At 43.3% G+C, this 123,523-nt stretch overlaps 4 protein-coding genes and 1 long non-coding RNA gene across 29 annotated transcripts; 2 read left to right on the top strand and 3 right to left on the bottom strand.

The window, feature by feature from the left end:
* Window positions 1–4,602: 4,602 nt before the first annotated feature.
* On the top strand, window positions 4,603–11,275 carry LOC106582015 (RCC1 and BTB domain-containing protein 1). 5 transcript variants are annotated; one of them, XM_014164652.2, is made up of 12 exons: window positions 4,603–4,760; window positions 5,870–6,098; window positions 6,250–6,400; window positions 6,577–6,743; window positions 7,277–7,435; window positions 7,584–7,691; window positions 7,753–7,895; window positions 7,990–8,183; window positions 8,263–8,389; window positions 8,955–9,106; window positions 9,340–9,470; window positions 9,702–11,275. In XM_014164652.2, exons 2-12 carry the CDS (start codon window positions 5,973–5,975, stop codon window positions 9,840–9,842), a joined length of 1,599 nt encoding a protein of 532 aa, XP_014020127.2. In that variant the 5' UTR covers window positions 4,603–4,760; window positions 5,870–5,972; the 3' UTR covers window positions 9,843–11,275. The 5 variants fall into 5 exon arrangements, with proteins under 5 accessions (XP_014020127.2, XP_045560560.1, XP_045560559.1 ...); XM_045704604.1 differs by having other exon boundaries at window positions 4,614–4,863; window positions 7,993–8,183; XM_045704603.1 differs by having other exon boundaries at window positions 4,614–4,863.
* A 3,316-nt stretch (window positions 11,276–14,591) lies between these two features.
* On the bottom strand, window positions 14,592–28,155 carry phf11 (PHD finger protein 11). 2 transcript variants are annotated; one of them, XM_014164656.2, is made up of 17 exons: window positions 27,810–28,155; window positions 26,524–26,628; window positions 26,229–26,362; window positions 26,031–26,065; window positions 24,713–24,789; window positions 22,940–23,007; window positions 22,771–22,820; window positions 22,570–22,634; window positions 22,424–22,446; window positions 22,139–22,203; window positions 21,947–22,025; window positions 17,449–17,483; window positions 17,309–17,355; window positions 15,664–15,736; window positions 15,117–15,503; window positions 14,903–14,974; window positions 14,592–14,676 (listed from the first exon to the last, which is right to left on the bottom strand). In XM_014164656.2, the coding sequence occupies exons 1-17, from the start codon at window positions 27,927–27,929 to the stop codon at window positions 14,600–14,602; spliced, it is 1,512 nt and encodes a 503-aa protein (XP_014020131.2). In that variant the 5' UTR covers window positions 27,930–28,155; the 3' UTR covers window positions 14,592–14,599. The 2 variants fall into 2 exon arrangements, with proteins under 2 accessions (XP_014020131.2, XP_014020130.2); XM_014164655.2 differs by having other exon boundaries at window positions 22,940–23,010; window positions 27,810–28,154.
* A 1,962-nt stretch (window positions 28,156–30,117) lies between these two features.
* LOC106582000 (uncharacterized) lies at window positions 30,118–31,106 on the top strand. Its single transcript, XR_001323222.2, has 3 exons — window positions 30,118–30,362; window positions 30,840–30,902; window positions 31,012–31,106. It is a non-coding gene; the product is annotated as an uncharacterized lncRNA (long non-coding RNA).
* Window positions 31,107–39,156: 8,050 nt separating this feature from the next.
* Window positions 39,157–52,076, bottom strand: LOC106582017 (uncharacterized). 6 transcript variants are annotated; one of them, XM_014164657.2, is made up of 8 exons: window positions 51,766–52,076; window positions 47,267–47,385; window positions 43,599–43,636; window positions 43,404–43,474; window positions 43,201–43,267; window positions 42,866–43,063; window positions 42,525–42,596; window positions 39,157–42,195 (listed from the first exon to the last, which is right to left on the bottom strand). In XM_014164657.2, the coding sequence occupies exons 1-8, from the start codon at window positions 52,012–52,014 to the stop codon at window positions 42,092–42,094; spliced, it is 918 nt and encodes a 305-aa protein (XP_014020132.2). In that variant the 5' UTR covers window positions 52,015–52,076; the 3' UTR covers window positions 39,157–42,091. The 6 variants fall into 6 exon arrangements, with proteins under 6 accessions (XP_014020132.2, XP_014020133.2, XP_014020136.2 ...); XM_014164658.2 differs by lacking the exon at window positions 51,766–52,076 and adding an exon at window positions 51,078–51,642; XM_014164661.2 differs by lacking the exon at window positions 51,766–52,076 and adding an exon at window positions 51,089–51,630.
* Window positions 52,077–52,742: 666 nt separating this feature from the next.
* Window positions 52,743–116,810, bottom strand: LOC106582019 (guanine nucleotide exchange factor DBS). Of its 15 annotated transcripts, none has more exons than XM_014164675.2 (34): window positions 115,804–116,810; window positions 85,689–85,772; window positions 84,513–84,627; window positions 77,097–77,187; window positions 71,756–71,875; window positions 71,529–71,645; window positions 66,316–66,465; window positions 66,031–66,155; window positions 64,698–64,812; window positions 64,305–64,424; window positions 63,951–64,142; window positions 62,057–62,248; window positions 61,689–61,845; window positions 61,410–61,474; window positions 61,212–61,285; window positions 60,949–61,015; window positions 60,733–60,848; window positions 60,541–60,610; window positions 60,324–60,416; window positions 60,123–60,215; window positions 59,869–59,994; window positions 59,468–59,689; window positions 59,229–59,321; window positions 59,022–59,100; window positions 58,799–58,871; window positions 57,599–57,690; window positions 57,058–57,144; window positions 56,859–56,918; window positions 56,182–56,256; window positions 55,814–55,894; window positions 55,200–55,315; window positions 54,962–55,074; window positions 54,377–54,480; window positions 52,743–54,217 (listed from the first exon to the last, which is right to left on the bottom strand). In XM_014164675.2, the coding sequence occupies exons 1-34, from the start codon at window positions 115,880–115,882 to the stop codon at window positions 54,138–54,140; spliced, it is 3,636 nt and encodes a 1,211-aa protein (XP_014020150.1). In that variant the 5' UTR covers window positions 115,883–116,810; the 3' UTR covers window positions 52,743–54,137. The 15 variants fall into 15 exon arrangements, with proteins under 15 accessions (XP_014020150.1, XP_014020139.2, XP_014020140.2 ...); XM_014164664.2 differs by lacking the exon at window positions 115,804–116,810 and adding an exon at window positions 99,531–100,888; XM_014164665.2 differs by lacking the exon at window positions 115,804–116,810 and adding an exon at window positions 99,531–100,888 and having other exon boundaries at window positions 58,799–58,868.
* Window positions 116,811–123,523: the final 6,713 nt, after the last annotated feature.

Raw genomic sequence — 123,523 nt, 5'->3', positions numbered from 1 at the left:
ACAATTGTTTTGCAATTTTGCTCTAATTCAGGGGAGAGCAAAATAAAAAAGCAACCCGAAGTTGGAGGAAAATACCTCCGGGTATTGTGACGGAATATCGCTACTGTAGCCCTGTTCCCCAGAGGACATTAAATCCTGCTGCACAAGTGATGTCACGTCCTGTGGAAGGGCGGGTAGTGATGTCTCTGTTGGGATATCCAACAAAGTAGTTGACAGGTGAATATCACCTGAATTCTTCAACACCAGAACAGTCAAACTCAAACAAACCTATATTTGGAAATGCTCAGTGCTATCTGGGATCCTTGGGACGTCCCTACCCTTAACCCTAATCTTAAACATAACCCTTACCCATTTTAAATGTCTACTTCAATGGGGGGTATTGACGTCCCACGGATTCCGGCTTGCACGGACCATTTGGCAAATTTTTTGGGGGGGGGTTTCTCTTTTTAAATTCTCCCATTCTTTTAAAAATGTACTTTATGTTGAAATTGAAAAAATCTACTTGGTTTGTTCTGGTCCAGGCTGTGGAGCTTCCAGATTTGCCGTTTTTACTTTTATCATTTCGTCTTATGCACACGTCTGAGAGGTAGTTTTTTTCTCTTCCTGCGGAAAGAGACGGATACTGAAGACGGGACTGAGGATAGAACACGAGCTCTGTACTTTACAGAACTTTACTTTTTTTTTGGTCACGTCATCAACAACCTGAATAATTGTACAAAATGCAATGTGTATCTCTTAAACGAGTCTCTTGAGAATATACAGATATATATTTCCATAATGCCTGTACAAAGCTGCTGCAGCTGACAAGTCATTGTTGGAACTGGACTCACACTGCAGAACGATAACCTACGTACGATCAAAGACAGACGGACGGGGTGTTCAGTTTTTTTGATTTTTGTTTAGTCTTTTATTTTTTAACATTCATATGTATTGTGATGACATGCTGATGAACCTGCTTGTCTATCTGCAGGGACTGACTGTCATTTTCCCATCCCAGAGCCGTCCCAGTTGGTCTCCAGGACCTAGGTCTCTGGTCTGGACTTGTTTTCCTCTGTTTATGACCTGTTCAAACGGTGCACAGCAAAAGCAGGGAAGTCGTTATTTTCAATGGAAGCCTGGCAGCAGTAGCAATGGGGCATTTCTAGGTGAAGTCTCACCCACGAAAAGTAGGTCCAGTCATCTGGTCACTACTGTAGATGGTCAAATAAGTTGCTACTCTGCCACCACAAGGCATAATACTCTTTTGCAGCTGTATGTTTGAATGGGCCATTAGGCTGCTAACTACTGCTAGACAGTGGGTAGGGGGAGGCAGGAGTGGGTTTGGATTAGGGGAAGGGGTGGGAAAGGGACTAGTTTATTGCTAATGAACAAAACCTTAGGGGGGGGGGGGGGGTGTACAGTCATGAACTATCCGCCTAGCCGGACCGAGCCACTTTAAAGAATTACAATTTCTTTGTCTTGTATCGGAAAACCATACAAGCTTATGTTACTTGCAAGATTTTTACTTGCCGGAGAAAAGTTGTTTTAAATAAGAGAATAGAGAGAAATAGCAACAGACTGCGTTTTGGCCTCCAATGTTTATATCTTTTTTATAAATTTTTGATTGAATTCTTCTCTTTAAGGTGGCTCACTGATACTTTCAACTCTTGTGCATATTAAAGACGAGAATGAGTTGAAATTCATTGACATTGTGCCTTTTTTTGTTTTTCATTTCTACGAAACAAACAAGTTTTTTTTCTCAGATGTATTATGAAAAAAAACTAAATGCTAGAAGCTGTTGGCGCATCTGAAATTGGTGTGTGTGACGTCTCCCTAATTACTGGAGTCTGCCACGGGATTAGTCAATGCTGCTCTCTGCTGTAGTAATTGTTCTACTCCTATTTTATTGGCTGAGCCATAGAGATCCTATTAATAATATTCTATTTCCTAATTCTATGGGCTGATCATTGTAACCCATTATGACATATCCACCCATACCTACATTCACCACAAACAAACCCATCAATGCCACATTCTGCTAACCAATAAGGGGATTATGATATCACTTCCTCCCATCTCGCCCTCAGGACATGGTCTCTGTATTACTGATCCTAACCAAAATAAACTTCCTGTTAGCCGTTGGATCCTCACTGCTGCAAGTGTTCTGATTTGTACACTAAAATCAAGGCATGTGTGTCTGGGGGGGGAAAAAGGGGAGAGTGTGTCGTATTAAGGGACAAAGTGACTGTGTATGCTCGCATGTATGTGATTGAGTTGCTGTCCATGGTACCTAGAGAAATATACCTGACGTAAAATGCCAATCAATAATCATAAGCTTTACTGAAAGTACGACTAAAGGTTTTATTTTAAAGTCGTTGTATGTCACCAGTCCCTTCAGACTGGCAGTGTAAATCATAGTTTCTCCCTGGAAGTTGGATCAAACTCAACCCTGCTGGTTAATGAGACCACATTGTGGTGTAGAGGGGTACTGCATCTTCTGTCAATAATACAAAATTAGTGGCACTCAAGTGACATTGCTGTGAGATGAGTTTAATGTATAATTGTTACAATGAGCATAAGAAAGGCTGGATAATCCCAATGGCTTTTTGTCCTTTTGATAAGTAGCTATTTCATTCCAATCTTCTCTGTAAACAATTCTCGAGTCCCATTTGAACGGTTTCCTTTAGCGTGAATGTCACAACGGGTTCTATATTAAAATAACCTACTGGCCTGATACATTGAGGCATGGAGCTAGTCATAGGAACACAGTATGCTTATGAAAAGCTTCACATCCTCATATTGGTTGTGTGCCTACCCTTTTAGTTCTGTGTGTGTGTGTGTGTGTGTGTGTGTGTGAGTATGAAAGGGCAAGAGGATACTTAGTCAATTGCACAACTGAAATGTCTTTCGCATTTAACCCAAACCGTATGTGCACCCATGCCTTGTCTATTGATCTGTTTGCATTGTGTATTTGTGAATGTGTTTCATATCCGTGTGTGTGTGTGTTACCCCTCAGCGGTCTCTGAGTGTGGCCAGTGAGCCCAGGGCATCTGCACCTCCCAGTCTATGTCCCAGGACTGCTCCAGTCCATCCATCACTTCCTGGAGCCCCATGGCCTCGGCGAGGTCCATCTTACTAACCAACACCAAGGGAGACCCCCCCTCCCTCTCGTCCCCAAGCACTCTCCCCAATGCCTCCCCCAGTCTACTCCAACACCAGGGCATCGCAGCCCTCCATGTGGTCTTTCCACAGGGCTTGCATATCCCCCTATGTCCCACACGCTAAGCTCCGGGCCAGAGTCCAGCTCCAACGAGCAAACATTGAAGCCCATGATGGGGGGGGGTCAACCTTCTGAAGACAGTGGAGGGGTGGACTTCATTGCCCCGTCCAGGCCCACTAGAACCACTTTGGATGTATGCATGTGAGACTGTCTGCACAGGGCCAGGCCCACGACAGACAGGATATTGAGGTTTTTATGAAGGATGGAGGTTTCTGCAGATCTCTGATGGTTGGAGTCAATCCAAGCTTTTCCCTTAATAGTGAAGCAGATCGGTTAAGGATCCAAGGCCTTGAAATGTATTCAGTTTTCAGCAAGGTCCTGATTCCTCTTCGTAGTGTTGGTTTGTGATCCAGTTGCTTGCCATTACACCTCTGTGCTGAAAAGGATGGTCCTACAAGCATAGCTGAATGCCACTGAACAGTCAACCAAATAAGGAGATAACATCTACTTATTTTCATGTGTTTGCATGCAGCTTTCTTAACCAGCTCTATCTCCCTTGGACTGATCTACCCAGCTGACTGGGATTTCAATCACTGGGAATGGTAACCATGGCAGTAGCTTCACCTGGTTATACCTGTGGCACCAGCTGAAGTGCGATTTTAAATAATTCAATGAGTTGATAAGTTGTTTGTGGGGTTAGTTTTTATTTCAGAGCAACTAAAGAAATGGGAGATGGATGGGACAACATGAGGAGTGAAACGTGCTTGTTTAATCAAACAAATAGACAGAAGGGCAGAGTCAAGATTAAATTCACCTCTGCTCTGACGTAGATTAGAGCAAACAAAAGAAAACACCCACTGAATCACCTGATAACCCCCAGGATTAACTGAGAGTAAAACTGGATCAGGAGAGCGATCAAGCTTCTTGCAAAACCTGAAATAAAAGGATTATGTTGAGAAATGCAAATGTTTAGCATATGTTTTGGGGGTGGTTATTTTATGGTCAGACAGCCATCTAGTGACCTTTGTCCTATTTATTTAAGGTATATTGACAAAATACATCTCTCCGCCCCAACAATGGGAGTCATTGTCCACGATCTAGCTCCCTCTTGTCTTTTCTTTAGGTTGGTGGATAATCCTTTTTTGAATTCTCCATGAGGGTTGTTGGTGTCAACCGCTTGTATTCAATTGAGAGATGCTATGCTACTAGCCTCATGTCATGAATATGCATAGCTATCTCGAGACTGATAAAGGTGTTTTTTTTCTTAAAGTTGCAGTAATGTCACGTGTCCTACTTCTATCAGCGCACTCGTAACAACTGGGCGAAACAACGCCACCTGCTGGAGGGAGACAGATTTCCCATCGAGTTGGGCCTCTCTTGTTTGAATGTTGATCACGTGACGTATTGGCTCTCACTTCCGGACACACCAACATCAACAACCGAGGGAGCAGCTAACGGTATCGGAGAGGAGGTGGTACTGGCGGCAGGAGAAAGCCTTTCAGTGACCGGGAGGCTAGCTACCCGTCCACTGGTAATAGCACCAAACTAACGCATCTCATAGGTAGGCTTGGTGGTGTTACACTTTTAAACATACTTTTATTTTTATCTATTTTGTTTTCCTCCCCGGAAAAGTTGTCATTATTGACTATGGAACGCTCTTGTAGGTCAGTGAATGCACGTTGTTGTCAGCTGGCATACTCGTTTACTAGCAGTAGCTAGTTTAGCTACAACTAGAATGTTTTGTTGGCTTGCTTTCTAGATAACGTATCTAGCCAGGTCCACAGTAATTTAAGGCGAGTGTGGCACTGTGTGAAATCTCTGATCACTGTATAGGTAACTTTAGATGGCTAACTAATCAGCTAAAGTTGTTTAGCTAGCTAGTTCCACTAGCTACTAATTTCATCAATAGACTCAAGAAAATGTGAATGCGTTTTCGGGTTGTAGCATTAACATTATTTACTCTCATTTCTGATATACTAAACTGGCTAGTTGACAGTTTTGCTTGTGTAGAGTCAGAAAATTGACTCTAGTCTTGATCTTTTTCGATTGACATGTTTGTGTGGTAATAATCCCTAGTTGGTGAGATCAAGGGTCTGCAATCGATCCTAAAGCAAAGCTCTAACTGAGAAACTATTCCCAGCCTAGCTGCCTGCTTTAAAACAGTATCACGTTTTTTTTACCTATGTCTCAGCTCACTGGATATAGAACCCACCACATGTAAGGTCAGTGTTTCCAAACCTGTTCCTCGGATTGCGCATATTTATTCCACCCCAACACTAACCCACCGGATTCATATAGTGCTTGGCAATTACTCGGGTTTGTGCTGGGACAGAATAAAAATGTGAAACTCTGCGGGTCCGTGGGGAACAGATTAAATTATAATCTGGAAACGTTTAGAGATTATAGGCCAGGACAATGGTCTGTTCTCTCTGTTCTGTCTGCTCAATTTCACCAACTCAAAACACTAATGGAAATGAAAGGTGGTCTGAGGTTGCAGAGTATCTGAGTTATACAGTATGTGTGTGTGACTGTTTGTGCCCACATGTGCTCTGATGATTGTGAATGCGTGTGTGTTTGATCTCTGACTTCGAGTTGTGTGTTCTCTGGTGGTTGTGTAAGCTCTCGGTCTGTCTCTGTGTGTTCTCTCGATGTCTCTTGTCTAATATTCAGTGTGAAAAGCAGGGATAGCATCACCCACCAAGACCACGCACCTGCTCCTCCCTGTAGCCGGGGACACACCCCTCCAACGTCGCAACGGAGATCAAGGCGCACTATGGTGGATGTGACAAAATGGCCGCTGTTTAGCCTGATGGAAGGCGAGGAGCTCTCGTCCATACGACAGGCCTGCGTGTTTGGAACCTCTGCCAACGAGGTCATCTACATCACCCACAATGATGACGTAAGTGGTCAGATGATTGGTGTAGTCCGTGTGTTTTATCTGGAGTGACCCCTAGGTCTCTCTTCTGGAATACACATGCACTCTGCACAGCACATGCTGACTGGTGTCTGCTTGTTTCAAACAGTGACCCATCTCTCTTTCTCTTCCTTAGGTGTTTGTGTTTGGGCTGAACTGCAGTAACTGCCTGGGAACAGGGGATAGCCAAAGCACCATCCTACCTAAGAAGCTGGACTTTCTGAGTGGGAGGAAAGTGGTCAGCCTCAGCTATGGCAGCGGACCCCACATCCTCCTGGCCACTGAGGGTACTACAGCACATAACAGGGATACAACGTTCAAGAGGATGACACAGAACGTTGGACATAGAAATGTCTTCGATAGAGCTGACATGATTCCCTAATCCCTATCCCAGATGTCTGTTCAAAGTATTTCTACCACTATTTGGGGTTTCTAACTCACCGATTCCTCCATTGTGTGTCAGAGGGCGAGCTGTTTGCCTGGGGTCACAATGGCTACAGTCAGCTGGGGAACGGGACCACCAACCAGGGGGTCGCTCCTGTGCTGGTGTCTGCCAGCCTGCTCAACAAGAGGGTGACGGAAGTGGCCTGTGGTTCACATCACTCCCTGGCCCTGACCAACACTGGAGAGGTGAGAGAAGGAAGGATGGAGAGGCAAAGTGAGGGGTAGTGGGAGGTAGGTGGCTTGTGACTCCTCACCCCATGATCCCTATTAATGCTGGAGAGGTTAAAAGATGAAAGGATAAAGGAGAGGGGTGTGTGTGGGGGTTGGTCTGTGGGGTTCTGCTTATATTGAAAATAACACTTGTGTCTGTCAGAAACATCTGAGGGGCTGGCCAACAACATTCCACAGACCATGGATTGAGAAACACTGCTCTAAGCCCCCTTACCACCGTGCCCTAGTTTAAACCAACTTACTGTGACCCGGTAAATCTAAGCTCTGTTATAAAGGCCCTATTGTTACCCTCTGTTCTTTCACTGAATCAGCTTTATGTCACTGGTCCAGTGACTGTCACCACTCTAGAATGAACCTCTTGTATTATCAGGGAAGTGGGCTGGACTTGTATTGCTGTTAGATGTTCTATAGTGTTTTGCACTATATTATTAAACCTGAAGAAAATCAAGTTATTCAGTGAAATGTGATTGTCTGACCTCCCTGTCCAGGTGTATGCTTGGGGCTACAATAACTGTGGCCAGGTGGGGTCAGGGTCCACGGCCAACCAGCCCACCCCCAGGAGAGTGTCCAACTGTCTGCAGAACAAGGTGGTCGTCAGCATCACCTGTGGTCAAACCTCCTCTCTGGCTGTGGTCGAGAATGGAGAGGTGAGTGACCACAGTTTGAACGTGGGTTTGATATGAAATATGTTAAGTATTTGTTGTATTCAATCAGCAGGTGTACTTTAACTTAGTAGGTTCACAAGTATGCAGCAACTTTGCAGGACACCTAAGAGAGTGTGTTTGTTTCTCTCAGGTGTACGGCTGGGGCTATAACGGAAACGGCCAACTGGGGCTAGGCAACAACGGGAATCAGCTGACACCTTGTCGCCTGGTGGGCCTGCAGGGTCTCTGTGTGCTACAGGTGAGCGCACACACACACACACACTACCTCCACTAACATTAACCCCTCTCTTCCCGTTCAGATAGTGTCTGGCTATGCCCACTCCTTGGCCCTAACGGACGAGGGGCTGCTGTATGCCTGGGGGACCAACACCTATGGCCAGCTGGGCACAGGCAACAAGAGCAACCAACTCAGCCCAGTCCAGATCATGGCTGAGAAGGAGAGGTGAGAAATGTGTATATACACAGGCAGACACAGTACACATCATGGCTGAGAAAGAGATGAGGCAGTCTCTGAATACAGATCTCCTCCTCTCCAGCAGGATTGTAGAGATTGCAGCATGCCACTCCACACACACCTCAGCAGCTAAGACTCAGAGTGGCCAGGTGTACATGTGGGGCCAGTGTAGGGGTCAGTCCATCGTCTTGCCCTTCCTCACACACTTCTCCTGCACTGATGACGTTTTTGCTTGCTTCGCCACGCCTTCCGTCATGTGGAGGCTGCTCTCTATGGGTAAGGGTGTGTGACTGAGTACATCCTCTCCTTTTGGCAGAGCGTGATGACTTTCATTGTGATTGTGTGTTCTCTCCAGAGCATGATGACTTCCTGACAGTGTCCCAGTCTTTAAAGAAGGAGTTTGACAGCCCAGAGACGGCCGACCTCAAGTTCAGCGTGGACGGCAAATACATCCATGTGCACAAGGCTGTGCTCAAGATCAGGTCAGGCAGGTTGCTCACTGGGCTCTAACACAGCAAGATCAAATTACCCAGCTAACATCAATAAATGCTTTCCAAATCTAAATACCTTTTTGGATTATTGGGAAAGTTTGAAGTTGAATGGTGTATTATTGAGTCAAGTTGTTTTACCAGACCCATTGCAAGTTTCTTTCCTAGTGAATGAGGAAATGTGGCATTATGAAAATAATATTAAAGAACACTGGTTTTACATTAGTGCTTTTCAAAGACACTTAAAGGGATAGTTCAGGATTTTGGTATGAAGCCCCTTATCTACTTCCTCAGTCAGGTGAACTTGTGGATAATATTTCTATGTATTTGCGTCCAGTATGAGGGAAGTTAGAGGTAGATTCGTGTGCCAATGCTAACTAACTTGGCACAAAGACTCAAAGTGTTTGGGTACAGCTAGCATGCTTAAATGGTATCCACAAGTTCGTGACTCTCGGGAAGTAGATAACAGGCCTGATTGCCATAATCCTGAACTATCTCTTTAAATTGAGGATATTTAGTGACGCTAACAGCTGTCCTCTCTACCCCTCTGCACTGCTAGGTGTGAGCACTTCAGGTCCATGTTCCAGTCCCATTGGAATGAAGACATGAAGGAGGTGATAGAGATCGACCAGTTCACCTACCCCGTCTACCGCTCCTTCCTAGAGTTCCTCTACACAGACAACATAGACCTGCCCCCAGAGGATGCTATTGGTCAGTCCCCCACCTAGCCATGCCTTACTGACAAGGCAATTCATCAATAGGGGCGGGTTAAAGGCTGTGACAGTGCTACCAGTCAAGCTCATATTGGGGTGTACCTCATCTGTAGACCAAGGGTCATTGATTTATAAAAGTCCAGAAACAACGCAGATTCAATATACACATAACTAAGCAAACAATGTATGCAAACCAAGCCAACAGTGATCCAGACTGTCTATGGTTGTTAGGTCTGCTGGACCTGGCCACATCCTACTGTGAGAACCGCCTGAAGCGTCTCTGTCAGCACATCATCAAGAGAGGCATCACCATAGAGAACGCCTTCTCTCTGCTCGCGGCTGCCGTGCGCTACGACGCAGAGGTCAGTCCCGCTTCCACACCTAGCAACAGGTAACCCTTCACCCAATCTTAACCTTTAGGCGGATTAACACATCTGACCCTGTACCAGTGGCTAGGAGCAACTTCTACCAAGTCTACTCTACCAGGGTTGTGTTCATTGGGGCACACCATAGCAAAGGAGAACTAAAGTGAGCGTTTGTTATTGGACAAGTGCTAACTTCATATTTCCTGTTTAACCATGTGGCGTATCTAGGACCTGGAGGAGTTCTGCTTTAAGTTCTGTGTGAACCACCTGACGGAGGTGACCCAGACTGCAGCCTTCTGGCAGATCGAAGGCAACCTTCTCAAAGAGTTCATCTGCCGAGCCAGCCGCTGTGGAGCCTTCAAGAACTGACCGCTGAACCGGCTCATCTGTCTCCATCACAGGGAGCTACGCTAGGCTAACCACGCTCTGGTCTGCCGTCTGATACGAGCCACCAGGCTGTTCCGTTAGCTGTAGCGTCTGCCAGTGGTTGTCTGTTTACTGCACATGAGATGGGTGGCAAAGGATGTTAAGTAGTTACCCTAACCCCTGTATAAGGGGTGTTACAGAACTGTTCAGAGGGGTTAATAGATATTTATATATTCTCCCTCTGTGGGTTGGTAGTTACAGTTGCAGCTTTGGAGGCCAGAATTCTTTGCAAGTATTTTGTTTCCCTTTTTCCCTTCCAATCATACGTGTGGATTGAGTTCTTGATGAGTGAGGAGCACATTTGCACTTTCTGATACGGTGCAGTGGGTTCTGGGAAAGCCTGTGTGAGATTGATATAAGTAACTTGTCACTACTGACAGATAGCGGTCTTCAGTGTTCCAATTGAACAGTGGGTCTCAGGTTATTAGTCTAGGGATTGATTCAATCAGATCTGCTTTAGCCAACATCTGCGTAGTGGTTGTTTTTGGGGTGTCGGAGGTGGAACTGCGCTAGAGCTGTCAGATCCACAAGTGGTTCCCGGCCTTATACCTAAAGCGGACATTGCCATTGGCTGCACGGAGTCACATTAACAGAAATCCCATGTAGCCTTGTTTACAAGTTTGATCACTGGAATGTGAGATGTAATCTACACCTCGATTAGGACTATAGAAATCCTCATTATTTTGTTATGATTTTTCAATTTGACTGCCCACCTTCTTGTTCTGAACTTCTAACATGACTGGGACAGGTGTGGCTTCATGACAATGATCAAGAGCTGCAGCTCACCGATCTAATGTCTCCACAGTTCAACCTCCAACACTGCCAAAACATCCGCTATGCTGGAGTCTGTTGTTGCCTGGTAACGCTTGATCTGATTGAATCTATTCCTTAATCTGTTAGAGCAATAAAAAAAATCCATTTGTGAAACCACATCATTCCTAAAAAGAGCAACAAAAAAACCTGTGCATGGGGTCAATGTAAACTCCATGAGAGAGTTCTTGGAGAACATTGTCTGTGGAGCACATTGGGTTGGCTGGGCTTTTGAATGCAATATTTTCAGCCTATATTGAAAGATGTTACAGATGACTTCAGACGTTTAAGGTATTGTTACTTTTCAGTAATGTTTGGACTATATGTCAGCTGTACAGAACTATTATACAGAAATGATAATCACCTATTTTTTATGTTCATTAAAGACAACTTGTAGATATTTAGTTACACACACTGAGTGTGAGAAAGCTGGGTGAAGGCTGCTTTGTTGTTGCCAGTTGAGTTTTTATGATTCCAACTGTCAGTAATTCATTTCTATGACTATTCTATGGAGTGGAGTGCCAGTTAACTTTCCTCAATATGACCAATACAAATGACCAGCTCAATGGAGTTGTCCTTATTGGATCCTGTTCTGAGGGCAGCACACAGTTGATCTGTTGGATAAAAGCTCTGTGGGCAGAGCCGAAAGTGACAGATCAGTGGGTGGAGTATAAGTGAGAGTCAAAGAAAAGGGTGGTAGGCTGGAGGTGGGTGTAAGACTGGTTGCGAAACACAAGGGCTCGATTCAATCCCACCTCCGAAGTTCAGCGCTATAGCGGTAATTTTCGACTGAGCCGACATATGCAGCGTTTACCGTGTATGCAGTCTCCGCTACCACGGAAACATTGTGATGCATTGTGCATTTTTTACATGGTTGACAATATAAGACAAGTACTGGAAACAACACTGAAAAATATGGCCTGGTATTCATAGCTGACTTTGAATAGGCTTTTGATAAAGTTGACTGGAGTTTATAAATAAATGCCTGAAATATTTCAATTTGAGAATCTCTTATAAAATGGGTTAAAGTTAAGTATAGTAACAGATGTAAAATAGCAAATAATGGCTACTCAGAAAGTTTAACTGTCAAGAGAAGTAAAACAAGGTTGTCCATTATTGCCATCAAAATATTAACTATTTAAATCAGATCTAACAATAATATCAAAGGGTTAGAAATCCAGGGCTTAAAAATAAAAGGTGCCATTGTACCCTGACGACTCATGTTCTTTTAAATCAACAATATGGATCCCTGCACAACCTCATAGGCGATCTAGATCATTTTCCTAACCTCTGGATTAAAACCAAATTGATGCGTGTACTATATTACGTATTGGATCACAAAATACAACTTTTGCGTTACCGTGTAGTTTACCAATAAAATGGTCTGACGGTGATGTGGACATACTCGGTATACATTTCCCAAAAGAAATTAACTCACTCTAATCAATTTTAATAGAAAGTTGGCAAAAAGATATTGCTACCATGAAAAGGAAACATCACCCTGATTAACTCTTTAGTCATATCACAGTTTACATATTTGCTCATGGTCTTGCCTACACCTTTATAAAACCTAGTTTTATAAATTACATGAGCAAAAATATTCCATTTTATTTGGAACGGCAAGCCAGACAAAATGAAACTGAATTCGGAGGGCAGAAATGATTACATATTAAAGGGTTAGACCTCACTAAAGGCGTCAGTCATACAAAAGTTATTACATTCCGAACTGGTTCTCTAGCAGATTAGTAAGAATGTCTCACCCCGTGTTCAAGAATGGCCTTTTTCCCTTTATTCAGATTACAACCTCTCACTTTCGGTTATTATTTGAAAATGATTTCACATAAAACACACTGTTACAAACAGACATAATACACTAACATATTGACCAGGTAAATACTCTTAACAGTCTAAAAAGAGAATTGATTCTTCATCTACCATAGTCCAGCAGAATTTTCCTATGTATTGTGTCAATGTATATATTGAAAGGTTTCTGGTTTGCTCAGATAAATTATTCAATTTCTTTATTGCATGGCAGCATGACTACAACAGAAGAACCATATCTCCACCTTAAAACCTGCAGCCTCCTAATGTGACTTGTTGATGCATTTCCCCAGTCCACAGAACAGTAGGGGAAGAAGGGAAAAGTAAGGTTTTTCTTTATTTTTACTATTTTCAAACATTGTAGAATAGTGAAGACATGAAAACACACATGGAATCATGTGTTAAATCAAAATATATTTTATATTTGAGATTCTTCAAAGTAAGCCACCCTTTAAGTTGATGACAGCTTTGCATTCTCTCAACCAGCTTCATGAGATAGTCACCTGGACTGCATTTCAATTAATAGGTGTTGTTAAAAGTTAATTTGTGGAATTTCTTTCCTTAATGCATTTGAGCCAATAAGCTGTGTTGTCACAAGGTAGGGGTGGTATACAGAAGATAACCCTATTTGGTAAAAGACCAAGTCCATATTATGGCAAGTATAGCCCAAATAATCAAAGAGTAACAACAGTCCCTCATTACCTTAAGACATGAAGGTCTGTCAATGCAGAACATTAACAGTTTCTTCAACGGCTGATGAAACTGGCTCTCATGAGGCCCGCCACAGAAAAGGAAGACCCAGAGTTACCTCTGCTGCAGAGGATAAGTTTATTAACAGTGAACTGCACCTCAGATTGTAGCCCAAATAAATGCTTCACAGAGTTCAAGTAACAGACATCTCAACATCAACTGTTCAGAGGAGTGAGTAGGTGTGTCCGTGCCTAAAAATCAGGCCTTCATGTTTGAATTTCTGAAAAGAAACCAATACTAAAGGACACCAATAATAAAGAAGAGACTTGCTTGGGCCAAGAAACTTGAGCAATGGACATTAGACAACTGGAAATTTGTCCTTTGGTCTGATTAGTCCAAATGTGAGCTATTGTCTTTGTAATAAGCAGAGTAGGTGAACGGATGATCTCCGCATGTATGGTTCCCACTGTGAAGCATGGAGGAAGAGGTGTGATGGTGCTTTGCTGGTGACACTGTCAGTGATTTATTTAGAATTCAAGGCACACTTAACCAGCATGGCCACCACAGCATTCTTCAGCGATACGCCATCCCATTTAGTTTGCGCTTAGTGGGACTATCATTTGTTTTTCAACAGGACAATAACCCAACACACCTCCTGGCTGTTTGACCAAGAAGGAAAGCGATGGAGTGCTGCATCAGATGATCTGGCCTCCACAATCACCTGATCTCAACCCAATTGAGATGGTTTGGGATGAGTTGAAAGGGAGAGTGAAGGAAAAGCAGCCAACAAGTGCTCAGCATATGTGTGAACTCCTTCAAGACTGTTGGAAAAACATTCCAGGTGAAGCTGGTTGAGAGAATGCCAAGAGTGTGCAAAGCTGTCATCAAGGTAAGGGTGGCTACTTTGAAGAATCTAAAATATATATTTTCATTTGTTTAACACTTTTGTTTACTACATGATTCCATGTGTTATTTCCTAGATGTCTTCATTATTATTCTACAATTTTTTTTAAAATAAATACCCGCCCCAAAATAGTACAAAAAAAGTAAAACCCTTGAATGAGTAGGCGTGTCCAAACTTGACTGGTACTGTACATAATTTTTTTACATTGGTGAAGCTATAAAGTCCCTTTTCTGGCAAGTGAAAAAGCCAGCCTCTTCTTCTTCGACAATTGCTTCTACTATATATAAATATGAACACGTTGGTAATATAAGATTAGGTTATGTGTTTGGTATTATGATAAGGTAAGAAAGCGGAACAACTTTTTTCAAAAACCATTGAGAAATCAAATGATAAATATATGGCTGAATAATACACCTTTAAAAGTGAGGTAAGGTGAATTGAACTTTGAGGGCTGTAATTTATCTGGCAGTGCTGCTCATCTTTTCAGGGCTGACCTGGCTTCTCTTATGGCTGCCGTAGCTCTCTGTAGCTCCATTTGCTTCTTCTGAAACGCTGAACAAAGGATGGAGAATACATTTGATTTATATTTGCATCATTTTAGTTGTTTAAAGGCACACGAAGTGCACGTAGAGCAACTTACAGAGCATACAACAAACAATGGGTCTGGGCTAGAAAAATATGAATACAGGCTTCACAAGCTTTGAAAATAAGAAGCCTTACCATTTGCACAACGCTATAAAAACTCCTATAACCCTGTTATTAATCCACTAATTCTCACCTCTCTTCTGCTGTGAAAGCATCTTTGATAATTTTCCAGAGGCCTCAATCACTCTCAGAGAGAGATCATAATCTGTGAAGGAAGACAGAGAAAGCAAAAACATACGAAAGAAAATAAATGAAGCCTGCAATTCTGATTATATTCTCCTAACAGTGTTCAATTGGTGACGGTTTTATTTAATATACCAGCCCCCCCCCCCAGCCGTTCCACTCACCCTCCTGACTGGCCTGATCTGACAGGATCCTCTTGGAGATGCCGACCATGTCAGAGATGAAGGTGGTGAAGATGGACTCTGTACAGCCTGCTTCGTTACACCTCCTCCAGAACACCTTGCTGGCTGCATTGCCGGAGCCAGAACCACCAGGTGAACCCGGGCCTCCAGGTCTTGCCAGGGGACACTGGGAGACGGAGTGTGGAGAGGGAGTAGAGGGAGATGGAGAGGACACTGGCCCATAACACACAATAGCTGTGCTGGTGATATTGAGTGGACCAGAGTGGACGGACGAGCAGTCAGGTGAGTGGACAGGCGAGATGGGATCATGAGCAGGTCCAGGTGAGTGAGAGCTGCCGTGTGGTGAACCAGGTGAGTGCGGAACAGAACCTTGACAAGACGCAGAGAGGATAGAGAGAACACAGAGGGAGCGAGATGATAGAACTCAACTATTTCATTGAGTTTCTCCCTTCCTGGCTAGTAGGGAGGTGTTGTATGTAAGAATTTAGTCAAATGAAAAGTGAGCGTGCAGGTGAGGAGCTGTATCTACCTATGGCCCCAGAGGGTTCTTCAGATGCAACACACAGCATCACTGGCAGCAAAAGACTCTGGGACCCAGCATCCTGGAGAGATCAAATCAAATTATATGTCGCATTCTTCAAAAACAACAGCTGTTGACTAACGGTGAAATGCTTACTTATGAGTCCTTTTCCAACAATGCAGGGTTAAAGATAAAGATTAAAAAATACAAATAGAAACAGTGACACAAGGAATAAATACACAGTGAATAATGAGTAGAAATAACATGGCTATGTACAGGGAGTACCAGTACCGAGTCAATGTGCAGGGGTACGAGGTAATTGAGGTAGAGATGTACATATAGGTAGGGTTAAAGTGACGAGTCAATGTGCAGGGATACGAGGTAATTGAGGTAGATATGTACATATAGGTAGGGTTAAAGTGACGAGTCAATGTGCAGGGATACGAGGTAATTGAGGTAGATATGTACATATAGGTAGGGTTAAAGTGACGAGTCAATGTGCAGGGGTACGAGGTAATTGAGGTAGATATGTACATATAGGTAGGGTTAAAGTGACGAGTCAATGTGCAGGGGTACGAGGTAATTGAGGTAGAGATGTACATATAGGTAAGGTTAAAGTGACGAGTCAATGTGCAGGGGTACGAGGTAATTGAGGTAGATATGTACATATAGGTAGGGTTAAAGTGACGAGTCAATGTGCAGGGGTACGAGGTAATTGAGGTAGAGATGTACATATAGGTAGGGTTAAAGTGACGAGTCAATGTGCAGGGGTACGAGGTAATTGAGGTAGAGATGTACATATAGGTAGGGTTAAAGTGACGAGTCAATGTGCAGGGGTACGAGGTAATTGAGGTAGAGATGTACATATAGGTAGGGTTAAAGTGACGAGTCAATGTGCAGGGATACGAGGTAATTGAGGTAGATATGTACATATAGGTAGGGTTAAAGTGACGAGTCAATGTGCAGGGGTACGAGGTAATTGAGGTAGAGATGTACATATAGGTAGGGTTAAAGTGACGAGTCAATGTGCAGGGGTACGAGGTAATTGAGGTAGAGATGTACATATAGGTAGGTTTAAAGTGACGAGTCAATGTGCAGGGGTACGAGGTAATTGAGGTAGAGATGTACATATAGGTAGGGTTAAAGTGATAGATGGACAGTAGCAGCAACATATGTGGTGAGTGTGTGTGTGGCGTCAGTATGTATATGTTTTGTTTATGTAGACTGTGTGTGTGTGAGAGAGTCCTGTGTGTGTATAGAGAGTGCAAAAAAAAAGGCCAGTGAAGGTAGTCTGAGTAGCCATATGATTAGTTATTTAGCAGTCTTGTAAAGTAGCCTCATGGCTTGAGGATAGGTGTTCAGGGTCCTGTTGGTCCCAGACTTGGTACCGTTACAGTGCAGTAGCAGACAGAACAGTCTATGGCTTTGGTGGATGGAGTCAGAAAAATGTTTGGGCCTTCCTCTGACACCGCCTGGTATAGAGGTCCTGGATGGCAGGGAGCTTGGCCCCAGTGATGTACTGGGCCGTACTCACCAACCTCTGTATCACCTTATGGTTGAATCAATGGTTTAGGACCAGTATAGAGATACAGTAATGCCACAGGAGAAGTATTGGACGAGTAGTCAGAGAAATAAAGCCATGTAACTAACTCACTGAGTCGATGGATGTAGAGTCCCCATCTTCAGGTGCTGGCTGATTTCCTAAGGAAAATGACAGTTGGTTTGATATCATTAGGTTTGATATTAAACACCCTGGTAATGTGGTGTGTTAATGTGTGTCCTGACATGTTTTACCTGTGGTGGAAGCTATGGGGGTCTCAACATGATTACTGTGAAGTAAGAGAGCAAAATTAATCATCGTGTCACTGTACGCTACAGAGGCAGGCAACTGTCTCCCTCCTTCCCTTTTTAGAACATTTGGCCTACACCGGAAACGCCCCAACACCGAAATGATAACATGCGATTTGAACAACCTTGACAGAGAGCCTTGGTAGGTAAAGAAATTTGTCAGAATAAACCTCCAAACGACCTTCAATGCCATACAACACTACTTCCGTGGCCTCCAACTGCTTTTAAAAACTAAGTGCATGCTCTTCAATCGATTGCTGCCCGCACCCTCCCGCCCTCTAGCATCACTACTCTGGACAGTTCTGACCTAGAATACATGGACAACTACAAATACCTGGGTGTCTGGTTAGACTGTAAACTCTCCTTCCAAACTCACATTAAGCATCTCCAATCCAAAATTAAATCTAGAATCGGCTTCCTATTTCACAAAACAAAGCCTCCTTCACTCATGCTGCCAAACATACCCTAGTAAAACTGAAGCTGGAGTCTTATATCACCTTCTCTAACTTTAAGCATCAGCTGTCAGAGCAGTTTACTGATCACTGTACACAGTCCATCTGTAAATAGCACACTCAACTACCTCATCCCCATATTGTTATTATTTAATTTTTTTGCACCCCAGTATCTCTACTTGCACATCTATCACTCCAGTGTTAATGCTACATTTTATTTATTTCACCTCTATGGACTATTTATTGCCTTACCTCCCTAATGTCTCTACATTTGCACGCACTGTATACAGATTTTTCTATTGTGTTATTGACTGTATGTTTGTTTATCCCATGTGTAACTCTTGTTTTTGTGGCACTGCTTTGCTTTATCTTGGCCAGGTCACAGTTGTAAATGAGAACTTGTTCTCAACTGGCCTACCTGGTTAAACAATTAAAAACTCCAATTTGAGCAGCAGCAGCTGAAAACTGAGCTCCTACAAATATTGAAATTTACATGGTTTTTAGAGTGAAGTACATCGGAAAAAAGCAAAAGACAACTGCAAGACTGAATAGGAGAAAAAACAAGCAACAAACAAAGAAGATAGGCTTTTGAAAAATAACCATTTTTCATAAAATTGTAGTTATCTTAGCAAGCTGAATTGTTTACCAGTTGCTAAGCAGTTGCTAGGGACTCTTTTGGAAGAAGCTAGCTAGCTAACGAAGAACAACAAAGAATATCTAGTTAACAGAAGAAAAGAAAGAGAAAATCAGGACAGAAGAAAAAGGATATCAAAGTGAAACAGTTCTCTAAAGACACAGGAGACAATAATACAAGAAACAACACTTCTGTAGCTTGTCAACTATGTGTCTGTCTATCCCTGTTCTCTCCTCTCTGCACAGGCCATACAAACGCTTCACACCGCGTGGCCGCTGCCACTCTAACCTGGTGGTCCCAGCGCACACGACCCACGTGGAGTTCCAGGTCTCCGGCAGCCTCTGGAACTGCCGGTCTGCAGCCAACAAGGCTGAGTTCATCTCAGCCTATGCTACCCTCCAGTCCCTAGACTTCCTGGCGCTGACGGAAACATGGATTACCACAGATAACACTGCTACTCCTACTGCTCTCTCTTCGTCTGCCCACGTGTTCTCGCATACCCCTAGAGCATCGAGCCAGCGGGGTGGTGGCACTGGAATCCTCATCTCTCCCAAGTGGACATTCTCTCTTTCTCCCCTGACCCATCTGTCTATCTCCTCATTTGAATTCCATGCTGTCACAGTTACCAGCCCTTTCAAGCTTAACATCCTTATCATTTATCGCCCTCCAGGTTCCCTTGGAGAGTTCATCAATGAGCTTGACGCCTTGATAAGTTCCTTTCCTGAGGATGGCTCACCTCTCACAGTTCTGGGTGACTTTAACCTCCCCACGTCTACCTTTGACTCATTCCTCTCTGCCTCCTTCTTTCCACTCCTCTCCTCTTTTGACCTCACCCTCTCACCTTCCCCCCCTACTCACAAGGCAGGCAATACGCTTGACCTCATCTTTACTAGATGCTGTTCTTCCACTAATCTCATTGCAACACCCCTCCAAATCTCCGACCACTACCTTGTATCCTTTTCCCTCTTGCTCTCATCCAACACTTCCCACTCTGCCCCTACTCGGATGGTATTGCGCCGTCCCAACCTTCGCTCTCTCTCTCCCACTACTCTCTCCTCTTCCATCCTATCATCTCTTCCCTCTGCTCAAACCTTCTCCAACCTATCTCCTGATTCTGCCTCCTCAACCCTCCTCTCCTCCCTTTCTGCATCCTTTGATTTTCTCTGTCCCCTATCCTCCAGGCCGGCTCGGTCCTCCCCTCCTGCTCCGTGGCTCGACGACTCACTACGAGCTCACAGAACAAGGCTCCGGGCAGCCGAGCGGAAATGGAGGAAAACTCGCCTCCCTGCGGACCTGGCATCCTTTCACTCACTCCTCTCTACATTCTCCTCTTCTGTCTCTGCTGCTAAAGCCACTTTCTACCACTCTAAATTCCAAGCATCTGCCTCTAACCCTAGGAAGCTCTTTGCTACCTTCTCCTCCCTCCTGAATCCTCCTCCCCCTCCCCCCTCCTCCCTCTCTGCGGATGACTTCGTCAACCATTTTGAAAAGAAGGTTGACGATATCCGATCCTCGTTTGCTAAGTCAAACGACACCGCTGGTCCTGCTCACACTGCCCTACCCTGTGCTTTGACCTCTTTCTCCCCTCTCTCTCCAGATGTAATCTCGCATCTTGTGACGGCCGGCCGCCCAACAACCTCCCCACTTGACCCTATCCCCTCCTCTCTTCTCCAGACCATTTCCGGAGACCTTCTCCCCTTCCTCACCTCGCTCATCAACTCATCCTTGACCGCTGGCTACGTCCCTTCCGTCTTCAAGAGAGCGAGAGTTGCACCCCTTCTGAAAAAACCTACACTCGATCCCTCCGATGTCAACAACTACAGACCAGTATCCCTTCTTTCTTTTCTCTCCAAAACTCTTGAACGTGCCGTCCTTGGCCAGCTCTCCTGTTATCTCTCTCAGAATGACCTTCTTGATCCTAATCAGTCAGGTTTCAAGACTGGGCATTCAGCAGACTGCTCTTCTCTGTGTCACGGAGGCTCTCCGCACTGCTAAAGCTAACTCTCTCTCCTCTGCTCTCATCCTTCTAGACCTATCTGCTGCCTTTGATACTGTGAACCATCAGATCCTTCTCTCCACCCTCTCCGAGTTGGGCATCTCCGGCGCGGCCCACGCTTGGATTGCGTCCTACCTGACAGGTCGCTCCTACCAGGTGGCGTGGCGAGAATCTGTCTCCGCACCATGCGCTCTCACCACTGGTGTCCCCCAGGGCTCTGTTCTAGGCCCTCTCCTATTCTCGCTATACACCAAGTCACTTGGCTCTGTCATATCCTCACATGGTCTCTCCTATCATTGCTATGCAGACGACACACAATTAATCTTCTCCTTTCCCCCTTCTGATAACCAGGCGGCGAATCGCATCTCTGCATGTCTGTCAGACATATCAGTGTGGATGACGGATCACCAGCTCAAGCTGAACCTCGGCAAGACGGAGCTGCTCTTCCTCCCGGGGAAGGACTGCCCGTTCCATGATCTCGCCATCACGGTTGACAACTCCCTTGTGTCCTCCTCCCAGAGTGCTAAGAACCTTGGCGTGATCCTGGACAACACCCTGTCGTTCTCCACTAACATCAAGGCGGTGACCCGATCCTGTAGGTTCATGCTCTACAACATTCGCAGAGTACGACCCTGCCTCACACAGGAAGCGGCGCAGGTCCTAATCTAGGCACTTGTCATCTCCCGTCTGGATTACTGCAACTCGCTGTTGGCTGGGCTCCCTGCCTGTGCCATTAAACCCCTACAACTCATCCAGAACGCCGCAGCCCGTCTGGTGTTCAACCTTCCCAAGTTCTCTCACGTCACCCCGCTCCTCCGCTCTCTCCACTGGCTTCCAGTTGAAGCTCGCATCCGCTACAAGACCATGGTGATTGCCTACGGAGCTGTGAAGGGAACGGCACCTCCATACCTTCAGGCTCTGATCAGGCCCTACACCCAAACAAGGGCACTGCGTTCATCCACCACTGGCCTGCTGGCCCCCCTACCTCTGAGGAAGCACAGTTCCCGCTCAGCCCAGTCAAAACTGTTCGCTGCTCTGGCACCCCAATGGTGGAACAAGCTCCCTCACGACGCCAGGACAGCGGAGTCAATCACCACCTTCCGGAGACACCTGAAACCCCACCTCTTTAAGGAATACCTAGGATAGGATAAAGTAATCCTTCTAAACCCCCCTTAAAAGATTTAGATGCACTATTGTAAAGTGGATGTTCCACTGGATATCATAAGGTGAATGCACCATTTTGTAAGTCGCTCTGGATAAGAGCGTCTGCTAAATGACTTAAATGTAAATGTAAAAAGAATAAAAACATACACTGCCTCCATTGATAGTAGTTTAACTGAAACTAGATAAGAGCACCATTACCTGTGTTCAGAGTTGACACGGTCTTCTAGATTGGACTCCAGAGGGGAAAACTCCATATCAATCCTATTCACATCTCCATCTGTTACAGAACACACCAATCAATGCAATGTGTCACTCATGTCTTTGTATAAAACTTTATTTAAAAAATGATCAAGGTGATGAAAAAGGAGGCTACAGGAACAATAAAGAAACCTGAGTCTGAGGAGTTATCCAGTATCCTCCTGTGTTTGGACTTTCTTGATGATGTGACTTTCTGTCTGACAAAAAATAATGGAGAATGTGCGCAGTGTTCAGAAAATAGTCCCCAAAGAATCCAGTCCATATTATGAATGAGAGACACACATTTACTGAACTGTTTGTCAGCAAAGAATCTAGATAAAGCAGCATGAACTCCACCCTGAGAACAGAGCAGGTCAGCTGGACAGAATCAAAGAACCAGACCACCCTACGACATGCATACCTCAATTCCATACTTACTTCCTAGAGAAGCTCAACCGTCTCTGTTTCAAAAGCAAAGAGATTATGATTCACTATATTTTCATATGATTACATGAACATATTAAGTGACTTTCTTTACTGCAGAAGATATGCATCTATTTTTAAAAGCTAAAATATACACACACCTTGGGTGTTTGTGTCTGCCGTTGGTTTTCAGGCGTGTTGGAGTCACTCTTGCAAGATGAGGGTCCTGACAATTAAAATGAAAACAAATCCGAAACATACTTCTGTAAATGATGCATCTGATCTACAGAGAAGACCTTTGTGTAACACACAACCAAAGGAAAAGTTTGTTGGTGTGAGTCAGTGGAGACAAAATGACTTACCATTCAGCTCTTTCTGCAACGACAGTGGTTTATGCTTTTCACAATACAACCTGTGACAGAGGCATTCCAGGCTCTTACAACAACATAATAAATCACCCTTGCTGACATCAATGATAGAAATGAATGAGCAAAGCTATTGGTTTTGGAATAAAAGACTCCTCATACTCACTTGAAAATGCCACTGTCGATGTGTTCTAGACTGATGCTCTCTTCTTTCTTTTCACAGATGAGACAAAACTGCTGCAATTGGGAATGAATATTGATTAACTTTAGGTTACATTATTTTAGGTTATAAACTCAGCAAAAAAATAAACGTCCTCTCACTGTGTCACTGCGTTTATTTTCAGCAAACTTAACATGTGTAAATATTTGTATGAACATAAGATTCAACAGACATGTGACTAACAGAAATGGTATGTGTCACCGAACAAAGGGCGGGTCAAAATCAAAAGTAACAGTCAGTATCTGGTGTGGCCACCAGCTGCATTAAGTACTGCAGTGCATCTCCTCATGGACTGCACCAGATTTGCCAGTTCTTGTTGTGAGATGTTACCCCACTCTTCCACCAAGGCACCTGTATGTTCCCAGACATTTCTGGGGGGGAATGGCTCTAGCCCTCACCCTCCAATCCAACAGGTCCCAGACGTACTCAATGGGATTGAGATCCGGGCTCTTCGCTGGCCATGGCAGAACACTGACATTCCTGTCTTGCAGGAAATCACTCACAGAACGAGCAGTATGGCTGGTGGCATTGTCATGCTGGAGGGTCATGTAAGGATGAGCCTGCAGGAAGGGTACCACATGAGGGAGGATGTCTTCCCTGTAACACACAGCGTTGAGATAGCAGGCAATGACAACAAGCTCAGTCCGATGATGCTGTGACACACCGCCCCAGACCATGACAGACCCTCCACCTCCAAATCGATCCCGCTCCAGAGTACAGGCTTCTGTGTAATGCTCATTCCTTCAACGTTAAACGCGAATCCGACCATCACCCCTGGTGAGACAAAACCGCGACTCGTCAGTGAAGAGCACCTTTGCCAGTCCTGTCTGGTCCAGCGACGGTGGGTTTGTACCCATAGGCGACTTTGCTGCCTTACAACAGGCCTACAAGCCCTCAGTCCAGCCTCTCTCAGCCTATTGCGGACAGTCTGAGCACTGATGGAGGGATTGTGCGTTCCTGGTGTAACTCGGGCAGTTGTTGTTGCCATACTGTACCTGTCCCGCAGGTGTGATGTTCGGGTGTACCGATCCTGTGCAGGTGTTGTTACACGTGGTCTGCCACTGCGAGGACGATCAGCTGTCCGTCCTGTCTCCCTGTAGCGCTGTCTTAGGCGTCTTACAGTACAGACATTGCAATTTATTGCCCTGGCCACATCTGCAGTCCTCATGCCTCCTTGCTGCATGCATAAGGCACGTTCACGCAGATGAGCAGGGACCCTGGGCATCTTTCTTTTGGTGTTTTTCAGAGTCAGTAGAAGCCTTTCTCTTTAGTGTCCTAAGTTTTCATAACTGTGACCGTAATTGCCTACCGTCTGTAAGCTGTTAGTGTCTTAACGACCGTTCCACAGGTGCATGTTCATTCATTGTTTATGGTTCATTGAACAAGCATGTGTTTAAACCCTTTACAATGAAGATCTGTAAAGTTATTTCGATTTTTACGAATTATCTTTGAAAGACAGGGTTCTGAAAAAGGGACGTTTCTCTTTTTTGCTGAGTTTAGTATTACACTACAGGACCAATATTTGGAGGGAGAAACGTGATTTGTATTCATTTCTGAGCCTTCAGCTAGATGATGTTGTTCAATGATGACCAGAAGACTGGAATAGTGACCAGCTAATCAATCCCACATAGGCCTAGCTATTAACTATCCATTTTCATAAATGACCTGTGTGCGTGTTATTCAATTCTTACATTACACCGTAGTCAGTGGCATACAGACCTTGGATGACGTTTCTCCATTGTTGTTCTTCTCTGTGTCTGAATCACTGTTGCAGGACAAAGCTGTACCATTGGATGCTGTGTTGAGACAGAAACAATCCTCAAGAACAAGTCAAAGTAACACCTCATTAACTTCTAGTGTATAGTGTGTGTTTGTGTACCAAGCCAGGAAGATTTGCCCTGATGGACTAACAGCTATTTAATAAACTAAACACATCCAGATGGGTATTGGGATGGACAATTAATTGATTCCTGCTGTAGGCTTGGGTTGTATACTGTGGTATTTTGAAATACGGACGGTATGATTTTCAATACCGTCCCAATGTATTTTGTCTTGTCCCCCCCCCCCCTCCCCAAAAATGATAGAGCCAGTCTCATGGTATGTTTGTTTACAAAGAGCTCATGGAGCAAATGGAAGATGTGCCAAAAAGAAAGTTTACACCACCTTGAACTTTTTTCACATTTTGTTGCATTAAAAAGTGTAATCGAAATAGATTGAATTGTATTTTTTGTCATTGATCTACACAAAATACTTCATAACGTCAAAATGAAAAGAATTATACACATTTGTACAAATTAATAAACAAAAAATATAGTCATTGCATAAGTATAGTTCAGAAGCTTAAATTAGTTCAGAAGTAAAATTTGGCTTAACAAATCACATAATACATTATCTGGACTAATTCCTCTGTCCTCCATACATACAACATCTGTCCTCCATACATACAACATCTGTCCTCCATACATACAACATCTGTCCTCCATACATACAACATCTGTAAGGTCCCTCAGTCAAGTACTATTACTTTGTTTAATATATTTTTTATAATAATTGTATCCGCTTTTTCGTGATATCGATGACAAATCCATTTTAATCCCACGGTGTAAAACAATAAAATGAAGACATCCAAGAGGGGTGCAGTGTTTCTATAGGCACCGTACATTTTCTCCAGCTCAGGGTTACAGCTGTCTATTTGGTTTGCTAGCTATAGGTGGCCATCTTGCAAGATCAAGCTTCTTGGCTACAGCAGAGACAATCAATCCCCTCCTGGATCAAGTGTGAATAGCCTTTTGAGATAATTGTACAACTTTATGCGCTGGGTTGTCTGTCCTTGCATTTAGTTTATTTTCGCTTGCGCTTGTTAGCTTTTTATTTAGTTTAAGAAATAGCGCCCCTTGTGGGCACTGCTGGAAATACCATATTCCCCAGTATGGTACAGGAGAATGGTATTGAAGGTATGGAAATCTGGATACCACTCAACCCTAGCCTACAGGCATGAATCAGATGGATACATAAAACTAACCAGCAGCCACCTTACCTGCTAACTCTGGATTATGCTTCTGACAGTACACCCTGTAACAAACACAAAGGCACGGTCGTAGAGACCCAGTCAATAACATGTTCATTAACTTTATCAATTAAATTGGTCAGTTGAGACCCATTGTCCTTTACAATGAAGTTCAAAAATATATTTCACAGTTGTTTAGGAAGAAAAGGCGTTATGCCTTGCACTCACGTATACTTCCCTGCAATACGGTCTTCGACGTTGTGGGCCCTGTCTCCCACAGCACAGGGGTAATGGTAGGACTTCTGACAGCATTTCACCTCACACCCCACCGTGGCACCCTTCCTCTTACACCTGTAGCAAATCTGGGGGGGGGGGGAATACAGTTTGGCCAACAAAGCCATCAGACATTACTGAAACATAACACACACACACACTACTTAATTAGTTCAAACTATGTTCAAACCATGATAGTTGTTTGAACAAATGAAGTCAAACACTAAGGAAAATATGAAAATAACCTCACCAGTCGGTTTCCCCTCCTCATCTCATTCTGGACATCTTTTACAGTGAAACCAAACAAGTCGTCAAGCTCTGGAGAGTTCTGGCAAATAATCCCAGATGAATAAAGCTGCAATTCAAACACATGGAAGAGTTCAAGGGGCAATCTGGGATTCAAACACCAAATGGCAGCCCCAACAGTTTTATTTGATAAATATTATGTAACCAATCAAATTCATAGATGGAGCTATGGATGCATGGACTGGCCATTCATGCGATCAAAATTATAGTTTTAACCATGTTTTGAAGATATACAGTGTTTGTTTATAAACAAAGAAATACAATGTTATTTGGGGTTCTGATGGGGTAAGATATACCTCATAAGGCATGTCAATTATATTATCATAATCGGAAAATCAGTGTCCCCAAACGAACTGCATTCAGGATTTAAATGGGAAAGGAAACGACAAAGCCTATCATATAAGGTAAGGTGTCCTTCTGCAGTGTTCACTCCCTTTGAGTCAATAGACCAGGGGTTCGCAAACTTTTTGAGTCCAGGGAACCCTTTCGTGATATCAAATTTTTCAGGGACCCCTCATAAATCAGAACACAACTCAAGTGAGATAAATCGCATACAAGAAGTTCTACTATGACTGTCAGTGCATGGCCGGAGGAACCAAGTCTCGGGCCCTGGGAAGGATCATTTTAAAGGCCCATCTCATGGCATTGTAGAGGAATTATTGCAGTTTAAGCTAATTTCCTGCAATTCTACACATTTTGTCATGGGGCAGAGAGAAAACTATTCCGTTTTAAAGCTTACATTACAGTGCATTTATGTTAAAAAAAAAATACAATAACCTTTTGGGGAATACAAGAATAATTGAGCTGTCAAATCAATAATTGGTGAAGTGCTGTGGATACCAATATCCCTGTGCGCCTCCCGGGCCCATGTTGCCCAGGGTTAATAACATCAATTGTATATTAATAATATAACATTGTATAACTCTAAACTTATTCCTAAAATCCCTTTGCCAAAATTCGTTGAATCTGTTAGTAATATTATGATTTTTTTAAATGCAGTACCTCGAGTCCGAAAACCCCACTTTGAGAACCGCTGGCTGCAATAGACAAATCATAACACTAGGTAGGGTCAGAACCCCACTGTTAACCACATGCTGTTGTCTACTAAATCTGCAAATTGCATTGACTCGTTTTAGTTCCTTCCAAAAAATGATCGTGGCTAGCCTAGCAGCACCAAAATATTCTCCCAAAGCAAAATTACAGGTCACGGCAGAGCTTTACGAATCTTACCAAGCAGTTCTGATGAGCGGTGACGGAATCTTTCGTCGATAGCGGTCCAGTTGTCAGATTTTCCTCGGAACCTTTACAAAGTACGCATCGTATTTTCCCACCATGACGCTCGGGACCCATTCTCCATGCGTTGTTGTCTTTAGCAATTTGACAGAAAAACACAGAGTGCTAGAAATGTAAGTATGAGCGGATCGCGCTAACCTCCGTCCATTCGCACCTTCGAATTGTTGTTCGTTTCTACATTAATACAGAAATCACACGATATGAATCAGATAGTAGGGCCCGCCTGACTCAGTATTTGGTCAGAATGGTCAACGTTTCGGAACGTCATTTCCGACTAGACAAAAACAATCATCCTGCTTCTGCTTCCATGGTATAATGGCTTCCGCATACATTAAATGTGTATTCCGCCACCTAATGTGCGGGTGAATAATAAAGATCCCAAAAAATGAAAATATTTGGGTAAAATAAATAAAATATCGTACCAACTACCAAAAAAAAAATATTACTAAACAAAATCAACCTGCTTTTCTGTAAAAAAACTTAAAAATAATAATTCTAATCAGGTCCCAACACAGGCTCAGAAGCCTCTTCTGAGAGCGGGACATTTCCTAGCGACAAAAGTCCGTACTGCTTCTGCTGTAAAGTCTTGGAGCCCCAAAAACGTATCGGCTGCAGATATAATGATATCTAGCTTCTTAGACACTTGTGCTGTACAATTAATCACTGTGGCTATAAATGCCACAAAATCCACCCTCTTCACAATGATTGTTTCGAGATCACCTGATTGACTTAAAACAATAGCAACTGGCTGCAATGTATCCACTGCCATATTTTCAACGCTGTTGTCTTTTGCCCCTTCGACCCTCTTCACCGCCTCCAAATAGGAGATCTGCTGCACAGCCCTGATCCTAGACACCTCTACCTCCTTCACCCTAACAGGGCACTCAATGAAGTCCGGAGTATGATCCCCACCACAGTTGCAACATTTTCCATTCACAGATTATTCAATATCATACTTCTCCTGTCTGCAAGCATTTGACACATGACCATATCCTTTACAATTTCCACACTGTAATGGTTTGAACACAGCATACCTCACATATCCAAGCTTCACATATTCAGGTAGAGTTACTCAAACAACAATAATATCAACAGGCTTTTCTCCTTCCATCCATTTACCATACGGGTCAGGCGACGTGCACTGACCAATCCTGGGATTTTCTGACTAAGGTACTCATCATCTACATTACCATTCAAAAGTTTGGGGTCACTTAGAAATGTCCTTGTTTTTGAAAGAAAAGCACCTTTTTCTGCCCATTAAAATAACATGAAATCTATCAGAAATACAGTGTAGACATTGTTAATGTTGTAAATGACTATTGTAGCTGGAAACGGCAGATTTTTTATGGAATATCTACATAGGCGTACAGAGGCCCATTATCAGCAACCATCACTCCTGTGTTCCAATGGCACGTTGTGTTAGCTAATCCAAGTTTATAATTTTAAAAGGCTAATTGATCATTAGAAAACGCTATTGCAATTATGTTAGCACAGCTGAAAACTGTTGTTCTGAATAAAGAGGCAATAAAACTGGCCTTTAGATTAGTTGAGTATCTGGAGCATCAGCATTTATGGGTCGAATACAGGCTCAAAATGGCCAGAAACAAATAACTTTATTCTGAAACTCGTCAGTCTATTCTTGTTCTGAGAAATGAAGGCTATTCCATGCGAGAAATTGCCAAGAAACTGAAGATCTCTTACAACGCTGCGTACTACTCCCTTCACAGAACAGCGCAAACTGGCTCTAACCAGAACAGAAAGAGGAGTGGGAGGCCCTGGTGCACAACTGAGCAAGAGGACAAGTACATTAGAGTGTCTAGTTTGAGAAACAGACTTCTCACAAGTCCTCAACTGGCAGCTTCATTAAATAGTACCCGCAAAACACCAGTCTCAAAGTCAACAGTGAAGAGGCGACTCTGGGATGCTGGCCTTCTAGGCAGAGTTGCAAAGAAAAAGCCATATCTCAGACTGGCCAATAGAACAGACACTGGACAGAGGAACTCTGCCTAGAAGGTCAGCATCCCGGAGTCACCTCTTCACGTTGACGTTGAGACGTGATAGCCCGCGAATATGACTCATAGCAGGTATCCGACAGGTAGCCCAGTGGTTAGAGTGTTGGGCCAGTAACCGAAAGGTTGCAAGATCGAATCCCTGAGCTGACAAGGTAAAGCTCTGTCTTTCTGCCCCTGAACAACTGTTCCTAGGCTGTCATTGAAAATAAGAAATTTGATCTGAATATATAATCAATTTAAAAGGATTTGTGTTAGCAGTCTTTTCGTCTTAAATTTCCCCTGAGTCATGGATTGGTGTTATTTCTTGTTTTTGGTGCTAGGCTGCGTCTCATTTCTTTGGCTGCGTCTCCTGTCTCTGCCTGTGTCTTAAATCTTCATACTTTTCCCATAGTGTGCACTGGGACGCTTTCTCGCATGGATTTAAACTCTCTCTAGCCAATGATTACACCATTCATATAACCAGGAACCAATATCCGAGGTGAGTACTTAGAAAGACAAATTACATATGATATGCCTACATTTAAAATGCATATGGGGGCACTATGGGCAGAGCAAGATGTGATTGGGCCTACAATGACCAAAAAAGGTTGAGAACCACTGGACTAGACAAGTATTAGATGGCACATAATAACAATCCCAGCAATAATCATCCATTAGCCAAGATGCCCAATATATTCATGTCCCATGCTTGTTGAAGCCAAAATATGTGTCATCACCTGTCTCTGGAGCCATTTCAGACTACTTAATGTCTATGCGAAGCACAACTTCCTACCCATAACTGTCTTTAGATTCCATATAAGAAAATAATTGAGTGTAAGCAAAGTAGCTCCACTAGTCATGCATTATGTTAGATACCTATGTGTCCTATGTATCAGATCATTTAAATGTAATTCATATTATATCTTCATTTAGAATAAATGAAACTTAATGGTCATTGTCTTGTTTTTCTTTACAGATGCCATCTTTTAGAAGAAAAAGAGCCACGCTGGTTTACAGAGACCTGACTAGAGGCATGATAGTGTGTACACCCCTGCCATCAACTTGGATCAGTGAGAAAGTTGCTCTCTTCAGTTTTGTTCAACTTAACCAGGCTAGTCCACTCAATAACAATTGTTACTACTCTCTAGGAAGTACTGGAAGAACAGAGCCGGTTCCCTCTGCAGCAGAAGTTGTGCCCAGCTGCAGTGATGCACCTCCTCTACCAACATAAAAAAAAGGTAAGGCAGCGGATGTTGAGGCCTGGAAGGGGCTGAGGGAGCTACTCCACCTGCCTGGAGCTGAAATGTCCTCCACCGAAAGCCATCTGCAGTGTGTGTAGAGTTTTGGAGGAGGCTGAGCTATGGCGCTGTGGGGACTGTGGCTCAGATAAATATTTCTGTGCCACCTGTGCTGTGAGAACACACAGCACTCCCAACATTGTCCACCATTTGGAGTTATGGAAGGTAATGTATTTTATGTTATGTCAACAAACCTGTCAACTTCTGGCTTACAAATATTGCTTCCCAGTCAAAAATGTTGATCATGTACATACAATTCAGTTTCTATAATCTGTTACAGTTCCCTGCAGCAGTAAAGTCAATGTGACAAAATCTGTCGTGGCAAGCACCGAATTGATTTAGAATTTTCATACAACTTGAGCAATGAAATATTCCCCTGATAGTGTAGTTTCAAATCTGAAACTACTGTAGTCTATTCTACAACAGATTTGTGTCTGTCTGTTTTAGTCAGGGCAGTTAATCCCATGTATCCCGGTGGGCCTACAGTGAGAGTGGAGGAGACAAGATGGCCATGACTGTCACAGCAAGTACAACCATCTTCTGATTGTTGTTAATGTTAGAAGTAGGCCTTATTTCAAAATACAAAACTGACATCTGGCCCCTTTACCATCTTGCAAACTGTATCAGAGCATCAAGTGTAGCAGCACCATGCACAGAGACAGTTACTCCCTCCAAGCCATAAGACTGGTGATGAACTGACTCTTTGCTGCTATGGCAACTACTGCACTGTACTTAATATACTCTAGTTATCTACTTATTTCATTGTATTGTGCACACTACACTGTATTCCTGCGCAAATTACAACTTTGATTTAGATTTCATTTGATCTATATTACCATAACCCTGTTCGCTCTGTTGTTATGATGAAAATATGGAGTCGTTTCGAAAGAGACATGCATCGCACCAACATCGGATCTAATGTTTAGTAATTCAACCTAACAAACGGAATGTCCTCATTTCAGGAAGAGCTCATGACATCTGGCTGTGAGCTGGAACCTGTCACCTTGATCCGCCACAGACTCTGGACTGCCACAAAATGCACAAAAGAACTGCTCGTACACTAAATGAATTTGGCATTTTGAAAAACAGTCCCGATCTGATGGTAGACACCATATTTGCAGTGCCAGCCTTTCATGCCTATGCTCATGATGCTGACTACCAGGTAACAAATCTTTTTTTTCTTTATCATTTATTCTGTTAAACACCACTTCTTTGTAGTTGTAGACAGTTACCCTGACAGTATTAAGAAACAGCTAGTTGTAATTTATTCTAGTCCCTTAATTAATCATCATCACCCATTATGGTTTCTGATTGTACTTTACATTTCAGGCCACTGATGGTACCAGGTATGTGACTGGTAGTGGGCTTGCTGGCTGAGAACAGATGGAGAGATTATGGTCCTACCTTTGAAAATGTGGGTAGATCACAAAAGAGATGACACCGTCTCATGGTGTTGACACCCTCACTGATGCCCTCCTCTACTACGCAGCCAGGGTCAGCGAGAAGCAAGGTATACATGTAGAACTGGAAATCAGTTAAGTATTGCGATGACCCATTGTTCAGGATTGTGTTGATATAATTTTGCAAAAAAACCTGCAGATTTTTTAAAAACAATATATGAAATGTATGTTCACCTTCATATGTTATAGCACCGACAATAGAACTCTGTCGGCAGAAGGTCCTGAAGGAGGAAACCAAGGCAAAAGAGGAGTTAATGGTGCTGCTAAACAGCATTCCAGGTTAGATTCCATGTGTTTTACTCATAATTTTTGTTTATATGTAATGATTATTTTCAAGAGAGCTTGATAATGTGAAAGAATCCTTTTCATAGCATCACTTTCATATACTTTACATTAAGACAAATCCTTCTACGTTGAGTATTAGAAAGCAGTTTCCATAACCTGATAATGACTTGATATATGAGTGCATTCACAACAAGCCACCTGCAGACAACTTACAAAATGCAACATTGCATTTGAAGGTTAGTTTTTCTGATGAAAATAGTTATTTGATGCATGGCCTACAATTTCTAACTGGGAAATCCCTTTTCCAAAATTGTAAAATCCCTTTTCCAAAATTGATTTAGGTACATTTTTGTGAAGGGGTATGAGGGTTGTGATATGGGTCATTTAATAGTAAAATCATTTAAGGGATCAATACAGTTCTAAATTGCTTCCCCAGTATCTGCATGAACCATCAGGCCAAGTGTTTTTGGTTGACCCTGCTGGACAGAAAGAGAAGGAGGAATCGGAACACACTGCATTCAAATTCAGGTCTTAGTTATTCCATTGTGTTGGATCTAATACATATTAGCATTTTACATTCATAAGTGTAATACTTTTTTATGACATACTGTGAAAAACTCTCTTGGCTGCTGGCTCTGTCACTTTCAGACATGCAGAGCAGACTTGAACCACAGGGGTTCTCTGTAAAGAGAGAGTAATCCAAAAGGCACAGACACACCCCTTGACTTTCAATTGGCACCGTTGACCTGTATGTATTCTCTCCTGATTGGCTCTGTGGTGCAAAGTCTGGCAGTCTGACTAAAGTGCCAGAGGTATGAGGAGAGACATCCTCCTTTGTATTTATGGGAACAAATATTTCCTAACACTTTGGATCCTATTCTTGGACAGTTAGAAGACACAATGCATCAATGCAAAACGTTTTTTTATCACTAATTACTGTCCATGAGTAACCTCAACCTTGTGGGTCTATAGGTGTTTGGGCCAATAAAGTGCCAACTCAATTCTACCACTGACTAGTCTCTCATGCCCCTATGAACGGGGACACAAGGCAATAGTTTTAATTTAAACCAGCCCTTTTTACTGGAGTAAATTAACCCCTAATTGGGGCTATTTTCTTGACACATAGTAGCAGTTTACAAGATAAGAAGTCAAGAAGATCAAAAAGTAGATTGTTGTAAGGGTGTATTACGTCCTGTGCTGGCCCCATTGTCATATCCATTCTGGATTCTGAGTGGTAAAATCATAGCTGAAAAATGCCTCTATGTATGTGTATACATTTTCCCCCAAGACAGAACTGCCAAAGGGGGTGGAGTTGCAATCTACTACAGAGACAGCCTGCAGAGTTCTGTCATGCTATCCAGGTCTGTGCCCAAACAGTTCGAGCTTCTACTTTTGAAAATCCACCTTTCCAGAAATAAGTCTCTTACTGTTGCCGCTTGTTACAGACCCCCCTCAGCCCCCAGCTGCGCCCCGGACACCATATGTGAATTAATTGCCCCCCATTTATCTTCAGAGTTTGTACTGTTAGGTGACCTAAACTGGGATATGCTTAACACCCTGGCCGTCCTACAATCTAAACTAGATGCCCTCAATCTCACCCAAATTATCATGGAACCTACCAGGTACAACCCCAAATCCGTAAACTCGGGCACCCTCATAGATATCATCCTGACCAACCTGTCCTCTAAATACACCTCAGCTGTCTTCAACCAGGATCTCAGCGATCACTGCCTCATTGCCTGCGTCCGTAATGGGTCCGCGGTCAAACGACCACCCCTCATCGCTGTCAAACGCTCCCTAAAACATTTCAGCGAACAGGCCTTTCTAATCAACCTGGCCCGGGTATCCTGGAAGGATATTGACCTCATCCCGTCAGTAGAGGATGCCTGGTTATTCTTTAAAAGTGCTTTCCTCACCATCTTAAATATCAAATCAAATTTTCTTTGTCACATACACATGGTTAGCAGATGTTAATGCGAGTGTAGCAAAATGCTTGTGCTTCTAGTTCCGACCATGCAGTAATATCTAACAAGTAATCTAACCTAACAATTTCACAACAACTAACGTATACCCTCAAGTGAGGGTATACGCGTCACTTGAGTGGGTTGAGTCACTGACGTGGTCTTCCTGTCTGGGTTGGCGCCCCCCCTTGGGTTGTGCCATGGCGGAGATCGTTGTGGGCTATACTCGGCCTTGTCTTAGGATGGTAAGTTGGTGGTTGGAGACATCCCTCTAGTGATGTGGGGGCTGTGCTTTGGCAAAGTGGGTGGGGTTATATCCTGCCTGTTTGGCCCTGTCCGGGGGTATCATCGGAAGGTTGCCACAGTGTCTTCTGATCCCTCCTGTCTCAGCCTCCAGTATTTATGCTGCAGTAGTTTATGTGTCGGGGGGCTAGGGTCAGTCTGTTACATCTGGAGTATTTCTCTTGTCTTATCCGGTGTCCTGTGTGAATTTAAATATGCTCTCTCTAATTCTCTCTTTCTCTCTTTCTGTCTTTCTCTCGGAGGACCTGAGCCCTAGGACCATGCCTCAGGACTACCTGGTATGATGACTCCTTGCTGTCCCCAGTCCACCTGGCCGTGCTGCTGCTCCAGTTTCAACTGTTCTGCCTGCGGCTATGGAACCCTGACCTGTTCACCGGACGTGCTTGTTGCACCCTCGACAACTACTATGATTATTATTATTTGACCATGCTGGTCATTTATGAACATTTTAACATCTTGACCATGTTCTGTTATAATATCCACCCTGCACAGCCAGAAGAGGACTGGCCACCCCTCATAGCCTGGTTCCTCTCTAGGTTTCTTCCTAGGTTTTTGGCCTTTCTAGGGAGTTTTTCCTAGGGAGTTTTTCCTAGCCACCGTGCTTCTTTCACATGCATTGCTTGCTGTTTGGGGTTTTAGGCTGGGTTTCTGTACAGCACTTTGAGATATCAGCTGATGTACGAAGGGCTATATAAATACATTTGATTTGATTTGATTTGAAGTGTAAAGGAATGAATAAGAATATTTACATCAAAATATATGAATGAGCGATGGCCGAACGGCATAGGCAAGATGCAGTAGATGGTATAGAGTACAGTATATACATATGAGATGAGTAATGTAGGGTATGTAAACATTATATAAAGTGGCATTGTTTAAAGTGGCTAGTGATACATTTATTACATCAATTTATCATTATTAAAGTGGCTAGAGATGAGTCAGTATGATGGCAGCAGCCACTCAATGTTAGTGATGGCTGTTAGTGATGGCTGTCTGATGGCCTTGAGATAGAAGCTGTTTTTCAGTCTCATTCAAGCTGTTTTTCAGTGCCCCATTCAAAAAATGTAGAACCAGGAACAGATATAGCCCTTGGTTCACTCCAGACCTGACTGCCCTTGACCAGCACAAAAACTAGCCTGCATTAGCATTGAATAGCCCCCGCGATATGCAACTTTTCAGGGAAGTTAGGAACCAATGTACACAGGCAGTTAGGAAGGCAAAAGCTATCTTTTTCAAACAGAAATTTGCATCCGTAGCACAAACTCCAAAAAGTTCTGGGACACTGTAAAGTCCATGGAGAATAAGAGCACCTCCTCCCAGCTGCCCGCTGCACTGAGGCTAGGAAACACTGTCACCACCGATAAATCTATGATTATCGAGAATTTCAATAAGCATTTTTCTACAGCTGGCCTTGCTTTCCACCTGGCTACCCCTACCTCGGTCAACAGCTCTGCACCCCCCACAGAAACTTGCCCAAGCCTCCCCCATTTCTCCTTCACCCAAATCCAGATAGCTGATGTTCTGAAAGAGCTGCAAAATCTGGACCCCTACGAATCTAAAATTATCTGCCGCACTTGTTGCTATTACTAGCCTGTTCAACCTTTCTTTCGTATCGTCTGAGATCCCCAAAGATTGGAAAGCTGCCGCGGTCATCCCCCTCTTCAAATGGGGAGACATCTAGACCCAAACTGTTACAGACCTATATCTATCCTACCATGCCTTTCTAAGGTCTTCGAAAGCCAGCCAAGTTAACAAACAGATCACGAATCCCACCGTACCTTCTCCGCTATGCAATCTGGTTTCAGAGCTGGTCATGGGTGCACCTCAGCCACGCTCAAGGTCCTAAACGATATCATAATCGCCATCGACAAAAGACAATACTGTGCAGCCATATCCATCGACCTGGCCAAGGCTTTCGACTCTGTCAATCACCCATTCTTATCGTCAGATTCAACAGCCTTTGTTTCTCAAATGACTGCCTCGCCTGGTTCACCAACTACTTCTCAGATAGAGTTCAGTGTGTCAAATGGGAGGGCCTGTTGTCCGGACCTCTGGCAGTCTCTATGGGGGTGCCACAGGGTTCAATTCTCGGGCCGACTCTTTTCTCTGTATACGTCAATGATGTTGGTCTTGCGGCTGGTGATTCTCTGATTCACCTCTATGTAGACGACACCATTCTGGCCCTTCTTTGGACACTGTGTTAACTAACCTCCAGACAAGCTTCAATGCCATACAACTTTCCTTCCGTGGCCTCCAACTGCTCTTAAATGCAAGTAAAACTAAATGCATGCTCTTCAATCGATTGCTGCCCGCATCTGCCCACCCGCCTAGAATCACTACTTTGGACGGTTCTAACTTAGAATATGTGGACAACTACAAATACCTCGGTGTCTGGTTAGACTGTAAACTCTCCTTCCAGACTCATATTAAGCATCTCCAATCCCAAAATACATCTAGAATCGGCTTCCTATTTCACAACAAAGCATCCTTCACTCATGCTGCCAAACATACCCTCGTAAAACTGACTATCCTACTGATCCTTGACTTCAGCGATGTTATTTACAAAATAGCCTCCAACACTCTACTCAGCAAATTGGATACAGTCTATCACAGTGCCATCCGTTTCGTCACCAAAGCCCCATATACTACTGATAAGGTAATTATATGTTTAAGGTAATGACTAAAAGTATTCCACCCTGTTACTGTATAATGGAGTGAAATGTATTTGAATCATAAGACTAGAATTCTCTAAATGTGTGTGCGTAGGACAAGTTAAGACTTTAATATTTAGCGAATAGGCGAGACAGTGTGTGCAGAGGAAAAAAGGAACTTGTGACCACTGTGAAACTGATAACAGGAAGAAGGTCTCCCCACCCAGGGAGGGGAGAAACCATTGGGCTTGCAGTAGATTATGTAACATGGGGCAGGATATGATAAGCAATGTATGTAATGGAGAAGACTTGTAAATAAGCATTGACAGTGTTAAAGAAGAGGAGGGACATTTATAAGGGGTATGACATATGGTATGACCAAATGTTTGTATGATTGGGAGAGCTCTCTGAATAAAGAACTAACCTTTTGCAGAATTCTGGGACTTTGTCTAATTCTTCTATTAACCAGGGCCTTACAACCTCTGGAGAATTGGTCAAAGCTATAGTGATTGTTATTATCATCACTGGGATTGAAAATTCTCGTGACAACTACCCACCACTGCGACCTGTATGCTCTCGTTGGCTGGCCCTCGCTTCATATTCGTCGCCAAACCTACTGGAACGCTCTACATTTATTCACTCTGTGATAGGATTGAATCCTATATGCTATTTTTATTATTGTCCTGTAAATGGTTCAGTGTGTAGAATGGGGCATAAAGGAAATTACCTCTACTAATAAATTACTACTAGATTATACTGATAAGGAAAACAGCATACACATTTGCTTGTGTATTCATTTGCCTATAACTAATCATAATTCCATTATTTTTACATAAAAAAGAGAATACTTCAAAATGAGAAGATCCTGCCATGGAAAAGACGAGTGGGTGGACATAAAGTGGAAAGGAGGGGAAATAACTCACACCATGCAGCAGGACACCTTCAGCTGTGGGGTCTTTGTAATGCAGGTTCGATAGTTATATTTTCAATAATGAATGGTTAGCTGTTATGTGACAGTTAGGTCAAAAACTCTATTTTATTTTTTGGTGTAGATGGCCAAGGAAGTCACACAGAACTTCCCCAACATCCCCTCCCAAATTCATATGGAACCTTCAAAACCATATGGAGCAACTGCGAAAAGAAATGGCTGAGGATATACTAAAAATGTCTGGTATGTAATGACATTTAATTCAAAGTAAATGTAAATTCTTTATTTTTATGTAGTTGTGTCGGACAGCCATATGTTCAGTTCATGCCTATGATTTCAGAGTTCAACAAAGCCAACAACTGATTCATGTGTGCCACTGATAAAGAACCTGTCTGTGGCCCAAAGGCTGACTGGGTTAGTAACTTTATTTAACATGTTTATAATCTTTTGACAACAGTGACGGCATGTAAGACAATTTATGATATAACACAATGGATGGCTAATTCGTCATTCGTCATACATTGATGATATTATTTATAACGTGTTACGCTTTGTTTTGATTGAATGTTTTGCATGTCAACGCTGGTTCCATGTGGAATGAAGACAAAAGAGTTCAACAGAGTAAAGAACACAACCTGGAAGTGCAGTCTTTGTTGTTGAAAATGTATGTTATACCCCATCCACACTGAAGAGGCTCTGAAATGTACATCAACCAGGGATAAAGAGAAAGTTAACACTGAAATGTTTCATACTTAATTGAAGTTAAGTGTCTGTTGACATGTTGGAAAAGATTAAAGGTCTACAATTTCTATTTCATTTGTCAATATTACATTTTTATTCATTGATTTACTGGCCACTATTACTGTGGTTACATGTTCAGTATATGTATTGACCAGCAAACCCACTGCAGCCTACCTCACTAGTTCACTCTCCATCCCTGCTGTGGACAATAACATGACTCTCGTACTTTGCCCTTTTCCATTATGGTTGATATTAACAATGAAAGGAGATATCATCTGTCTCTCTCTCCTATTGTGTACCACTGTTAAATACTGTGGAAAAATAAAAAACAGGGAAAATAAGTACTTAGAACTACCAATTATTATAGATAAATATTAATGAAAAGGGTAAACACAACACTGGACTGAACCCCCTAATTGTCAAACTAATATTAATGTACAACAATATAGAAGATACATGACTAGAGGTTAGGCAATATGGGTGTATATCCACTGCATGCTTCTTAGGTGTGTAATTGACATGACCAAGGAGCTGTTGCAAATTTGAAAGTATGACAAATTTGCGTTACACCGCGTGATTTTACAGTACACAGACAAGAGTGTGCAATATAGAAGGGTAGTCAGCGGACATTAGGTCACATGACCAAGGAGCTATTGAAATTTTACATTTTGAAAAATTATTTTAAAATCTTGTGAGATGAAAATGGACAAACTAAAGGGTGTGCAATGTTTAGGGCCACTGAGTGGACATTCTGAACCCTGTTTGATGTCACCAGGTCACATGACCAAGGAGCTATTGAAATGTTACATTTAAAAAAAAATGCATATAAAACCATGTGAGATGAAAATGGACAAACTAAAGGGTGTGCAATTTATAGGGCTACTGAGTGGACATTCTGAACCTTGTTTGAAGTCACTAGGTCACATGACCAAGGAGCTATTGAAATTCGTGTAAAACCATGTGAGATAAAAATGGACAAACTAAACGGTGTGCAATGTGTGTCTATGCCATCGGGTTAGCTACAACCAGTTTTGAAAGTGTTAGGAGTGATGGTTAAAGAGCTATTGAAATTTGAGGAATTTGATTTGTCACTATGTTGACTAACAGCCTAACTGCTGTTGGTGGACGTAAGGAAAACTACAGGCGAATATCCAACCGAAAACTGTCTTTACCTCGGTCAGCCTGCAACAGTGATTTGGGATTTGTAAAAAATACAAGTAGAGGCCAATAAATCATCTGAACTAATTATGCTAATCTGTTATGTTAACTATCCAAGCATTGTAGTACACCCACATAAATTAAGAGGCAGACAATTAAATCCAGCTGGAATGCGCCCGCGGGCTAGCAATGTCAGTCAAGCAAGCCAGCTGAACACGAGTTGCCAGAGCTCGTTCAGAGGTAACTTAATAACTTTTAAAACGACGTTTTAATTGTTTTTATTAATTTATGAGCTGCAAATGCAATGCTCATGTATTTCTTAATTGCCATTTTGCGTCCTCTGGTGGTCAACGGAGGTCCGGTTGTCGGCCATGCTGGAAATGTGATCTCGCGTTAGTTTCATTGTCAATACAGTAAATCTACACGATATGAAATGTTGATTTTATGATAGTTCTCGATTATATCGACTGATTGCTATTGTATGGGGTGCTCTGACAAGTCTGGGTGTGGTGCTAGTTTCAGTACACTTGGGTGCAAGAGGGCGTTGTGCCAACCAAAGTAATATCTCAAAGATCGAATCTCGAAAACGATGCTACAACCACAATATTTGCTACTAGGCTAATTGCTGTCAAACTAATGTACCATTTCAATTCAGTTCAATTCTGGAAGTGAACTGATATTCTTATTTAAAAATGCATAAACAAAGAATTATGGCATTTAGGATTTCAGTTTAAATGTCCCCATCTCATACCTTCCCAGGTTTACTGCCTACATTCCGCTGTCATCCATAAGCAGAGCAGTAACTTTATATTACTGTAATAGAAAAAGTTTGTTTACAGGACGTTTCAGATCTGAAATGTCATCACGACTCATTTACATAAGTTTAATGCATTCAACTTTCCTCAAGTATGTTATATTACAGTGTATTCCAAATTAATTTGTCTTACAGTAAATGGAGTACCCATCCATCGATAAATGTAGATACTGGTTCCCACATACTATATAAGGACATATTTAACCTGTGAAGGGTTAGTAAGCACAAAGTACATACAGCACAGATGGACACAAAAGATCACCTGCTAACATCACTACAACGCCAATAACCTTGGAACCCAGAACCAATGTATGTCACAAGATTATATCACCTATTACTCACTTCAAGTATAATATATCACCCATCTCAGTAGCCACGGTACAACAAACTGTTTTCAAATATCAGAGTTAAAATGTTTGAACACAAAGGTAGAAAAATATGGCAAATATAAAAGGTTTCAAATATTTACATTCTACTAAAATTGGGGTGTGAGGTTTTTCCTGTCCACATGATCGGACCAGGAAAACTTCAGGTCCTATACATTCCTAGTCCGGTCACGTGGTCAGGGAAAACTCCAGGCCCTAGTTATAACGTCTTATAAAATCGCTTTTATCTTCAGCAGTGATCCGTCATGATGGGGTGACGCTCATGACACAGGCATCTCTCATGGCAGACCTGGCAGTCCTCACGGATTCAGTCTCTCTCTGCAAATCCTTCAGTCTCTTCTCCATTTCTGAACAAAGGAAAAGAAACAGGGCATTAGGGTGAAATGAATTCTCTGGGCACTGTGTCTGCCTACTGGCCAGTGCTGAGGTCATAATGCATGCGGGTGTTACCGATCAGAGCACGACGGGTCTCCTGCATTCCACATAACTGTGTTAGCCCACTGAGCTTAAGTCTAAGCATTAGCTCAGGGAGCTAACGTAGGTCTTCTGGTGTCAGGCAAGGTTACTCGTGCTTCTGAACCAGAATTCCTATGAGGAACTAACTTATGGGGACTTTATTCCACGCACCACAAAGAGAGTGTATTCTGCACTTTATGTGGATGTTTAAACACTTTACCTTGGTCTCTCTTTGCAAAGATCTCTGGCAGCATCCCAGAGGCCTCCAGCACTTTCAGGGTGAGGTTGAAATCTGTGGACACAGGATATTTTGTTAATATCTATACTGGCAAAAATGTTTTTTTTTTTTGTTGTAATATTATATTACAAGCTCAGTTTCACAATGGACAACAGTACAGTTGACAAGTGCACTTTGAAAAAGTGCAAACCGTTTTCCAGTCCCAATTCAATAACATTGATTTGCAAATGCTATTCATAATTGCATGCTCCGGTTTAGTTAGCCAACACTACAGTCCCCATCCAATGTATTTAATAGTAGTCTATTGTATTATTCTGTCTCACCTTCTTCGCTGGCCTGCTGGGATGAAATCCTCTCAGTGATAGTGTTGAGGCGGGAGGCGAACTCAGAGAAGATGAACTGTGTGCAGCCTGCCTGGTGGCACTTCCTGAAGAACTGTGCAGCTGGACTCATACTGGACCCAAAACCAGACGAGCCAGGAGGCCCAGGATCCCCAGGTGACCCAGAACCACAGCTGGAGTCTGGGGAAAGAATTGAGTTGACTCCTGATAAGTGCACATTGGATATGTAGACAGGTTGACCTATCCCAGTCCAAACACACCTAATATGATGGTCCTTTATTCTTCTTCTGTTATAATAGACATGCACACAAACATACTGTTTTGGTCAGGGAGAAGGGGGTCCAGTTGTTCCACTTTGATGATGGACAGATGGCTCTTGGAGCACTGCACAGAGAAAAGGGGTTTGAGTAGAAGAAAAGAGCAAAGGTACTATAGCTAAATACAAGTATGAAAGAGGTAGGAGACAGCAAAAAAACAACCTGCTCATTCGATCACTAATTTGCGTTAAGTACCAACTCACCTCCCCATTGTCATTCTTAAATGTTGGTCCCTCCAGTCCATACTGAAACTCAAACTGCTCTGCAGCCCCGTCTACAGCATAAAAACAAGAATATTGTGAGTAACATAACCACAGGGATCGTCCTATGAGACCATCTGAAAGTTGACATAAGTGACTATACAGGACATCTTGGATTGAAACTGATACAACAACAACCTTCTGTCATGGCTACCTCTGAAGTATTGGGATCTTGCCTGGGGGAAGTTAGAAACACAGAAATACAATGTTAACAAACCATTAGAACACTGAAGAACAGTCTTGCAAAGGCTTGGCCATTTTTTACTGTAAAAAGCAAACTTTTATATGAAAAGTATATAACCTAGTCTGTCATAGTCTAGTCTGTCATAACAGACACAGTTTGGTTCTGGGCTCTGAGATGATCTAATACAGTGGGCTAGGGCTGGGCGATATGGCCAAAATTTCATATCCCGATAACAATACATATCACGATACAGCACATTTTCTGTAAATTCAATTAATAGTTTATATAAAATTACCACATGTAAAGGCCTATTTCTTATTACATTTTGATTTACTCAACAATTAAAATGGTACTTAATCATATTTATTATTTCTCCGTTTATTTAGAACAGTGGTTCTTAACCTTGTTGGAGGTACTGACCCCCACCAGTTTCATATGCGCATTCACCGAACCCTTCTTAATTGGAAAAATAAAATTCAAAACATAGGTATATATTTTACTGGTGCACAAAATGAACCGTGCATCAACATCAGTGTTCAAAGAACAAAACCATTAAAACATGATTTTCACACAAAAACAAAAACATAATAATGAATATTTACTGCAAATCAGTGTGACTTCTACTGTTGCCTTTCAGAGACCAGTTCAGAAATGCGCGGCTTCACCTTGGCAAGTGCCACTCTCATGTCATTTTCGCAACAAAGTCTGTTCCTTTTCTTCGTTTTTATGTCCAGCATCCTCGAAAAGGATTGCTCGCAAAGATATGTTGTAACAAACGGTATGAAAATCTCCAGAGCTTCCTTAGCAATAACAGGGTACGTTACCATTTGTTGACACCAAAACGTTGAGAGCGTTGTTGTTCTGAAGAGTTGCTGTTGAACCTGGCTCTGCTGAATTTCAATGATTTCATCGATGCTGTGAGGATCGGTTTGTTGATGGGTACAAAGCCGAGAACAGGCAGAGTAGCCTTTTCATCGAATCTGGCTCTCTTCACCTTGAATTCAGCGAGCGTTGTGTTCTTGTATTGTCCATCTCCATGCAGCTTAAGGAAGTGTTCTCTTAGTTTTGCCGGTGCTAGACTAGAATTGCTCAACTTGGCATTGCAAATCATGCAGCTAGGACGCTGACTCTCATCACGTTCCGTTATACATGTGAATCCATATTGTACATATTCGTCCGACCACTTTCTTTTTTTGCTCGACATAGTTAGTATGAAGGGATTAAAATATTAAGAAAGAAATCACACGACGTACCATCACGACAGTCACAATTCGACTACTGAGCGCGCCAAATTCCCTGCAGCACAGATAGGCCAAGCGACGTTGCGTGGTCACCTGCAGCCAATGATGGCCAAGCGGGGCGTGTCATCACGAATCATATGAGTCGGGTGTGTGTCTTGACCTCCGCCGAACCCCTGAGACTGACTCACCGAACCCCTGGGGTTCGATCGAACCCAGGTTAAGAACCACTGATTTAGAACCTTTGTGCAAATGTTCAATTAAGTATGTAATAAGATATTGATTAATAAAATCAAAAAAAAAGTTAAACTATAGTTGCAAACAACAGTTATAGGCCTAATGTACAATTGAAGTCGGAAGTTCACATACACCTTAACTGAGTTTTAAATAAATTTGGCTTTCACAATTCCTGACATTTAATCCTAGTAAAACTTCCCTGTCTTAGGTCAGTTAGGATCACCACTTTATTTTAAGAATGTGAAATGTCAGAATAATAGAGAGAATTATTTATTTCAGCTTTTATTTCTTTCATCAAATTCCCAGTGGGTCAGAAGTTTACATACACTCAATTAGTATTTGGTAGAATTGTCTTTAAATTGTTTAACTTGGGTCAAACGTTTTGGGTAGCCTTCCACAAGCTTCCCACAATAAGTTGGGTGAATTTTGGCCCATGCCTCCTGACAGCTGGTGTAACTGAGTCAGGTTTGTAGGCCTCCTTTCTCGCACACACATTTTCTATAGGATGAGGTCAGGGCTTTGTGATGGCCACTCCAATACCTTGACTTTGTTGTCCTTAAGCCATTTTGCCACAACTTTGGAAGTATGCTTGGGGTCATTGTCCATTTGGAAGACCCATTTGCGACCAAGCTTCAACTTCCTGACCGATGTCTTGAGATGTTGCTTCAATATATCCACGTAATTTTCATTCTCATCATGCCATCTATTTTGTAAAGTGCACCAGTCCCTCCTGCAGCAAAGCACCCCCACAACATGATGCTGCCACCCCTGTGCTTCACGGTTGGGATGGTGTTCTTCGGCTTGCAAGCCTCCCCCTTTTTCCTCTAAATATAACGATGGTCATTATGGCCAAACAGTTCTATTTTTGTTTCATCAGACCAGAGGACATTTCATAAAAAAGTACGATCTTTGTCCCCATGTGCAGTTGCAAACCGTAGTCTGGCTTTTTTATGGCGGTTTTGGAGCAGTGGCTTCTTCCTTGCTAAGCGACCTTTCAGGTTATGTCGAAATAGAACTCGTTTTACTGTTGATATAGATACTTTTGTACCCGTTTCCTCCAGCATCTTTACAAGGTCCTTTGCTGTTGTTCTGGGATTGATTTGCACTTTTCGCACCAAAGTACATTCATCTCTAGGAGACAGAACGTGTCTCCTTCCTGAGCGGTATGACGGCTGCATGGTCCCATGGTGTTTATACTTGTGTGCTATTGTTTGCACAGATGAACGTGGTACCATCAGGCGTTTGGAAATTGCTCCTACCTGACTTGCCAAAACTATAGTTTGTTAACAAGACATTTGTGGAGTGGTTGAAAAACTAGTTTTAATGACACCAACCAAAGTGTATGTAAACTTCCCACTTCAACTGTATGTATATATATATAAAAAAAAAAATGGGGGGGGGGCTTGCCTGTTTTGCATGTTATTTTGGCATTAATACGTGTCACATATCAATTTGCATTTGGTACCTTGGGTCGAGTGTTAGCACCAACTCACGAAACCCCCGTTTCTCGACCGTGTAAATTGGGGCCATGTCTTTGCAGACGTAAGTTGTCTCCTTCCATCTTCGTGATTCTTTGCCATATGGTGTGCCGCGGGCAAAAGCCTCTTGCAACATTTGAGTCGGGGGTTTGTTTTGAGCACTCGACTGTACTTTTTGTGGTCTCATCCGTAGACTCTCTCCATACTGTTTCACATGATTATTGCGTAGGTGGTAAAAGAGGTTAGTGGTGTTTGAGCCTGTTGTCGGGACCGGCCTGCGGCATATTTTGCAGAGGACGGTTTTCTGGTCCGTGTCAGACTTTTCATACCCAAACCACGTCCATGCGACCTAAGTTGCCCCACTTTTAGGTATGAGCTTTTAGGTATGAGCTCTTTTAGGTACGTGCTCTGTGTCATGTTCACTCTCCTGCATGTTTGTTTGGGTTGCAAATTTCCTTCCACACGGCCCACAAAGCGTCGTCCAATTCACAAAAAATATTGCCATAAAGAGTGTGATTTGCGACAACGAAATAAACGATAAGAGCATAATATGAAACGATAAGACGTTTTTCTATCGTCACAGAATATATATTGTCATATCGCCCAGCCCTACAGTGGGCCTATATAAAAGTGTTAGCAATGTTATCTTCCAATATACATGATACCCACTTTGACATCCCAGTCTTGGTGAGATGCTCATCCTCCTCCTCATCTTCCTCTTCTTCGTATGTGCTCTTAGACATGGTCTTCTCTGCCTTTATTGCGGCTTCTCTTTTTAACTTTGATGTCTGAAGAAAAACAATTCATACCACAAAACCATAAAAAAAACATCATGATATGTCATATTTCAATAAGATTTGCAATTACCATTAACTTCTCTAGGGTAGGGGGCAGTATTTTGACGTCCGGATGAAAGGCGTGCCTGTAGTAAACTGCCGGTTACTCAGGCTCAGAAGGTAGGATATGCATATTATTAGTAGATTTGGATAGAAAACACTGTTTCTAAAACTGTTTGAATGATGTCTGAGTATAACAGAACTCATATGGCAGGCAAAAACCTGAGAAAAATCCAACCAGGAAGTGTGGAAATCTGAAGTTGTAGTTTTTCAAGTGATTGCCTATACAGTATACAGTGACTTAGGGTTCATTTTGCACTTCCTAAGGCTTCCACTAGATGTCAACAGTCTTTAGAACCTTGTTTCATGCTTCTACTGTTACTGGGGAGAGAATAAGAGCTGACTCAACAAGTGGACTGCCTGAGGCCAATGAGTTCTTTACTGCGGGTTACGCAGGCACGCCGTTCCTTCTTTTTCCTCTGTAATGAATACGCTATTGTCCGGTTGGAATATTATTGAATATTTATGATAAAAAGAGCCTAAGGATTGATTGTAAACATCGTTTGACATGTTTCTACGAACGGTAATGGAGCTTTTTTACTTTTCGTCTACGGTTTTGCGCTCGTGCATTGTGCCTTTGGAATAGTGATCTGAACGCGCGAACAAAACGGAGGTATTTGGACATAAATTTGGAGTTTATCGAACAAAACAAACATTTCTTGTGGAAGTGGGAGTCCTGGGAGTGCATTCCGATGAAGATCAGCAAAGGTAAGTGAAGATTTATAATACTATTTCTGAGTTTTGTTGACTCCAGAACTTGGCGGGTAACTGTATAGCTTGCTTTGATGGCTGAGCTCTGTACTCAGAATATTGAACAATGTGCTTTCGCCATAAAGCTATTTTGAAATCTGACACAGCGGTTGCATTAAGAAGTGTATCTATAATTCTTTCAATAACTGTTGTAAATTTTATCAACGTTTATGATGAGTATTTTTGTAAATTGATGTGCTCATTCACTGGAGGTTATGGAGGCAAAACATTTTCTGAACATCACGAGCCAATGTAAAATGGGTTTTTTGGATATAAATATGAACTTTATCGAACAAAACATACATGTATTGTGTAACATAGAGTCCTGGGAGTGTCATCTGATGAAGATCGTCAAAGGTTAGTGATTCATTTTAGCTGTATTTCTTTTTTTTTTTACGCCTCTCCTTGCTTGGAAAATGGCTGTGTGGTTTTTCTTGTGAAGTTGATGTCCTAACATAATCTAATGTTATGCTTTCGCTGTAAAGCCTTTTTGAAATCGGACAATGTGGTTGGATTAACGAGAAGATTATCTTTAAAATGGTGTATAATAGTTGTATGTTTGAGAAAATTGAATTATGAGATTTTTGTTGTTTTGTATTTCGCACCCTGCTATTACATTGGCTGTTGGCGAGGGGTTCCGCTGAATTTATGCAGGACATAATATTTCCTCCACCAGATGTATACCAAAACAAGTGGTGGAGCTGCTATTTAGTTTTTTTTTTATTGAATCTTTACATTTTACATGTTGTCCCTGTAGTAGTCTATTTGTTGGGTAGTTTTATAGACTGTCATTAACAGTATTAAATATTCAATGGACAAAATAACATGTAGTGGATAATAATAACAGCCCTCTACTTTACGCTGGTGGTCGTTTCTGATTTCCCATCTAGAGCTGGCGCTATGATGGCTGGGTGCTTGTATTTGATGTGGTTTAACATGCTGTCAGTGCTGCCGTTGTTGTATTTGAGTACTGCTTTGCATAACCGACATGTACATGTATCAACGCCCTTTCTGGTGAAATACTTTAAACCGTGATACTTTTAGCGCGTCTCTTCCTATTTATGTTCTATGGTCTCTCTACAGTCAAAGCCTTTTCCTTCAGATCTATGCTGGACTAGCCAAATTAGCAAACTACAAGTTAGATAATACTGCTAATAAAAACGTTTTATTTCATCGCACTGTTTCATCAAAGGTGTGTTGGCCTGTTACGTTTCGCAACGAAAGCCATTTACTTCAAATAGAAAACACTTTGCAAGGAAAAACAATTTAATGTAGGTCACTTCACGTTTCCATACGTTTGCTTCCTAGAGTTAACGCTGAATGGGTTTCTTTGCAAAACGTTTTGCAATGGTTTGCGACTAATGAATGCACCCCAGAACATCAAACGATAAAGCAACACAACCGGCGCTTATTAGAGACTGGCTTCTAATGTACAAATATTTTTGATCAATACATTTTTTTAAAGACTACCACACTGTTGTGACCAGTATAAACATGAATCCGTCTCAGATCAGGGGTGTATTCATTAGTCCAGCAGTTGCTAAACGGAACCTTTGTTGGAACTAAAACGAGAGTTCCTATTGGACATATTCCGGTAGGTCCCGCCCAGTTTCGTTCCGTTTAAGCAATGTTTTGCAACAGAATTTGCGCAATGAATAGCCCCAGACTTGCAAAGACTAGCCTCCAGCTACTCGCTAACCTTTTTCCTCCCCCCACCTTGCAGCCTCGCCCTCTTCTGATCCACCTCAGACAAACGTTGAAGTTCGACTTTTTGACTTCGCCATTCTCTCACTCGTTTTGGATCAATTCCAAAATGCCTTGCTGTTGCCTCGCCTGAATTTTGCTCTGTGAATTTAATCACTGCTAGCTTGAATTTGATGTCGTATTTTCTTCTTGGTGGCGCCATGGCAAGCAACATGACAGATCTTTTTTTTTATGTATATCACATGACATGGTAACCTTGTAAACAATTAATTTAGATGGGGCGTTTATTTGAAACAGGCGTTTATTTGCTGAAATGTGTGCCGATGCCTGTCTATTAAAAAGGGACAGGCGGCTATTTGAGACTCGGCATTTAATTGAAAATGTACATAACTGCTAACCAAAACAGCATTTTCCGGTTAACATAATAAACGGAAATCCACGAATCCGTTTAGCTAAATGTGCGCATTCAATCGGTTGATTCGTCATGAATACATGTAGCCGAACTCAGTTCTTTATTGATTGTCACTCAAATGTAGCAATGTCATGAAGTTTGTATTTTGTTCTCACTCGTTTTAATACCCGTCTCTGACGCTTCAACATCTACAGCTCCATTGCTTTTGTCTGTGGAGGTCTCGAATTATTTCTTTAAATAGAGCCCTTTCGGAGGTCCAGTTTACCTGATGCCGAGACTAAATGCCTTTTCATGCCACTGGTGCAACGTCCTTTACATCTGATATTCCGGTCGCAGTGTTTACATTTAGCCTGAGAAGCTTCTATTCTGTCGAAGCTGTGCTACACAGCTGAACCAACGCCGGGTGAACTTGCTGTTGACATTTTGGGAATGAATGGAACCAATGGACAACCAAACCAGAGAATCTTACAACTGACCAGACCAGCAGAGTAGCCTGGTTCCTCGCCAAAAGAGTTTTCAGCGATCCTCTGCTCTGACAAAATATAGGCAATTTACTGTATTAACTGCATTTGGGGTTAAAACAAATGTGAGGCACACGTTGAAATGGCAACCTCGTGAAGAATACATATGGTACAAGCTGAGGGGAGACCAGTCCAGATATCACACTTTCACACGAATTTGATTTGGAAGTCGGCTAAGAGTTAAATAAAACACTTACAGGAGTCTTACCTCTAACGGCAGCCATCAGCTCTCGCTGTGTTTTGATATGTCTTAACGACAGATGATGGATCCTTTCTAAATGGTTTAACATGGATGTTGTGCTCCCACTCGTCCGCTTCAGAACAGCCGCACACAGCTTACATGTCACACTTTCGGACGAAATTTCTGTGAAATATTTCCAGGTGTGACTTTTTTTACGGTCTCTGATTCTACTTTCCATATCTCACAACTACAGCTTCTCAGTCTGTGATTAGCTATTGGAATGATATTCTGCGCTGCCTCGGCTGAACGTACTGTACCGAGCTAGCAGTCTGGAATCCTGACTATTTACTCGCGCATGCGCGATGATTAAAGACGAAAGTCTTCACCACTCCACATAGCAGACACGGATTACAAATGCACAATGTGACTATAAAATCAACCATTTCACTTCACAATAGCCCACATATTTTAATTCTCACATGCACATAAACACCATGTCTGCCACACGCCAGAGTACATTTTTGCATAATTCTCCACAAACGGATCTATCGGGACCCGACTGCAAACCGCCTTTAGGAAAGAGTGCTACCCCAACCCGAATCGCACCCTGACCCGAGTGAACTATCCTTGTCCTTCATAGGGCACTGGGCTCCTTGTTCTACACTACAGTCGGCGGCTGGGCAGTCAATCAATATCCGTCTTACCGTGCATCTCCCAATGTGTTTTTTCAAGCTGGAAGTGCCCGTTCTTTGACTGTCATAGGCTAACACCCGCTTGCACTTTTTGCATGCTGCGAATCCATCCACAAGTTGTTTGTCAGCGTTAACGATTACTCCAAAATGATTCCATACATTTGATTTGACATTTGCCAGGTTTTTCACGATTCTGAGCTCCCTACTTTGAATTTTTTGGGTCAAATTCTGATTTTCCGTGGTATGCTTTTTGCGTTCCATTTTTTTTCTCTATCTTATATCTGGTTGTGCGGGTATAGAGGTTGTTGCTTTGGGTAGGCCTAGTCGATGTCACTATCTGCACAACCTGCTAGTTGGGTATAGGCAGACTGAAATTTAGCTAGCAGATCCACCCGCTTGCTTAGGCTCAGCTGTGGATCTATGACTAGGGTCAGACAGACTTTGTGTAGATTAAGACAGGGTTTCCCAAACTAGTCCAGGGATGAGAAATGCCTCAAACTGACTGTTACACAGAGATCTTCTCGGTGTAACAGTTGGGATAATGGGACAATTTGGAGTACAACACATTTCTTATCCTTGGATTGAGGAATGTTTTCAGAGATGGCTCTGCATGTCTTACAGGAAGCCTGTCTGACCCTAGTGCAATTGTAAGCAAGCAGGTTGGAACTGCTGGCTAGCTGCACTATAGCAAAGAACTGAGAGCTTTTCATTTTTATTTAACCAGGCAAGTCAGTTAAGAACAAATTCTTATTTACAATGACTGCCTAGGAACACTGGGTTAACTGCCTTGTTCAGGGGCAGAACGACAGATGTCTACCTTGTCAGCTCAGGGATTCGATCTAGCAACTTTTCGGTTACTGGCCCAACGCTCTAACCACTAGGCTACCTGCCACCCCACTGTAGGCAGTCTGAAATGACATTTACAAACAATACAAGATATTATTTTATTAGGCTACCCAACCCGATACAGGAAATACACACAGAGAGAATTACCTGTACCACAAGTCCTTTAATATAAAAAACAGATTCACAACTGCTGACTGAAAGAGAATTTCTGATTTCATAAAGAAAATAGTGAGTTAATAAACAATATCTACATAAAAAAATATGATTGCTTTACAATAAATAAGTTATGACTATACACTGAGTTATTCACAAAACTAGGAAAGTTCACAGTACACATGGAGAAGACACCTGCAATGACCAAAGTCATGTTTAATAGATGTCTGAACAGAGAGCCGGTGAAATGGATGAAAGGGGGATCTCATAATAAAGTCGTTTGACGAGGACAGAGGAAACATTGATACTGTGACTGCTCTGTCTGAACCATATACAAAACTAATGTTGCAGGACAGGGTAGGCTATGAGAACAAGGAGGAGGGAGAGAGAAAGACTAGAGAGAGAGATTACATTATAAGGACAGACAGACACAGAATAACATCTTTATCACAGTACATAACAAGACTCATTCCCTTCCCTCTGTTTTCAAATAAACAGTAACTCCTCACTCTCCAAGAGGCAATAAGATAGTCACAGGCCTACCAAAGCTCATATTGGTTACTTATATGGTCACCAGTTGAGGTGACTGGTAGAACTTACATAGCAACAATCTGAAAAGCTACACATGGTATACTTTTCAATCATAATCTTTCTTATTTACAATATATTTAAAAAAAAAAATACAGTCTTGTCTATTTGTAGACAATCAAGGGGACCATGATGCAGACCAACAGCATTGTGACTTACAGTAACTTACTTATAGGCTTACAGTACAACAAAAAGGGCTCAACCCGATCCATCTCCACCACTCTATGGCAGATGGGGTCGCTATGTCAGTGACACCTGATCAGGTTAATCTTAGAATTAGAATTCATAACAAAATGGTATTATATTTCTATGGGTTATGTCAGGTTCCATCTTGTCCATAGCATTTTGTCTGTTGTAGTGCTACTAATACTGGCCGCCCGAGGTCTACTTGCATAGCTGAGGGTTAGGTCTAGGATCAGCTCACCCAACCCCCAATCCTAACCATGACAATTTTATGAAGGATAAATGCAAAAGTGCCAAACTGACCTAAGATTAGTGTCTATGGGTAGCTGCTGCCCACCTACACTACACTGTGTCTCTTCAACTACACAAGGGCGCTGGAGCCCATTCTCTAGTCAATGATATTTGATGAAGTCTATTGTTGGCATCTTCTTGAAGTTGCTGACCAATATCCTAATAGAGGGGCTTTCCTCTGGGTAAGGTGGGTGAAGTTGTGTTTAGGGTGGGGGGGAGAATGTGCTGTCTTGCTGGGGGAGCCACCAGCTGGTGCTGTTGGGTTGGGGTCTGGAGACAAAGGGTCTGGGGTGGCCTGATGGGGCCAGGGAAGGGTGGAGGGTTCAGGGCTTGATGTCAGAGAAGCTGGTGTAGGTCTCACAGCAACTGGATGAAGTGCTGAGGTTCCCTGAGCCACTGCCCTCTGGAATACACACAGGCATACACAGGGAGACCAGAGGTTAGAGGAGATGGTTAAGGAGATTATATATATATATATATATATATATATATATATATACATACACACACACACACACACATACACCCCTCCACATAATTCTACATGGAGAGGGGTTTTTACCTGAGCTGGTGAGAGACTGGCAGGACTTGGACTCTCCAATCAGGGTGAGAATGTTGGCTGCAGTCACCCAGCCCTCCTGCTTGGTCTTCAAGTTCTTCACAAACCTGCACCAACACAGAAACACACACAACCCCTTGACCACCACCTTGCCCCAACTCAACATTGCTCAGATTTGAATACTGTGTCATATCATAAGGCACAGAAAAAAAGGGACTGCAACAGGGACAGGCTACCCAAAATTGTCCAATAAGAATAGCTTATTTTCATTTCCTGTTTCAAAATGTTGTTACGTTTCACTATGGCAGGTCTCTCCAACCTTGTTCCTGGAGAGCTACAGTCCTGTAGGTTTTCACTCTGACTAACCAAGCACACCTGATTCTAATAATTAGCTGGTTGATAACATGAATCATGTTAGTTACAACTGGGGTTGGGAGCAAAAACCTAGGGGAGGGTAGCTCTCCAAGAACAGGATTGGAGAAACCTGAACTATGGTTTTCCCTATAGAATATGACTGTGTTGGAATAGGTTCTGACTGTTAAAGTGTGAAACCAATCAAGTGTAAGGGTGTCAAGGTAATATTCTCACCACTGTCCGTCATCTCCCTCCTTGATCAGCTGCACCGTTTCACCACTCTTGACTGACAGGTCCTGGCCTTCTCCCTTCTCATAGTCAGACACCACTCTGTACTTCCCTGCACACTGAGCACAGTCAAGATATGGTGTTAGATTGTATGTATGATTGTAAACGATACTTTTTTTAACTGTTTCTACATGGAGCCACATCCCAGCTTGGAGTGGATGAGTATCCTCACGCACGCACGCACACTCACTAGTTTCTTTCCCCCCTCGTCCTCGGGGTCTGAGTTCAGGGGCTCTTCAGGGCTAGAGTAGCCATCATTCTCCTCATTGGCGTCCAATGAGAGAGAGCCCTTGGTCCATCCTAGAGGAGGGAGAAAGGGTACATAAGAATTTGGTGTCTTGTGTAGCCTGAAACACACACTCGCTCAGTCGCGCACACACACACACACACACACACACACACACACACACACACACACACACACACACACGAGGGGACCGGGGGACATTGAGAGTAGGCATTTCAGCAACCTCTGTTAGACCAGACACGGTCAGTGACAGGGTGGACCGCAATCAGAAGGAACAGGACCAAGTTGAATGGAGTGAAACTACAGTAATCGTGTGGACCATTCAGAACCACAACACTACTCAGCAATAAGGAGCGTGACATTTTTGTGGATAAATATATCAACATAAGCATTTAGGTGGTCATGTGTATCCACAAACTCAGGCAAGGGAACACAGTGTGCAGGGAGTGAGAGGGGCAAATCTCTCAGTGAAATTCGGCAGCCATTATGTGATCACCACACATCTTAATCCAGTCTAAACCAGTCTAAACCAGTTGAGTGCTGTACGGTACCTCTCCTCTTGGCCTGTAAGAGACTCGAGGTGCTGAACCACCTGACTCTGCCCAGGTGGAGGTGAGCGTGAGGGCCTGGGTCTGAGAGAAAGATACATTACGACCCTATTGAAACATGGTCAAAGAGATTGACCGCAGACAAACGTGCTCAACCACAATGAATGACCGACCATGGTAACTGTGACTCCGGTTGCCTGTCAGTCAACACAGCGTATTATACATTCCCTGATGAACCACATTTCTCCCCTCAGACAGAAACCGCTGTCTGTAAATCAATACACCCTGACCAACCACGGATGAAATGATCGAATGCAGCGACCATGGTCGACCACAGATACGGTGACTAGGGTCATTATGGGAAGACGTACCTCTAAAGCCGAACGGAGTAGGATCACTCTTTATCTCATGGCGTTTGGTTTTATGGTCAGGGCTTGTGGGAGATCCTAGCCATCACAAGAAGACAGGAGTAAAAGAGCAAAAGAGAGGAGGAGGAAGAGATTGAAGAGGAGCAGCAAAACCCTCAAATAAGACAAATATTAGTAGTAACATCTTGGAAGTGGAAGTTAAAGTAAGCGCAGACAGAGAATGAAGAGAGCAGAGGACATTGAAAGGAGCACCACAAACTGTATGTTCTAATTGTATGTTGTTCTCTGTACGAACATTGTCATCCTACAGCACACAATACTCAGACAGACTACAGGGGTGAAAAACACATACAGGGTCCCTGAAGCGATCTATTCACTATCAGCTACAGTACAACTCTAATTGGTCGCCACTTTAGCAAGCGTTTCCCCAACTCTGGTCCTCAAGTACCCCCAACGGTACACATTTTCGTTGTAGCCCCGGACAAACACACCTCATTCAACTCTTCATGGGCTTGATGATTAGTTGACAAGTTGAATCAGCTGTGCTCTGGGGCTACGATAAAAATCTGTACTGTAGGGGTACCCGAGGACTGGAGTTGGGAAACACTGACTTAAGCTATGGGACAAAATTACCTTTGTAGATTCTAATCTATGGTCACTTTAGCTAAATTGTCAGGTACCTGATGGAGAGAAGGGAATCCTGGGTAAAGTTAAGCTTTTATTGTCAGGAGGCGAGAGGTCTGTGGAAGGAAGCATGCCATATTTTATCCTGTAGTAGTAGTAGTAGTAGTAGTAGTAGTAGTAGGCTACAGTGCTGACATATAGTAACAATGTATATGATTACTATGGCAACCCCTGTTGGCCAGCTAGGGCTGTTACCTTTGTTGATGTTGCTGAAGCCCTGCAAGGTAAAACGCTTTTTAGCCAGTGCTGCTCTGTCTGAGGTAGGACTGGTCGCTGCTTCTTCTGGGCCAGGAGAAGGAGAGGAGCAGGGGAGAGAAGGAAGGAGGGAGAGGCGAGTGGGATGAGAAAGAGGAGAGCGACAGGGAGAGGTGTGTGAGGCATAAAAGAAGGAAGGGATGGAGAGGAGGAAAGTGCAGTGATGAGAGAAAGACATGAGAAATAGAAAGAGACAGAAAGAGAAGTGACGACATAGGCAAACGGAGGGACGAGAGGAGAAAGATTAGTCATCTCATCACAGAGAGAGAAGCAACATTTAGTTAAGCGTAAAAGTCAGAACATAGTATAGTTCAGTGTTGTTTAGGTGAAACAAGAAAAGCTTTAGGAAAGTTCTAACTATTAAATACAGTTGAGAGTAACAAATAGCTTTGAATTTAGCATTGGACCCAGTAGAAAGGTGGTGGTGTCTGAGTGGTCTTTATGTTATAAGGCAGTATCCTCCTCCACTCTCTCTGCTCACCTTTGGTCTTTGGGAAGGAGCAGGAGTTAGCGTCAGGGCTGCTGGGTTCTCCCTTCTTCTCCTTCATGCTCCTCTCCCCTCTTCTAAATGGACTGAGGAGACCGGAGGATGAAACAGGTCGGTCAGAAACTCACACTGCAACACATTTTTACACTGCTGCTACTTTCTGTTTATTATCTATGCATAATCGCTTTACAAATTACCTCGACTAACCTGTACCCCCGCACATTGACTCGTACCGGTACCCCCTGTATATAGCCTCATTATTGTTATGTAATTTTCTTGTGTTACTTTTTCATTATATACATACATACATACATACATACATACATACATACATACATACATTATATATATATACACACACACACACACACACACACACACACACACACACACACACACACACACACACAGTTGAAGTCGGAAGTTTACATACACCTTAGCCAAATACATTTAAACTCAGTTTTTCACAATTCCTGACATTTCATCCTAGTAAAAATTACCTGTCTTAGGTCAGTAAGGATCACCACTTTATTTTAAGAATGTGAAATGTCAGAATAATAGTAGAGAGAATGATTTATTTCAGCTTTTATTTCTTTCATCACATTCCCAGTGGGTCAGACGTTTACATACACTCAATTAGTATTAGGTAGCATTGCCTTTAAATTGTTTAACTTGGGTCAAACGTTTTGGGTAGCCTTCCACAAGCTTCCCACAATAAGTTGGGTGAATTTTGCCCATGTGTATATATACACACACAAATATCCCTTTTTAAAATTTCACTTGAGTTATTTAGTAAATGTTTTCTTAAGTCTATTTCTTGAACTGCATTGTTGGTTAAGGGATTGTTAGTAAGCATTTCACGGTAAGGTCTACACCCGTTTTATTTGGCGCATGTGACAAATAAAGATTTGATTTGACTTCGGTAAGACAACATGTTGTATTCAGGTTTCTGAACATTGCCGATAGAAACAGAATGAATTGAGTGGACACGATTCCAATTCTATCAGACAGACAGTCATATCTGTTCTACATGATACATTTCTGTCTGAACCTTCTCTTACATCCCCCTAAACAGACCCCATTATTCCATGTAATATACAGTGCATAACATTCGAGGGGGTTCTTTGATTACTTGTCATTTGTGAATGAGAGGCTCTGACTCTCTAATAGGTTAGTATGGGTCAGATGACTGACCTGAGGCTGACAGGTGCTCCAGCACCAGGGGGGAACTGGAACAGTCCGTCTGACGGCCTCTGTTGACTGGCTTCTGGAAGACACGCAGGGAGATCAACTACAGTCCCACTACATCATGACCAGTGAATGTAATACTCAATGTAATTACAATACACTCAAAGTATTAGAAATAAAACTAATACTATTTGACACCAGGTCTGCCACAGACAGACACCCTGCCTACCTCTGTAGGCCTCCAGCTGCGTTGTCAGAACCTTCCGGATCTCTTTCACCCACGTTGTTTTTACCTCAGAAGTTGGGGCCTGAAATACAACGATGAAACCCCTCAGTTTTGTTTTATCTAAATAGAGTCTGATATGATTTCTGTATCATTGTAAAATAAACTTGGAGACATGTAGTCTGTAGTTGTTGTTTGGGCAAAACCACGCACCTGAACGATGTACACCTCCTCCCGTGAGTTGCACCAGACCTCAAACTTCTTGTTGTCACCTTTGGCATTCTCAGTGATGCCCACAGCACTCATCTGGTAGAGGGCATACATTTTGGAAAATGTTACCTTCCAAAAGCTCAATTTTAACTCACTTGTAATATCAAACACTGTTAGACCTAATTCAGACAGACAGACACACAGGCAGGCAGGCAGACATATGGACAGACAGACAGACTCACGTTGAGGGACTGTTTGAAGCTGTAGGAGGGGGCTTTCTCGTAGCCCTCCCCGTTCTCCTCCCGTCTCTTACAGAAGAGCAGGGCCTTCTCATGCAGGAACAGGTGTCTCTGCATGGGCTTGAAGCGGGCCAGGTCCTTGACCTTGGCGTGACCTTTCTTGTGTTCTGTCCACACACTGAATGACCCCTGCATCAGCAGCCGTCCCAGGTCGCCCATGTTACCCTATCAGAAGAAGGGTCACAGGTCAGGAGAAAGTTCATGTCTCATCAGAAGCTATGGTGCTGCAGTCTTATGTAATTTTGACATGTTGACACAATCTCTAAAATAATGTGATGTTGACGCCATGAAAGGAATATGCAGTATATTTCAGAGAATGTGAAGTTGATCGATGATGAACTCACATCGTATCCGGTGATCGCAATGAGGTGCATGGAGTCGTTGACAGCCTTCAGGATGCCCAGGATGGAGGTGAGCGCCTCCTGCAGGGCCTCTGACCCCTCACAGCCCTTACTGTACTTCAGCAGCTCCTACAACACACACATGCGCATATTGAGTTATGTTGATCAGCAATGAGACATTATGAATATAAAGGAGTGGACCAGAATGCTCTTGTGAATCATGAGACAACGTATAGAAGGACAAGTACTGATCCTACCTTCAACAGGAGCTGGTATTTGGTGATCCTCTGGACAGGTTTCAGGAGATAGGAGTCCAAGCCTAGTTTATGTTCCAGCTTCTTCTGACACTCCTGTTACAGACCAGAACAGGGAGAATACATTAGAAGGGGATAACAACCGCTTCAGCCTGAAGCTGTTGGGTGTGTGTACCTTAGGGGAGGTGTGTATATGGTGTGTACCTGGAAGAAGGAGCAGTCGGAGCACTGTCTCCACAAGCTCTCAGAGCGAGGTTTATTCTGACAATACTTCTCATAGATCTGCAGGTCTGTCATCTATGAGAGAGAGAGAGAGAGAGAGAGAGAGAATAAAGAAAAGAGAGCTATACGTCTGCATCACAAACACTTCACTACAATCAGAGTAGGGATTTAGACAACATATTCCAGTCCAAAAACTCACCCTCTCCAGAAAACACCGACCCACAAGTTCCGGGCGGTCTTCGTACTCTTCCAACTCCCTCAGAAAGGTCCTGGAAGATCGTAAGGAAGAGTGATGCAGAGAGAAAGAGATGATCAATTAGTCAGTACAATGCCTGGGTAGTTCTATCAGTGTGTAAGCACCATTAATAACCGCTAGGGGGTGCTCATTTACGTCTTGTGGAAGTGGTAGATCTCTGGCATGTTGCCAAACAGCACATCTTTCTTGTTTTGCAGAGGAATGGGCATGAGATTGGCCATGGCTGGGTTGTCCATCTCTGAGGCATAGCCCTGAAACACCCAATAGGACGAACACAGTTAAGACCGATACACACGTGTGAGAGGAGGACGAAGAGGTTTCAGATGGTCCAGGGGATAAAGAGATACACACCTGTAGAACACAGAGCAGCTCCTCCACGTATGCCCTCTCTGTCTCCAGCAGCTCATTCATTACATGTCTCCATAGAGAGAGCACAGTCAGACATAATGTAGACAGTTCAGGCTTACATGATACAGACACCAGATGATAATCGTTATTATTTCTATCCTTATTATTTCTATGGGTGAAACACTACCCACAGAAGTCAGAGAAACACCACAGACTCACAGATATGCAGTCAGATATAACATCGGACAAACACGGACCAAACTTACTGTCTGAGGATGGCCAGGTTCTCGTCCTCCTCTGACATAGAGGCACTTCTGTTGCTCTGTAGCTGGCCCTCCACCTGAGAACACGCCACAGGATGAGTGTCTGCTGAAACTACTGGAGCTAGTGTCTCATTTGACATGCATACTGCAGGTATGATCATTTCTACCCCACAGTAAAACACAAGATGAACCTCCACTTACTTTTCTACAGCTGACCCTGTTCACAGAGTCTCCCTCTGAGCAGCTCTTCTCCAGCACTCTCTTTGCTATGGGGGAGAGAATGAGAGAGTGGAGGAGGTGAGGTGGGATATTAACACTATACACATATCTAAATATACATTGACCGATCTAGTTAAAAGAACATTAACCCTACGTCAGGACTGTATGTGTGTTGACAGGGTGCTGATGGTGTGTATACAAGGACATACTGGTACATAAGGACTGGTAGTACTTCAGGACAGGTGGTATATAAGGACTCACCTGGCGAGGACAGTGGGGACTTGATGGCTTCAGGCCTTGGGGCCACAGGCTGGACTGGCCTGGTGTGTTTGGCTGCCAGCTTCTTCAGACTGACCCTCCTCTTCTCAAACATCTCCTGCATGGACACCTGCTTCTGGAACACCTTCTCCACTTGGTCCTGAGGGAGGAGAGGCGAAAGGATGAGGGAGGAGGAGAAGAGGAAGAGGACCTGGGAGCAGAATTACACTCTGGGACACTCAGGTTTTGATAGCTGTTTGTTTGCTGTGTCATCTTTTCTTTACATTTAATTGATCACATTATGATGACATTTTAATGGCATGAATCTAGGTCTGAGTGCATGTCCAAGTCATAGAATTGGATCCCCTTACCCTGAACTCCTGGTTGAGCACTGTCTCGTAGTCCCTGCAGATGGCACTAGGATCAGTCAGTTTGTTCTGTCCTGCCGTATCCAGGTAACGCTCAATCTCCTGCAGCGCAGACTCCGCCCCGTCATGTGACTGACACTTGTCCACGGGCTGAGAGGCCAGCAGGTAGATGCCATCATCACACCATTTAGCAGCCTGGTAGAGGGGGGTTGAGTGTGTGTTTTTAGGGGTTTATGGAGTGGTGTGTGTGTGTGTTTCTACATGCATTTGATTGACTTTGTGTGTGTGTGTATATATATATATATACACTACCGTTCAAAAGTTTGGGGTCACTTAGACATTTCCTTGTTTTCGAAAGAATAGCAAATTTTCTGTTCATTAAAATAACATAAAATTGATCAGAAACACAGTGTAGACATTGTTAATGTGAGTCGCAGCTGGAAATGGCTGATTTTTAATGGAATATCTACATAGACGTAGAGGCCCATTATCAGCAACCATCACTCCTGTGTTCCAATGGCACGTTGTGTTAGCTAATCCAAGTTTATCCTTTTAAAAGGCTAATTGATCATTAGAAAACCCTTTTGCAACTATGTTAGCACAGCTGAAAACTGTTGTTCTGATTAATAAAACTGGCCTTCTTTAGACTAGTTGAGCATCTGGAGCATCAGCATTTGTGGGTTCGATTACAGGCTCAAAATGGCTAGAAACAAAGAATTGTCTAATGAAACTCGTCAGTCTATTCTTGATCTGAGAAATGAAGGCTATTCCATGCGAGAAATTGCCAAGAAAATGAAGATCTCGTACAACGCTGTGTACTACTCACTTCACAGAACAGAGCAAACTGGCTCTAACCAGAACAGAAAGAGGAGTGGGAGGCCCCAGTGCACAACTAGGCAAGAGGACAAGTACATTAGAGTGTCTAGTTTGAGAAACAGACGCCTCACAAGTCCTCAACTGGCAACTTCATTAAATAGTACCCACAAAACACCAGTCTCAACGTCAACAGTGAAGAGGTGACTCCGGGATGCTGGCCTTCTAGGCAGAGTTCCTCTGTTCAGTGTGTGTTCTTTTGCCTATCATAATCTTTTATTTTTATTGGCCAGTCTAAGATATTGCTTTTTCTTTGCAACTCTGCCTAGAAGGCCAGCATCACGGAGTCGCCTCTTCACTGTTGAGACTTGTGTTTTGCGGGTACTCTTTAATGAAGCTGCCAGTTGAGGACTTGTTAGGCGTCTGTTTCTCAAACTAGACACTCTAATGTACTTGTCCTCTTGCTCAGTTGTGCACCGGGGCCTCCCACTCCTCTTTCTATTCTGGTTAGAGCCAGTTTGTGCTATTCTGTGAAGGGAGTACTACACAGTGTTGTACAAGATCTTCAGTTTCCTGGCAGTTTCTTGCATGGAATAGCCTTCATTTCTCAGAACAAGAATAGACTGACGAGTTTCGGAAGAAAGTTATTTGTTTCTGGCCATTTTGAGCCTGCAATCGAACCCATAAATGCTGATGCTCCAGATGCTCAACTAGTCTAAAGATGGCCAGTTTTATTGAATCTTTAATCAGAACAACAGTTTTCAGCTGTGCTAACATAATTGCAAAAGGGTTTTCTAATGATCAATTAGCCTTCTAAAAGGATAAACTTGGATTAGCTAACACAACGTGCCATTGGAACACAGGAGTGATGGTTGCTGATAATGGGCCTCTGTACGCCTATGTAGATATTCCATAAAAAATCTGCCGTTTCCATCTACAATAGTAATTTACAACATTAACAATGTCTACACTGTATTCCTGATCAATTTGATGTTATTTTAATGGTACATTTTTTTTTGCTTTTCTTTCAAAAACCAGAAAATTTGAACGGTAGTGTAGGTGTGTGTGTTTATGTCCCTCTCACCCTCTCCAGGCTGTGGTGCAGCTCTATAGCTCTGAGTAAGTGGTCTTTCTTTGCTCTCAGGTAAGTTCTCAGTTCCTCGTTCACGGCTCGGAGCTCGATGCATTTGGGCTGGATGGAGTCCTCAGCATAGTGGGAGTTCTGGATCAACTCGTCACCCTCACGGGCCAGAGCCTGGGCTCGGTCCAGTACCTCCTACAGAGGGAAAGGGGGAGAGAGAAAACGAGAGAGAGAGAAAGGAAGAGAGTGGGGTACGAGGGAGAGAGAGAGATGGAAAGATAAAAGAGAGATGCGACATTATTGATTTCTATACGTACTCTGGATAATACATGTCTATCAGTGTGTTTGTTTACTTACACAGACTCTCTCCTCGTGGCTGCTCAGCTCGTGGAAGATGTGGTCAGCGTGGGCGGGGCTTATCCCCACCTCCGAGAAAGCTGTCAATCTCTCTGCCACCTGGTCCAGCAGACACCTCACCTGGAACAGTAGCACAACAGTTAGAACACACAGGCTGGACACATACAGACAAATGTAATGACATACACACAATGTATACTCAGATCTGGTTGTACATGCACATCAATGTCCCATAGGTGTACCAGGATCAGGGGTGTAATTGCTTCAGAGATCTACTTAGTTTGTAAGGTGTATGTTGCTCTCTGGTGTATTGCTCTCAGGTACTGTAACTAGTGTATGTTACCCAAGGTGTACAGAAGTCAGGTGTGTGTAGTCATGTGTTGTCCCACTCACCTCTCTGTAGTTGTGTTCAAAGTGGCGGAGTAGCAGACATTGCTCCAGCTTGGTCTTATGTCTCTCCCAGAACTCATCAAATGCCCGTTCTGTCTCATTCAACTGGGAAAGCAGTCTGATTGAGGAGAGGGAGAGAGGGATAGAGGGATAGACGGGGTGGAGAGAAGGTGGAGGGAGGAGAGGGGAGGGGAGGAGAGAGATGGGGAGGGAAAGATGGTGAAAGGGTAAGAGAGATGGTGCAGAGGGGGTGAAAGAGAGAGATGGGCCAAGGGAAAGGGAAAGATTGAGATAAAGAGGGAGAGAAGATTAGAAAAGAGGAGACATAAGACATTTTCTGCTATTCCTCTGTGTGTTTTGCTCACTCTACTGAGTTGAATGTGAAAGATGCCGCCTGTTTTGTCTTCTCTGTCACCAATGTTCTCCAAAATACTCCTTCTGACCTCAGAGGACCCAGCACTGCCAGTCGTTATCATGGTGAGGAGCAAAAGCTGTTATGGGTTCTCACCTCTTGCATTCATCAAGTCCTCCCGTGTTCTATATTTCCTGTGCATCTATGAACCAAGTGTTCTAGGTGCCCTGAGTGTGTTCTAACACCAATGTTCTAGGTTCCTAGTGGGTGTTCTACCTCAGTGTTCTAGGTTCCCAGTGTGTATTCTAACACCAATGTTCTAGGTTCCTAGTGGGTGTTCTACCTCAGTGTTCTAGGTTCTCAGTGTGTGTTCTAACCACAGTGTTCTAGGTTTCCAGTGTTTGTTCTAACCCCAGTGTTCTAGGTTCCCAGTGTGTGTTCTAACCCCAATGTTCTAGGTTCCCAGTTTGTGTTCTAACCCCTATGTTCAAGGTTCCCAGTGTGTGTTCTAACCCCAGTGTTCTAGGTTCCTAGTTTGTGTTCTAACCCCTATGTTCAAGGTTCCCAGTGTGTGTTCTAACCCCAGTGTTCTAGGTTCCCAGTGTGTGTTCTAACCCCAGTGTTCTAGGTTCCCAGTGTGTGTTCTAACCCCAATGTTCAAGGTTCCTAGTGGGTGTTCTACCTCAGTGTTCTAGGTTCTCAGTGTGTGTTCTAACCCCAGTGTTCTAGGTTCCCAGTGTGTCCTAAGCCCAGTCTTCTAGGTTCTCAGTGTGTGTTCTAACCCCAGTGTTCTAGGTTCCTAGTGTGTCCTAAGCCCAGTCTTCTAGGTTCTCAGTGTGTGTTCTAACCCCAGTCTTCTAGGTTCTCAGTGTGTGTTCTAACCCCAGGCTTCTAGGTTCCCAGTGTGTGTTCTAACCCCTATGTTCAAGGTTCCCAGTGTGTGTTCTAACCCCTATGTTCAAGGTTCCCAGTGTGTGTTCTAACCTCTGTACGGTGGCCAGGTTCTCCAGTTCATCCTGGTTCATGTTGTGGTCTGGGTCTCTGACCACTGGCTCATTAATACTCTCCAACAGTCTGCTGCCCTGTCCTAAAGCCACCAGCAGATCCTCCTGGAGACATAAACACATCAGGGGAATCAGATACACACGCCAACACCATCACTCTGATATCAGTGGTGTGGGACAAGACAATATTTTACTTCGATTTAACCCATCATGTTATTTTGTGTATTCATCTGTCGGTCGGTAGGTGTGTGTGTGTGCTCTGTACCTTCATCTTGCTCTTCTTGTTGATGTGTGTCCCCAGTAGGTTGCTGGTAGCCTGGATGTCATTGGGTAGTTCGGTCTCTGCTAGCTCTGTCCCAAACGACTGCAGGATCTGAGCTGTTCTCTTTACCATCAGAGCAAAGCCCTCAATGGCCTTCACACAGATGGATATAATACATTGTTAGAAAATAACATGCATAGCTTGACTGGGAAAAAGGTTATTAGTCCAACACTAGGAAACTGGACCATGGTTCTGGTGTTTATGCTGTGTATTCACTGTGTGTTTGCTGGATGTGTACCTCTGTGTGTGTTTAATTTATTAGGATCCCCATTAGTCGACGCCAGAGTATGTGAGCGGAGCTGGAACAGAGCGAGGAGCTTTGGCCTTCTCGTCGAGCTCCAATTTCACTCCAGTAGCGCTCACACTTCATGAGCTCAGGGCATGCCCGCCCCAACATGCATTTATAGTCTATTTGTGTGCTGCTATAGCCCCTTGCTTTAGCTACTGTCATGGAGTTCACTACATATTTTCAGAAAGAAACTGATAAAACACCCAGTTGCTAAATCAGGGTGACTTACAAAGATGAGGACCAAGAGAGGGAGTGTGGTGATGTAGTGTCCACAACTAAAGAAACATTGTGGAATCTGAAAAGACACCATGACGGTCTACATACTATGTGCACATGCTAAAAGAAAGGAACGAGGTGGGTAGATAACTAAGTGTGTCATAGCAGCAAAGTATTTATAAACAAAAAATCTGATCTCTTAAACGTTTTGCTCATTTTTGTTCTATTATCTATACAATAAGCCATAATTGATTTTGGCCCATTGACTGGCCAAACTTGTTTCAAAAAATGAATTCAAAGGCACTAATAAATCATTTTTTTGTTTTAATTTGTATTTAATTCTAAGTAAGTCACAGCATATATGCGCATTTAGAGAATGATTTAATACAACTAAATGTTTAATAGCCGAGTGCTTTATGTCCCTACCAGCCTATTGTGTTGCAATGTATTTATTTGTAGGCTATAGCCTTGAAATAATTGAAACAATTTAGCCTAAATAATTCTTTTTGTCTCCCTGTCTGGCTCCTGACCTATTTAGAGTGTTTATATGCGGTTTAATATGACATGTAGCCTATTTGAAATGATGCTCACTTCTTACATTCACCTTTTCATGTTTATTCAAATAAAAATTCAAATCCATATGGTTTGGTTTCAATACTTAAACACCAGTTGGTAGGTCCAGGTAGTCACAAAAATAGATGGGTGTTGGTTCAATTGTGATTTTATTGAATGGAGAGAATTTGGAGAGGGTATTTGTTTTCTTCCTGTGAGCACAGAGCGGTTTTTAGCGGAGTGGTAGGAAAGGACATGGAGGGCCAGAGCGGTGTGCTGCACCTCTCCATTAATGATGAGCGGGATTTCCAACCACTCAACTCCGCTCACATGCGCTGGCCGACGCCAATGGCAACAGCTAGTCTTACTGGGGTCCAACACATAACGAAATATACATTACAGACAAAATACTTTACAATTTACATTTAAAAACATTAACATGTAGTGTGTGTGTGTGTGTGTGTGTGTGTGTGTGTGTGTGTGTGTGTGTGTGTGCAGTCAGTCTTCCTCAACTCTTAGCCAAGAGAGACTGGCATGCATATAATTAATACTAGCCCTCTGATTACAATGAAAAGCAAGATGTGCCGCTCTGTTCTGGGCCAGCTGCAGCTTAACTAGGTCTTCCTTGCAAATCAAATCACATTTTATTGGTCACATACACATGGTTAGCAGATGTTAATGCGAGTGTAGCGAAATGCTTGTGCTTCTAGTTCCGACAGTGCTGTAATATCTAACAAGTTCACAACTACCTTAAACACACAAATGTAAAGGGATGAATAATAATATGTACATATAAATATATAGATGAGTGATGGCCGTGCGGCATAGGCAAGATGCAGTAGATGGTATAGATTACAGTATATACATATGAGATGAGTAATGTAGGATATGTAGACATGATTAAAGTGGCGTTATTTAAAGTGACTAGTGATACCTTTATTAAATCAATTTATTACATTTATTAAAGTGGCAGAGATTTGAGTCTGTATGTTGGGAGCTGTTTAACAGTCTGATGGCCTTGGGATATCTGTTTTTCAGTCTCTCGGTCCCAGCTTTGATGCACCTGTACTGACCTCGCCTTCTGGATGATAGCGGGATGAACAGGCAGTGGCTTGGGTGGTTGTTTTCCTTGATGATCTTTTTGGCCATCCTGTGACATCAGGTGCTGTAACTGTCATGGAGGGCAGGTAGTTTGCCCCTGGTGATGCGTTGTGCAGACCGCACCACCCTCTGGAGAGCCTTGCGGTTGTGGGTGGAGCAGTTGCCGTACCAGGCGGTGATACAGCCCGATGTTCTCGATTGTGCATCTGTAAAAGTTTGAGTGTTTTAGGTGACAAGCCAAATTTCTTCAGCCTCCTGAGGTTGAGGAGGTGCTGTTGCGCCTTCGTCACCACACTGTCTGTGTGGGTGGACCATTTCAGTTTGTCCGTGATGTGTATGCCGAGGAACTTAAAACTTTCCACCTTCTCCACTGCTGTCCCGTCAATGTGAATGGGGGGGATGCTCCCTCTGCTGTTTCCTGAAGTCCCCGATCATCTCCTTTGTTTTGTTGATGTTGAGTGAGAGGTTATTTTCCTGACTCCACACTCAGAGGGCCCTCACCTCCTCCCTGTAGGCCGTCTCATCGTTGTTGGCAATCAAGCCTACCACTGTAGTGTTGTCTGCAAACATGATGATTGAGTTGGAAGCGTGCATGGCCACGCAGTCAGTCATGGGTGAACAGGGAGTACAGGAGAGGGCTGAGAACACACCTTGTGGGGCCCCATGTGTTGAGGATCAGCGGGGTGGAGATGATGTTTCCTACCCTCAACACCTGGGGGCGGCCTGTCAGAAAGCCCAGGACCCAGTTGCACAGCTCAGCTGTAGTCAATGAACAGCATTCTTACATAGGTATTCCTCTTGTTGAGATGGGATAGGGCAGTGTGCAGTGTGCAGTGTGATGGCGACTGCGTCGTCTGTGGACCTATTGGGGCGGTAAGAAAATTGGAGTGGGTCTAGGGTATCAGGTAGGGTGGAGGTGATATGATCCTTGACTAGTCTCTCAAAGCACTTCATGATGACAGAAGTGAGTGCTACGGGGCGATAGTCATTTAGCTCAGTTACCTTAGCTTTCTTGGTAACAGGAACAATGGTGGCCATCTTCAAGCATGTGGGAACAGCAGACTGGGACAGGGATTGATTGAATATGTCCGTAAACACACCAGCCAGTTGGTCTGCGCATGCTCTGAGGACGCGGCTAGGGATGCCGTCTGGGCCGGCAGCATTGCGAGGGTTAACACGTTTAAATGTTTTACTCACGTTGGCTACGGTGAAGGAGAGCCCGCAGGTTTTGGTAGCGGGCCGTGTCAATGGCACTGTATTGTCCTCAAAGCGAGCAAGGAATTTGTTTAATTTGTCTGGGAGCAAGACGTTGATGTCCGTGACGGGGCTGGTTTTCTTTTTGTAATCCGTGATTGACTGTAGACCCTGCCACATACGTCTTGTGTTTGAGCCATTGAATTGCATCTCTACTTTGTCTCTATACTGACGCTTTGCTTGCTTGCCTTGCGGAGGGAATAGCTACACTGTTTGTATTCAGTCATGTTTCCAGTCACCTCGCCATGATTAAAAGCGTTGGTTCGCACTTTCAGTTTTGCGCGAATGCTGCCATCAATCCATGGTTTCTGGTTAGGGAAGGTTTTAATAGTCACAGTGGGTACAACATCACCGATGCACTTGCTAATAAACTCGCTCACTGAGACAGCGTATACGTCAATGTTGTTGTCTGAGGCTATCCAGAACATATCCCAGTCCACGTGATCGACCTAATCTTGAAGCATGGAATCCGATTGGTCAGACCAGCGTTGGATATACCTGAGCACCGGCGTTTCCTGTTTTAGTTTCTGTCTATAGGCTGGGAGCAACAAAATGGAGTCATGGTCAGATTTTCCAAAGTGAGGGCGGGGGAGGGCTTTGTATACATCACAGAAGTTAGAGTATCAATGATCCAGAATGCTACCAGCCCAGGTCGCGCATTCGATATGCTGATAAAATTTAGGAAGCCTTGTTCTCAGATTAGCATTTTTTAAATCTCCAGCTACAATAAATGCTGCCTCAGGATATATGGTTTCCAGTCTACATAGAGTCCAGTGAAGTTCTTTCAGGGCCAACGAGGTATCTGCTTGGGGGGATATACACGGCTGTGACTATAATCAAAGAGAATTCCCTTGGTAGATAATGCTGTCGGCATTTGACTGTAAGGAATTCTAGGTCAGGTGAACAAAAGTTTGTTTGTTTATGTGTAAGTCTGTGTTGTTGTTTTTGTCGCACTGCTTTGCTTTATCTTGGCCAGGTCACAGTTGTAAATGAGAATTTGTTCTCAACTGGCCTGCCTGGTTAAATAAAGGTGAAATATATATTTTTTATTAAAATAAAAGGACTTGAGTTCCTGTATGTTGTTATGAAAACACCACGTCTCGTTAATTATAAGGTATACACCCCCGCCCTTCTTACCAGAGAGATGTTTGCTTCTGTCGGCGCGATGCGTGAAGAAGCCAGGTGGCTGTACCGACTCTGATGACGTATCCCTAGTGAGCCATGTTTCCGTGAAACAGAGAATGTTACAATCTCTGATGTCTCTCTGGAAGGCAACTCCTGCCCTAATCTCATCCTCCTTGTTGTCTAGAGATTGGACATTGGTGAGTAATATGCTCGGAAGCGGTGGATGGTGTGCTCGCCTTCTAAGTCTGACCATTAGGCCGCTCCGTCTGCCTCTCCTGCGGAGACCGCGTTGTTTTGGGTCGGCCTCTGGGATAAGATCCCATGTCCAGGGTGGAGGTCCGAACAAAGGATCTGCTTCAGGAAAGTCGTATTCCTGGTCGTAATGTTGGTAAGTTGACGTCTCTTTTATATCCAATAGTTCTTCCCGGCTGTATGTAATAACACTTGAGATTTTCTGGGCAAACAATGTAAGAAATAATACATAAAAAAACAAATTAATGCATAGTTTCCTAAGAACCTGAAGCGAGTTGACCATCTCTGTCAGCGCCATTGTTGCAGTGTGTGTGTGTGTGTGTGTGTGTGTGTGTGTGTGTGTGTGTGTTTGTGTGTGTATACTCACGGTGCGGTGTGAGATCCACTTCTCGTGGCAGTACTCCTGGGTTCCTCCCAGCTCAGTAGTCAGTTGTGTCCGGTCTATGTAGGAGTGGAGCTCAGTCACAGAACTCAGCATAATCATCTACACAAGCAACAATTTAGGACAGAAAAACGTAATGGTGAAGTAATGACAATAATACAAAAGTCAGTCTATGAATGTGTGCGCGTCTGTAGACTGCTGTCTGTACGTACCGGCACCTTCATCTTGAACTCATCCTTGTTGAACTTGAACAAGATGTCTGAGAGAGTCCTCTGGAATAAGGTGGTGGGCCTCAATACCAGAACTAACTGCAGGTTCCCTGGGAACGAACCCTACACACAGAGAGAGGGGAGGAAAGGTAGGGGAGAGGGGAGGAGAGAAGGGTGGATGAACAGAGAACTGGGAGGACTTCTATAATACAGGAGTAGACAGCAACCACCATAGCTCTCAGTCTAGACAACCCACTAGCAAGAGACATCCTGTATAACACACACACACACACACACACACACACACACACACACACACACACACACACACACAGGTATCAGTGAAAGGCATAATGACATTTAATACCTCAGGATAGCAGGCAGTGACGTTTATCTGTTTGTTACCAAGATGCCGCTGCCTGCATAATGAAGCACACGCACAGACTTTAAGGGTAGAATAAAGCTGAGAGACAGGGACAATTAAAAAGCAGACCCCCAGACATTATAATCAGGAGCTAAATTAGCATACAGCGTACATCCCTGAAGCTTGCTAGTTCTGGTGAGGTAAGACTCAAACTGTACACATAAAGACACAGCAAGATCAATATTATGGCTTTAGCCGGCGGGGGAGACAAATTCCCATTACTGAATTGATGCGGAAGCTAATGTAGTGCACACACACACACACACACACACACACACACACACACACACACACACACACGCACACACACACAGGTTTGATTGATTGGAGAGAGACAGAACGCTGGCCTAAGCAGAAATGACAGATCTAAGACTCTGCCTCATTAACAAACAACCAGTAGGGAATACACAAACTTAATGGAATGAATGAATCAATAAACTGTTCCTCTCTGCAGCCCAACGCTCTCAGTGACCTCTGATACTGCAGGACAGTCACTATGAAAGGGACTGGCCATTCACTAGCAACGCACCCTTCAAAACACAAACATCCGATGGAGACAAGCAAGGAAGAGGAATAAATTAAGGGAATGGAATTCAGTAGAAGTTGGTTCGAAAAAGGTGGTTGGGTGGATTTTGGAGACAGTATATATAAGGAACTAGTCTGACTCCCAGATGAGGGTTGTAACCGTTCGACCGTAACCTTCCGACTGGACTTGTGGTCATAGCCCACTGGTTCTGGTCGAAAACAGTAGACACACACACACACACACACACACACACACACACACACACACACACACACACACACAGCAGGCTGGTGAGTGAGAGTGTAGACAGTATGTCTCTTGGGAGTGAGTGAAACCACAGTAACCCAATAGGTTTTTAATTAGGGACCACACCATAAACAACTGCTGCTTTCTCCCCCAGTCTGAAAACCACCCATGCATGGCAGTGCACTACACTAAAACACAGACACACACAGACAGACAAAGAATCACAGTATACACAAAGATGTACACACCCACACACACGCAAACAAAAACATTGGATACATATACCCACAAAGCCACAACAAAGAGGTGAATGATAGTTGAGGCTATACAATGACTAATGTGAGACAACACCCCCCCTTCACAGTCCAGGCTCCAACTCAGTACCTGTTAACATGCATTTGTGTTGTTTATCTTGATATGATTTATCATTAGGTCTGGGATGTCTTCAATAGTTGTGATAGTGCCGGCTCAACTCATGCCAGCATTCACTACTGTTTATTACACGGCCTGTGTGTGTGTGTGTGCGGCATTTAGCAGCGCGGTGAAACTATCCAGAACAGGCGGCTGTTCCGGCGGTGACTGAGTGCCTCCCATTACCAGCCTGTCAGGCTGTATATGCCCCCCCCGTGGGATTAATAAAGCTTGATTCAATTTGAAATGAGGGAGAGGGCATCCCAAGTCCCAGTGGAGTCTGGGTGTTCATATTCATCTCTCTATATATCTTCCTCTGTCTGGGAAATCATCTCTCTCCCACATATTCTCTTCATTTCAGTGAAACTGTATGATGAGGCTTTCGTGTCAATAACAGAGAACCCATAGACCTCTACTTATTTCCCCTCTGTGTGTGAGAGACAGCTGTGTGGACAGCTGTCCACATAACTGTGGTGCTGAAACCAAGAATGCAGTCATATGGGGTTAAACAGCACTTAGGATATAGGTATTGATTAAAATCAATACGAATCATGCAGGTCCGTATTGTTACTTACTTAATAAAGTTCTGAAGGATCTCATAAATGGTGTTGAACAAAGAAAATGCCATTGGAAATCCTGTGCTATTAATGGACGAACCATAAGGTGCTCAAACCATGTATCAACTCAGCACAAATAAACAAACACACTTTGAAAGCTAATCACCAAAGCAGAGATAATATCCCTCACAGCTCACACACTGTATTCAGCTGCCAGCAAGCAGGAAACAGTGAGTTGTGACTGGAGAGGAAACAACAGGCTGTGTTTTCTAAGAGGAAGAGAAAGAGAGAAAAGACTCCCTCGATCATCTTTTCATTTTTATCCTCCTTTTACACATTCTCCTCATTCTGAACAACAAAGGCCTAAGGGAGAGAGCAGTGGAAAGATAAGGGTGATATACAGATCTGCTATATGCGCACGCGTTAATGTGGCTGCAAGGCGTGCGTTGGTATGATTCTGAACAGTCATATCTGGCAACAATGACAAGAAGATGCCATGTGGGGAATCGTAGGTGGCTAGTTTCAGCTCGTTGTATTTTATTATTGATGTCTTGTCTTGTTTTGAGGTGTTTTGACTGATGTCAGGTCTGCTAATACGGCAAAACATTTGCTAGTTAGCTAACCAACAACTGTAACGATGTATTTGAGTGACAAGTGATCATTGTGCAAATGTGGTTGTTTTCAACAAACATTTGGAGACTAAATATAGTTGACCTGTTATGAACAATCTAAGACAACCCTGTCTGTATTGCCGCACACGTTGGTTTTGTTGCTAAACTACCAACACGTCGATCTTAGTTTGATCACTCTGTTGTCACAAAGAATTTAGAAAAATGAAAAATGTTGTGTATTCAAGGTTTAAAAAGGCTTCTAAAGTTGGTCATTTCCTCTTTAAAAATGTCAGACTTGATTTATCGTAACAACCACCCCATACACAAATGTCCATGAAAGAGCGACCGCCCCTAAAAAGCAAGTTCTATTTTTGAAAACAGGCTGTTGCATAAATATAAGTCAGAAACATTTATTCTAATGTCAAAATTAACTACAAAGTTCAAATAGGATCATTTTGGTCAGAGTCAGTCTCACCCAAAACTGTGATTTACAACATGATAGGAAAAAAGGTATGTTACAGAATGAAGGGTACCGTAACAGAATGAAGGGTTCCCGTAACAGAATGAAGGGCAGCGTAACATAATGAAGGGTTCCCGTAACAGAATGAAGGGCAGCGTAACATAATGAAGGGTTCCCGTAACAGAATGAAGGGCACCGTAACAGAATGAAGGGTTCCCGTAACAGAATGAAGGGCACCGTAACAGAATGAAGGGTTCCCGTAACAGAATGAAGGGCAGCGTAACATAATGAAGGGTTCCCGTAACAGAATGAAGGGCAGCGTAACAGAATGAAGGGCACCGTAACAGAATGAAGGGTACCGTAACAGAATGAAGGGCACCGTAACAGAATGAAGGGCACCGTAACAGAATGAAGGGCACCGTAACAGAATGAAGGGCACCGTAACAGAATGAAGGGCACCGTAACAGAATGAAGGGTTCCTGTAACAGAATGAAGGGTACCGTAACAGAATGAAGGGCACCGTAACAGAATGAAGGGTACCGTAACAGAATGAAGGGCACCGTAACAGAATGAAGGGCACCGTAACAGAATGAAGGGTACCGTAACAGAATGAAGGGTTCCCGTAACAGAATGAAGGGCACCGTAACAGAATGAAGGGTACCGTAACAGAATGAAGGGCACCGTAACAGAATGAAGGGCACCGTAACAGAATGAAGGGTACCGTAACAGTTTTCTTAGGTTGGGTTTATTTTAATCCTGCCCACACCTGGCAGCACCCAAGTAATTATCAATTCGGAGCGCAGCTGCACACGCCCCGATTGTAATGCCCATGGTCAATTTGGTGTGACATTTGATTTCCCTATGGGGCGAGTTAGGGACCATCAGTAAATTAAACAATGTATATGGGACAATATTTAAAAGGTCAATAGCTCCAAATTTCAATGACTTAAAAACCTCAAACCAACTATAAATTGTAGAAATTCATATACAAATATTGAAAGCATTTAATGAGACAACTAAAATATGTGCAACATGAAAATATTGTACCATTTACATTGTGTTATTTATTGACGCTCCCTAACTATACCCAGAGATAGGCTATCCAAAGTCAAACCAACTTTGCCACACCAGCCGGCTGAAGCTAATTGCCTAAATAATTTGTCTAACTCTTACCACCTGTGAACACACACAGACACCCACATCAAACCCCACCCCGATACCAACTCACATTTGAATTCAGTCATGGTCACTAGCATGAGACTAAATCACGAAAGGCTGTCGCTCCTTATTTACAATCCACATAATAATTCACATTTTTGTTGATGCAGGATTTTTTTCCTGCTCTGAGAAACTGGTCAAATTAAGATAAACTATCTCTGTAAAGTGGCATAAATGAAATGAAGAGAGAGAGACGGGATGAAGGAAGATGTGAACAAAGAGATAGTAGCTGAAACAAAAAGTGAAATGAGGAGAGAGAGTTTAGTGGGGCTGGAGAGAGATACAACAGCTACCTCATCACTACCACAGCATGGGAAACACACACAAACCTAATATTTCTTTCCATCTTTATCCATTAAAGTCAGTGCCAGTGTTTTTCCTATAGAGTGAGTTAATCTACACATTTTCTATACAGTATTCATCAAAACATGGTTTACAGTGTGAAACTAAAAAGACACTCATTGTCATATCCTTCCAGCATGCTTTGTTGTAATGTGGGGAGAACACATCTCTCATCTCTCTCTTGTCCTCTTTGTTTTGGCTGTTTATTCTGCCCCCGCGGCAGGGGAGTAACAGGGCTGAATCGGCTGGTGCATGTGTGTGTGTAGGTGGGGGGGTAGTTCATATCTGCCCCCTAGGGCAGTTGTGATATTAATCCCTACTTTGTGGCACAGATGTGGAGCTCTGAGAAGAGGAGGGGTTGTTCTGACACCTCTTGTCTGCCAAACCCCCTCTGGCCTCGGGCTGACAGTGTAAGGATGAGGCCTCACAAAACTGGTGCTCCACACAACACATGATTAAAGACATGTATTTCACACACACAGATGCATAGACACAAAAGACAGACTCCCCCTTATAGAGCCAGACACACACACTCGCTCGGTTACTTACTGCAATGCGGAGCAGGGTCCCCTTGACGGCTGCCCATCGGTCCTGCCGCCGGTCAATGACCAGGATAAAACCCACTCCTGCTGCAGACAGACTGGAAAAAAGAGATCCCGGTCAACACAACCACTAACACCTGACCCCACTGCACACATGACCATAACAAGACCGCAGATGGAGACTGGAGAGAGGGGAATAAGGTTCAGTAAGACCACGGTGACTGGATATGACCGGAGAATAAATGAACAGAGAACCACAATGGTGAGAGAGGATAGAGATGACAGTGTCACTAGGATGTCCCATGTGGCTCAGTTGGTAGAGCATGGCACTTGCAATGCCAGGGTTGTGGGTTCAATTCCCACTGGGGGACAAGTACAAAATGTATACACTGAACTGTAAGTATCTCTGGAAAAGAGCCTCTGCTAAATGTAAAAATGTATCAGTCAGGCCTGAGTAAAGACCTACCCTCAGCTTGGTGCACTTATGTACAGGCAAGGTAAAGATGCTTGAAAAACCCTGTCCTAGTCCACAGTGAGAGGGGGATGCCTTCAAGATACTGGTCCAATCCACACAGAGAAAGATAAAGAGCTGTAAGACCAGCACCCCAAAATCAGAGATCCTAAAACCGCCTCTGTTACCCACTGTAGTTTTATGAGAGGGGTTCAGGTAGAAGAATCAAAGTCAATCCCACATGTAGCCAGTCAGAAGAATCATCTATACCCACGCCTTTTAGAGGTGACACAAATACTCACACCTCAGCAGCAAACACACACGCTGCCTGGTCACAGCAAACTGACCAACAGAATGTCTCCACTCCTCCTCACACGACAACAACTCAGCTATTCCAAATCCTCCAATAGAGAAAAAGGGATAAATAATTCCATATTGAAACTGAAAACAGGAGAGAAGAGAGGAAAATAGATGCCTGAGAGTCAGATCTGCCTGTGTTTCTGTGTGTGTGGTGCTGTGTTGTGTTGGAGGGAGAGCAAGACAGTCACAGAAACCAGCCACCGCCACTGCACTGATCAACCAATGACGTGCCAGGAACTGCCGTGCCACTAGCCAATCCCAGCCTGGCTAAGGGGTGACAGACAGCCCCGGGGGCCAGTCAGCAGACCTGGGGATATGAGGGAGGGGATGGGCTGATGGAGAGGAGGGGAGCTGCATTTTCTCCCTCCCTCCCTCCCTCCCTCCCACCTGCTCAAGCGTTCAAAAGAGCAGACCAGTTCTTTTTTAGCAGCAGAGAAGGAGGAGGGGAGAGAGAGGGATGGAGGAGGGAAGGAAGAAAAAGAAGGAGAGAGAAAAGGAAGACAGATGGTCTAGTACTGGGACCTTTATGAGGACTGAACTGGTTTAGTGATTTATACTGAAAGACAGTATGAGAGGAAGAGAGGAGGGGGAGAGAGAGAGGAGGGAAAGTCAGGCATAGAGAGTATAGATTATGTGATAAACTAGGCTTGCTACTTAGTCTCAGAACAAAGAATCACATACACAAGTATGGCCAAAAGTAGGTGCTCATCGAACATCTCATTCCAAAATTATGGGCATTAATATGGAGTTGGCCTCCCCTTTGCTGCTATGACAGTCTTCACTCTTCTGTGAAGGCTTTCCACTAGATGTTGGAACATTGCTGAGGGGACTTTCTTCCATTCAGCCACAAGAGCATTAGTGAGGTCGGGCACTGATGTTGGGCGATTAGGCCTGGCTCGCAGTCGGTGTTCCAATTCCTCCCAAAGGTGTTCGATGGGGTTGAGGTCAGGGCTCTGTGCAGGCCAGTCAAGTTCTTCCACACCGTTCTCGACAAACCATGTATGTATGGACCTTGCTTTGTGCATGGGGGCATTGTCATGCTGAAACAGGAAAGGGCCTTCCCCAAACTGTTGCCACAAAGTTGGAAGCACAGAATCGTCTAGAATGCCATTGTATGCTATAGCATTAAGATTTCCCTTGATTGGAACTAAAGGGCCAAGCCAGAACCATGAAAAACAGCCCCAAACCTTTATTCCTCCTCCACCAAACTTTACAGTTGGCACTAAGCATTGGGGCAGGTAGCGTTCTCCTGGCATCCGCCAAACTTAGATTCGTCTGTCGGACTGTCAGATGGTGAAGTGCGATTCACCATCCCGAGTGGCGCAGCAGTCTAAGGCACTGCATCTCAGTGCAAGAGGCGTCACTACAGTCCCTGGCTTGAATTCAGGCTGTATCACATCCGGCCGTGATTGGGAGTCCCATAGGGCGGCGCACAATTGGCCCAGCATCGTCCGGGTTTGGCCAGGGTAGGCCTTCATTGCAAATACGAATTTGTTCTTAACTAACTTGCCTAGTTAACTAAAGGTTAAATAAAAACTAAATAATAATAATTCCCAGAGAAGGTGTTTTGGCTACTCCAGAGTCCAATGGCAGCGAGCTTTACACCACTCCAGCCAATGCTTGGTATTGTGCATGGTGATCTTAGACTTGTGTGCGACTGCTCGGCCATGGAAACCCATTTCATGAAGCTCCTGATAACAGTTCTTGTGCTGACGTTGCTTCCAGAGGCAGTTTGGAACTTGGTAGTGACTGTTGGAACCGAGGACTGACAATTTTTACCTGACAACCACTTCTCGGCTGAGAAGTTGTTGCTTCTAGACGTTTCCACTTCACAATACCAGCACCTACAGTTGACCGGGCAGCTCTAGCAGGGCAGAAATTTGACTACCTAACTTGTTGTAAAGGTGGCATCCTATGACGCTGCCATGTTGAAAGTCACTGAGCTCTTTAGTCACTGGGCCATTCTACTGCCAATGTTTGTCGATGGAGATTGCATGGCGGTGTCCTCGATTTTATACACCTGTCAGCAACGGGTGTGGCAGAAATAGCCGATCCACTAATTTGAAGGGGTGTCCACATTCACTATACAAAAGTATGTACAGTTTCAGTGTTGAGATAAAAAAAAACTGCCAGAAAGGGTGATCTATACACAGAGCAATTGATTCACCACTTCTAGGATTTGATTCTGCCGTACAAGCAGTTTGTGCAACACACACTCGCACAGCTGAATGGACACAGAAACATATTGAGCAATAATGAATGTGAAATTAGATTCATTTAAATATTCATGGTGGAGTTTATAATTGATTTGTGAAGGAGTCTAAATAATTAGATTTCTTGCGGCGGTTGTCTGATGTAGGTGGAACCCCTGCTAGCTGTGTTGTGGAATGGGATTGCTTAACACACAATGCTGCACGGGCGCACACACGCGCACACACGCACACACACACACCCTACGCTCCCCCTCTATGTCATACTCCACCCCTTCTAACTGCCTGAAGCCAGGCAGGCTGTAAATCAAATTAAAAACAGATTAAAAAAAGCTCTTAAAAGAGCTCTTCAAGTTTCAGTCACTCTCAAATCCTCCTGTCAAGGTTCTACCTCAACCTGCAGCCACTCTGAACTAGACCCAGAGAGGATTGAAGAGAGCAAGAGTGAGAGAGAAACCTGGTCTGCCCAAGGACACAGGCTGCTAATTCATTTAGTGAGTGTTTGGCGATCCGCAGCGTGTACAGGCTTTTCCCACCGGAGACGAAAAAGGGATTAGGATATGAATAAATTCCATGCCTCATCGGCAGACCAGGAACAGGAAAATTAACTCAAAATTGGGAATGCCTTCAAAAGGAATTTGAAACTGTGGAATTTTATGCACCCGCAGTCCCCCTCCAAAAACCTTCCTTTTGAAATTATTTTCATGAATATATATATTTATCAAAATGTATTCTGGTTGAAATTGAAGTGGAACATATTGAATAGTTCTGTATTCAAGGTCAAGACACACACACACACAAAATCGCCCTGAGGAATTCCTGGCCATCTGTCCGTCTGCTCTGAGCAGCTTTAGCCTCAGGCCCTCTCTATCAGCTCAACTTTGACTTTTTGTAAGGTTGTGATGTCAGCAGTGACCTCAAAGAGTCACAGGACGGAAGCCATGCAGGGGTTGCAACACAGCTCTTCTACACCAGTTAAGAATGTGATGTGAATATGTGGACCAGGTGTGTAAGTGGTTTCAACCCTGTATACCACCATTAGGTACAGGAGTAGGTGTAAGAGCTTCTCTGTTGGCTGGTGTATTCACGCGCATGTACTGCAGCTCAGCTGTCTGCAAGAGTTATTCAAACTTAAACAGTCAGGACCACTGCAGTTTCTATTTTAGACCCACTACATGCCTCAACGGACAAGGATGGAGTGAGGAAGAGAAGAATGAGTGAGAAAATAGCTATACAAGGAAGGAAGGGGGGCTGGAGAAAGAGAGAGAATGGGGCAAAGGATGAGAAGAGAAAAGGAAGACGGGGAAAAAAGAGGGAAAGGATGACAGAAATCCCTGTGAGGAGGATACTGAGAAGATGGGGGGGGGGTCATTTATTCTCCCCCCTCCCCCCATCACCAGTCTCTCAGTACACAAAGACATTCTGCAGTAATATGATTACAGATTGGGGTTATTGCATTGGCCAGCTAATTAGGAGAGTGCATTGAGATCTCCTCCCTCTCTACTAAGAGATCTCTACAGGGGACAGCCCAGACACATCCATTTACCCAACACTCTCACTCTCACTGACACACTAAACACAAGACTAAGAAGACAGAAACCATGACCTTTTTTAACCAGTGTAGGTAGAGAATGCCCCTAACCACTGATACAGGGTCAGATGTTTACAATACCTCCCAATGGTTGAGGTTAGGATTGGGGGAGGGGGCAGATCAGTGGTTAAAGGGTTCTACCTCAAGCAGCATGCAGTGCATATGAACCTCTAGTGACACCTGCTGGCTATTTCTATACAGCAGTCAATAAGAGCTGAGGATAACACACTTGGTTTGCACTGCAAATATGTAGTATACCATGAGCTGAACCTATAATATAAACAATGTTGTATGGCAGGGGTAGGAAACCCAGTTCCTGGAGTGCTGCAGGTACTGCAGGATTTTGTTCCAACTAGGCGCCAAACCTGACCAACTGAGACAAGTGATCAGTTCAGGGATTGCCTAAATTCAACACAATTGGTCTTCCAGGTCAGTTAAAGCATGAAGTGCCTGCAGCACTCCAGGAACAGGGTTTCCTACTCCCTGTTGTATGGTGAACAAGGAAGTTAATGGCCCCAGAATCTTTTAACGTGTCTGTTTTCAGCGTTTAACACCATAGTACCCTCAAAGCTCATCACTAAGCAAAGGATCCTGGGACTAAACACCTCCCTCTGCAACTGGATCCTGGACTTCCTGACGGGCCGCCCTCAGGTGGTGAGGGTAGGTAACAACACATCCGCCACACTGATCCTCAACACTGGAGCTCCACAGAGGTGCGTGCTCAGTCCCCTCCTGTACTCCCTGTTCACCCATGACTGCATGGCCAAGCACGACTCCATCACCATCATTAAGTTTGCAGACGACACAACAGTGGTAGGCCTGAACACAGAAAACGACGAGACAGCCTATAGGGAGGAGGTCAGAGACCTGGCCGTGTGGTGCCAGAATAATAACCTATCCCTCAACGTAGCCAAGACTAAGGAGATGATTGTGGACTACAGGAAAAGGAGGACCGAGCACGCCCCCATTCTCATCTACGGGGCTGCAGTGGAGCAGGTTGAGATCTTCAAGTTCCTCGGTGTCCACATCAACAACAAACTAGAATGGTCCAATACAGACCAAGTCAGTCGTGAAGAGGGCACGACAAAGCCTATTCCCATCAGGAAACTAAAAAGTTTTGGCATGGGTCCTGAGATCCTCAAAAGGTTCTACAGCTGCAACATCGAGAGCATGCTGACTGGTTGCATCACCGCCTGGTACGGCAATTGCTCGTCCTCTGACCGCAAGGCACTACAGAGGGTAGTGTGTACGGCCCGGTACATCACTGGGGCTAAGCTGCCTGACATCCAGGACCTCTACACCAGGCGGTGTCAGAGGAAGGCCCTAAAAATGGTCAAAGACCCCAGCCACCCCAGTCATAGACTGTTCTCTCTACTACCGCATGGCAAGCGGTACCGGAGTGACAAGTCCAGGACAAAAAGGCTTCTCAACAGTTTTTACCCCCAAGCCATAAGACTCCTGAACAGGTAATCAAATGGCTACCCGGACTATTTGCATTGTGTGCCCCCCCAACCCCTCTTTTTACGCTGCTGCTACTCTCTGTTTATCATATATGCATAGTCACTTTAACTATACATTCATGTACATACTACCTCAACTGGCCCGACCAACCAGTGCTCCCGCACATTGGCTAACCGGGCTATCTGCATTGTGTCCCACCCACCACCCGCCAACCCCTCTTTTACGCTACTGCTACTCTCTGTTCATCATATATGCATAGTCACTTTAACCATATCTACATGTACATACTACCTCAATCAGCCTGACTAACCGGTGTCTGTATGTAGCCTCGCTACTTTTATAGCCTCGCTACTGTATATAGCCTGTCTTTTTACTGTTGTTTTATTTCTTTATCTACTTATTGTTCACCTAAAACCTTTTTTGCACTATTGGTTAGAGCCTGTAAGTAAGCATTTCACTGTAAGGTCTACACCTGTTGTATTCTGCGCACGTGACAAATAAACTTTGATTTGATTTAATACCATTCACTTCATAGTTAAGAACCCCATAACAATATGACCAATGTAGACATGTTCAAATACATGCAACTTCAAAGTTTTAAATCACAAAATTTCGATCTGAAATCTTTTGGACATCAGAGCAATGTTGAGGGAATTTTATTTGAGTGAGAAAATGATACTCATATGATAGGTAAGATATAAAAAACCTTGCAGAAAGCCTATCCAACTGACAATCTCTTAGAGAAAAATAAACTATTGGAACCAAGACCTAAAAATAACTCTTTATTGCCACAAGATGGAGGGAGTGTTGGAACATAACTAACGACAGTTAACGAACATGTACGCTTAATCAAATATAAACTAATGTTCAGAATTTATTATGCATGAGACAAAATCTGTGGATGAATCAAATGCGATATTATTTAAATATAGAAAAAATATGGGCTACAGAGAGAAACAAAACAGCGCAATTTGAGGTCATATGAAATAGTCTTACATACACTGGAAATGGAAGCGGTGGGAGCATGGCTCTGAGCAGGTCTGATGCCATCGATTTTTATGTGTGTCTGTCTATTGTCTATATATGGTTTATATTGCTAATAAAACGTTTATAATCATACACACACAAAAAAATAAGTTTAAGCTGCAGTAGATGTTACCAAATTCTACATTCATCTGATTTCTCCTAAATTCTTCCTAGCATGTTCAATATTCATCTGCCTCTCCTTAGTTCCCTTCCTGTAAAATAGACTGATCTGACTGGTTACCATGGGAATAATACATGTAGGGAGCTCACACAGGAAGTGTCTGAAGAAGCAATGGTGTGTGTGCGTGGTATGTAGAATCTCACCTGGGGATGCTGGTCAGGTATGTGAGCACGTTGTGGAACTCCCTCTCCTGGATTTCTCCGAATGCAGGGAACTCTGGGAACACAATGATGGGGCTGCCGTTCTGCCCTCGGCCCCCTGGGAAAGAGACATAGAAGAGTTAAGAACAGAGAGGTCACTGGAACTGAGAAGACTCAGTCACATTCCTTTGTAATTTGCTTGACACGACTTCAACAAGGATTACCACAAGAGGGCGCCAGTGGAACTGGCAAACCAGACTGTTTTGTTAAGGTGATAGGGTAAAGTGAGAGAGAAAGAAAGCAACAGACATGGCGAGAAAAGAGAGAGAGGAGGGCGAGAAAGATGGATATCTTCTGCAGTATTTAATCACACACCGACATACACTTAGAAAATGGGGGAAATAGTCACACAAACACACACGCCTGTGAGCAGCTGTACTATTAGCCCATGTGATGAGAATATCAATCTGTCTGCTTTTCCCTCTTATATTATCACCCTAGCAACAGCAAATGCTCGGTCATCGTTTCACTGTCTGTTTTGACTCTCCTGCATCTGAGAGGAGGCAAGCTCTCCGCAAAATGGACGACGACAGGCAGAGAACAGTCCCCAAGGTGACCTTCCATGCAGAACATAGAGGGGGACAGAGAGGGGGACAGAGAGGGGGCAAAGTGTGTGTGTGTTGGGGGTGGGGGTAATCTATTCAATGAGGTGAATGCAGTGGTGACGGAATTAATGCCACAATAATATCCGTTATATTATCCATTTTGTTTTTCAATTCAGTAACATTTGTGGAAGTCTACTCACAAGCCTAGTTGATTTCTGTAAAGCTTCTACTATGCATGCAGTACAGACACACTGAATTGACAAGACAACTGGAAAAACAGAAACTCTATATTTGGCTCATACGCAACAGAAACTGATAAACACATATGTAAATACACACTAAATAAACACAGAGTCGTGAAGAAAATGAGCCCCAGTGTACAGTAGCTGGACTAACACTGATAAAAAAACGTTGAGCAGGAAAACGGGAGAGGAGAAATTTGAATGGCAAATCTGAGGGGTGAAGCAGACAGTTCATCTGAACTATATCAGGTAGAGGAACAGTACAGTCCTGTTATAGCAGACATCTGTATTATGGCAAGCAAACAGGCAGAGACATAGACAGGAAGTGTTACCTGAGAGGTAGGCAAACTGCTTCCTGAGGTCAGGGGTGATGTCGATGGCACAGAGGGGACTGCTCTCCTGCTGCATGATCTCATCTGGAGGAACAGCAGAGCAACAACACAGTCAGAGTCACAGTCAGGACAAAACATATTGCATTGAATGAAAGAACCATCGCAAAAGTATAAAAGAGCTAGACATACTCACACAAAAACAGAACATTAAGTTATTACAGCATGTAGTCTGAGCAGTATAGACGTGCAGAATAGTGAACAAAGAATCATCTGGAACGCAGACCAGAGAGCAGAATGCTACAAATGCTTTGGGTCCTGACCTACCATTAATGAAACAAGTTTTCACATAAAAGCCACAGCCATGCAGTACCTTCCCAGCTCTATACCCCCATGAACTCCCATCGTTGGTATTCAAATCATTTGATAATTGACCTCCCTTGCAGGACGCAGCATAGCCCCAGCCAGGTAGCCCCAGCCAGGCAAGCCTCAGCCAGGCAAGCCTCAGTCAGGCAAGCCCCAGTCAGGCAAGCCCCAGTCAGGCAAGCCCCAGTCAGGCAAACCCCAGCCAGGCAAGCCCCAGCCAGGCAAGCCCCAGCCAGGCAAGCCGCAGCCAGGTAGCCCCAGCCAGGTAGCCCCAGTCAGGCAGCCCCAGCCAGGCAAGCCCCAGCCAGGCAGCCCCAGCCAGGCAAGCCCCAGCCAGGCAGTGAAGGTGGAGATGGGGTGACAAAACAGGCTGCTTTGACTCAGAGACCCAGGTCAGCAGGGAGGGAATGGCTACAGTAGGTTCGTAATCATTGCTGGTACACAGGAACAAAACTAGTTCAGAGACACTGACACACAGCCGCAAATCGCCCATTCTTCAGTCAGCATATTTCTACCTAGAAATGCAATTTCCTAAAAGCGGAACAGACTTCTGTCAATCACAGGAGGTTGGTGGCAGCTTAATTGGGGAGGACAGGCTCGTGGTAATGGCTGGAGCGGCATCAGTGGAATGGTATCAAATACAAAACACATGGTTTGATGCCGTTCCATTTACTCCGTTCCAGCCATTATTATGAGCCGTCCTCCCATCAGCAGCCTCCACTGGTATCGTTATTGTTCTGTAGTACCTGAAGGTGTGTACTGCCTCTATAACTAATATACTGTATATGTCCAGTTCACAGGATATGCATAGCTGTTGGCTAATATTTCTGTTGTCCATTTGTAATAATAAAGAGATCTGGTAGCATAATACTCTATCAATTATTTATTTCTATATTATACAGTTGCAATCTACTAGCATACTTACTTGACATGGGCCAGTCTCCCAAACTAGAGCTATTTGTACACAGTTACAGATACTTGAGACTCCTGGTCAATAGATCAGCTCAACTGGTCTTCTGGTAAATCATTGATACCGATTCAATCCCAAACCCTCACAGCCAAGTCAGCACAAATACAGTATAATCCTTAGAGTGAGGTGGATTATACTTACAATAAAGTGTTCCTGTGCGTATGTGTGTTCACATCCTATCCCCGGATGACATATATTAATAGCATGCATCCTAGAAACTCAAACAAGATGGTTACATACAGAACATACAATACTCCCATGCTCCCAGCCAGTCACAAAAATAGGTTCATCTGCATCCATTTCTAACCAGCTACATATAGTTAGTTATACAGTGGGATCAAGCAGTTCTCTTTATGCAGGTAGTGCCAATACTGTGGGAGTCTGGCAAAAGTCCTACTGTTGAAACTGAGCACAGAGCACAACAGATCGATGGAACACAGCACAGAGCACAACAGATCGATGGAACAGAAAGCCACAGTAATGCTCTTACACTATAGGATTATATCACACACACACAGACACAGACCACAGACACAGATAGAAAGATATTTAGCAGACGCTAACTCTTAAATTACTAAAATGTAAATGTAACGTTAGAAACCAGCCTGGCAGACCTTCTAGGGCCACAACACTGTATCTCAATGACGTCACGTCAGACCACTAACCAGGGCTAACCACTCTCTCGTCTCTTGAATTATTCAGTGGCCAAGCCTTCCTTTCGGGACAGGACATCAGTTTAAAAGTAAAGGAGCACTGCTGTTACGCAACACTCTCACAGTAAAATGTTCTGAAGTAGAGAATGTCTAGGAGCACGTCTGTCTCCCCATCTCCCTTCATCACATCCCTTCTTCTCCAGTGAGCTAAAGGGATGATCTACAGAGAGTAATATTCACTTTTCTCTGAGCTTCCTGGGTGTGTTCCTGTCACTTCAACACTATGTCAACACAAACCCTCCTCCTCACAGCTGCCCATGTCCCTTAATGTTGACGATGTGGTTGTTACTGACAAGAAGCACGTGGCTGAGCTCTTTAATCACCACTTCATTAAGTCAGGATTCCTATTTGACTCAGCCATGCCTCCTTGCCTGTCCAACATTTCCTCATCTCCCACCCCTTCTAATGCAACTATCCCCGATGCTTCTCCTTCTATTCCTCTGCCCCGCTACAAAGTTTCTCCCTGCAGGCAGTCACTGAGTCCGAGGTGCTAAAGGAGCTCCTTAAACTTGAGCCCCAAAAAACATATGGGTCAGATGGTTTAGACCCTTTCTTCTTTAAGGTTGCGTCCCCTATCATCGCCAAGTCTATCTCCAACCTTTCTAACCTGTCTCTCCTTTCTGGGGAGGTTCCCATTGCTTGGAAAGCAGCCACAGTTCATCCTTTATTTAAAGGGGGAGATCAAGCTGATCCTAACTGTTATAGGCCTATTTCTATTTTGCCCTGTTTATCAAAAGTGTTGGGAAAAACATGTCAATAGTCAATTGACTGACTTTCTTGATGTCTATAGTATTCTCTTGAGTATGCGATCTGGTTTCCGCTCAGGTTATGGATGTGTCACTGCAACCTTAAAAGGTCCTCAATGATGTCACCATTGCTCTTGATTCTAGGCAAATATGTGCTGCTATTTTTATTGACTTGGCCAAAGCTTTTGATACGTTAGACCATTCCATTCTTGTGGGACGGCTAAGGAGTATTGGTGTCTCTGAGGGGTCTTTGGCCTGGTTTGCTAACTACCTCTCTCGAAGAGTGTAGTGTATAAAGTCAGAAAATCTGCTGTCTCAGCCACTGCCTGTCACCAAGGGTTGTATCCCAAGGCTCAATCCTAGGCCCCACGCTCATCTCAATTTACATCAATAACATAGCTCAGGCAGTAGGAAGCTCTCTCATCCATTTATATGCAGATGATAGTCTTATACTCAGCTGGTCCCTGCCCGTATTTTGTGTTAAATGCTCTACAACAAAGCTTTCTTAGTGTCCAACAAGCTTTCTCTACCCTTAACCTTGTTCTGAACACCTCCAAAACAAAGGTCATGTGGTTTGGTAAGAAGAATGCCCCTCTCCCCACAGGTGTGATTACTACCTCTGAGGGTTTAGAGCTTGAGGTAGTCACATCATACAAGTACTTGGGAGTATGGCTAGATGGTACACTGTCCTTCTCTCAGCCTGCGGCTATGATACAGTTGAAGTCAGAAGTTTACATACACTTAGGTTGGAGTCATTAAAACTCGTTTTTCAACCACTCCACACATTTCTTGTTAACGAACTATAGTTTTGGCAAGTCGGTTAGGACATCTACTTTGTGCATGACACAAGTCATTTCCCCAACAATTGTTTACAGACAGATTATTTCACTTAATTCATTTCACGGTATCACAATTCCAGTGGGTCAGAAGTTTACACACATTAAGTTGACTGTGCCTTTCAACAGCTTGGAAATATCCAGAAAATGATGTCATGGCTTTAGAAGCTTCTGATAGGCTAATTGACATCATTTGAGTCAATTGGAGGTGTACCTGTGGATGTATTTCAAGGCCTACCTTCAAACTCAGTGCCTCTTTGCTTGACATCATGGGAAAATCAAAAGAAATCAGAAAATAATTGTAGACCTCCACAAGTCTGGTTCATCCTTGGGAGCAATTTCCAAACACCTGAAGGTTCCACGTTCATCTGTACAAACAATAGTACGCAAGAATAAACACCATGGGATCAGGCAGCTGTCATACCGCTCAGGAAGGAGACGTGTTCTGTCTCCTAGAGATGAAGTACTTTGGTGCGAAAAGTGCAAATCAATCCCAGAACAACAGCAAATTACCTTGTGAAGATGCTGGAGGAAACAGGTACAAAAGTATCTATATCCACAGTAAAACGAGTCCTATATTGACGTAACATGAAAGGCCGCTCAGCAAGGAAGAAGCCACTGCTTCAAAACCACCATAAAAAAGCCAGACTACGGTTTGCAACTGCACATGGGGACAAAGATCGTACTTTTTGAAGAAATGTCCTCTGGTCTGATGAAACAAAAATAGAATTGTTTGGCCATAATGACCATCGTTATGTTTGGAGGAAAAAGGAGGAGGCTTGCAAGCCAAAGAACACCATCCCAACCGTGAAGCACGGGGGTGGCAGCATCATGTTGTGGGGGTGCTTTGCTGCAGGAGGTACTGGTGCACTTCACAAAATAGATGGCATCATGAGGAGTAAAATTATGTGGATATATTGAAGCAACATCTCAAGACATCAGTCAGGAAGTTACAGCTTGGTCGCAAATGGGTCTTCCAAATGGACAATGACCCCAAGCATACTTCCAAAGTTGTGGCAAAATAGCTTAAGGACAACAAAGTCAAGGTATTGGTGTGGCCATCACAAAGCCCTGACCTCAATCCCATAGAACATTTGTGGGCAGAACTGAAAAAGCGTGTGTGAGCAAGGAGGCCTACAAACCTGACTCAGTTACACCTGCTCTGTCAGGAGGAATGGGCCAAAATTCATCCAACTTATTGTGGGAAGCTTGTGGAAGGCTACCCAAAACGTTTGACCCAAGTTAAACAATTTAAAAGCAAAGCTACCTAATACTAATTGAGTGTATGTAAACATCTAACCCACTGGGAATGTGATGAAAGAAATAAAAGCTGAAATAAATAATTCTCTCTACTATTATTCTGACATTTCACATTCTTAAAATAAAGTGGTGATCCTAACTGACCTAAGACAGGAATTTTTACGAGGATTAAATGTCAGGAATTGTGAAAAACTGAGTTTAAATGTATTTGGCTAAGGTGTATGTAAACTTCCGACTACAACTGTATGTGCTAAATTTACGTCTAGACTTGGTTTCCTCAATCGTAATCGCTTCTCTTTCACCCCAGCTGCCAAACTAACCTTCTTTCAGATGACCATCCTACACATGCTAGGGGCGGCAGGTAGCCTAGTGGTTAGAGCTGACGTGCCCCAAACTGACATGTTACATTGTTCACAAAAACAAAAACAGTAGTGTCATGTCAGCATTAGTACAGCACAGACAGTCTACGTCAATATTATTACAGCACCAAAACAGCATGTCACTTCAACAATGTCCATCGTCTACTGTAAGTAACATGTACACTGGTAGACAGACAACCGACCAACTGAAAGACAGACAGTAAGACCAACCAGTACCTGTCCTGTGCTGGAGCTTCAGCCACAGGTTGCTGATGTCGTGGCAGAGCAGGGACACTTGGTTCAGGGCCATGCTGAGCCAGGCTCACCTCCTCTAGGTGCCACTCATGGTGTAGACGGTCGTTTCAGCCTTATCCTAAAACACACACTATCATGTCTGTCACTGTCTCTTTCACTCTCTGTCTCTACAGACACTGCCCTTACTTACAAACACCACAAATATTGAAGCTCTGCTGTGGAGATTCTCATCCCCCCCTTTTCCAACAGGGCTCTTTGTTTGGCCATGAGGGGACCTTTCAAGTGACAGCCTTGGCCTCAGGGTAACACTGCACAGAGCTCTCTTTCATACACACAAGCACACACACATGCAAACACTAATACTTAGGACTGCCTAAGTATGATATTGAAATATGAAGCAAAATATTGAAACATATAGATGATCTAGCATGCTAGTTGCGTTGTAGTGTACGCCTTGTGTCTTTTGTGTGGCGCAAGCCATCGATTAGCTGGGCTGAGTGTCTATTTGTCATGCAGAGGTCCAAATGCACACACAGTACCAGTCAAACGTTTGGACACACCTACACATTCAAAGGTTTTTCTTTATTTTTACTATTTTCTACATTGTAGAATAATAGTGAAGACATCAAAACTATGGAATAACACATATGGAATCATGTTGTAACCAAAAAAGTGTTAAACAAATCAAAATATATTTTATATTTGAGATTCTTCAAAGTAGCCACCCTTTGCCTTGATGACAGCTTTGCACACTCGTGTGCAAAGCTGTCATCAAGTAGGTGTGTGTCACGCCCTGACCTTAGAGAGCCTTTTTTATTCTCTATTTTGTTAGGTCAGGGTGTGACTTGGGTGGGCATGTCTATGTTTCTATTTCTTTGTTGGCCTAGTATGGTTCCCAATCAGAGGCAGCTGTTTATCGTTGTCTCTGATTGGGGATCATACTTAGGCAGTCCTTTTTCCCACCTGTGATTGTGGGATCTTGTTTGTGTGCAAACGTTCGCTTTTGTATTTTGTTGTTTTTTCCCCCGGTGTCATTGTTAATAAAATAAAATGTACGCCTACCACGCTGCACCTTGGTCTCATTCCAACAACGGACGTAACAGTGTGTCCAAACTTTTGACTGGTACTGTATGTGCATGTTTGCATGAGAGACGGCCAATGTGTTGTGTGAACTCCTCTGTTGCCCACATCCATGCTCCCTTTTATGTGGTATTGTCCCGTGTCGGAGTCACATGAGTGTGAACACAGGATACAGTGAAAATGTATCAGGAACAACAGCTGAACTGATCCTTTTAGTCAGGACAGAGGATAAGGAAGAGTGGTGTGTAGGTCCTTTCCCTCAACTGTCCTATCATATTCCCCTAGAGTAATGGAACACCGCCTAATACACACCTCTCTGTCCGGGGAGAGGGGAAATACTTCCCTGGGTCAGCCTACTCAATTCTCTCTGTGTGTGTGTGAAGGACAGGAGGGGTTTATGGTACATCCTTCCTCCCTACGCATGAATGGGCTCAATGAACTGATACATCGCTCTCTATAAAGACAGCATCACAGACAACATACTGTGTCATCCCAATAAATAGTCAACATTATGATGCAAATGTAAACAAAGTGACACCATAAAGATAGTCTTGAATGCTTTGGTTAAGAATGTGAAAGGTTTGTGACATCACGGAAGAGAAGAGCACCTGGTTACTGGTAAACAGGTCTGTGACATAATGAAAAGTGAGAGATCAGTTATTATTTTGTAATACATTTTTATTCATAGTACAAAAATACACAACTTACATTGCTACATCAAACATGTCTAACGAAACAAAGGTATTAACAAGAAAATACTAAAACATGCAAAAAATATCAATAAAAAAGTTAAAAAATAAACAATTCTAGTGCAATTGTATTCACTTATACACTGAGTGGAGATCAGCTCTCGTTAAAAAAGCCTGTTCAGTGACATCACAGAGAGAGCAGCACATATGTCCGTGTTTAGGGTGGCAGGTGACAGCAGGCCAGGCGACTCACGGAGGTCGTGGCGATGGATTATACTAATCTATAGCCCATGAATCTACACAGCACCCCAAACACACTAACACATAGGAACAATAGGTAGAGATCAGAGACCTATAACCCCCCTCACACCGTACAGATCCCACTAGAACCATCACCTGCTACTGTTCGGCCTAGACACTCCATCTCACTATCCCAACAGGAAGCAGAGCTGAGAGGTCAGAGCTACTTTCTCTCTGGGTCAATTCTACTGGGTACATGTAATGACTACTGATCTAAAGCAGGGTTCCAGTTCCTGCTATATGAACCGATCACCCCACCCAGACAGGTGACTGTCCACTGTGTGGCTCAGTGGCTGCTAACAGAAGTTGATGGTATTAGACGATTGATCATTGGAGAGAGACGTAAGCTTCTTCCTTTCATCATGAGACTTCAAAGCTGCAACCTGAGCTGAGGAGAGTAGAGACTAGGGGAACAGGAACACCAGAAGTTACGCGAGAAACTCACAAGATTGAAAATCGTTAACTAAGTACTGTATACACCCATGTGATTGTCACTTTCTGTGATATAGGGTTTCTTCCCTGGCAATATTGGTTACTTATGCCCTGAGGTAATTGGACAGTCCTAGCGTTAGTCGAGCAGCTGCTGACAGTAACACACAGACACACGTAACAGCTTTCATCCATCCACCGACTGCTCAGGGGCACTCACACAGTGAGCATGGCACCCTCTCACGCAACCAACACACACCCATCACACCCCTGGCAGATCCCACAGAGGTATCATCTCTCCCTCCTCCTCCCCTCACTCTTTTTTTCACATTTACCTCGTCTCCCTTTCTTCCTTGTCCTCCCTATCTCTTCCTCTCTCTCTTCCCTTCATCTACACAGTACAATACATTATTAAGCCTTCAGGACCTTTACAATGGGTGTGGTTGGCAGCAGGTGTATCAGTTGATGATTCCCACCAGGAGCAAAGACACATACGTAGAAATATAATCTATCTGTGGATACAGAAACCATTAGAGAGATCTGGGTCCTCCATCTTTCTCTCTGCCTCTAGAAACGTCTGCCAGTATCGGTAATGATGTCACAATGACATAGCCAGTGATGCAAAAAGAGTGGATTTCTACTGAATGCTGCATTCGGAAAGCATTCAGACACCTTCAAATTTTGTTACATTACAGCCTTATTCTAAAATGGATTAAATCGTTCTTCCCCCTCATCAATCTACACACAATACCCCCCAATGACAAAGCAAAAACAGGTTTTTAGATTTTTTTTTTTTTTTAACAAATGTATTACAAATAAAAAAACAGAAATACCACATTTACATAAGTATTCAGACCCTTTACTCAGTACTTTGTTGAAGCACCTTCAGTGATTACAGCCTTGAGTCTTCTTGGGTATGATGCTACAAGCTTGGCATACCTGTATTTGGGGAGTTTCTCCCATTCTTCTCTGCAGATCCTCTCAAGCTCTGTCAGGTTGGATGGGTAGCGTTGCTGCACAGCTATTTTCAGGTGTCTCCAGAGATGTTTGATCGGGTTGAAGTCCGGGCTCTGGCTGGGCCACTCAAGGACATTCAGAGACTTGTCCCAAAGCCACTACTGCGTTGTGTTGGCTGTGTGCTTAGGGTCGTTGTCCTGTAAGAATGTGAACCTTAGACCCAGTCTGAGGGCCTGAGCACTCAAAATCAAATCTTATTGGTCACATACACAACATTTGGCAGATGTTATTGCGGGTGTAGTGAAATGCTTGTGTTCCTAGCTCCAACAGTGCAGTAGTATCTAAAAACAGTTCGTAACAATACACACAAATCTAAAAGTAAAAGAATGGAAATATATAAATATTAGATCGAGCAATGTCGGAGTGGCATTGACTAAAATACAGTATATGAGATGAGTAAAGCAGTATGTAAACATTATTTAAACATTATTAAAGTGACTTGTGTTCCCTTATTAAAGTGGCCAGGGATTACAAGTCCATGTATATAGGGCAGCAGCATCTATAGTGCAGGGTTGCGTAACCGGGTAGAAGCAGTTTTTCAGTATCTCGGTCCCAGCTTTGACGCACCTGTACAGGTAGTTTTCCCCCGGTGATGCGTTGGGCAGACCGCACCACCCTCTGGAGAGCTCTGCGGTTACGGGCGGTGCAGTTGCTGTACCAGGCGGTGATAGAGCCTAACAGGATTTGCTCTCAATTGTGCATCTGTAAAAGGTTGTGAGGGTTTTAGGGGCCAAGCCAAACTTCTTCAGCCTCCTGAGGTTGAAGAGGCACTGTTGCGCCTTTTTCACCACACTGTCTTTGTGGGTAGACGATTTCAGATCGTCAGTGATGTGTACGCTGAGGAACTTGAAGCTTTCCACCTTCTCCACTGCGGTCCTGTCGATGTGGATAGGGCCGTGCTCCCTCTGCAGCTTACTGAAGGCCACAAGCAGCTCCATTGTTTTGTTGACGTCAAATGAGAGGTTTCTTTCCTGGCACCACTCTCCCAGGGCCCTCACCTCCTTCCTGTAGGCTGTCTCGTCATTGTTGGTAATCAGGCCTACTAATGTTGTGTCGTCTGCAAACTTAATGATTGAGTTGGAGGCGTGTGTGGCCACACAATCATGGGTGCAGGTTTTCATCAAGGATATCACTGTACTTTGCTTCGTTCATCTTTTCCTCAATCCTGACTAGACTCTCAGTCTCTGCCACTGAAAAACATCCCCACAGCATGATGTTGCCACCACCATGCTTTACCATAGGGATGGTGCCAGGTTTCCTCCAGAGGTGACGCTTGGCATTCAGGCCAAAGAGTTCAATATTGGGGTTCATCAGACCAGAGAATCTTGTTTCTCATGGTCTGAGAGTCTTTAGGTGACTTTTGACAAAATCCAAGCGGGCTGTCATGTGCCTTTTACTGAGGAGTGGCTTCCATCTGACCACTCTACCATAAAGGGCTGATTGGTGGAGTGCTGCAGAGATGGTTGTCCTTCTGGAAAGTTCTCTCATCTCCACGAAGGAACTCTGGAGCTCGGTCAGAGTGACCATCAGGTTTTTGGTCACCTCCCTGACCAAGGCCCTTCTACCCTGATTGCTCAGTTTGGCCGGACGGCCAGCTCTAAGAAGGGTCATGGTAGTTCCAAACTTCTTCCATTTAAGAACGATGGAGGCCCACACATTCTTGGGGACCTTCAATGCTGCAGAAATTACCCTTCCCCAGATCTGTGCCTTGACACAATCTTGTCTCGGAGCTCTACGGACAATTCCTTTGACCTCACGGCTTGGTTTTTGTTCTGACATCCACTGTCAACTGTGGGACCTTACATACACAGGTGTGTGCCTTTCCAAATCATGTCCAATCAATTTAATTTACCAACAGTGGACTCCAATAAAGTTGTAGAAACATCAAGGATGATCAATGGAAACAGGATGCACCTGAGCTAATTTTCTAGTCTCATAGCAAAGGGTCTGAATACTTATGTAAATAAGGCATCCGTTTTTTATTTGTAATAATTTCCCAAAATGTTTTTTTTTCTTCCCGCTTTGTCATTATAAGGTATTGTGTATAGAATGACAATAACAAAAAAAATATTTTAGAATAAGGCTGTAACTTAAAAAAATGGAAAAAGTCAAGAGGTCTGAATACATTCTGAATGCACTGTATAGTCTTGTACCTGTAGATGATATGTTTGAGAGTGAAAGACATGTTTCTGTTAGTCTTAAACCTTATTTTACTGTACACCATCACCAAAAACTCATTACCTAGAGTAAATACCAGTAGCTTGGGTAAACACCAGATGTGAAATACAGTCCTTATGGGGTCATCCACCAAAGAGAGAGCCATAAAACATGTGAACTCAATTTAAAGCTCTAAAACGTTTATCTTTGCCAGTCCAACACCAAAGGATATAATCCTATGAATCCCTGAGCAGCCATGTTAACTCACTATATGATGATAACAAAGATTCTATAGAGAAGCTCATCCAACACAGTTTTAAATTAACCCATTGCTTCACAGCATCTGGTTCCTCTTCTGTATAGTCAAATTGATTCATATTCAGTTCTCCTGATCCTGTTCCTTCTTCTTTGGCTTCCTCGTGTAAATATTTTACAGCACCATGGCTACGTCTCAAAATCGTATTCTCACACACTATCACCCTTATAGTGCACCACTTTTAACCCCTTATAGGGCTCTGGTCAAAAGCTATGCATCCTATTCGGAATAGGGTACAGTTGAAGTCGGAAGTTTACATACACCTTAGCCAAATACATTTAAAAACTCAGTTTTTCACAATTCCTGACATTTAATCCTAGTAAAAATTCCCTGTTTTAGGTCAGTTAGGATCACCACTTTATTTCAAAAATGTGAAATGTCAGAATAATAGTTGAGAGAATTATTTATTTCAGCTTTTATTTCTTTCATCACATTCCCAGTGGGTCAGAAGTTCACATACACTCAATTAGTATTTGGTAGCATTGCCTTTAAATTGTTTAACTTGGGTCAAACGTTGCAGGTAGCCTTCCACAATAAGTTGGGTGAATTTTGGCCCATTTCTCCTGACAGAGCTGGTGTAACTGAGTCAGGTCTGTAGGCCTCCTTGCTCGCACACACTTTTTCAGTTCTGCCCACAAATTTTCTATGGGATTGAGGTCAGGGCTTTGTGATGGCCACTCCAATACATTGACTTTGTTGTCCTTAAGCTATTTTGCCACAACTTTGGAAGTATGCTTGGGGTCATTGTCCATTTGGAAGACCTATTTGCGACCAAGCTGTAACTTCCTGACTGATGTCTTGAGATGTTGCTTCAATATATCCACATCATTTTCCTTCTCATGATGCCATCTATTTTGTGAAGTGCACCAGTCCCTCCTGCAGCAAAGCACCCCCACAACATGATGCTGCCACCCCCGTGCTTCACGGTTGGGATGGTGTTCTTCGACTTGCAAGCATCCCCCTTTTTCCTCCAAACATAATGATGGTCATTATGGCCAAACAGTTCTATTTTTGTTTCATCAGACCAGAGGACATTTCTCCAAAAAGTACGATCTTTGTCCCCATGTGCAGTTGCAAACCGTAGTCTGGCTTTTTTATGGTGGTTTTGAAGCAGTGACTTCTTCCTTGCTGAGCGGCCTCTCAGGTTATGTCGATATAGGACTCGTTTGACTGTGGATATAGATACTTCTGTACCTGTTTCCTCCAGCATCTTCACAGGGTCCTTTGCTGTTGTTCTGGGATTGATTCACACTTTTCGCACCAAAGTACGTTAATCTGTAGGAGAGAGAACGTGTCTCCTTCCTGAGCGGTATGACGGCTGCGTGGTCCCATGGTGTTTATACTTGCGTACTATTGTTTGTACAGAGTACATTGTACCATAAGGCATTTGGAAATTGCTCCCAAGGATGAACCAGATTTGTGGAGGTCTACAATTCTTTTTCTGAGGTCTTGGCTGATTTCTTTGGATTTTCCCATGATGTCAAGCAAAGAGGCACTGAGTTTGAAGGTAAGCCTTCAAATACATCCACAGGTACACCTCCAATTCACTCAAATGATGTCAATTAGCCTATCAGAAGCATCTAAAGCCATGACATCATTTTCTGGAAATTTCCAAGCTGTTTAAAGGCACAGTCAACTTAGTGTATGTAAGCTTCTGACCCACTGGAATTATGATACAGTGAAATGAAATAAGTGAAATAATCTGTATGTAAACAATTGTTGGAAGAATTACTTGTGTCATGCACAAAGTAGATGTCCTAACCGACTTGCCAAAACTATAGTTCGTTAACAAGAAATTTGTGGAGTGGTTGAAAAACGAGTTTTAATGACTTCAACCTAAGTGTATGTAAACTTCTGACTTCAACTGTGTGTGTGTGTGTGTGTGTGTGTGTGTGTGTTTTATATTTGTGTGTGTATATGTTTCACAAAAGTATATATATATATATATATATATATATATATATATATATATATATATATATAATATATATATGTAGCTATTATAGCTTTGACTGGATAATACCAAAGGAAATGTTCAATGCGTCAGTGTCAACCGTGGATTTCCGTAGCCACAGTGGACAGAAAATACAACCGGCCATTTCATTATCATCTACAATACAGACCAACAAGACAGTCTGTAGAGAGGGATTCACATTAAATGGGGGAGAGAAAATAGAACCCTCGCATAAGACAGAAATAGAAAGGGATAGAGACAGATAGGAAGAGAGATTTAGTTGATGAGAAAGATAGATAGGGAAAGAGAAATGTTAAGACAGATGGGGAGAGAGAAAGAGGGGGAGAGAGAAAGAGAGCGAGAGAGCAAGAGAGAGAGAGCTATGCTCTAACACTCACTTTGTAACCAGTAGCAGCAACGGGAGAAACGGTAGTATCTCTCCACCTCCTCCAGAGAAATACGAACAGACATCCCTCTTTTCTCCTCCACCGGCCTTAAACACAACTTCAACTCTTCCTCCATACTTCTGTCCTCAGTCTCTCCCTCCATCCATATGCGAGATTCCCCCCTCTCCCCCTCTACCCTTTTATCTATCTCCGTCCCTCTCTTCATCTTTTCCCATGAATAAACATCTGATAGTTCCTTCATGTGTGATTCCTCCACTCTCTCCCCTGTCAACCTTGAGTCCAAACCTAACTCTAACTCTCCCTGACGTCCAGGTAAACACTCTAGCTGTCTCTCCATGTTAAGCCAATGATCCTCCTGCTCCTTCTGTCCCTCTATTCGTTCCCCTGAGTCTAGCCCCATCTGTCCTATACTCTGCTCTGACTCCCCCTCTACACACAGTCCTGAGTCCAACTCTACCTCACACCCTTCCTCCTCTTCCTCCTCCTCTCCTCCTAGTTCTGATACCGCTCTCCCCTCCTCTCCTGTAGTCCCCCACCCCCCCTTCCCCTCTTCCAATAATCCCTGTCTCCGCTCCTTTAGGTGCAGTTCCATGCAGCTCAGTTCAGGTACGACTGCTGCATTCCCTCTGTGTCGCTCCCTCACTCTCTCTACCTCCGCCCTACCTCTCTTTACCTCTGCCCTCCTGCTCTCATTCCCACACTCCCCCCTCTTTGCTCTCAGGCTGTCGGTGATTTATAGCCTGCAGCATGTCACTCAGGCATTACCCTGCCCTGACTTCCTCTTCCCACCTCAGGTTACGTCCTCTAACTACTACACTACAGGACAATAGCTGACCCTCCCTGCTCATTACCATTCTCCTATACCTGCCCATGTAACTCATGTGTGTTTACCTCAGGATATGACATTTCATGTCATCTGTTACATGAGCTAAAGTGGGTCTGCCTCTTCATCTGAAACCATAGACATAGTATTTGTAATTCTAGTTATATGCCTGAAACACTCATACCTGGACATGTGTATACTAGTCCCCCTACCCAAGGCAGCGTAGGTACACAGGGATGGGTTTGTATTTACAAAGTATCTCAGAGTAGGATTGCTAGGATCGAGTAACAGGTCCCATTATCTTATTCATTATGGTCTGAAATGCCAAATTGATCCTAGAACAGAACTCCTACTCTGAGACTTTGTGAATAAAGGCCCAGGGCTCATTTCTATGTCCTCACTTACCTGCACTAACAGAGCATGGCCTCTCCTCCTGTCCTGCCTACCGTCTTGTCCTACCTTATCTCAGCTAATCAGGACCAGCAGGACAAAGACTCTATTCTGACCAGCTTTATTCAAATACCCTAGTCCCATTTAACCATTCACACACTGCATTCTAACAGCACCATTTAACCATGCACACACTACAATCTAAAAGCACCATTTAACCATTCACACACTGCATTTTAATAGCACCATTCACCATTTAACCATTCACACACTGCATTCTAACAGTACCATTCACCATTTAACCATTCACACACTGCAATCTAACAGCACCATTTAACCATTCAGACACTGCATTCTAACAGCACCATTCACCATTTAACCATTAACACACTGCATTCTAACAGTATCATTCCCCATTTAACCATTCACACACTGCAATCTAACAGCACCATTTAAACATTCACACACTGCATTCTAACAGCACCATTTAACCATTCACACACTGCATTCTAACAGTACCATTTAACCATTCACACACTGCATTCTAACAGTACCATTTAACCATTCACACACTGCATTCTAACAGTACCATTCACCATTTAACCATTCACACATTGCAATCTAACAGCACCATTTAACCATTCAGACACTGCATTCTAACAGCACCATTTAACCATTCACACACTGCATTCTAACAGCACCATTTAACCATTCACACACTGCATTCTAACAGTACCATTCACCATTTAACCATTCACACACTGCAATCTAACAGCACCATTCACCATTTAACCATTCACACACTGCATTCTAACAGCACCATTCACCATTTAACCATTCACACACTGCATTCTAACAGCACCATTCACCATTTAACCATTCACACACTGCAATCTAACAGCACCATTTAACCATTCACACACTGCATTCTAACAGCACCATTTAACCATTCACACACTGCATTCTAACAGTACCATTCACCATTTAACCATTCACACACTGCAATCTAACAGCATTCACCATTTAACCATTCACACACTGCATTCTAACAGCCATTCACCATTTAACCATTCACACACTGCAATCTAACAGCACCATTTAAACATTCACACACTGCATTCTTACAGCACCATTTAACCATTCACACACTGCATTCTAACAGTACCATTCACCATTTAACCATTCACACACTGCAATCTAACAGCACCATTCACCATTTAACCATTCACACACTGCATTCTAACAGTACCATTTAACCATTCACACACTGCATTCTAACAGCACCATTTAACCATTCACACACTGCATTCTAACAGCACCATTTAACCATTCACACACTGCATTCTAACAGCACCATTTAACCATTCACACACTGCATTCTGAATGGCAACCTTTTTACCATTCACACACACTGCATTCTAACAGCACCATTTAACCATTCACACACTGCATTCTAACAGTACCATTTAACCATTCACACACTGCATTCTTACAGCACCATTTAACCATTCACACACTGCAATCTAACAGCACCATTCACCATTTAACCATTCACACACTGCATTCTAACAGCACCATTCACCATTTAACCATTCACACACTGCAATCTAACAGCACCATTTAAACATTCACACACTGCATTCTTACAGCACCATTTAACCATTCACACACTGCATTCTAACAGCACCATTTAACCATTCACACACTGCATTCTAACAGCACCATTTAACCATTCACACACTGCATTCTAACAGCACCATTTAACCATTCACACACTGCATTCTAACAGCACCATTTAACCATTCACACACTGCATTCTAACAGCACCATTTAACCATTCACACACTGCATTCTAACAGTACCATTTAACCATTCACACACTGCATTCTAACAGCACCATTTAACCATTCACACACTGCATTCTAACAGCACCATTTAACCATTCACACACTGCATTCTAACAGCACCATTTAACCATTCACACACTGCATTCTAATAGCACCATTTAACCATTCACACACTGCATTCTAACAGTACCATTTAACCATTCACACACTGCATTCTAACAGTACCATTCAAAGAAAGAGTCTATTCTAACTATCTCCATTATCTCACTCAAAGACTTCATTCTTATAAAACCACTGAAAGACCTGATTCTTAATGGACCTCTCAATGACAGTTCTGACTAAATATAGTCATTCTGACCCTATTGATAGATGGCATGTGGAATGATGCCATTCCACCACAAATTAGGCCATTCTTACCCATTTTATTTCAGTGACCAGACTATTATCTGGCCCTATACAGGTGCTGTAGCAGTAAAACAGTTAGGTCTCAAATGTTATACACCCATATGAATGTTTGTGTGTGAGACACGTGTGTTTGCTTTCTCTGACCTGAGGGTGGTTAAGGTTATTAGTGTGTCGGCCATAAAGCCAGAGACTTGTATGCTACAAGAGTTATACTGTTCAAATGCTCCCACTTTCTGAGGAGAGAGAGAGGGGAGAGAAGAGGATAGAGGAGTACAGTGGACTACAGAGGTATTTAAGCTTTGGAATGAAGTAATGAATAATGAAGGGTGAAGCGGGAGGGAGAAAATGAGAGAGAGAGAATACCACACTTATGCACTATTCCATACAGAAAGTATTTAATTGATACAAAGAGACAAATCAGTACAGTTTGTGTGTGGAGTGAGGTTGCAACAGATACCTGTCAATACTTATGAGAAAAGCCTGACATTTGACAACCTTTAGTCAGCGATAAAGAGAGAGAGAGACTCATTATGGGCAAAGTTTTATTCTGTTGATGAACCTTGGAAGGAAAGCGAGGTGACAACAGTATTTGTCCCTTTACTCTGTAACATAGTGCTCAGAAACCCAGGGGGCCATTTCAGGGGGTAAACATAAGGTCTGGTTTTCACTCCCAGATAATGGGTTTAACAGAGCGGCTGGGAGAGGTGAAGATTTTTTTAGAAGAGATAGGAGACATACAGTAAAGTACAGTACACACTAGCCATATATCAGCCCCTTACATTTCATACAGCCCATAACGTTGAGTACTAGGCAGAGCAAGAGGTTGCAATGAACAGTGACATTTAGTGAGATTGAGACTCAGTCACTCAGGGCTAAATGTCTGCAAGACCTTCATGGAGAAATAGACTGGCACACATAAACAAGAGTCATGGAGCAAGGCTGAATACATTACAGCAAGGCAAGGTTATACATGCAGTGTAGCCTCGCACTGTAGTCTGTCTCACACACACACACACACACACACACACACACACACACACACACACACACACACACACACACACACACACACACACACACACACACACACACACACACACACACACACACACACACACACACACACACACACCTAAGCCCAGAGCTGACCCAATGATTGACTCACGCGATCTCAGTGGCACCAGGGGGTAGCTTTTCCACACTGCTGCTACCCCACCTCAGAGGGCTCCTCCTGGGCTTCCTCAGCATGTCTCCCCCTGTCTGAAGACCTGACTCTGGAGGTCCTCTACTGATGCTACTGCTAACTCTACAGCATGCACTTTATTAACCTACCCCCACTGTGCAACTACTATAAAAATGCCCTCACAATAGCTTACTTGTATTGCTTCTAACACTGTGCTGTGCTATGCTAATGCTCTCCCTAACTGTGATGTATCACTTCTGCGTCACTGCTACAACAACCTCTATTGCTGCAACTACAGCTACTGCTCAGTCTACTGTGTATTGTCCATCTGATGAGACTACTGTGTATTGTCCATCTGATGAGACTACTGTGTATTGTCCATCTGATGAGACTACTGTGTATTGTCCAACTACTGAGACTACTGTGTATTGTCCATCTGATGGGACTACTGTGTATTGTCCATCTAATGAGACTACTGTGTATTGTCCATCTGATGAGACTACTGTGTATTGTCCATCTGATGGGACTACTGTGTATTGTCCATCTAATGAGACTACTGTATATTGTCCATCTGATGAGACTACTGTGTATTGTCCATCTGATGGGACTACTGTGTATTGTCCATCTGATGAGACTACTGTGTATTGTCCAACTAATGAGACTACTGTGTATTGTCCATCTGATGAGACTACTGTGTATTGTCCATCTGATGAGACTACTGTGTATTGTCCAACTACTGAGACTACTGTGTATTGTCCAACTACTGAGACTACTGTGTATTGTCCATCTGATGAGACTACTGTGTATTGTCCATCTGATGAGACTACTGTGTATTGTCCATCTGATGGGACTACTGTGTATTGTCCATCTGATGGGACTACTGTGTATTGTCCATCTGATGAGACTACTGTGTATTGTCCATCTGATGGGACTACTGTGTATTGTCCATCTGATGAGACTACTGTGTATTGTCCAACTAATGAGACTACTGTGTATTGTCCATCTGATGGGACTACTGTGTATTGTCCATCTGATGAGACTACTGTGTATTGTCCATCTGATGAGACTACTGTGTATTGTCCAACTAATGAGACTACTGTGTATTGTCCATCTGATGAGACTACTGTGTATTGTCCAACTAATGAGACTACTGTGTATTGTCCAACTACTGAGACTACTGTGTATTGTCCATCTGATGAGACTACTGTGTATTGTCCATCTGATGAGACTACTGTGTATTGTCCAACTACTGAGACTACTGTGTATTGTCCAACTGATGAGACTACTGTGTATTGTCCAACTGATGAGACTACTGTGTATTGTCCATCTGATGAGACTACTGTATATTGTCCATCTGATGAGACTACTGTGTATTGTCCATCTGATGAGACTACTGTATATTGTCCATCTGATGAGACTACTGTGTATTGTCCATCTGATGAGACTACTGTGTATTGTCCATCTGATGAGACTACTGTATATTGTCCATCTGATGAGACTACTGTGTATTGTCCATCTGATGAGACTACTGCTTGGCTGCCTTCTTTTATACCTTTAAAATGGGTCCCAGAGTGACTTTTGGGTTTGTACTCTATGCCTGCACGAGCGAGTGTACACCCCCCAGTACGGAGCAGAGAAGCCCACAGGAAACCTTGTGTGTGATGATCTGGGCTCACTGCCCTAAAGAAATACTTCTAGAACCTCATCCCTAGAGGAAAGGACCCACGGAACCCCCCCCCCCTTAACCTCACCTCACATTCCTTCCCCTCCATCCCACACAACACATTCTCTCCTACCGTTCCAGTCCCTCCAGGAGTTCCTTCGGCTGGCTTCGGGGGTGAAGGGGGAGGCCAGTCCAGAGATGTCCAGGCTCTGGATCATCTGACTCAGTCTGTTCATGATCCGGGAGGGCACCTCGCCTGCCCCCTCCCGCAGAAACTCATGGACAGACATGAGGGATCGCGCTGCTCCCACACATCCAGAGGTACTCCGACCCGGACCCAGGCAGACCGCTCCAGTACACACTCCAAGAGGTAAGTGACTGGTGGTTCTGGTCCGATACACACGCAGGAGAAGATTCGGATCAGTTGCAATGTACTATCACTCAGAGGAGTGATTCAGCACACACTCACATGCAGGCTGTGTGTAGAGGTGTGGATGTATCGTGTAGAGTGCACACACAAATGTACAGATAAGTCAGCCAGAAACAAGAGTCCAGTTCAATCCAAGCAGAGCCGAGCCCCAGAGCTAAGTCCTTGTCTGTCACTCACGCCTCAGCCAAGACTGATTTCAGAAAGTGCAGTGGGCCCGGCCCTGAACACACACACTCCTCATCACGACCGAGCTAGAGTGAAGCATAAACACTTAGAGGAGAGAGAAAGAGAGAGAGCGGGAGGAAGAACAGAGGGAGAGGAGGAGAGAAGAGGAGGGGTAGAAAGAGAGGGCAGCCGTTTAAGCACAAATCCCCTTCTGCTGGGGCTAATTATATCAGCCATTGCTTGTACCACTAATCTCTCTCTCAAGTCTATCCCTTGCTCCATGGTGTTCCGCTCTAAACATGTTTAAATGCAAACACAATCAGATATGGCAGTGATCACACATGGCTCAACAGTTCAATGAACGCTCTGGACTGCTAGAGGATGTACATCTTCAGTTGAGTGTAGTGGCTAGTCATTGCGTGAGGGAGCTGGTCGTATTGGCAGACTCTCCGTCTCTTGCTGTAAATGGATAACGAGGAAAATGGCAGCCAGTTAGTGTCTACTGGGTTTAGGCATATAAGCTTGGAATAGGTTCGTGTGCAGAGATTCGGTGATAGTCGACAGGCAGGCAGGTTAAAAGACTGTGGCTGCTACTGTAGGCTGTGAAAAGGTGAGAGGAGTGCCTCTCTCTCCCATACTGATGAGAACACTGCAGAGAAGGAGAGGCAAGAGACCACCACTGTCGTCTCCACCTCTCCATCACACTCCCACTCCCTCCCTCCCTCCCTCCCTCCCTCCCTCGTTTGTCATGTAGGTGAGCTTTACCCCTCATACTCAACCTCCTCCCATCTGCTGCCTCTCTTCTGCACACACAGAATGCTGGGGTAGAATGAACATGTGCACACCCTGGCAGTCAACTAGGAATAAGTTGAGAAACACAGATCTGAAACAAGCATAGTCTCCTGGCAACCCTACTGGTCATAAACCACAGATACAGGAGTCAATGTAAAGCTGACCTTGCGGGCTTTTCAAGCTGGCTCAAATCATACAACCAGCAAACCAGGAAGATTGTCAGACACACTCCCTGTTGGAGGGAGAGAGAGAGAGAGAGAGAGAGAGAGAGAGAGACTGTGTTCTGCACTGTACAATTCAACTCAAGCTGCAGACAGCACTGACCTTGCTGATTGAGCTCAGATTGCTCTTTATGTGATTTCTGATCTAAACTGCATCTCGCTGCAGATAGACTCTCAGCTCATCAGGAATATAAAGTGTTGTAATCAGCAGAGAGGGGGCAGAGATGTTGGGTAGCAATCACTTCTGTCCTCACCTCGATTTCCTAACTGGCTGATTTGACCTACTTCTAGTCAATCCACATCCACACTGACACATCTAGATCACAGAAACACTGACTTGGCATTTTCTATTGGAATATGTTACTGTGTAGATCGTGAGACAGAGCGGTGGCATCGTTGTGCGCGATTGTTCGAGCGCACGTGCACGCATACGCGTGTGTAGGTGGGCCAGTGGGCATGCACGTAGGTGCGTGTGTGTGAAGCTTTGGACAGCCATATAGAGAGACCGGTAGTAAAGCCTGCTATAACTGAGCCAGGATTTCTACCCAGGTTTAGGAGGAGTTACCTGGTGCCATCAAACAGGAAGCACAACTGCCCTCAAAGCTCTGGGTAGGAGGTGCCCGCCTGTACAGCCAGATCGATAAGCAGGCTGCCAGCCTCTAGCAGCAATGGGCATAGAGGGTTAGGAGATCTGTGCAGTTTAGTCTACGCATAGTGGGCCATGGACATGCTGGCACTGTTTCATCTGTTTTTTATATTAGTGTCACTAATCTGGTTTATTACGGTGTCCATCTGAATAATGGTTGACTTTGTGCATGACAGTGAAAAGCTTAGTAATTCTAGTTAACAGTTCTGCTCATGGGGTTTACATGCTTGACTGGTTTCAGATCATGTTACAACATTAGAACTCAAGGGGCTTTATTGGCATGGGAAACATATATTTACATTGCCAAAGCAAGTGAAGTAGATGATAAACAAAAGTGAAATAAACAATAAAAAAGTTAAAAGTTCCAAAATAATAAAATACATTTCAAATGTCACATTATGTGCAAATAGGTCACAAATATCGCTGCTGTGATGGCAGACTGTGGTGTTTCACCCAGTAGATATGAGCGTTTATAAAAATGTAGTTTGTTTTCAAATTCTTTGTGGATCAGTGTAATCTGAGGGAAATATGTGTCTCTAATATGGTCATACATTTGGCAGGAGGTTAGGAAGTCCAGCTCAGTTTACACCTCATTTTGTGGGCAGTGTGCACATAGCCTGTATTCTCTTGAGAGCCAGGTCGGTCTGTGGCTCTGATGTTTAGGCCGAGGTATGTATAGTTCTTGAGTGCTCTAGGGCAATGGTGTCTAGATATAATTTGTAGTCATGGCAACTGAACCTTTTTTGGAAGACCATTATTTTTGTCTTACTGAGATTTACTGTCAGGGCCCAGGTTTGACAGAATCTGTGCAGAAGATCTAGGCGCTGCTGTAGGTCTCTCTCCCACCTCCTTCCCTCCCTCCTTCCCTCCCTACTATCTGTGAATGTTGGCCCGATTTCTCTCTGAAGTCACATTCTCCATAACAACAGACCACAAAAAGAGAGACAAAAACAAGACATCTCATCAAAGACCAGAGAGACAGGTGAATTGTCTAGGTCAGGGGTGGGCAACTCCAGTCCTCCAGGGCCTGATTGGTGTCACACTACTTCTCCATCCCTAGCAAACACAGCTGATTAATCAAATGTCATTCTAAACTGAAGATCATGATTAGGTGATTATTGGAGTCAGGTGTGTTAGACACCAATCAGGCATCGAGGTTTAGAATTGCCCACCCCTGGTCTACAGAAACACACAGGCAAGTATTCCTCTGTGTGAGTCAGTCGTGGCCCAAAAAATAAGGTATGGAGGAACCTGGGGGCTAATAGGGGTGAATCTGCCACCTGTCCATGACTGATTCCTCAGTATCTACCATCACATCACACAATACAACACACGCACACACACAGCATACAAAACACACACACACACACACACACACACACACTGCATACAAAACACACACAGCATACAAAACACACACAGCATACAAAACACACACACACACACTGCATACAACACACATACAGCATACAAAACACACACACGCACACACACACTGCATACAACACACACACACACACACACACACACACACACACACACACACACACACACACACACACACACACACACACACACACACACACACACACACACACTGCATACAAAACACACACACACACTGCATACAAAACACACACACTGCATACAAAACACACACACTGCATACAACACACACACACTGCATACAACACACACAGAGCATACAACACACACAGAGCATACAAAAACACAGCCACACACACACACTGCATACAAAAACACACACACACACTGCATACAAAACACACACACACACACACACACACACTGCATACAAAACACACACACTGCATACTAAACACGCACACATGCATACAAAACACGCACACGCTGCATACAAAACACACACAAAAAAATAAAACACACGCACGCATACAACACACACACACACTGCATACAAAACACACACACACACACACACACAAAACACACACAGAGCACACAAAACATGAACACTCCGCATACAAAACACACACATACTGCATGCAAAACACACACACACTGCATATAAAACACACACACACACACTGCATACAAAACACACACACACACAGAAGGCATACAAAACACACACACAAACAAAACACACACAGCACACACACACACACACACGGCATACAAAACACACGTGCACAACACAAACACATGCACACACTGAATACAAAACACACACACACACACACACACACACACACACACACTGCATACAAAACACACACACTGCATACAAAACACACACACTGCATACAAAACACACACACTGCATACAAAACACACACACACACTGCATACAAAACACGCACACACACACACTGCATACAAAACACGCACACACACACTGCATACAAAACACGCACACACTGCATACAAAACACGCACACACACTGCATACAAAAACACGCACACACTGCATACAAAAACACACACACACACACACACACACACACACACACACACACACACACACACACACACACACACACACAGCATACAAAACACGCACACACTGCATACAAAAACACACACACACACAGCATACAAAACACGCACACACAGCATACAAAACACACACAGCATACAAAACACACACAGCATACAAAACATGCACACACAGCATACAACACACACACAGCATACAACACACACACACACACTGCATACAAAACATGCACACACACTGCATACAGAACACGCACACATGCATACAAAACAAGCACACGCTGCATACAAAACACAAACAAATAAAACACACACACACACACACACACACACACAGCATACAAAAACACACACACACACACACACACACACACACACACACACACACACACACACACACACACCGCATGAACAAAACACACACACACTGCATGCAAAAAACACACACTGCATATAAAACACACACACACACTGCATACAAAAAACACACACACACACACACACACAAAACACACACACAAAACACACAGAAGGCATACAAAACACACACACAAACAAAACACACACAGCGCACACACACGGCATACAAAACACACGTGCACACACACACACACACACACACACTGCATACAAAACATACACACCGCATACAAAACACGCACACACTGAATACAAAACAAACACACACACTGCATGCAAAACATACACACACTGCATACAAAACACGCACACACTGCAAAACACACACACACACTGCATACAAAACACACACACACACAACACTGCATACAAAACACACACACACACACTGCATACAAAAACACACACACACACACTGCATACAAAAACACACACACACACTGCATACAAAAAACACACACACACACACACTGCATACAAAAACACACACTGCATACAAAAACACACACACACACACACACACACACACACACACACACACACACACAGCATACAAAACACGCACACACTGAATACAACACAAACTGAATACAAAACACACACACACACACACACACACTGCATACAAAACACACACACACTGCATACAAAACACACACACACACTGCATACAAAACACGCACACACACACACTGCATACAAAACACGCACACACACACTGCATACAAAACACGCACACACTGCATACAAAACACGCACACACACACACACTGCATACAAAAACACGCACACACTGCATACAAAAAAACACACACACACACACACACAGCATACAAAACACGCACACACTGCATACAAAAACACGCACACACAGCATACAAAACACACACACACAGCATACAAAACACGCACACACAGCATACAAAACACGCACACACAGCATACAAAACACGCACACACAGCATACAACACACACACAGCATACAACACACACACACACACTGCATACAAAACATGCACACACACTGCATACAGAACACGCACACATGCATACAAAACAAGCACACGCTGCATACAAAACACAAACAAATAAAACACACACACACACACACACACTGCATACAAAAACACACACACACACACACACACACACACACTGCATACAAAACACACACACACAAAACACACACAGAGTACACTCACACGGCACACAAAACATGAACACACCGCATACAAAACACACACACACTGCATGCAAAAAACACACACTGCATATAAAACACACACACACACTGCATACAAAAAACACACACACACACACACAAAACACACACACAAAACACACAGAAGGCATACAAAACACACACACAAACAAAACACACACAGCGCACACACACGGCATACAAAACACACGTGCACACACACACACACACACACTGCATACAAAACATACACACCGCATACAAAACACGCACACACTGAATACAAAACAAACACACACACTGCATGCAAAACATACACACACTGCATACAAAACATGCACACACTGCAAAACACACACACACACACACTGCACACAAAACACACACACACACACACTGCATACAAAACACACACACACACACTGCATACAAAACACACACACACTGCATACAAAACACACACACACTGCATACAAAACACACACACACACACACACACACACAAACACACACACACACACGGCATACAAAACACGCACACACTGCATACAAAACACGCGCGCGCGCGCACACACACACACACACACACACACACACACACACACACACACACACACACACACACACACACACACACTGCATACAAAAACACACGCACTGCATACAAAACACGCACACCGCATACAAAACACGCACACACAAACAAAACACACCCACAAACCATAAAATAACACACAATACCTAAAACACACACACAATACCTAAACAAACACACAGAGCATACAAACACACACACAGAGAGCATACAAAAACACACACAGAGCGCACACACACACAAAACACACCCCAAGAGCATACAAAACACACACACAAAATGCACACACAGACACAAACACACTCACACAATACCTAAACGCACACACACACACCCCAAGAGCATACAAAACACACACACACACAAAACGCACACACACACAACCAAAAACACACACACACACACACACACACACAAAAACACACACACACACACACACACACACACACAGCATACAAAACACACACACACACACAGAGCATACAAACAATACCTAAACACACACACACACACACACACACACACACACACACACACACACACACACACACACACACACACACACACACACACACACACACACACACACACACACACACACACACAATACCTAAACACACACAAAATACCTAAACACACACACACACACACACACAATACCTAAACACACACACACACACACACACTAAAAGCATACACACACACACACACTAAAAGCATACACACACACACACACACACACACACACACACACACACACACACACACACACACACACACACACACACACACACACAATACCCAAACACACACACACACACACAGTACCATTTAAGATTACATTTATTGAAATCGTAATATCAACTGGTCATATTATATCGTGGAACACAATCTTCAAAAAGGCAGTAACCTCAGCAGTGGAGCTTTCTAGTAAAAGCCATAGCTGTGCAATGTCATAGCTTTGTTTTGTTCATTTAGCAGAAAATACACTCTTATTTCCCAAGCACACAGTCAACACACCTATTTTATAGTAAAAATAACATGTACGATAACACGACAGAATATCTTTCCAAATTAAAAAATTTGCCAGTGAGAAGTGATGCGCATCTCATGCTTAGAACAGTTATTTACAGAGTGATCATTTGAAATGGGGCTCAATTTGGCGAGTTGAAAGACAATTCTTTCAGGGTTACAAACCAAAACGTGTTGTTTTCGATTTACAGACGTTTGATTTCGTTTATTCTGCCGGTTCTTTGGAATTTTCCAAATGCATGAACAATTCCACATTGAACACTGCATGGTGTTGAAATACTGCCACACATTATTTTTTTTTTGGGGGGCCTCGCAAATGCACATGTAGTCTAGGCCTAAAAATGGAACACCAGAGTGAAAACAAATGAACGTAGCCAGCCACAAACAATATTCCACCAAATAGTTGTAGCCTACAGGCCTATTTGATTGTGTTTAAAGATGGAGCTTTGATATCAGTTCGAGTACTAGAGTAGTACTCCATTACTCATGCCCGTCCTACTACACACAAACTACAGCCTCTCTGAATAATATCTCAAAAGCTTGTTTGATTCTAACAAGCAGACAGCCAAAACATTGACACTGGTGTTGCCTTGGTAACTGTTGTTTCTGTATTGACAGTTACAGTAGGAGGATATATCACCTCTCTAAGTCTGTCCGACCAAAATCCATATGGCCAATATCAACACTGGAGAGCAGTCCCCCTGGGCCTAAAGCTGATATTGAGCCTGCGTGTGTGTGTGTGTGTGTGTGTGTGTGAGGACGCCTTTGTTTGCGTGCGTGTGCGGGATCAAGCCATAGATGTGTAACTCAATAGAAGGCCAGTCACATTAATAGGATGAGATGGATTGAGAGGATTATTGGCCGTCTAATAAGTACATCCTGTGGCTAGGGAGGATCATATCTAATAAGGGTATTAGATAATATCTGATATTATATCTACGTAAGTACACGGTGTCCATAATACACATAAAATGCACAACTGATATAGCCCACCATCTTTTTAACTCACAAAACTCCCTGACAACCAGGCTCAGAACACTCACAGCAACAATTCACGTTTGCAATCCGTGTGTAAACCTGCACCAAAAGACCGTATGATGGATATACATTATGACCAAAACCATTTTACACATACATGACATATAGTAAAAACATGGCTACGGTAGGAATGTCAGTGTCAGAGGAGATGTGAGGAAAGATGCTGAGAGATATAGACGTGAAGGAACATGTGCTGGGTCACCTGGTCTCCTATTACAGACCTATACATTTACTGTTGTTAAATAAACACTGGTACCTTCAGGACAGGGGTGCAAGAAATAGGGCAATGAGGTAACAGAACACAATCATCTGTTTACGCCCATGTTTGAGTCCTATATGACATGGTTATTGTAATACAGTAATAACCATGTAATACAACAGGTATGGTAGTTACGTGGAGAAAATCCTCTATGTATCCATCTTATCTATCATTTGATCTAAAACTGATCAACCAAAGCATTCAAGAGCTGCAGGGGTACTGCCAGTCTAAAACACATCAATGTAAAGACGTCACCCCACGACAACAGGCAGGAAAAACCAAGCCAATTCCAGAGGCGTTACATCCCCCTGCAGAGGATCCCAAGACTTAGGTCAATGTCACACTGCATACACACAAACACCTTACATTTCAGCTCCACAGAACATAGCTAAGTATTCTCCCATACCAGTGATGGGTCTGTCAATGACAAGGAAGACATGCAAACCAATTAGTGTACAACTACGCCACATATAGCAATGTTTTAATAGTCATACTGTTGTTGGGTAAGGTTACACCATCTGCTCAGACATGTTTATAATAAGCATGTTCTTGTTACTTACGTTTTGGCTGGTCATGCTCTTGCTGTACATGTTTCAGAAAAACATTTCTTAACAACAGTCCCTAGTGTATGTTACTCAGATTCCTATAGTTAGCGATGCTGTTGATACACACCTATGTTTTGGGTGACCAGTCGGAGTCTCTCCAGCATCGTTCCTAGAGCCATCTCCTCCGTCTTCATCCACAGGATCATCCTCAGGAGGGGGAACGGGAGCCCTGCTAACCAGGAAAGGGACGCCGTGGCTGGAGAGAGATTGAGCCTGCTTGCCTGTCTCCCTGGTGCTTCAGACAGCCGACGCTGTGGAGGAGGGAGAGAGGGACTGGCGTAGCTGCTTATCCCAGGGGAGAAGAGGCAAGGGGGGGGCTTGCCTTGCTGGCTCACACTACAGATGGTGTGGAGGAAGTGAGTGGAGAGAGGGGTGATGCAGAAGAGAGAGTAATGTCTTAGAGAAGAGATAGGATGCTGGCTGCGGGGCGGATGGAGAGGATGCTGAAGCTGCGATGGATGCAGATGTCCCCAGCTGCAGTGACAGAGAGATGCAGAGTGGAGGATGCTGAAGCTGCGATGGATGCAGACGTCCCCAGCTGCAGTGACAGAGAGATGCAGAGTGGAGGATGCTGAAGCTAGAGAGGAGGAAAAGAGGGGGCTGGCTCACAGATGCACTGCATGCACCCCCAACATGCACACACATGCAGACCTAGAGAGGAGGGGAGAGGAAGGGGATTGCAGCCAAGTCAGATTTTTGCAGACTCATTCACGTCACACACACAGCTGATGGGACTGAGGCTTGGCTGCAGTCACAACAAGGAGAGGTCAGTTTGATTTAAAGTCTCCCTGCAGCTCTGAGAAAGGACCTGACTGCAATAGATGGAGAGAGTGAGGGGGGAGGGGTAGAGAAAATGTAAGAGAAGAACATAAAAAAGGTTTACCTCATCCTCATTAAGAGCATTATGGTTATCACTTGCTGTTATCATTCATTATCTGTTGTTGTTTTCTATGTGAGCTCTGAGATTAGCTGTCCTCCATCACAACCATGTGGCCATCCTGTGTCATTACAACACATTACTGTGGTGCACTGGGCCAGCACAATGGGCCAGAACACTGGGCCCGCTCAACTTAGTCAGGTCATATATATCCTCCAATAAGAATGCAGCTACTGTGACATACAGGAAGACAGGATGGAGTCTGACAAACCGGTGTGTTAAATAATGTATTTATTACAAGCAGAATGACAGTACAGAGCTTTGCCCTCATTCGCTACAGATAGGCTGGCAAAATGTCAACAAAACTTATTTTTCAATCTCTGTAGAAAAACAAGCTCGAAAACTGCTCACGGATACAAACAATGTAGGTTTGTATGTTACACAGAATACCGCACAGTACAGTAGTTGACATTTCATTTGTGAGAGTATCACAAGTTCAGGAGCAGTATGGTGAGAGCACCTAACGTGGTGCTGATAATAATGGTTTATACAAGCAGTGAACATTCTGGTCAGCAACAGTCACAAGGCTGGTGTGGTTAACCAATGAGAGAGAGAGAGAGAGAGAGAGAGACTCAAAACTCTTCATTGACTAATCAAGTTATTTGGTCACACTTTTTCTCTCACTAAGATATTTAAAACAAAAAAGTTCAATGCAAAGAGTTTATGAGATGAGTGACTTGTAGAAATATAATCTGTGTGGGTGACTAGCCTATTTATAAAACTCAGTGCACTTACAGTATAAACCTTATTTTGAGGGCTCTGAGGTGTACAAAGTGCTGTGTGTTTCATTTACTTCTAAAGTCTTCAGTGTGTTAATTCTGTGGGTCTACTTTTTCATTTTGCCTGTTACAAAACCGAAAGCAATATCTAAATATAAAGAGTTAAAATGTCATTTTCTCCCCTGGATACAAAAGTATCAATAGAATATATTTTGATTGATAAATATTTTCAATAACATGGATAATAATAATAATAATAATAAATGACAACGTGATAATTTGACCTCTCATCCAATGAGTAACAAACAGTGAATTCTCTCCCCATAACCACCTGCCTGAGTGTTCCAGCTACATTGTATTTTGGCCAGCCACTAGTAATGATAAGAACATCAGACAACGCATGACTTCCATAAAAACATGACCAAATACTCTTTACAGTGGCTATATGACATGCATGATAACACCTTTGCAATCCATGTCAGTAAGCCCAACCGAAGGCTTCTAGTCATAATACAAACAAACAAAAAACCTGAACTCGGACCTTTACCAAAATCCCCAAAAGGAGAGAGTTGTGACAGAAGATATACAGGCCTATAGATATTTGTTGTGTGTGTGTGTGTGTGTGTGTATCTGCACTCAGCAGACATATAAACATACAAAGACGCTTACGATCCAATGAATTTCAGTCGCTCACTAACACCACAGATGAGCTTTGGACAAAGGCAGACGGTTCACCTCATACTGTTACATGTTAGAAATGTGGAAAATAGATTCATTAATCACAATCTACTATATAGAGGATGTGGCAAACCAATCATTTCTATGACATTCTAGAAAGATGGATTTGATTGTGACACCGCTGTTTGATTCAAGTCTCCAAACCATACCCCATTTATACATAGATACCTCTATTAGTTGAATTTACATCCATACATAATAAACAACCTACATTCATAATATACCATATCAAATATCTAATTTGATAATCGAACACGTATAAATAGTCATAACACAATGCGATAAAGACATATCATACTAGGAATACAGACAAGAACCTTTGCATAACAGAGAATACACAATCTTTAGACAACAAACATAACGCAAGCAACACTGACCAATCAGTCATTGAAACATCCATGAAATAACCCCATCAGCCTGTGTACAGGGCATAGCTACCATAGCTTTCTGTCTGACCAAAACAGAGTGCTGTTACAGTGTATGGCCACATGGTGGCCCGAACGAGTAGAAAGAGTTTATAGAGTACTACAGTATGATTCAGAATACCCATAAAACCTAGCGGTCAAACAAGGAAATGGTTCCAATAATTTTTCCCATAGTGGATTTTAGAAACACTTCAAATAAGCGCTGTGTTTCGTGTAGGCTTACCCTGGCGTGATGTTTTGATAACCGTGTAAATCTCTCTAGGACAAGGTGACTTATCAATATATTTGCCTGTAATTTAACCTCCAAAAATGAAACGCTAGTTAGCCACATTAGCAGCTATCATAAATAACTACCAATGCCATGATGATCTGGACAAGACTACTGAATCAGTGTAAAAGTAAGAATTAGGATTAACTATCTAATGTTAACTAAATTGGTAATTAATAAATTGCCAACATTTCTTTAAATTGACAACTCTGTGAATGGTCTTGTGCGAGTTTTAAATTGACAATACCTGTTAGCAAAGGCGTCAGCTAGAGATGACGTGCAAGAGCATGCAGGGATTTATAGTCTTACACGCCTACTTTCATGCTAATTAGCATTTTCGAATCAAAGTAAATGGAGCCAAATATATTGATACAAGTCACCTTGTCTGTCAGAGAGATTTACATGGTTATCAAAACATCACGGCAGGGTAAGCCTACATTTTCCCCTATGGGAGAAATGAATGGTGGAAAAAGAATTGGAACCATTTCCCTATTTGACCGCTAGGTTTTATGGGTATTATGACACCTCCACTGTGGGGCTCTATGGGAGATAGTGGTGCTATGCAGGATTATGATAGATGATGGGTATGAGAGAGGTTGTGTGTGTGTGTGTGTGTGTGTGTGTGTGTGTGTGTGTGTGTGTGTGTGTGTGTGTGTGTATCTGTGTGTGTGTGTGTGGGGGGGGGGGGGATAAATGATGTGTACATTGATGCTAGTAGCTCCATCTTGTCCCTTGAAAGGCTTGGTGGAATTTTCACCATACTACATTCACCGATTCAATGCTTTCAGATTTACACAGGTGCACTGCGGACTAGTGGATAGGGGCAAAGGGAAGACTAGGAATGGGTTATAAATACACTGATAGATGTGTAAGACTTTATAGAACCATGACCGGTTCACCACACGTGCTACATTTTCCCGGACCTGCTGTTTTGGACCCTCTCTCTTTTATAATCTCCACCCGGGACAGCCAGAAGAGACTGGCCAACCCTTGGAGCCTGGTTCCTCTCTAGGCTTCTTCCTAGGTTTCTTCCTTTCTAGGGAGTTTTTCCTGGCCACTGTGCTTCTACACCTGCATTGATTGCTGTTTGGGGTTTTAGGCTGGGTTTCTGTACAGCACTTTGTGACATCTGCTGATGTAAAAACGGCTTTATAAATGAATGTTATTTGATTTAGAATAGATAGAGTGAGAGTTCTATTATTCTCCTTTGGCTCCTAGCCTGCTGTTATTGTTATATTAAGGCAGAGGTATCCCCCCAAGGTTTCTGTTAGGAAAATGTGGCGACGGAAAAATTAGCTTCTTTAAAAACAATTGCTGTGGATTATTTCAAATCACAAGCTCATAGACCTAGACTCTGCCTATTTGGGAAGCCCGCAATTGGGCAGCGCACTTGAAAATAGGCCTAGCTGATTATTGAGTTGCAGTTGTCAGTCGAAAGCATATAAAATATGTGAGAAGATAGTGTCGAGTATAATTTAAAATGTTGAGAAAAGGGGCGAAGATATAGGTGAGTCTCTCTCCAGAATTTAAAATGTTGAGAAAAGGTGTGAAGATATAGGTGAGTCTCTCTCCAGAATCGCTCAGCTGTCTCCTGACAATTCTTGAGCATTGATTGTTTCATTGTGTGAATTGTTCAATTCTCCATTACATATGACACCAGTAGTAAATGTACCGATAATCCTCATAATTTGTTTACAATAATTTCTGTTAATGATTGTATTAATTACAGTCATTTACCGTTCTCATTCTCAGAGTGGAAACGTTTTTGCAGAGTTCACAACCTGCTATACTTGTGAGAAACAAGTTTTGGTTAATTTCATAACCATCATTTATGAGATTTGTCAATATTTACATTGTCGTTTATTTGGAGTGCTCCATGTGCGCAATGAACATGTGTCTGGTTTCTCTGTCCTGATCATGTTGAGGGAGCGCGCTCCTGAGCATGTGTCTGGTTTCTCTATCCTGATCATGTTGAGGGAGCGCGCTCCTGAGCATGTGTCTGGTTTCTCTGTCCTGATCATGTTGAGGGAGCGGCTCCTGAGCATATGTCTGGTTTCTCTGTCCTGATCATGTTGAGGGAGCGCGCTCCTGAGCATATGTCTGGTTTCTCTGTCCTGATCATGTTGAGGGAGCGCGCTTCTGAGCATGTGTCTGGTTTCTCTGTCCTGATCATGTTGAGGGAGCGCGCTCCTGAGCATGTGTCTGGTTTCTCTGTCCTGATCATGTTGAGGGAGCGCGCTCCTGAGCATATGTCTGGTTTCTCTGTCCTGATCATGTTGAGGGAGCGCGCTCCTGAGCATATGTCTGGTTTCTCTGTCCTGATCATGTTGAAGGAGTTGTCACGTCCTGACCAATATTTAGGTATTATTTATATTATATTTGGTCAGGACGTGGCAGAGGTATATTTGTTTTGTATTATGGGGTTTTGTGTGTGGTGTAGTGGGGTGTATTAGTTTGGTATAGGTTCTAGGTTTGTTTTTCTATGTGTAGTTTTGGGTGCTGGACTCTCAATTGGAGGCAGGTGTTTCTAGTTGCCTCTGATTGGGAGTCCCATAAGTAGGTGTGTGTTTGTTTGGTTTTCGTGGGTAGTTGTTTTTGCACTGCGTGTTGTGTGCCTGCAAAACTGTTCCTGTCTGATATATTGTTTGAATTGTTAAGTGGATGCTCTACTCCTTTATTTTAATTAAAGATGAGTATTCACATACCTGCTGCGCCTTGGTCCATTTTTACAGAAGACAGCCGTTACAGGAGTGCGCTGATGAGCACGCATAGAAGTACCTGGCCTGCTGCACGGAAAGGTAGGAAAGTGTTTAACATCCATTGCGAATGAAATATTAAAACTATAGTTCCTCACAGTAAGCTTTTTGAAAAATGTTAACAACAATCTCCTCCTCAATAGTCACGAATCCTCGTGTGAAGGAGCAATGGAAGTTAAGCCTACTGCTGCATTGGCCTATAGGCTTTGAGTTCCATGTGCTCAATAATTTAGCTGCCAATGGATCGCGGCGTATCAATGTGTCCATTTGACAGAGGCTGGTGATCTCGCATTAGCTGACTTTTAGATCATTTTAATTCACATTTTTATGATTAACCACGTGAAAATGATTTTGAAAAAAAACCAAGGTTTTAAATTAAACTGTTCCACGAAAATACTTACATAAAAATCATAACTGGCACGCAGAACTGTAGAATAAATTGTAAGCTTCCCCAAACTTAATTTCCTCCACGTTTCCATGTTTGGATTTTGCCTACAGGCTACTTTGAAGCAAGGTAAGACATGCCTCATAATAGGACATTAAACATTCAGGTTTCAAACAATGAAGTATGTTTTCAAAATGCATACTGCCTCCAGCTCACATTGTAAAGTGGTGGGTGATGCACTGATAGCCTGTTGCCTGCACTTGAATGGTGAATGGGTGTCGCGCTTCAATTACCAGTTGAGAAATAACAATAGCTCTTATAATCGAGCACCAAAACTATTTTTAACACGTGAATTGTTAGAATTGTTACGCAATGAATGTGTTTTATAAAAGCACATGTTTTACTCCAGCAGCAACCAGCTGAGGAGCTGCAGGAGAAATCCCCCTGAAAATAGGCTCTGTATTCTGTGCACATGTGATAGTTGTGTTAGATAAATAAGATGCATGATGACTAATGAGAATACACAGTCCAATTTAATTCCACTAAATTATGCAAATTAACCTATAGACCGATACGCATGATGGTCAAATGTATTTCCATCGACTGGTATTAACGTCAATGAATAAAAAGCATTATTTTGCAATGGGATTTTTTTTTTTATCCTGTTCATTTTGGCCTGGAACAGCTTTATTAACTTATGGGCTTTTCTTTTAAAATCAGTCAAAAGCTTGGCAATTGCCAGCTAACGGAAACCGTGACACACACACACGCACAGAATAACAGAAGTCTTTCTCCCCAGAACATTTTGCAAAGCAACACCAGTTATTTCAACAAAAGGAGCAAAATGGAGAGACAGTAAAGAAAGTTAAATAGAAACAGAAAAGGCTGGTCCATTTGATATTATTCCATTGTGTAGAAGAGACGGACATTCAAATACAGAATTTCTCCTTTTGTTCAGTGAGAATTTTCCTTTTGGATTCAAGTATTTTCACATGAAGAGTAGAGTAGGGTAGTGGAGTAGATTAGTAGAGTAGAAGAACAGAGTATAGTAGTAGAGTAGAAGAATAGAGTATAGTAGTAGAGTATAGTAATAGAGTAGAGTAATAGAGTAGAGTAGAATAGAGTAGTGTAATAGAGTAGTAGAATAGAATAGAGTATAGTAGTAGAGTATAGTAGTAGAATAGAATAGTAGAGTAGTAGAGTACAGTAGAGTAATAGAGTAGAGTAGAATAGAGTTGTAGAATAGAGTATAGTAGTAGAGTATAGTAGTAGAGTAGAATAGAGTAGAGTAATAGAGTAGAATAGAGTAGAATAGTAGAATAGAATATAGTAGTAGAGTAGAGTAGAGTATAGTAGAATAGAATAGTAGAGTAGTAGAATATAAGAGTATAGTAGTAGAGTAGAATAGAGTAGAGTAATAGAGTAGAGTAGAGTAGTAGAATAGAATAGTAGAGTAGTAGAGTACAGTAGAGTAATAGAGCACAGTAGAATAGAGTAGTAGAATAGAACAGTAGAGTAGTAGAGTAGAGTAGTAGAATAGAATAGTAGAGTAGAGTAAT

This window comes from Salmo salar, chromosome ssa21, assembly GCF_905237065.1.
Source record: "Salmo salar chromosome ssa21, Ssal_v3.1, whole genome shotgun sequence".
Lineage (NCBI taxonomy): Eukaryota > Metazoa > Chordata > Actinopteri > Salmoniformes > Salmonidae > Salmo > Salmo salar.
This window is presented reverse-complemented; position numbering and strand designations above follow the sequence as displayed.

What these genes read in the sequence shown, in the direction of transcription:
- LOC106582015 (XM_045704603.1), top strand. An exon ending in ACATCACCCACAATGATGAC is followed by an intron (nt 6,099 to 6,249) that starts GTAAGTGGTCAG and finishes TCTCTTCCTTAG; the next exon opens with GTGTTTGTGTTTGGGCTGAA. An exon ending in CCGTGCGCTACGACGCAGAG is followed by an intron (nt 9,471 to 9,701) that starts GTCAGTCCCGCT and finishes TGGCGTATCTAG; the next exon opens with GACCTGGAGGAGTTCTGCTT.
- phf11 (XM_014164655.2), bottom strand. Translation starts at nt 27,929, where the DNA reads ATGGGTCCCGAGCGTCATGGTGGGAAAATACGATGCGTACTTTGTAAA. An exon ending in CCCCATAGCTTCCACCACAG is followed by an intron (nt 17,356 to 17,448) that starts GTAAAACATGTC and finishes CATTTTCCTTAG; the next exon opens with GAAATCAGCCAGCACCTGAA. An exon ending in ACTCTACATCCATCGACTCA is followed by an intron (nt 15,737 to 17,308) that starts GTGAGTTAGTTA and finishes TGATCTCTCCAG; the next exon opens with GATGCTGGGTCCCAGAGTCT.
- LOC106582017 (XM_045704600.1), bottom strand. Translation starts at nt 44,848, where the DNA reads ATGTCGAGCAAAAAAAGAAAGTGGTCGGACGAATATGTACAATATGGA. An exon ending in CCTTCTCCCTGACCAAAACA is followed by an intron (nt 43,064 to 43,200) that starts GTATGTTTGTGT and finishes TTCTTTCCCCAG; the next exon opens with ACTCCAGCTGTGGTTCTGGG. An exon ending in CTTTGCAAAGAGAGACCAAG is followed by an intron (nt 42,196 to 42,524) that starts GTAAAGTGTTTA and finishes TCCTTTGTTCAG; the next exon opens with AAATGGAGAAGAGACTGAAG.
- LOC106582019 (XM_014164664.2), bottom strand. Translation starts at nt 100,131, where the DNA reads ATGGAACTGCACCTAAAGGAGCGGAGACAGGGATTATTGGAAGAGGGG. An exon ending in TTGCGATCACCGGATACGAT is followed by an intron (nt 59,690 to 59,868) that starts GTGAGTTCATCA and finishes TTCTTCTGATAG; the next exon opens with GGTAACATGGGCGACCTGGG. An exon ending in CTTACAGGCCAAGAGGAGAG is followed by an intron (nt 55,316 to 55,813) that starts GTACCGTACAGC and finishes TCCCTCCTCTAG; the next exon opens with GATGGACCAAGGGCTCTCTC.